This window comes from Spermophilus citellus, assembly GCF_964194105.1.
Source record: "Spermophilus citellus genome assembly, chromosome: X".
NCBI lineage: Eukaryota > Metazoa > Chordata > Mammalia > Rodentia > Sciuridae > Spermophilus > Spermophilus citellus.
Window position 1 is genome coordinate 146994457 of NC_138190.1, and position 137826 is coordinate 147132282.

Here is a 137826-nt window from a genome sequence, read left to right on the forward strand (position 1 = left end):
CCCAGTCACTCAGGAGGAGCTGTGGAAAGGAATGCTGTGGAAAGCCAGCAAGCTGCCAAGAAGCAGGAGGGCTCAACCCTGGCCAGCCCTGAGCAGCAGGGAAGGCTGAGTCACAAGGCAGGGGTGCTGTGCTTCTAAACCTTCTAGGAAGAGGGAACCACCTCTTGTGCAAAGGCCCAGCAGTAGTGAATGGGGGCAAAATACAGGATATGATGGCCTGTGGGGGGAAGGAGGAGCTGACTGGTAGGTCTTCCTAAGGAGCCTGGAGTTTGCCTGGAGGCAGCAAGAAGCCACCAAAGAGTTCTCTCCAAGGTGGAACGAGCATGGGGTTCTGCCTAAAGCAGGCCATTAGACTTCATCTGGAGGGTCAGTGAAAGACCAGAGCACACTGTTGCTGGGAATGGAAGGGGTGGTAGGAGAGCAGTGTGGCCAGCCTGGGGAAGCTGAGCAGAGTTCCTGCTGGCCCAGCACTCCCACCCTGGCTTTGCACCAAAGAGAACCGAGAACAGCCATGCAGGCAAACCTGAATATCCATAGCAGACCAAGTGTCCACTGACAGATGGGTGGACAAAATGTGGCATATCCACAATGCAATATCATTCAGCCATAAAAGGGAAGGAAATGCTAGTGCGCTCCTGCAAGCATGAATCTTGAAGACGTGATGCTTCCTAAGACAACCAAAGGCTGTGTGTTATATAATTCCACTTAAATGAAATGTTCACAATAGGCAAATCCATGGAGACACAAAGCAGATCAGTAATTGCTAGAACTGGGGGGATAGGAAGGAAATGGGTCAAAGGTGTACCATTTGGGGAGGGGTACAGGGGATTGAACCAAAAGGCACTTAACCACTTGGGCACATCCGTAGCTTGCTTGCTTACTTGCTTGCTTGCTTATTTATTTATTTATTTAGGTCCTGAGGATTGAACTCAGGGATGCTTTCCCACTGAGTCATATTTTCAGCCTTTTTAAAATTTTTTATCTAGAGACGGGATCTTGCTAGGTTGCTCAGGATCTCACTAAGTTGCTGAGGCTGGCTTTGAACTAATGATCCTCCTGCTGCAGCCTCCCAAGCTGCTGGGATTACAGGCGTGTGCCACTGTGCCCAGCTTTATTTTTTATTTTGAGACAAGGTCTTCCTAAGTTGCTGAGGCTGTTTATGAACTTGCAATCCTCTTGCCTCAGCCTCCTGAGCCACTGGGATTACAGATGTACACCACCATGTCCATCTCAAATAGTGCACTTTAAAGAAATTAATTTTATGTCATGTGAATTTCACCTCAAAAACATATGATAGGGAATTACAGTGGATAGATATATACATGCATATGTCAACTTGTGGATTTATGAGAAGGTGATAGATTGATAGATGATACAAAATAAATGATTAATTGATAAATAGATGATAGAGAGGGAAGATAAATGATAGAGCCTGGCACAGTGTACACAGTTGCAATCCCATCTATTCAGGAGACTGAAGCAGTGGCATCCCAGGTTTGAGGCCAGCCTCAACAACTTAGTGAGACTGTCTCAAAATATAAAATAAGAAAAGGACTAGGGCCAGGTATCGTGGCATATCCCTGTAATCCTAGTCTTGGGAGACTGAGGCAGGAGGATCACAAGGTCAAGACAAGTCTCAGCAATTGAGCAAGCCCTAAGCAACTTAGACCCTATCTCAAAATAAATAAAAAGGGTTAAGTGCCCCTCAATTCAATTCCCAGTACCAAAACTAACAACAAAAAATGATATAGGATTATATATGGATATACACATACACACATCAATTGATTGAGTAATGATGGTTTGATGAAAAGATAACAGATTCATAGTGAGGCCCTAAACAACTTAGTGAGACCCTGTCTCAAAATAAAAAATAAAAAGGGCTGAGCATGTAGCTCAGTGGTAAAAATGCCCTTGGGTTCAATCCCCAGTACCCTCCCAAAAATCAGAAAGAAAAGATAATGGATTGATAGATGATACAAAAATATCATTGATTGATAAATGGTAGAGGAAAGGTAGATAGAGCTTGGCACAGAAGGCACAGCTGCAAAATTCCAGCTATTTGGGAGACTGAGGCAAGAGGATCACTAGAGTCCAAGAATTCAAGGCTAACATGGAAGACATAGCAAGGCCCTGTCAAAAATTATAATAAAACCAGCTGGGCTTGGTGGTGCATGTCTTTAATCCCAGTGACTCATGAAGTTGAGGCAGGAGGATCACAAGTTCAAAGCCAGCCTCAGCAATTTAGCAAGACCCTGTCTCAAAATTTAAAAATAAAAGGGCTGTGGATGTAGGTCAGTGGTAAAGTACCCAGTACCAAAAAGAAAAAAACAGAAAGAAAGGGGGTAGGGGATGCCACTCAGTGGTAGAAAACTGGCCTAGTACACATGGGGCCCTGGGTTCAATCCCTAGCATGAAGGAGAAGGAGAAGAAAGAACTCAAATGAACTAACATATCTATGGAACTAGAAAAAGAAGAACAAAGACCAGAGCAGAAGTAAATGAAATAGAGAGTGGATCAATAAAATTAAAAAAGTTTTCTTAAGATAAACACAATCGGGCTGGGGATGTGGCTCAAGAGGTAGCACGCTCACCTGGCATGCATGCGGCCCGGGTTCGATCCTCAGCACCACATACAAACAAAGATGTTGTGTCCGCCAAAAACTAAAACAAAAATAAATATTAAAAATACCCCCCCCAAAAGATAAACGCAATCAGCAAAACCTTTAGCTAGACTAAGAAAAGATGCACAGCAGCCAGGCACAGTGGCACATGCCTAAAATCTCAGCCACTTGGGAGGCTGAGGCAGGAGGATGGCAAATTCAAAGCTAGCCTCAGCAACTTAGCAAGACCCTATCTCAAAATAAAAAAAATTAAAGGGGCTAGGAATGTGGTTCAGTGGTTAAGTGCCCCTGAGTTCAATCTCCCCACCCCCCACAGAAAAAAATTAAAGCAAGGTGGAAATAAAAGGGGAGACAGCACAACTGATACCACAGAAATATGAAGATCACAAGAGACTACAATGAACAATTATACCCCCACAAATTGAATAACCTAGACAAAATGGATAAATTCCCACCCAGATTGAACAGACCAATAATGAGAAAGGGGATTGAACCCAAAACTTCCTAGCAAAAAAAAAAAAAAAAGTCCATGACTTGGTCAGACATTTAAAACTGAAGAGGAGGGAAAATTTCCAAACTCATTTTATTAGACCAGCATTACCCAAAGCCAGATAGGACACAACAAGGAAAGAAAACTACATGTTGCAACACACGACTAAACCAGTCAAGGTCACTCCAAGTGAATCTGGGGACTAAATAAAGACACAGACACAGGAAGTACCTTTCCTTTGGGTTCAGTGACTGCTCCTCAGCCACAGCTCCCACAAGGGGGGCAAGGAAGGCAAGAAAGAGAAGGAGCACGCCTTGAACCTGGGTTTTAATGGGAAGAAGCCATTCAAATTAGGCAAGGGGTAGGGTTATAACAAACAAATGGGTGTAATCCAACCCCATCGTGTGATGCCCACTCCTGGAGCTGCACCTCTTTATGCAAGCGGAGGCAAAGTCCAAATTGTATTGCAGAATGCAATACCTGTTCAGTACCTCTTTACTCAGGACTTAAAGGTATGTACATAGCTCCTGTCCAGAGCAGCTCCCAACAATTACAGGCCAACATCCCTGAGGAACATAGGTGCAAAAATCCACCACAAAATTCTAACAAAACAGATTCAACAGCACACTGAAAGTTGAATTTATCCTTGGGATTGTAAGAATGATTCAACATATGTGAATCAACAAATGTGATAGGTCAAATTAGCAGAAGGAAGGGCCCAAATCATATGATATCTCAATAAATGCAGAAGAGACTTTTGATAAAATTTGACATCCTTTCATGATAAAAATTTAAAATCTCAATAAATCGGATATAGAAAGAATATACCTCAACATATTAAAGGCCATATATGGCATCATATGCTAGTATCATACTCAATGGGGAAAATAGTGACCTCCAAGGTCAGGAACAAGGCAAGGACATCCACCCTTGCCAGGTCTATTGAACATAATTCTGGAAATTCTACCTAGAGGAATTAAGCAAGAAAAAGAAATACAACTGTCTCCACTTGAGATAACATGATCCTATGTAGATTATGAGGCATTATTTGCAACAGCCAAGATATAGAATCAACCTAAGTGTTCATTAACACATGAATGGATAGAGGAATGTAGCATATATACACAATGGAATACTAGTTAGCCTTAAAAGGGGGGAAACCCTGCCATTTGCAAGAACATGGACGACATTAACTGAATGAAATAAGCCAGGCACAGAAAGACAATACCACACATTCTCACTTACATGTGAAACTGAAAAAAAGGCAAACTCCTAGAAGTAGAGTAGTGGTTACTAGGGGCATGGCTTGGAGTGGGTTGGGGAATAAAAAGATAAAGATAAAAGGGGGCAAATTGAATAAATTCTAGAGATCTATTGGACAGCATGGTGAATACAGTTAATAATAATTTTTAAAGTGGATCTCAGTGCCTCACCCACGCTAGCAAACACCCTACCATTGAGCTACATTCCCAGTCCTTTTTTTTATTTTGAGACAGAGTATCACTAAGTTGTTGGAGCTGGCCTCAACTTGCTATACTGTTCTCTCAGCCTCCTTAATCGTTTGGATTACAGATGTGTACCACCACTCCCAGAATGTCAAACATCTTTTCACATGCTTGTCTGCCACTTGCATATCATCTTTGGATATCTACCCAAGTCCCTTACCTGTTCTTTAATCAAATTATTTGAGGGGCTGGGGATGTGGCTCAAGTGGTAGCGCGCTTGCCTGGCATGCGTGCGGCCCGGGTTCGATCCTCAGCACCACATACCAACAAAGATGTTGTGTCCGCCGAGAACTAAAAAATAAATATTAAAAAATTCTCTCTCTCTCTCTCCTCTCTCACTCTCTCTTTAAAAAAATTATTTGAGTTTTTGAGGTTGAGTTGTAGGAGTTCTTTATATATTTAAGATGTTAACCTCTTCTTGGATATATGAGCTGCAAATATCTTATTCTGTGCATTACCTTTTCGCTCTCATGTGTCCTTTGACACAGAAAATTTCTTAAGTGTGATGTAGCCCCACATATCTGTTTTTGCTTTGGTTAACTATGATTTTGGTACCACATCCAGGAAAGTATTACCAAGTCCAACGTTACTAAGTGTCCCCCTGTTTTCTTCAAGGAATTTCACAGTTTTAGGTCTTACATTTAGGTATTTTATTTTATTTTATCTTTGGTACCAGGAATTGAATCCAGAAATGCTGTACCACTGAGCCACATTCCCAGTCCCTTTGTGTGCATGTGTATGTTTGTATGTATGTATGTATGTATGTATGTATTTTGAGACAGGGTCTCACTAAATTACTGAGAGCCTTGCTAAGTTGCTGAGGCTGACCTTGAATTTGCAATCCTCCTGCCTCAGCCTCCTGAGCCGCTGAGATTAGAGGGGTGCACCACCATACCCAACTGTACAGAGACTCTGGTATGGGTTTTCACAAGATGGTCAGTGAATTCCTGATAAGGAGACTTGGTGAACACAGTCTCTTTCCAGAGATCAGGGGTCAAATAGCTGTATGTCTTGGAGATGGCATCGAAGGTGGCCTTGGCAAAATTGCCCAAGGTGGCAGTGCAGCCCCTGGCAGAAGTGTAGCAGTCATCAATACCAGCCATCATCAGTAGCTTCTTGGGTACAGGAGCTGAGACAATGCCGGTACCTCTGGGGGCAGGGATGAGCCATACCAGCACAGAACCACAACGTCCTGTCACCTTGCAAGGGACAGTGTGAGGCTTGCCAATCTTGTTCCCCCAATAGCCTCTCCGCACAGGAACGATGGAGAGCTTGGCCAGGATGATGGCCCCTCGGATAGCAGTTGCTACCTCCTTGGAGCATTTTACTCCCAGTCCAACGTGACCGTTGTAGTCCCCAATAGCTACAAATGCCTTGAATCTGGTCCGCTGGCCAGCACGAGTCTGTTTCTGTAGAGGCACGATCTTAAACCTCATCCCCAAGAAAAAGTCAGTGATCTCAGACTCCTTGATGGGCAAAGAGAAGAGATAGATCTCCTCCAGGGACTTGATCTTCATGTCCTTGACCAGGCGGCCCAGATTGGTGACGGGGATCCACTCCTTGTCTTCGGCCTTGCCTCCACGAGCCCCGCGGCCACGGCCCCGGCCCCGGCCACGGCCTCGACCACGGCCTCGGAGAACTCTGCCGAAGCCTCAGCGGAAGCCGCGGCCACCCATTCCCCGGGACCTCGGGACCTTCCGCTGCACCGGCATCATCCGCCATTTGGTGTTTTTCCAGAGAAGAAGCTCTTCTATTCATTTTGAGTTAAGTTTTGTCTATAGTGTGAGGTAAGGATCCAACTTCAGTCTTTTAGATGGAACTATCCAGTTTTTCCAATATCATTTGTAAAAAAAAAAAAACAAACTGTCTTTTCCCTAATTTGTAGTTGTAAAAATACAGCGAATAATAAGTACTGGGGAGGATGGGGAGAAATTGAAACCTGCATGCCATTGGTGGGTTTGGAAAGTAGTGCAACTGCTATGGAAAACAGTATGGAGCTTCCTCAAAATATCAAAACTAGAACTAGCATATGGTCCAGCAACCCCACTGCTGGGTGGATATCCAAAACAATCAAAAGCAGGAATATTTGCACATCCACGAACATAGCAGCATTATGGTGGAAGGCACTTAAATGTCTGTTGGCAGATGATGGATGACAAAATGTGGTCCATAGGTACAACTGAATGTTATCCTTCCTTAAATATCCTGTCACATGTTATGACGTGGTTGGAACTTGAGGACTTTATACTAAGGGAAAGAAGTCAGACAGAAATTGACAAATATTGTGTGGTTTCACATACATGAAGTACATATAATCATGCGATTCATAAAGACAAAGGAAAATAGTGAGGGGAAGGGAAACATGGGAATTATTTAGTGGGTATAGAGTTACATATTTACTGATGAAAAGTCCTGGAGATCTGTTTCACAGCAATGTGAGTTGACTTATTACTGAACCACACAATTCAAAGTGGTGAAGATGATAATTGTTATGTTATGTGGGTTTTACCACATTAAAAATTTTGACTTGATAAAGAATAGAAAACCTGAACTATCCTATCCCATAATTATTAAAGTAAATTACATCAGGCTGGGTGTGGTGCCGCACACCAGTGATCCCAGCTACTTTGGAAGTTCCAACAGGAGGACTGCAAGTTCAAGGCCAGCCTCAGCAATTTAGCAAGGCCCTTAGCAATTTAATGAGTCCCTAATTCAAATAAATAAATAAATAAATAAATAAATAAATAAATAAAAGCAATGCAGATATGGCTCAGTGGTTTAGTGCCCTTGGGTTCAATCCCCAGTATGACAGAAAGAAAAGAAGGAGAAGGAGAAGGAGAAGAAGAGGAGGAAGAAAGAAACTAGATCAGTAGTTTAAAATCTATGGTAGGAAAAATAAAATATCCCTTTTTCATCTCTAATTTTGTTCATTTAAGCCTCTGTCTCTTTTGGTCTAGTTTGGCTAAAGATTTATCAATTTATCAATCTTTTTATCTTTTTAAAGATGGTTCTTTATTGCATTGATCCTTTGTATTGCTTTTTTATCCTCAATTTTATTAATTCAGCTCTGATTTCTTGTCTTCTACAGGTTTTGGAATTAGCTTGTTTTTGCTTTTCTAGAGCCTTGAGGTATAACAGATTATGTAGATACTCAGTGCTATAAACTTTCCTCAGCCAGATGTGGTGATGCACACCTGTAATCCCAGCCACTAGAAAGACTGAGGCAGGAAGAGCTCAAGTTCAAAGCCAGCCTCAGCCACTTAGCAATACCCTAAGAACTTAGAGAGACCCTGTCACAAAATTAATAAGTAGTTTTAATTTGGGGAAGTAATTAAGCACCCCTGGGTTCAATCCCCAGTGCCAAAAAAATGGAAAATTAATTATTATAATTTATCATGTTAACAGATAAGAGGGGGAATCCTGTGGTCCTCTCAATGTATTCAGAAAAGACAGTTTATAAAAATTCAACATATATCAAATGAGGAGTGGAAGAGAACTTCCTAAGTTTCATAAAGATATCTACCAACACCCCTGCAAACATCATACTTTTTAAAAAATTCTTTTTTAACTTTATTTTATTTATTTATATGTGGTGCCGAGGATGGAACCCAGGGCCTCACACATGCTAGGTGAGTGCTTTTACCGCTGAGCCACAACCCCAGCCCTCATCATACTGAATAATAAAACATTGACAATAATTTTTTTGCTTCTATTCAACATTGTATTATATGAGGAAGTAAGACAAGAAAAAGAAATGAAAAGGACTGGAGGAAAAGAAGGAAAATAGTCATTACTCGCAGATGATATGATATGCAAGCAGAAAACCAAGAAGAATCCACAAAGGGAATCCAGACAATTCTTAGAGTTAATAACAGGTTTATAAGGCTATATAATACGAAATGAATATACAATAGTTGCTACTATACAATAGCTGGAATATGGCAACATACAGTCAGAATGTGGATTAAAAGCAGACTGGGCACAGTGGTGCACACCTGTAATCCCAGCTACTTGGGAGGTTGAGGCAGGAGGATGGCAAGTTTGAGGCCAGCTTCGCCAACTTAATGGTGGCCTGTCTTGAAATGAAAGTAAATAAAAAGACTGGGGATGTAGCTCAGTGATAGAACACTCTGGGTTTGATCCCCAGTACGAAAACAAAACAAAACCAAAAAATGAAACAAAAACATTCTAAAAAGCCTAGAATAAGCAAGATGATTTTGAGAGATGAAGAAGGGCAACAAAAGGAGAGAGAACAAGCAAGGAGGAGGAAAGGGAGAAGAAAAAGAAGTGACTCCAAAGTGGGACAATTGTCCCTTTGAGAAAAGATCAAGCTACATGCCTACCTCTCACCATGTACAAACATATTCCTTCTAAATGAATTAAAGCCTGTAATCTTGGTAGCTCAGGAGGCTGAAGCGGGACATACAGCTCAAGGATTGGTATCTAGAATATGAGAAGAATGCCCACAAATTAAGAAGGAAAGCCAGGTATGGTGGCCGAAGTTTATAATCCCAAGAACTCAGGAGGCTGAAGCAGGAAGATCACAAGTTCAAGGCAGCCTGGGCAATTTAGCAAGACCCTATCTTAGCAAGACCTAAGTTTAAAGATAAAAATTTAAAAAAGGGCTGAGGATATGACTCAGTAGGAGAGCACCCCTGTTCTCACCTGCTCCAGCCTGGTGCCTGCAGCAGGCCCCTTCTCTGCACCTGTGGAGGCCAGCAAAGGGTAGCAGTGCCCTGCCCTGTGCCATCAGGCAAAGGGGCGGGCAGGGAGAGGCTGGGCTGCCTGGCAGGGCCCGCCAGGACGAGTTATGCTGGGTGTGATTGCATTGTGGGGAGGGAGGCTGGGACTCTGCTAGGATACTCTCCTGGTACTGCCAGCTGCTCCTCAGCCTGCCGGTGGCTTATACAGGTAGGGAAGAATGTGGCTGGTGTGGGTGGGTGTGGGGTACAGAGGGCTCTGGGCTGAGGGACACCACCTTGAGATATGCTAAGGCTGGGAGAAGCCAGAGTGTGTAGGGCTGGCTAGCTGGGGTCAGACAAAGGCCTTTAAGCAGTAGCCCAGCCAGCAAAGACGCCTCCTGATGCCTGAGGACATGGAGGGTGCTGGAGCTAGGAGGTGGGGGACCAAGGCTGTTGACCCCAAGTGGGAAAGCTGGCGCCAACCCAGGGCACAGCGCAGGGTAAGAAAGGTACCTTCCTGGCTCCCTGCCCCCACAGCCACCCAACCGGTTCAGCCAGGTGGCAGCAAGCTGCTGCCACTTACTGTGCTGCACCTTATGAAGGAGACAGGGACCCCAGTCAGAGCGCACCTGCCCTGCACCATGGGCAGTGAGACTAATGGCCCTGGAGTGCCCTTCTGGGGTGGCAGGGGAGCCAGCTGTCCCTCCCTTCCCCACCCCATGCATAGAGGATGATTCCCTGGAGGGGAGTGAGCAGTTAGTAGCCAGCTGCCTGTCTGAAGGTCAGGGTTGGCTCCCTGTGGCAGAGGGCCTCAGCCCCCTCCTGTGGGTCCTTTTTGCGTCAGCCTCCTCTTATGCAGCATCCTCTGCTGGTACTCCCCACCATGCTGTACCTGGCACGACTTTGCCAGGCCTCTGGGGCAGGGCTGAGTGGGGGAGGGGGAGAAGGTCCTCTGCATGGGATGCCTTTGTCAGCGTCTCCTCTGCCCCCAGCCTGAACAAAGGCAGGCATTGAGGACCCAGACTGGCACTTCAGCCAGGCACCAAGGCTACTGAGGCCAAGACTGGCATTTACAGGGGTTCAGTGCCTCTGACTCTGTCATGAGGGCTCTGAAGTCACCTCATGCCCTTCACAGGGATCCAGGGGAACTCAAGGTGGGGCACCCTGGGCTGGCAGAAAAGTTGTGGGTCAGATGGGAAGGACTGGCTGGAGGAAACCCTGTCCCTTTGTCCCCAGATTCAAGGGGGTGTCTCCCTGGAGGCGGGGAGTGGTAGGGAGCCCCCTGGCCAGAACAGCCCGGGTGGGGGTAAAAGCACCAGATAGTGGGTCCCTGGCCTGGCCCTCTGGACAGAGGGGGCATTGTTGGGGTGGAGGCAGGGCTGCCTTAGCTCGGCCACTATTGACAAAGCTGCCAGCTGTGGTGGAGCCCGGTCGCCAGGCCCTTGGTCCCCCCATCCCCCGCCCCCTTCCTTCCCCAGGGCCGGCATGAATGGGGCTGAGCCTCAACTGTCTCCCTCCCACTCAGGACAATGCCCTCCACATCCATCTTGTGCCCATCATCAATGCCCCAGGGCAGCTGAACTGAAGAGATGTGGCCCGCTGCTCAGGAGACCCCACTGCTTCGCTCCTTGCTGGTGGTAAGTACCTGGGCCCCACATCCCCAAAGATGTCCCTGAAGGCACAGGGTGAGGTAAAATAGCCCAGGCCAGGGCTCAGGACACAGGGAAGCTTCGGCATGGGGCTCTAATGTCCTGTGTCTCCTCCACACGCCAGACGTTACCGCAGATACACCCAGGATCTAAAGGAAATGTCTGTCCCTTTCCGCCTGTATTCCTGAGATAAGGGACTCCAGGGCCTTCCTGAGGCTTGACCCTAGGCCTGAGTGGCATTGGGTGGCTCCTGGCTGGCATGTGCCCACATGTCCAGCCATGGAGACCCCAGTTCAATTCAGGGTCTACTGGTAGCTCCTGGCCCCTTCCCAGGGGTCTGCTTGGCGTGGCTAGTCTGCTGGAGGCTGCTGGGCACTGGCTGCTGCCAGAAGCTCGTGGGCATGAGCTTCACTCCGGTGCCTCCTTTGGAGGGTTGGGGCACCACCGTTGCCCTCAGGGGCTCAGACTCAGGGTCCCTTCCAGGCAGACTCTGAGGTACCTTGGGTAAGGCTCCCCTCCCTCTCCCTCCACCCCTTCAGTCCAGCTGTCTTTCTGCCTCGCCTTCTCACTGGGGCTGTCTTCCTCATCAACACTCCCACACTGAGGACCCTTCTGGTGTCAGGCCGCAAAGACCCTGACTGCAGGGGCAGGCCTCCGTCCAGCCCTCCATCCTGTGTTGCCTCTTCCTCACCCTGGTGACCCTGCACCTTCCTGGATGGCTTGAAGCTTTTCCTCTACCCCTGATCTGACTACCCTGAGGTGGTCTAACGTCCTCTGTGGTACAGCTCTGGCATGGGGCAGGTGGGCCGTGTCTGGCCATGTTTTAGCAGGTGGCTGCCTGGCTCCCTCCATCTTTCCTGTCTCGCTCTCTCCCAGCTAATGAGGGACTCCCTATTCCTTGTACCATGGGTATCTCCCCTGGTCATGTGGTGACACTGCTCTTGTCCCTGTGCCAACTCTCTTGTCTGGACAGCTGGTGCAGGGTCACCCTGCTATGTGGCTTCCACCCGTCTTCCTTCTCTCATGCTCCTCCCCTCTTTTCCCCTCCACCCTCTGTCACTCAGAGTCCCTCTGGTCATGCTCTTGTGGCTTCTCAGGATGTGCCCCCAATCTACAGTGTAGATGAATATAAAGTAGAAGACGAAAGAATTCTTCCCTTGCCTGTGCGCATGTGCACGTGCATGCGTGTGCCCCCGCCCCCCACCCCAGTCTTTTTCTCCAGCTCTTGGACACTTTCTTTGTCCCTCTTTCTGTCCTCTCTCTGGCTCCTTTCTCTGTGCCTCCTCTGTCTCTCTTTCTTTCTCCTCTCCCTTCTCCACCTTTCTATCTCTGTTGTCCCTTTCTGCCTCCTGGCTGCTCCCAGGCTTGTGAACCTCTCTCTTCTCTAGTTTCCACCCTGCCTTCCTCTCTGGTCCCATCTCTGCCTCATCTCCTCCTGCCCCTTCTGCCCTGGCTTTTGCCTGTTGGGGAGTGGGGTATCAGGGACTCCCTCCCACCAGCTCTCATATTGCCTTGCTCTCCCCCAGGTTCCTGGAATGGCTGCCTGGCCTTCCTACTACCTCCATCTCCTGCTGCTGCTACTGTCCCCAACACCACGGCCCTTGGCAGGGGCCCATCACTTCTCTGCACCCAACACCACCTTCAACCACCTGGCACTGGCACCTGGCCAGGGCTCGCTCTATGTGGGCGCAGTGAACCGCCTCTTCCAGCTCAGCCTAGAACTGCAGCTTGAGGCTGTGGCTGTCACGGGCCCTGTCATCGACAGTCCTGACTGCGTGCCTTTCCGTGACCCAGCTGAGTGTCCGCAGGCCCGGCTTACTGATAATGCCAACCAGCTCTTGTTGGTGAGCAGCAGGGCCCAGGAGTTGGTGGCCTGTGGGCAGGTGAGGCAGGGTGTATGTGAGAAGCGGCGCCTTGGGGATGTGACCGAGGTGCTATACCAGGCTGAGGACCCTGGTGATGGGCAATTTGTGGCTGCCAATACTCCAGGAGTGGCCACAGTGGGCCTGGTGGTGCCCTTGCCAGGCCGGGACCTTCTGCTGGTGGCTAGAGGCCTGGCAGGCAAACTGTCGGCTGGGGTGCCACCCCTGACAGTACGCCAGCTGGCTGGGCCACAGCCCTTCTCCAGTGAGGGCCTGGGCCGCCTGGTGGTGGGTGACTTTTCTGACTACAACAACAGCTACGTGGGGGCCTTTGCTGACACCCACTCTGCCTACTTCATCTTCCGCCGCCGTGGGGCCCGAGCCCAGGCAGAGTACCGCTCCTATGTGGCCCGCATCTGCCTGGGGGATGCCAACCTTTACTCCTACGTGGAAGTGCCCCTTGCATGCCGGGGCCAGGGCCTCATTCAGGCTGCCTTCCTCGCCCCGGGCACCTTGTTAGGGGCATTTGCCACAGGCTCAAGGGGGGCCCAGGCGGCCTTGTGTGCCTTTCCCCTGGCTGAGCTGGATGGGAGCATGGAGCAGGCCCGGCGACTTTGCTATACGGCAAGTGGTCAAGGACCCAGCGGCATGGAGGAAGCCACCGTGGAGTATGGTGTCACATCTCGCTGTGTCACCCTGCCTGCTGTGAGTGGCCAGGGCCTGGCCCCAAATTCTGACAGAATGTCCTGCCTTCTTCCTCTGCACCTTGCTTGCTTGTCTACCAGGCAGCCCTCCTTCCATGACATGGGGCCGGGTGTCTCCAGTGAGAAGCAGCTGGCTGACCTCTTGGCGAGGGGATGTCAACAGAGGGAGGGGTGTGGCTCTGTGGGGCAAGCTTGTCATGTCATCGGGCTTGGTGACTCAGCCTTCCAGCCCCCCAGCCCTGGTCACTCTGTCCCCAGGTCTCTCCCAGCTCCCCTCACTGGCTGCCTGGGCATCATATGTTGACTGTCTTTCTGGGCCTCTCCTTGGAGCTGATTTCCACTCCTTACTTGTCTAGGACTCCCCTGAGTCATACCCCTGTGGCGATGAGCACACCCCCAGCCCCATTGCTGGCCGCCAGCCCCTGGAGGCACAGCCTCTGCTACAGCTTGGACATCCCATCAGCGCTATAGCAGCCCTCCAGGCAGATGGGCATATGATAGCCTTCCTGGGGGACACCCAAGGCCAGCTACATAAGGTGAGAGCCTGACCAAGGGGGTGCCCTAGTGCAGCCCACACACTGCCAGGCTGGGTCCAGCCTTGTGGCCTGTCCGGGAGCCTCTTCTGCCAATGGCTCAGGGAAACCTCCAGAACCCTCCACCTCTGAGTCTTTATGTTCCTGAAATGGAGTCCCTGCTGGGAGGAGAGCATGTACCCCGAACAGTGAACATATGGCCATCTGGAGAGCTGATGGTCCAGCCCTGTCTTTGTGCCCCTGCCCAGGTCTTTCTTAACAGCTCCCAAGGCCAGGTGTATCACTCCCAGCAAGTGGGGCCTCCTGGCTCACCCATCAGTCCAGACCTGCTGGTGGACAGCAATGGTGGCCACCTCTATGTCCTGACCGCCCAACAGGTGAGGGCTGTCGCAAGATCTGGGGCCAGGTCCACATGGCCCATGTCTCCACAACCACCATTTTTCTCCCTCACTGCTCATCTAGGTTAACAAGGTACCCGTGGCAGCCTGCCCTCAGTTCCCCAATTGCACCAGCTGCCTCCAGGCCCGGGACCCTCTATGTGGCTGGTGCATTCTACAGGGCAGGTGAGTGTGGTCATGTGCCCTGGCTTGTACCAACATGTACAAGCAGAGCAGCTCTAGGTGTGCCAAGAGTCCAGCCCTACTTGCTCAAGTACCAACCCTGGCTGTTGCTGAGCTCCTCAATCCTGCCCCATTCCACCAAGCTATGAATCTCCATGGCATTGGCTGCCTGACATTGCCTAACCTATCCACTTCTCACTTCTAGCAGCCCCACCCTGGGTCCAGGCATCTGCCACCACTCCCAGGACCCCTGCCCAGCTGATGGTGTCCTCTGACCCACTTCAAGTCCTCCCCCAGCCCAAGTTCACACAGCAACCCAGCAGCAGGTCCCTCTCTCACAGTCAAGAGCCAAAGCTTGACAGGTGTGGTGGTGCACATGCCTCTAATCTCAGCCGCTCAGGAGGCTGAGGCAGGAAGATTGTGAGCTCAAAGCCTGCCTCAGCAAAAGTAAGGCACAAAGCAACTCAGTGAGACCCTGTCTCTAAATTTAAAAAAAGTGGGGGATGTGGCTCAGTGGTTAAGCGCCCCTGAGTTCAATCCCCACCCCCCAAAAAAAGCTAAAGCCCGCGCCTTGGCTGTGAAACCTCCAAGGTTGGCCCACTCCTCTCAGCACTGTCCCCTCACTACCCCTGCTCACAATGCTCCAGCTGGGCCAGCCTCCCAATCCCCCAGGGAGCCTGAAACCCACACAACGAGATGATGGGCCTCTGCCCGGCAGGTGCACCCGGAAGAGCCAGTGCAGGCGGGCAGCCCAGCCGAACCAGTGGCTATGGAGCTACGAGGAGGACAGCCACTGCCTCCACATCCAGAGCCTGCTGCCAGCCCACCACCCACGCCAGGAGCAGGGCCAGGTAAAGCTCCCACCAACTGCCACTGCCTGTGTGTAGGGGGTGCCCCTGGCTGCCTCCCAGCAGCCTCTGTTCCTGCCCTCAAGAGCATATCTTACCTGCTTGCCACCCTCCCCTTGCCAGCTGCATTGCCCCGTTTCCCTCTCATGTGTTCCAGGTCACATTGTCTGTCCCCCGGCTGCCCACGCTGGCTGTGGATGAATATTTCCATTGTGCTTTTGGGGACTATGATAGCTTGGCTCATGTGGAAGGGCCCCATGTGGCCTGTGTCACCCCTCCCCAAGACCAGGTGCCTCTTAACCCTCCAGGCACAGGTAAGGGGGCCCCTGGGTAGGGGACCAGTGGGAACTGAAGGGGACGTGAGCCATGTGCCCTGCTCTACCACCACTATCCCTCTAGACCACATCACCTTGCCCTTGGCCCTGATGTTTGAAGATGTGGCCGTGGCTGCCACCAACTTCTCCTTCTACGACTGCAGTGCTGTCCAGGCCTTGGAGGTGGCTGCCCCGTGAGTTCCTTGGCCTGGCTCCTGCTGGGTAGGGGTGGCACCCTGAGATGGAACCCAGCTTGAGCAGACCCCTGTCCCTGCAGGTGTCATGCCTGTGTGAGCAGCCTTTGGCGGTGCCACTGGTGCCCCCAGAGCAGCCACTGTGTACACGGGGAACAGTGCCCAGAGGGTGAGAGGACAGTCTACAGTGCCCAGGAGGTGGGTGTACCCGACCAGGGCTCCCTTCACATACTCAGCCCCCTATGACCACCCCTGTGGGCACTGCAAACAGAGGCAGAGCTGCCCAGGGGTGGGCTCCTGCAGCTCTGAAGGACTGAGGGTTCTCCTTTCCCCAGATGGACATCCAGGGGCATGGACCGGAGGCTTGCCCCCAGGTGGTAGGGCTGGCAGGTCCCCACTTGGTACCTGTGGGCTGGGAGAGCCATTTGGCCCTGCACGTGCAGAACCTTCAGTATTTCCGAGTAAGTTGTCAGGTGGGCAGGGGCTGGAGACTATGGGGGGTTATGACACTGTCCAGGGGGCTGATAACATGCCCCCCAGGGCCTATCTGCCACCTACCACTGCTGGCTGGAGCTGCCTGGAGCACTGCAGAGGCTGCCGGCCTCCCTGGAGGAGACAGCTGCAGACACCGGCCTCATTCACTGCCAGGCCCAGCAGGTGGGTGGCTCCCCCCAGCCTCACCTATTGCTGGGCACCTTCTGCAGCCCTCTTGCCCACCCCCCGGTTTCCCAAGTCCTTCTTCATCCTGTTGTCACTCATAACAGTCTGTTCTGTGCCAGGCCCTGAGCATGTGGCAGGAACATAGTGCTTGTAGTCTGTCCCTGAGCACCCTGGTGGGAAAGGCAGAGAACAGGCTCACCCATTCTAGGGAGTACCCTAGGGGAGGTGGGAGGTAGGGTTGCCCCAAGTGGGGGTCAACTCTGATCCTGCACTCCACCCACAGTTCCACCCCTCCATGTCCCAGCGGGAGCTCCCAGTGCCCATCTACGTCACTAGGGGCGAGGTCCAGCGGCTGGACAATGCCCATGCTCTTCATGGTGAGCTCGGGGGTACCAGGGCAGGAGGGGGTGGGGGATGCAGCACAACAGTGCTACCTCAGCGCATGCCTGGCCTTTCCTAGTGATCCTGTATGACTGTGCTGTGGGCCACCCTGACTGTAGCCACTGCCAGGCAGCCAACGGGAGCCTGGGCTGCCTGTGGTGTGGTGATGGTCAGCCTACTTGTCGTTATGGGCCCCTGTGCCCACCAGGAGCTGTGGAGCCACTGTGTCCCATGCCTAGCATTTATATGGTGAGCCACTCCCCATCAGGGCCCTTGCTCACCACCCTCCTCCATGACCTAGTCTCCCACTTCTCCCCTGCCCCTCACTGTCCTACCTCCCCTCAGTTCAGATTGACTGCCTCAGGCCCCCAATCCCTAACAGCCGGGCCTAGCCACAGTCCAGCTGGTTGGCTGGGCACCCCTGCTGCAGAGTGAGCTGTGAGATTGGAGTGCCCCATCTGCCATCCTTCCCTGATATAGATTGAGCCTCTGACTGGCCCCACAGAGGGTGGCTTGGCCCTCACCATTCTGGGCTCCAACCTGGGTCGGGCCTTTGCTGATGTGCAAGATGCTGTGAGTGTGGCCGGCCAGCCCTGCAGCCCCGACCCCGCTCTCTACCGTACCTCTACCCGGTGAGGAGCCTGGCAGGCAGAAGTGGGTGGGGAGGCCGCCCAGGGTAGGCCCTCAGAAACCAGCCACCCAGAGAGAAGGGAGGCTTGCCATCAAGAAATGGGGGTCCTGGGTATGTGTACAAAAGGAAAGCAAGTGGGTGAGGGAGAGTGAGCAGGAGGGGGCTCCAGGAGGTGGCTGGCAGTTGCCCAAGGCTCCGTGGGAGGCACTGAGGCACTACTGGACCTTGCTCATCAGGATTGTGTGTGTGACATCTCCTGCCCCTAATGGCACCACTGGGCCAGTCCAAGTGGCCATTAAGAGTCGGCCACCAGGCATCTCAATCCAGCACTTCACCTACCAGGTCAGTGTCTACCTCAGGGTGGTGTAATATAGGAGACAGTGGGAAGGGCGGCCAGACAGCTAGGTGGGGACATCAAACTGGATTCAAGGGTCGCAAGAAGCACTGCTGTGTGTTCAGAAGGGAAAGTACATGATCTCAGTGGAGAGGAAGCTGGGGACAGTGGCAAGAGAGCAAGGACATAGCCATTGGCAGCTGTCCAGGAGGGCACTGGGCTTTTGGAGCAAGTGTGGTGGACAGCTGGGCCAGAGTTGACATAGAGCTATCAGAACTTGTGGGCCTGGCTCCCTGCAGGAGCACAGGACAGAGGACTGTGGGGACACCTTCAGGTGCTAGCCTGAACTCTGGGCATCTAGGAGGGCATTTCTGGGTCAGGTATCCCAGAATGCTAACAGTAGGAGGCAGGGGTGGGTCAGGGCCAGGAGTTATGCTTGGCACACAAAGCACCTCAAGAAGGCAATTGGATCTTGAGGTTTAACTCAGGATGCAAGTTAGTCCCAAGGGGAAATACTGATGGTGAAGAGAGACTTGGGGCAGCAGCAGATTGAAGGAAAGCTGGAAAATGAGGAGCTACAGAAGCCAGAACTGTGCTTATGAAAGGAGGGCATGGTTAGCTGTAGCCCCTGACACTTGAGAAACCAAGAATTGGGCCTGTACCACAAAGCCCTAGGACCTCAGGGATGGGCACCAGGTAAGGAAGCACCAGGCCAGACTGCCATGCCTACTGCAGTCTTCTCTGTTCCCCAGGATCCTGTCCTGCTGAGCCTGAGTCCCCGGTGGGGCCCTCAAGCAGGGGGCACCCAGCTCACCATCCATGGGCAGCACCTCCAGACAGGAGGCAACATCACCGCCTTTGTGGGTGGCCAACCCTGTCCTATGTAAGTATCTACCCTGCTGCCCACCAGGTCTAGAGGTTGCTTGCCTCCTGGCCCAGGCCTGGCTGCTGCCAAGTGGGGATATGCCCTGTGGGTGTCCCCTCCTATATAGTGGGGGCAGTGGATTCAAGGCCACCATCAAATTCTAAGAGAAGCAGTACTATTTTTGCCTCGGTGGTCTCTGCCCTTGTTATGCGAGGCAAAGTGGGCCTATCACTGGGAGCTGGGTCAGGGCTGGGGATGAAAGGTAACAGTGAGAGCCCAAGATAACAATTCCTCCTGCACTCCCTGCAGCCAGGAGCCGGTGTGTCCTAAGACCATTGTGTGCCGCACCATGCCCCAGGCCACACCAGGAGAAGCAATGGTCCTTGTGGTCTTTGGCCATGCTGAGCGCAAACTACTCAGCAGCCCCTTCCGCTACACTGCCAACCCCCAGCTTGTGGCAGCAGAGCCCAGTGTCAGCTTCCGGGGGTGAGGAGCCTGGCCAGCCCATGGAGCAGCCGTGGACTGAGCCACAGGGGAGCTGGGGAGCTGGGGCTGTGCAGGGCTACCCACCAACCTCCCACCCCTCTGACTTCCATCTTGGCACAGGGGCGGGCGGCTGATCCATGTCCGGGGCACAGGCCTGGACGTGGTGTGGCAGCCCCTGCTGTCCGTGTGGCTGGAGGCCGAAGCAGAGGTAAAGGCTTTGGGGGCTCAGCCCCAGGACCTGAACCCAAGGAGGAGCTGTGAAGCCCCTGCTGCAGAACCCCAGACTTGTATCCAGCTTGGGGGAGGCTTGCTACAGGTGAGCCCCTCCACACCAGCTGGTGACAGGGCTGTCCCCAGGCCTGCTTGGGGGCTGGGGGGCAGGGCCAAACAGTATGTCTATAGGAATGAAAAAGGGAACCCTAACTGACCCTCCTGTGTTCCCGGTCCTAACTGCCGCGCAGTGTTCCACCATCTGCTCTGTCAACTCGTCCGGCCTCCTCCTGTGCCGTAGCCCTGCTGTACCAGATGGGGTCCACCCAAAGCGGGTATTCTTCACCCTGGACAATGTGCAGGTGGACTTTGCTAGTGCCAGTGGGGGCCAGAGCTTTCTGTACCAGCCCAACCCCCGCCTGGCCCCACTCAGCCGTGAGGGACTCGCCCGCCCCTATCGCCTCAAGCCGGGTCACATCCTGGATGTGGAGGTGAGCGTCTCCCAGCTGTGCATTCCCAGGGCGCTCAGGGCCCCCAGTACAAGCAGCCAGCTCAAGTTCCTGGCATGTGTCCCAGGGCGAGGGCCTCAACCTGGGAATCAGCAAAGAGGAGGTACGTGTGCACATTGGCGATGGTGAGTGCCTGGTGAAGACGCTCACGCTCACCCACCTGTACTGTGAGCCACCCCCACACGCCCCTCAGCCCACCAACAGCTCCAGTGCCCTGCCGCAGTTTGTGGTGAGTATGCGCCCCAGGCAGGTGGGCTGCAGGCTGCAGACCCGTGCTCAGGAGCCCTGCCCCCACACCCTCAGGTACAGATGGGCAACGTGCGCCTGGCCCTGGGCCCCGTCCAGTATGAAGCAGAGCCCACCATGTCTACCTTCCCTGTGGAGGCCCAGGTGGGCCTGGGCATGGGTGCTGCCGTGCTGATCGCCGCTGTGCTCCTCCTCACCCTCATGTACAGGTGAGGAGGGCTCTCCCCCTGTACAAACCTGCACAAACTTCCCTGTTCATTGCTGGCAAGAATGCCTAGGGCAGTGGTTGACACATGGCCCTTGGCTGCAGGCACAAGAGCAAGCAGGCCCTGCGGGACTACCAGAAGGTGCTGGTGCAGCTGGAGAACCTGGAGACAGGTGTGGGTGACCAGTGCCGCAAGGAGTTCACAGGTGTGTGGGGGCAGGGAAGGGGGGCAGAGGGCCCACTGGGCCTGAGCCCACATCTTGGTGGCTCCTGGCCTACAGACCTGATGACTGAGATGACAGACCTCAGCAGCGACCTTGAGGCCAGCGGGATCCCCTTCCTGGACTACCACACATTCGCTGAGCGCGCCTTCTTTCCTGGCCATGGTGGCTGCCCACTGCTTCCAGAACTCGAGGGGCTTGAGGAAGAAGGCCGCCGTGCCACTGTTCGCCAGGGCCTCACGCAGCTCTCCAACCTGCTCAACAGCAAACTCTTCCTCCTCACAGTGAGGGCCTCGTGGGTGCTTGGGGGCAGGCAGGGAAGAAGGCCTCTATGGGCAAAGAGGTGGGGCTGGGGACAGGCCAGGCCAGGCTGGGACAGGGGTGTGAGCACAGAAGCGGAGGAATGCATGGGGCTTCCCAGAGTGAACACCAGCTTCCTGCGTAGCTCATCCACACCCTGGAGGAGCAGCCTGGCTTCTCCCAGAGGGATCGCTGCCACGTAGCTTCGCTCCTGTCCCTGGTGCTGCATGGCAAGCTTGAATACTTGACCGACATCATGAGGACTCTGCTTGGTGACCTGGCGGCTCATTATGTACACAAGAACCCCAAGCTCATGCTACGCAGGTGGGTCTTGATCTGGGCATAGTGGCAGGGACAGGAGCTCACTAGTGATCTGTCCTCACCCTGGGCAGGCTCTGCCCTGGGGTGGTGGAGCCAGGAGGGATTTAGAAGAGGAGTTGAGGGACATTCTCATAGGAGACCTGGGGCTTTCTCCCCACAGGACAGAGACCATGGTGGAGAAGCTGCTCACCAACTGGCTGTCCATCTGTCTCTATGCCTTCCTGAGGGTGAGGGTCACTGTGCAACCTGCCCCCAGCCCTGATGGCACTCTCCTGCCCCCAGCTCTTGGGGGATGCTGCCTGCCTATAGCCTCTCTGACCAGTGCCCAACTTTCCCCAGGGGCCTTGTGCAGGACTCAGGATGGGCCATCAAATGAGGGTCATGAGAGCTATCTCCCTGTCCTGTGGGCCTACTGTGAGGCCCAGCCAGAGGGAGTTCTGGAAAGGGGAAGACTCAGACCCCTTCCAGGGCTAGATTAGAGGCAGAGGCGAAAAGGGCTCGGGTCCCCAGTGCAGCGACCTGTCCATCTATCCTTGTTCTGGGGTGCTGATGACCCCTTTCATTCCTGCTATGCCCTCTGCTGGGCATCACTGAGCATCCTGGTCCTGTGGCCAATGCTGGTCCACCTTGATGGTTGCAGGAAGTGGCTGGTGAGCCACTGTACATGCTCTTCCGCGCTATCCAGTACCAGGTGGACAAGGGCCCTGTGGATGCTGTGACAGGCAAGGCGAAACGGACCCTGAATGACAGCCACCTGTTGCGGGAGGATGTGGAATTCCGGCCCTTGACACTGATGGTGCTTGTGGGCCCTGGGGCTGGCGCGGCAGTAGGGAGCAGCGAGATGCAGCGTTTGCCAGCCCGGGTGCTTGACACAGACACCATCACCCAAGTCAAGGAGAAGGTGTTGGACCAAGTCTACAAAGGCACCCCCTTTTCCCAGAGGCCCTCAGTGCATGCCCTAGACCTTGGTGAGAGAGACAGCCCCACCTCCCCCATCCCTACTGCCTCCACCACATGTAGCCACTCAGCTCTGCCTTACTACAGATGGGAAACATGTTGTGGCTGATGGGCTTCCCTGGGTCTCCCCAGAGTGGCGCTCAGGCCTGGCTGGTCACCTAACCCTGTCAGACGAGGACTTGACCTCAGTGACTCAGAACCACTGGAAGAGACTCAATACTCTGCAGCACTACAAGGTGCTGGGTGGGCAGGGGCAGGGCAAGTTGGTTGGGAGTAGGGGACAGGTCCCTGCCTTAGGAATCAGATGGCAGTAAAGGGACCAAACTCTGCTTCCCTGTTCCCCACCAGGTCCCAGATGGAGCAACAGTGGGGCTCATCCCTCAGCTGCACAATGGTGGCGCTGTTTCCCAGAGCCTGGCTCAGAATTGCCCCTCAGGAGAAGGTGAGTTCCTCAGGCCCAGACATACCTATCTGCCCCAGAAGCACCAGGGGACTGGAGTCCACACTAGGCTAGGTTCACAGAGCCCAAAGCTGGGCAGGAAGGAGTCCTGGTCATGTCAGCTCCCTTGCCTGGGTTGCCTGCCCCACCTGCTCAGCAGGCAAGCCAAAGCTCGAGGTTGAGCCAAGGCCTGGAGGTTCTAGAGCCATGAGGTGTCAGGCTGAGCAGGGAGCATGGGGCACCTCCCAGGCCACTGTGCAGGATGGGGGAAGGGGCATGGGACTGAGGCCAGGTTCCCATGCCCTTAGACATTCCCATGCTGGAGGATGGTGACGATGGCGGGGTGCGCCTCTGGCACCTAGTGAAGGCCACCGAGGAGCCAGAAGGGGCCAAGGCACGGCGTAGCAGCCTCCGGGAACGGGAACGGGAACGGGCCCGGGCCAAGGCCATCCCAGAAATCTACCTCACCCGCCTGCTGTCCATGAAGGTTAGTGTAGCCAGGGGAGCCAGGCCATAGGGGAGGCTTAGGAGCAGGAATGGTCCTAGAAAGGCAGAAGGGCCCTCTTGTCCTGCTTACAGGGTACACTGCAGAAGTTTGTGGATGACACCTTCCAAGCCATTCTCAGTGTGAACCGGCCTGTGCCCATTGCTGTCAAGTACCTGTTTGATTTCCTGGATGAGCTGGCAGAAAAGCATGGCATTGAGGACCCAGAGACCCTGCACATCTGGAAGACAAACAGGTGCCTTTCCTGTCAACCCCCTACTTATTGCTACTGATCCATTGAATCCCAGAGGAACAAGGACATTCCCAGAACAGGACAGCAGGTTCAAGACAGGAACCCAGCCAGATTTTAAATAACCCCTCACCCCCCAGCATGGACTCACAGGAAGGTCACCTGGGCCATGAGGACAGCTCCTAGAGAAGAGCAAGGCTGGGGTCCCTGGTTGCATGGATGGCTCCAGTGACATCTGCATGGAAAGGGTGGGCTGTAGTGCATGGAGGAGGAGGCCACAGTGACCCGGTCTCATCCCCACACTTGGCCTGTGTCTCCAGCCTCCTGCTGCGGTTCTGGGTGAATGCCTTGAAGAACCCACAACTGCTCTTTGATGTGCGGGTGTCGGACAACGTGGATGCCATCCTGGCCGTCATTGCACAGACTTTCATCGACTCCTGTACCCTCTCGGAGCATAAAGTGGGCCGGGTGAGGTTGCAATAGCCAGCACCAGCTGGCAGGGACTGCAGAGGAAAACCCTGTGGGGGAAGCCACAGTGCCCTGTGCAGAGCCTGAGCCGGGTGGAATGGAGCAGTGAGCCCTCTCCAGAGGCAGGGGTGCTGTTGGGTCCCCAAGCCTGCTCACTCCTAGCCCTTCCTCTGTCTTGAAAAGGATTCCCCAGTGAACAAACTGCTCTATGCCCGGGAGATCCCTCGCTATAAGCAGATGGTGGAGAAGTAAGTGTCGAAGCCGTTACGGCTGGGGGGAGGCACTGGAAGGTGCCCGTCCCTAACTCTGTGCGCTTCTCCAGATACTATGCAGACATTCGCCAGAGCCCTCCGGTGAGCTACCAGGAGATGAACTCTGCTCTGGCTGAGCTTTCTGGGGTGAGGCATGGCCCAGGGGCACTGCCCTCCATATCTTGGGGGATTCATTGGCAGAGCAAGGGGAGAGCCTTGGGGCTTGAGACCAGGGCTGAGGCCTTACTGCCCGCTACATGCTGTCCCCAGAACTACACCTCTGTTTCCCACTGTCTCGAGGCTCTACAGGAACTCTACAACCACATCCACAGGTATTATGACCAGGTGAGGCCCAGAACACTATGGAGGGGAGGAGGCAGGTACCTGGAATGAAGTGAAGCCAAGACAGAGGCTCACAGAATGTCCCTGGGGGTGGCTTAATCCAGGCAGAGGGAAGGAAGGGGTGCCAGCCTTGGCTGGAAGGGCCCAGGTTGAGTCATGGGCTTGACTTTCCTCTGGATTTCCCGGGAGGCCCCAGAAGTGTTTCCTGAACTCCTAGGCAGCCCCGGGGTCAATGATCACAGGGGTGGGGCCTCAGGTGGATACCCTCCTCTGCCCTGGCAGATCATCAGTGCCCTGGAGGAGGACCCGGTGGGCCAGAAGATGCAGCTAGCCTGCCGCCTGCAGCAGGTTGCTGCCCTGGTGGAAAACAAAGTGACTGACCTGTGAGCTTAGAGAACACATCACCACAGAACCTTATGGTCCCTAAACCGAGCCATTGACTGAGGAGGGTCTGCAGAACTTAGGTGGTGTTGAGTGCCCACTGCCTCACCACAGGGCTTATTTCTAATTTATAGCAATCCCTACCCCTTCTCCAACTGTATTTATTTGCTTACTGGAGAATCTGGAAATAAAACAGAAATACGTCTTTAAAAAAAAAAAAGTCCAATCCCCAGCAGTGGCTGCAAGAGTCAACTTCATGCTCCTTGGGCTGGTACCCCCATGGCCCCATAGCTGTGAGTGCTACCCAAGGGGAAAGAAGTTATTAGGCCTTCCAGAAGGGCTCTGCCCTCCCCATTCCCTTCCTAACTTCCCCAGGGCCCACAAGAAAGCTGCCCCCTCCATCTATGCCTGTCTTGCCCATATCAGTTCTTTCCTGACAGGACACTGGACCAAGTGTCTCTCATCTCAGAATAAGCACTGTCACTGCCCAGCCCCCTCCACTTCATTTGCGGACAGTCCCAAACTTGCCTCCTATCTCCAGTCTAGCCCTTCTATTCTTTTCTAGAAGCATCCAGTGCGTTTTCTAAAAGCAAAAGTGCTTGTCAGCCTCACTGGAACCCTACACTGGCACCCAAATATTCCAGGCAGGGCCCCTCAGCCACCAAAGCCTCTTATCCCCCCAGCTCCTAGCCATGCTAAAGCATGGCCAGCATGTGGAGGTCTCCAGCACATTCTGTCTGCAGGCCTCAGCCATAGATGTGCTTTGTACTGCCCTGGATACTTCTGGGGACCAAATTCCTCTTGGTCTCTCAGGATGCAGCCTTAAGGCCACAGGCTCCTTCTGTTGCCTTCCAGCCCCTGGGCAGTGGCTGTGGGCTGTTTGTTCCCCAAGGTAGACAGGTCAGTGCTGTCCCACAGTGGGCACCTGACAAATGTTGGCAGAAACAGGAAAGCCAGGTAGCCAGCCCTGGAGCTGGAAGGGAGGTCATGCAGTCCACAGTGGTACAATTCTGGAGGAGGAATGAGTCACTCTCAGGTCCCGCCCCTGACTCCCTCGGTCAGGGGGACCCCAGAGACACAACACTCAGGGGAGATCTGGGCTCCCACTGTATTAGGGGCCTATAAAAACCTGGAAACAGGACTAGGAGTGGGCAGAGAATGGGTTCCTGGTAGGATTGGGAGAGGTCACCTCCAGGACTCCCAGAATGCTCCAAAAGTTCCAAAAGCACTGCTGGTGGCCTGCAGTATGAAGGGGTGGAGCTCAGCCTGAGGACCTGGTCACCGTGTCAACTACATCCTTTCATGGGAGGCCCCCAGTAGCCAGCCCTGGAGTGCAGGCACCTTGGCCTGGGCTCTGGATTGCTTTGTCTTCATGTAAAGGCCCCCCTCAGCTGGTCCTGGGGTATGGGGACTCAGCTTAGGGACTGAGTCTCTATGTGTACCCAGCACAGCGGCCCCCTTTTCCCCTGGGGCGTGGGTGAAGCAGGGGGCCTCAGGCCTGGGGACCGGGCTCTCCAGGCCACCGTCAGCCGGGCCGCCCCCTCCCTGCACCACATACCTTGCCCACAGCTGAGCAGCTGGGAGGCTATTTATAAAGGCGAGTGAGATCAGCAGCCGAGGTTATAAATGCACGGGCCAGAGCCAGGCCCCACAGGAGCAGCCGCCCAGGGCACCGGAGCCGCGGGCCACAAGGCCGGGATGAGCGCCAGCGCGGGCGGCAGTGGCGGTGGAGGCGACAGTGGCGGCAGCAGCAGCAGGTATGGCTTAGCCCAGCCGTCCAGGGTCCCTGGCTCCTCAAGCACTCACTGCCCGCCCATTCCACCCGCAGCTCACAAGCCTCCTGTGGGCCCGAGTCCTCAGGCTCTGAACTAGCCCCAGCTACACCAGCACCTCCAATGCTTCAGGGGCTCCTGGGCTCTGATGACGAGGAACAGGAAGACCCCAAGGACTATTGCAAGGGTGAGGCCGATCTTGGGTACATGTGGCCAGATTGCCAATGCAGGAGCTCAGGTCAACCTGGAAGGAAAAGGGTGCCTGAAGGCTGGGCCCACGTGTGCTGGGTGACTGGTAGGGATGGCTGTCCTAGGGATCAGGAAGGGAGACACCCCCACAATGATCTACTGGCTCTCTTTGGCAGGTGGCTACTACCCAGTGAAGATTGGTGACCTGTTCAATGGGCGGTACCACGTGGTGCGAAAACTGGGCTGGGGCCACTTCTCTACCGTCTGGCTCTGCTGGGACATCCAGTGAGTGGCCCCTCCGTCCCCAGGACCCGGTGCTTGCTGGGATCCTGTTTTGGGCTTGGTTGAGGCCACTACTATGGCCGGCAGCTGACAAGGGTCTTGGTATTGCAGGCGCAAGCGCTTCGTAGCCCTGAAAGTAGTGAAGAGTGCTGGGCACTACACTGAGACAGCTGTGGATGAGATCAAGCTCCTGAAATGTGTGAGGCACCTCCCTACCGCTCTGGCTTCCTGGGAACTGCCTTGGGCCTGGCAATGTGGGTGCAAGGCCTGCTGGGGCTCTGCTGAGTGGGACAGGACAACAAGAGGCACAGGCTCCAGCTGGCTCTGCAGTAGGAGAACCTTGAAGATCACACGGGGTGGAGGGGTTGTCTTTTCTTCCTTCCAGTGGGACCCAGCTAGGGCATAAAGTGGGGCCAGACACTATCCCTGTACTTCCAACCAGGGACTGCCAAGGGGAGCAGCTGGTGAGGGGTGGGTTGAAGGCATCTATGGCCCCTTGGCTGTTGTTCCAGGTCCGGGACAGTGACCCCAGTGACCCCAAAAGAGAAACCATAGTTCAGCTCATTGATGACTTCAGGATCTCAGGGGTGAATGGAGTCCGTATCCTTTGTAGGATGAGCAGAGCAGCAAAGGGCCAGCTTCTGCCTTCCTAACTACCAGGGCCTCAGTTGCTGATCTGCACCAAAGGGCTTTATTTCTCCCAGAAACACTACAAAATAGCCCCACCCCTTTGGGCATTTGTGTTGCTATGGGGGGGCACGAGAGCGGGTAACCAGCTTGCTGATGATCTGTGAATGTTGAATTACCCCCAAACAGCTGGGGTTACCCAAAAAGGCCTAACTCTGCATAGGAGTAGGGTTAGCCTGAGGACTGCATATCTGCTCCTCCAGTGCCATCTCTAGGATGACCATAAAACATACCATCCCACTGGCACACTTCTGATGGTGACAGGGACACTATAAATAATAACACCAAGACAGGGGTGGCCACCAAGACTGCTCATGGCAAGCTCTGCCTCCTCCACCTCTGTGGAGCCTGAGCTTTGTTGCTCTCCCCTCTCAGCTGAGAGTGGGCAAGGCGTGTGCCCCAGCTGTGTGCTCGCTGGCCACCCTTCACTCCAGTACCCAGATGTGTGCATGGTGCTGGAGGTCCTGGGCCACCAGCTCCTCAAATGGATCATCAAGTCCAACTACCAGGGTCTGCCTGTGCCCTGTGTGAAGAGCATTGTGAGGCAGGTGAGTGCTATCCCCTCAGCTGGCTGGCCTAGCCTGGGAGGGGATGCTGGAGTTCAGATGTGGCTCTTCCCAGGTGCTGCATGGCTTAGACTACCTCCACACCAAATGTAAGATCATCCACACGGACATCAAGCCTGAAAACATCCTGCTGTGTGTGGGTGATGCCTACATCAGGCGCCTGGCAGCAGAGGCCACAGAGTGGCAGCAGTCAGGGGCCCCACCCCCATCCCGCTCCACAGGTATCACAAGCATGTGCAGGGCCGGGTCCAGGCCTCTAGGCACTCATTCCCTGACTGAATCTCCACTTATTTTTCTCCTTCCACCCCACCTGCATCCCCAGTCAGCACTGCCCCCCAGGAGGTCTTGGTAAGTTGGGGCACTCCTCTCTACTTGTGCCTTCTCCCCTCCATGTCAGGGGAGGCCAACTCCTCAGAGCCAGCCAAAACATTGGGTGGCCCAGGTACCAGTGATACACAGGGTGGGTCATGTACTCCAAACTTTCTTTTGTGGCCACTGGGCCCAACACTGCCTCAGTGGAAAGATGCTGCATCTTCCTCTGTTGGCTACTTCAGGCCACCCTTGCTGGTCTGGAAGGGGAGAGAGAAGAGTCTAGGGGCAGGCCCATGATGTCCACTCCAACCTACAGAGCTTTAGGGAATAAGTGCAGGGACAGGAGGGGAGGTAAGGAGATGGGTGAGGGGTGAGGTCAAGGGGTGAGCAGAGGGTAGTGGCACCATATTCTGCCATCCAGGGGACTCCTGGGTTCTGGGCTGGACAGGGAAGCTTCCACTGTCAGACTGGCTGGGGGATGGGAACCCTGGGGGTGACCCTGACTCTGGCGGCAGACTGGTAAGCTGTCCAAAAATAAGAGGAAGAAGATGAGGCGCAAGCGGAAACAGCAGAAGCGGCTGCTGGAGGAACGGCTGCGAGACCTGCAGAGGCTGGAGGCCATGGAGGCTGCAGCCCAGGCTGAGGGTGAGTGGCCTGGAGAGGGCACTGGATTGCCAAGTGTGTGCACAGGCCATGGGCTGTCTGCTCATGAGGACCTCTGCCCCATCTCCCCAGATTCTGGATCGAGACTAGAGGGGGGCAGCGGCTCTACCTCCTCCTCAGGCTGCCATCCTGGGGGCACCAGGGCTGGCCCCTCCCCAGCCTCCACCTCCCCTGCCCCTGGGGGTGACCGCAGTCTCAGCCCCAGCTCGCAGACCTCTGGCTTCTCAGGCTCCCTGTTCTCGCCGGCCTCCTGCTCCATCCTTTCAGGCTCGTCCAATCAGCGTGAAACAGGGGGACTCCTGTCACCCAGCAGTAAGTGTGGGGAACAGGAGGCAGTGGGCAGGCAGGGACAGGAGGAGCTGAGCCATTCAACTTCTCTCTCCCTTTTCATTCCCAGCACCATTTGGTGCCTCACACCTCCTGGTGAACCCCCTGGAGCCCCAAAATGCAGACAAGATCAAGATCAAGATTGCAGATCTGGGCAATGCCTGCTGGGTGGTATGAGCACCTTGGGGAGGCAGGCTGTTCTTGGGGAGCCCTAACTGGGCCTGTGGGGCACAGGGCCCATTGGTATAGCCATGGGCTCACATAGCAGTACCCTCAAACAGAGCTGAGTGCTGCTTCCTGCTGCTGGCCCCAACCAGCAGGGTCCAGCGCAGTCAGCAGTACTGGGCCCATGGCAAGAGGTCACTGGGAAGGGATCCAGCCTCAGCCCACCAGGAGGGGATGAAAATATAGATGTGTGTATGTGTGTGTGTGTGTGTGTGCGTGTGTGTACACACACATATATATACATATTCCGGCATACCTGGGGACCCTAAGGATCAGAGTAGGCTCCACAGAATTCCTGGGTGCATGAACCAGAGGCAGGACTGGGGGTTATGGGGCAGGCCATCCTGGGCCCCAGCTCCTGTCCCCAGGGATCCCCTTGCCTCCAGCACAAGCACTTCACTGAGGACATCCAAACTCGGCAGTACCGGGCTGTGGAGGTACTGATCGGTGCTGAGTATGGGCCCCCAGCAGACATCTGGAGCACAGCATGCATGGTACGCTGACTGGGCTGCCCTCACGCCCAGGGCCAGTCTACCTGCCAGCAGCTTCACCTTCCCCATTCATTCCAGGCCTTTGAGCTGGCCACTGGTGACTACCTGTTTGAGCCTCACTCAGGAGAAGACTACAGTCGTGATGAGGGTAGGGGAGGCAGGCTGTGGGCTCAGCCTTGGGGCCTCCTGCCCACCTGCCTATTAGCCAACTTCCTCTCTGCCCACAGACCACATTGCTCATATCGTGGAGCTTCTGGGTGACATCCCCCCAGCCTTTGCTCTGTCAGGCCGTTACTCTCGAGAGTTCTTCAACCGAAGAGGTGGGGACCAGTGGGCTCAGGCCACCTGGCTGGGGAAAGGGTGGGACATGGACCCTAGGTTCTTACATAGAAGGAACACTGGTTCCCAGAAAGCCAGAGACTTTCCTAGCAGAGTCCAAGTGCCAGCTGGCCTGGGGATACAGCCTAATGCTGCCTGGCCCCCCAGGAGAGCTGCGGCACATCCACAATCTCAAGCACTGGGGTCTGTATGAGGTGCTCATGGAGAAGTATGAATGGCCCCTGGAACAGGCAACACAGTTCAGCGCCTTCCTGCTGCCCATGATGGAGTACATCCCTGAAAAGCGGGCCAGTGCTGCCGACTGCCTCCAGCATCCCTGGCTCAACCCCTAGGTCCTACTGTAGCTGTAGGCAGCAGGGGGTTGGGCCTGGCTCTGCCCCTAGCTCTCAGTGCCTTAAGGGAAAGTGGGGTGACTCTCACCACCCTGTAGGAGCTACCCTCTCCTACCCTGCTGAATGCCAGCTTTTTTACCCACCCATGGCAGGAGAGAGAAATGCTGGGGCCAGGCCCATGTCTCAGAACTTCTCTGCCCACAATTCTCCTGGAAGATCCTCTGGTGGGAATGTATGTGTTTCTTTCTTAATAAAGCGTGAACAGAAATACCAGTATCCTGGAGTAAGGGAGTCACATGGCTGAGTTCTGGGGCAGAAGTGGGTTTATTTTGGGGTCTGCCTACCAAGCTGACTGGGGGTGCTGGAGTGAGAAGGCGGATCTAGGAATGGGCTGACAGCCCCAGGGAGAGCCTAGGCCTCCACAGCCCGGCCGTTGATGATGCGGATACGGCGGATGATGTCCTGGATGGCTTGGGAGGTAGTGCCCTGGCCCCCGATGTCTGGGGTGTGCATCTGTAGAAGATGGGAAGTTTAGGTACATCAGGCATGTCAACACCTGCCCCCACCTCAGGGTGAATTAGGGTTGCCCACTGTCTCCTGTAGCTTACAGGGCCTGGAAATGCCACCAGGAGGGTAGGGGTACCAGCTAAGGCCCAGAAGCCTACCTGGTACCACCCTCCCCTTGGGAAACACAGTCAATGCTGGTCACTGACTTCAGCCTCTCCGGCTGGTCACAGCAGCTCAACATGGGTTAGAGGAAGGTAGGCCACAGCATGGGGCCAGGAAGGGACAAGAGGAGCCTTACATTTTCGTTGTCCATAGATGCTAAGACAGCTTTGCGGATGGAGGTGGCATAAGAATGAAGCCTAGGAGAGGGAAGAGCCAGACTTTGGTTGTCATGGCCTAGAGGGCTGGCCAGGAGGCTCATGGCTGGGTACTGGGACATTACTTACTTGAGGTGGTCTAGCATCATGCAACTTGCTAGCAGTGTGGCTGTGGGGTTGGCAATATTCTTATTGGCAATACTCTTGCCTGTGTTCCTTGTAGCCTGGAAAAGGAAGGACAAAGTAGAATGGATGGAAAACATCAAGGGCATAGGGGCAGATGATTACACTCATGTGACGTGCCTAGCAGAGGCATAACTCTAGATAGAAAGCAAATGAAGGGATGCCAGGGGCTGGGGAGAGGAAATGAGGAGAGACTGCTCATGGATGAAGTGTTTTCTTTGGGGGTGCTGGAAATATTTGGGATTTAGATAGTGCTCATGTTTACACACCATTATGAGGGGTGTGAATTAACAATCCAACAAGGCTGCTGTAAGAGAAAGATGGTGGCATCCAGGCACTCACCGTCTCAAATACAGCATACACATGGCCATAGTTGGCCCCAGCCACCAGGCCTGGGCCTCCAACCAGCCCTGCGCAGACGTTGTTAACAATGTTGCCGTAGAGATTGGGCATCACCATAACGTCGAACTGCTGGGGCCGGGACACTAGCTGTGGAGCAAGGAGAGGGCTAAGTGTGAGAAGCCCAGGGTGCCCAGGGCAGGAAGTTGTGGAGTTAGGTGGGTCCCTACCTGCATGGTGGTGTTGTCCACAATCATGTTCTCAAAGGTGATCTGGGGGTAGCGGGCAGCCACCTCCCTGCAGCACTGGAGGAAAAGCCCATCACCCAGTTTCCTAGAGGGAGATGAGGAGGGACAAAGGACACCAGCTTGATCCATCAACACAGACAGAGGAACAGGGCATGCAGAGGGCCTGAAGGTTAAATTCTAACCTACCCCTCCATTTGCAAAATGTGCATAATTTTGTCCCACTAAGTGTGTTCTGTAGTGAAGCCAAAGACTTCAGGGACAGTAGGATACACTCTTGGGTGTGGACCCTTGGAGGGTAGACATTGTCCTAGATCCCGAGTCCCTGAAAACAGGCCACTCCAACTGCCTGAAGGATGACTAAAGAGTGAGTAGGAGGATCAGGTTACATACATGATGTTGGCCTTGTGCACAGCTGTCACTTTCTTGCGCCCACTCTCATGGGCTAGCTTGAAGGCATATTCGGCAATGCGTAGGGACTTGGCCTTGGTGATAATCTTCAGGCTCTCCACCACTCCTGCCACGCTCTGAGAAGGGGCCAGGAGATTAGTGAACAGCACAATGGGGGGTGCTATGGGACATAGCCCTATTGCTGAGTACTTCTGGCTTCTCCCTTAGGTACAACCTTTGTCCTTTGGGGACCACCTCTTCCTGGTTCCTTAAGGTCTCTCTTCAACACTGATCCTGGCTGAGCATAATTTCCATAATCCAACAGGGTCACCTGTTTTTTGTTTTGTTTTTAAATTGTTTTTTTTTTTTAGCTGTAGTTGGACACAATACCCTTTATTTTATTTATTTATTTATTTATTTATTTATTTTTATGTGGTGCTGAGGATTGAACCCAGTGCTCACACATGCTAGGCAAGTGCTCTACCACTGAGCTACAGCCCCAGCCACAGTCACTTGGTTTTGCGCACCTCATGCTCCAGGCTGCTGTACTCGCCCTCTGTATTTTCCCGCACAATGAGAATGTCTATGTCCTTGTGACGGGTCACCACACCTGGCAGGCTCTTACAGTGAATGACGTTAGCGTAGAGGTCCAGGCTTGTGCTATAAGGGGGACAGAGAAAGAGGCAGGCTAGGCCTGAATGGCAGCTGGCTGGAGGTATGACTCTGCTGGCACAGCCGACCTTGGGCTTCGTTGAGCCACCACCCCATGTACTTGGCTCTCACCGAAGGATGTTGTTTCGGGATTTGTGAGATGGTGGCAGGTTATGGTTTGTTTCGATGTTACCTACAGAACGAAAATAAGACAGGCAAGTTGGAGAGGGGCTCCTGGCCCCAAATCCCTTTGCTTGGCCCAGGGGATGTGAACTGAAGGCTGCTCCAACTGGAGGAAAAGATGGCTTTCAGCATCAGAATACTTCACAGAACACTAGGATGTAACTTCCAATGAGGGTAGATGCGTGTGTGGTTTTTTACCAATGGATTCTGAGGACCCAGAGAAGCATCTGGCTCATAGCAGGCATTCAGTAAATATTTACTAAATGAATGAATAAATCCAATTGGCAGCTGGCAAGGAGACCCTACCACTCCCTGCCCAGGATCTGCCCTGATAGAAAGTGACCATTCCTGCTTATCAGCAGGCTGGCTGGCCAAGCCAAAACCATCAAAGTGACTTTAAATGGGATTACTCCTAGGCTCAGGGGCAGTCAGGGTCTGCCTGGAAAACGCCAGGCTCTGTCACGTGGCCCAGGCACCGAGAATGGAAGCAGGGGCCCAATGAGTCCCAGAGGCCAGCAGCCACTAAGAGAAGGTAGATAGAGGTTAACCAGCAGAAAAGCCTTTTTGACAGCCCAACAGGAACACCTGCTTCTCTGAGCTGCCCCTACCCAGACTTCCTTCACCCAGAGTGCCTAGGGCACTCTGTAGCTGCCATGTATACTCTTCAACTTGACTACCAGCACCTACGGCTCCACCTGGTTCATCACTGCTCACAATCTCCTTACAGAGCAGATGATGAGCTGAAGAACGCAGAGGACCTGAGCCCAACCAAGACAAACTCAGGAGAGGCTACCAGAATCCTCATCAGAGTCACAGCATCAGCAGGCATGCAGAAGTTTCTATTCAGACTCTAAGCACAAGAGTCCTCTCTAGCCAGAAAAATCCCAAAATTGGAGCCATGGGTCCCCACAAGAGTCACCTTGGGCTGGGCATGGTGGTGCAGGCCTATAATCCTAGTGACTCGAGAGGCTGAGGCAGGAGGATCACAAATTTGAGGCCAGCCTCAGCAAATTAGCAAGGCCTGATCTCAAAATAAAAAATAAAAAGGGTTGGGGATGTGGCTTAGCGGTTAAGTGCCTCTGGGTTCAATCCCTGGTACACCCCCCACCCCCAAAAAAAGGTTTGGACATAAAAGAACTCAGTGCAGAACCCTACCTGGCCCTTGAGCTTACCCTTCAGGGCCACACGGTTCCGACGGATGGCCATGATGGCATTGCGAATGTCCTCCTCATCAGCATTGGAGCTTACATGCACTTCTTCAAAGTCCACTGGCACACATGCATGCCTGGGACAGAGCTGGGTCAGGGTGGCTGGCTCAGGGCCTCCCATACCTCCTCCAGGAAACATGCCCAGGCTCTGGCTGAGAGAGGACTAGGCCCACCCACGCCAAATGATAAGGACATGCTTGAGCTCTACAATGCAGTGAGCAGGACTGCCACCCTCCCATATCAAGCCAGCCTGGTGGGAATGGAAGCTTTCCTGTCACCACCTTGCTAAATGCTCAGGAAAAGTCCTGGCTAGTGGCTTCTGGGCTCATTGCCCTTACTGGGACAAAGTTCTCAGGGCCCTCTGTTGGAGCTAGGGCACGACCTTCCCTAGGGGTCAAGGCAAGAAAAAGTGGCCTGAGGTCTCCATACCTGAACACAGACTTAACATGCAACATGAGCTCTGGCCCAATGCCGTCTCCTGGAATCATAGTCACTGTGTGCCGTCCACCATACTTAGCAGATGGAGGCTGGAAAGATGGAGAGGGTAAAGACGGGCCTTTGGATATTCCCACATGCTCACTGGCTCAGCAACCCAGGGGCTCAAGCTAGTTCCTTTCTTCCCACCAGCAATGATTCCATACACTGGCCAACCTTGTGGTTCTAGCTTGGTGTATCCCCATCCCAAACAGGACTGATCATCTGAGTCCCTGGTCAGCAGCAGCCCCCAGGCCCACCCAAAGCAACTAAAACACCCCCCCCAAATCTAACTCAGAGGAAAAGAAGAATACTCACAATTGTTTGTTGCTAGAAGGAAGACAGAAAGGAAGAAGACATGGATCAGCCAAGGTTGGAAGAACAAGGCCGTGACGGAGAAACCGGGGTCTTTTCCCTGGGGACAATGTCTAGCACAACTTAGGGAAGGGTGAGGTATGAGTAACCTCTGGAGACTGTGCCTCAGAGGGAAGGACACAAAGGCAGGGAGCAAAGAGGCACGGGCACTTGTGCATGCATATGTGTATACACACACTGCATGTGCACACAACTGCACACACAAACTTGTGCACCCCCCAACATATGGACAACTATACTCACACTTAGGCACACACGCCCCTGGGGGGCAGGTACTTACTGAGGAGATACTCTTCCGAGGGACCTCATGTGTACCCAGAACCTGCCAAAGAGAACCCAAATCAAAGTGTTGGTTGTCCAGCCCTGAGAGTCAAGTTGGCCAAGGTCTCTTGACAGGGAGAAAGGATTAGCCCCACGTGCCCAAACAAACCCCACCTGTGCATCACCAGCACACAATGTGCCTAGGAAGGTTGGCTCTAAAGCCCATTGCCAGTGACTGGCCCTTGGAGCACCACTCGAAATTGTTCCAATGCTTCACGCCTCCTTTGGCTCTTGGGTCAGTTTATTAAAACAGCTTTGTGTCCCAGGCTGGGATTATGGCTCAGCGGTAGAGCACTCATGTAGCACGTGTGAGGCCCTGGGTTTGATCCTCGGCACCACATAAAAATAAATAAATAAACGTATTGTGTCCAACTACAATTAAAAATAAATATTAAAAAAAAAAAAAAGCTTTGTGGGCTGAGGATGTGGCTCAAGCGGTAGCATGCTCGCCTGGCATGCGTGTGGCCCGGGTTCGATCCTCAGTACCACATGCAAACAAAGATGTGTGTCCACCGAAAACTAAAAAATAAGTATTAAAATTCTCTCTCTCTTTCTCAAAAAAAAGCTTTGTGTCCCCCTGCCCCCCCTTTTTTTGCTTTTGATTCTTTTTTGGCCAATTATTGCTGTCCAGTGACGTCTACAACAAGGAAAAATTGGCAAAGTAAATGTGGTGCAAAACAGAAAATCATTACAACAAATCACAGGGGCCATAACAATAATGTTATCACATATTTTCTCATTTTTCCTTATTACAAAAGCAACGCACAGTCACTACAGTAAAAACAGAACCAGGAGATAAGGAGAAGACAGCAACCAGCTGCTCTGTGACAAGGACTATCACTCCCTAGGGAATGGCCCTTCAGAAGAAAACTTAAACATGAATGTGTAGGGAAATGCAGCCATTTCTGGAAGACTCATGACAGAAACCAATTTCTAGGAAGGCTTTTGTAAAGGACTGCAAGCTGCTTCATGGCCTGGATGATGAATGTCCCCAACCCCCTAAGTAGGAAACAGCTGTCTGGCCATGCCAGAGCCACATCTGACAAGTTCAAAGCAAAAGCTGCCTAGGCCAAACAGGCCAGGTGCTGAGAAGTGACCCACTGTCTTCGAGGGAGAAGCCTGTGTCCCAGACCCTGCTGCAGGAGAACTTTCCTCCCTTCCCTGATGTGCTCCACCTGGGAACACACCCAAGGAGGTAGTACAGAGCCAAGGTACTCTTTGTTATTTGGGGAAGTCCTGACACTTGCGCACTAGGCAGCAGCAGAGTGTTGTAGCATTGGCAGAGGCACTGTGGCCATCTTCTAAAGAGCTGTGCCTTTCTACTAGAAGTCCCGAAGGCTCACATAGAATCTAATCAGTCTCCATCTGGGTCCACCTGACTTGCATTAACAAGGGATCCACTTGCCCAAATGCTAGCAATGCAGGTATGCCAGTCACTGGCCCAAGCTAGGAGGGGGTGACCAACTGAGACCACAGTCCCAAGGGCACCTCGTTATCTGTGTGGCACATGAATTTGCAGCCACAGACACACTTGGGACTTTGTTTTCTTTCTAGCACTTGTCAACATCTGGATTCATCTTATTTGTAGTCTCTCAATACAAGCTTGGAGAAGGCAGTTTACGGCCTACCCCCAGAGAGTTTACCCTGATGTCCAAAAGCTGCCAAGCTGGGCTCCCAAAGCTTTACCTATTCCCTTCCAACCACCATTAAGGAACACCTCCCTAGTTTACTGATGTATTGCTCTCTTCCCATCTTCTAAGAGCAGAGGTCATGCCTCTCTTGTCTCCCACTGTCACTCTTCTCACTCTAAGTGCTTGATCCAGAGTTGTCACACAAGGGACATTTCCTTACTGAACAAGCACATCAGAAAATGAAGAGATAGATGGCAACCAGGCAGATCTCAGTCCAAATCCACCATCTGCTACTCTCAAGATGGCTTCATAGCCCCATCTGAAATCCCTATTTCATGTGACTGCTGGAAAGCAGGTATGTGAGCTGTTCACAGGTCCCAATAGGGCAGCAGGGGTTGTGCTAAGGGACAACTGCCCCTTCACCCTATCAGACCCTCAGATCAGAGTTCAAAGCTATTGTTGTTGGAGAATATAGGGTTGACCCCTGCACCTCCCAGCAATTAACTCCTCCTGGGCCCTGTTTAGCTGTAGCAATGAGCCAGTATCCTGAAGGCCTACAGGTCTGGCTTGAAGTCTATGCAGTCCTGCCTATGTATGCCACCAGGGCTGAACCTCTCCCACACTTGCTTCTTATGCCAGATGTTTCACTGGGCTCTGGCCAAAGTCCCAGAGAGCTCTTCAGAGAGACTTCCCTGACCTTGCTCAATATAGATGCAGGCATCTTCCTTCAGGAGGTTACAAAGGTTCTGCCTCATACCTGGCTTGCCCCATGAAGCTACCAAAGGAGCCCAGTATGAGGCAAGCTGGGACGTACACAAGCATGTATCACCCATCATCTTTTGATAGTTCCACAGAAACAAGGGTCCAGGATGCTGCATGCTCCTGCTGAAGGGCTCCCACATGCCACATCTTACTATATAGCTTCTCTTTGGCACTTTTCTGTTGGATCAAGTGCCAATAGTGGCTGCATGTTTTCCAAGGAGGTCCCAACAAGTGGGACCCTAAATCTGGAGTTCCTTTATAAGGTTTGCCTAGGACAACCAGTCTCAGGGCAAGGCTCCATCTGCCTATGAACTGTTCGCTGTTCCTTTCTACCACCCCAAGGCATCCACAAGCACCTACACATGGGGTGGGGTGTCAGGGAGGAGAGAAATGTCTTCACCAAGAGCCTGCAGGTACCATCGAGGACTCTAGAAATCCTTTACATGCTGCTGTTCTTTCATTAGTGATGTGGAAGAAGTCAGCATTTTAAAGAGAATTTCATAATGCATAAGCAGTCTCCCCCAGAGGACAGAGGGGAGAACCTTGGCAAATGGAAGCATCCACAGGAAGTGTTTACAAAATCATGGAGTTCTGGAAGGTCAAAGTTTGCAGGATCCTTTGAGAATAAGAAGTCATCTCCCTTCACTGGACAGAAGGGAAACTGGAACCCAAAGGAGGAGGAGGAGCCTGGCCTAAGGCCAAGCAGTGGGTCAGTGGGGGAGCAAGGCCTGGAGGTCATACCTCTTATACCCCAGGGCCAATATTTGCTTGTAGCCGCTATGTAGTGCTAACCAGGACCTAAGCTATCCTCATCTCAAACATGTTTGAGAAGGGAAGAATCGGACCAGAATAAACAAGATACCAAATGCAGAACTGAGGAAGCAAAGACCTTGCAGTCTCTAGCACCCCCCAACCCCTGCCGCAGCTTCGGAAACCCTGACTTCTCATTACTAGCGCTTGGGGAGAGAGGAGTCTGGGACTCTAAGAATGTGGGAGGGATCAGGGGTGACTGGCTAAGTCCAATTATCATGCACTAGGGCAGGCGGCAAAGCGGTCCACTAGGGAAACCCGAGGAGGAATTGAGTATAGAACGGGATACCCAAGGCGGCATGAACAAGGCGGGGCCGGGACACGTGACCACCTCAGGAGGGCTCCCACAAGCACACCAAGGAGGTGACACCCAGCCGCCGCGGCCCACCCACAGCCCCCGTCACGAAATACAGACCCCTGGCGGAGCCAGACCAGGGCCAACTTTGGCCAATCCCGTCACTGACAGCAGAGGTGGCCAATGAACCCCGGCGTACAGCGCTCTTCCCCGCCCCTCTCGAGACCCGCAGCCAATCGAACTCCATTCTGCTCAAAGAGCGGCTGTCCCTGTCCCGGCTCCAATGGGGTGCAAGGACCCCAGTAAGTGCTGCAGCTGTCCGGTGTCCCGTTCCCCACTCACCTCCCAAGGACGACAAAGGAGGGCTGGCCTGAGCACTGTCTTCGCAGCGCCACCGGCGGCCGTCGCCACCTTCAGCGCCATGACAGAAAGTGAGAGCCGCAGCAGGTTCCAACGTTAAGACACTGTTCTCGCGAGAAATCTGCAGGGCGAGAATCCTGAGGGCACCGGTCCAGCATTGCGCACGCGCGAGGCCGCGCCGGTTCCCACGCCCCCTTCCGGTGCCCTCAGTACCGCTGCCGCCATCTTGAGTGGGGGGCGCGGCCGGCTGGGCCTCTGGCTCGGGGAGGGGACACGTCAGTGCCGCCAGCGACGTCACGAGGCCCGACCCGGCCTGCTTGGGCGCGATTGGCTGTCGCAGCCGCTTACGCGTCGCTCTTCCTCGTCTGCCCCGCGTGTTAGGGGAGCTCGCTCTCTTTTTCTCTCGGCAGAGAAGAGGCGATGGCGGCGATGGCATCTCTCGGCGCCCTGGCGCTATTCCTGCTGTCCGGCCTCTCTTGCTGCTCAGGTAGCGGCCTGGCCGGAGCTTGTTTCTGGCGAGCCTGTCCAACGGCAGGTGGTGCTGGGGGGTGGAGGGGTATGGGAGAAGCAGGGGTCTGGCCCTTCCCGAGGCTTATGGCTACCGGCCGGGCCTTCCTCTGAGAGGCAGGTGGCCTCGGGGTGCAGGGACCAACGTACCACACACACGTTTACCTAGCAGCCGGGCTGCTGGAAGAAACAGACATCCTTCTCGTCTGCTTATGGGAGAATCCCAATGCCAGCATAGTTCTCTTGGCCACCAGTTCCGACAGGGAAGGTGACACAAGTCCCTGCTCCTGCTCCCTGTCTCAGAGGGTAGTGGGACGGGAGCAAGGCTATACAGCACGGAGCAATAACGGTGAGAAACAGGGCTGGCTGAGAGGAACCACCTGAGCCTGTGCGGTGCAAGCCAGGCTTCCCCAGGAAAGTGAGAGCTAAGTGAGAAGGAGCAAGGACAGTCCAGACAAGGGACAGCAAGAGCACCAGGCAAGTTAAGGAGCTGTTGACTTTCCCTGACACTCTTGGTGTGTTCATCCTAGGGTTCTCAGCTAAGGTGAGCCACAGTCTCACTGATTTACATCCGTGAGTGACTCTTAACACCTCGGTGGTGTGTGGGGGGGTGAGTCCAGTGTATTTATGAGGTTGTTGGCAGTAGCTGCATCAGGTGTGGGGGCCTAGACTGGGCAGGAACTGCCTTTTGACCATACAGTTTCCTGAATACTTCAAGGCCAGCATCAGCCTAACTGGCCTCCCTGCCCATACCTTTCCCACCCACCCCTCAGGAATTCCTCAAGGCCATAGCCAGGAATTTTTTTAAAAGGATAAACCTGACTATAAAACCTTTCAGAGGCTTCACAGTGTGCACACAGAACACTATGGTATCTGGCCCCTGAGAACCATCCTTCACTACCATTTGTAGGCATTTTCCTTCTGCTGTCCAGACCCAAAGTCTTTTCTTGACTTCCTTAACTTAAGCCATCATTTTGCCAGGTCATCACATTCAAAGAGCAGTTGGTTAAGAACTTTTCCCGCTTAGGGTAGTGTTTGCTTCATGCCCTCTGACATAGGTAGCACTCTTTTCCTGTGGCTGTCTGTGGGTATGGAGATGGCTACAGTTGGCTCCTTTTTCTCTGGGCTGCTGAATTTACAGGGACAAGTTGTGTGCCTGAATCCAGAGCCCCTCCCATTTGCTTACCCTGAGAACCACTGAGGCTATTCTTGGCCTTCTGTCAACCAGCTGGGAACTGAGACCCTTTTCCTTATCTTGAAAGCTCCTGTACCTTGCCACCACTCTGCTTGGTGTCTCTGCTGAGGATGCTTTCAGTAAGTTGTCTGGGCAGTTCATGGCTCTACATTGAGGCTAGCCTGGCTCTCTGAGCTGCTGGGGTGTACCATACCCAGGTAGGTTAGTTATATGGCTTCCCCTTCGTAGGTCCAGGCACTAACATGAGTGGTGCAGTGAATCCAGCCTGTTCATGCTCCTCAAATACATGCACTTTCTCTTCCCTTGCCATTGCATTGAGGTCCACCTCTTTACCTGGTTGACCAGGAAGGTCTTCTTGCCCCACTGTTTCCTGCCTTCATAGCCATCAGACTCCCCTTTTTCACTGTACTTACTGTACTTATGCATGAGCACTGGGATTGGGAGGCAGAGCTGGGGCAGACCAGCCTAGCACACATAAGCCAGCTTTGTCTCCTCCCTGCAGCAGAGGCCTGTGTGGAGCCCCAGATCACCCCTTCCTACTATACCACTTCAGATGCCGTCATTTCCACCGAGACTGTCTTCATCGTGGAGATCTCCCTGACGTGCAAGAACAGGGTTCAGGTGAGACAATGGGGCTTCAGTCAGGAGGGTGTGGAGTGGGAATGATTCTCCTCATTGGCAGTTGACAAAATCTGACCAAGGGCCATGTTGACAGGGAGAATAAGGATTCCAATTCTTGGGGGTGCAGGAGAGATAAGGGCACAGCAAGGACAGATCTTAGCGAGTATTTAAGAGCATTTCCTGACTTGCTCATGTTTGCTTTCCCTACATGCAGTAACCTTACAGAGATACCCATGTTTCAAACATGAATGTCTGGAACATGAGAAAGGGCTGGGGTCAGGCCCCTCCCTCTCTTTTCTGGTTGTTGTTTGCAAGAGTGTGTCCTTGTGGGTGTTTTGTTAAATTATAACACTCCTTGAGTTAAATGCCTCTTAGGCACTCCTTGACCCTAGCATCTTCGTTTTAGGTGCTGAGAAATAACAAGGACGTTTTCATCATGGGTCTTCTGTTCACAGTTAACAGACTTATGGGGGATCAAGTTGGGCCAGGCCATACTGCGGATCTGACCTATTTTCCCCCAGGAAGAGACAGAAAAGACAGTGACAGGGCAGTGGTTGGGTTCCTAATACAGCTCCAGGTTATGGTAGGCCTGTCCTTATGGTTCTTACATGGTGGCCCCTACCAAGCACACTGCAACCCCCAGATAGGCCTAGCCTCCCTGCCTACATTCCTGACACTGCTGTAGGTAACACGATGGGGTCTCTGCCTGCATCCACAGAAGATGATGATGACTCTCTCTTTGTCTCCTCATCCAGAACATGGCTCTTTATGCTGATGTCAGTGGAAAACAGTTCCCTGTCACCAGGGGCCAGGATGTGGGCCGTTATCAGGTAAGGGATGCTGAGCCAAGGGTCAGGGAAGGCTACCTGCTCGTGAGCATGACTTGAAGGCTGCTTGTATTGATACTATGTCAGCATTGGTAGGGTGGCCCCTCAGGTGTCCACTGTGCCCACCCCCTACCAAACACACTCAACCAGGTGTCCTGGAGCTTAGACCATAAGAGCGCCCATGCAGGCACCTATGAGGTCAGATTCTTCGATGAGGAGTCTTACAGCCTCCTAAGGAAGGTAAGTATTGCTTGGAGGCCCCAGTGAGGGAGGGCAAGCCCTGCCCTCCTGCAGCTTCAGCCCTCTAGGGAGCTCACTCATGTGGAGCAGGATGGGCTGGGTGGGTGTCTTCCTGTGCTCCTACTCCACTCGCCCCACCTGTTACTTCCTCCTTTCTCTCCTTTGTTCTTCTGTGCTCCTGCCTTTCCTGCCCCTCTCCACCCCACCTAGACAACCCATTAAGTGTTCCCTGACCCCAGTACCTCCCTTGCAGGCTCAGAGAAATAATGAGGACATTTCAATCATCCCACCCCTGTTCACAGTCAGCGTGGACCATAGGGTGAGTGTCCTACTCCCAGGGGAACACTTAATATGTGGCACACCTCTTTTTAGAGGGTTGGGGGTTGAGGGAAAGTTCTCTTCCTTTGCAGCCCCAGCTCTACCTGTTGGGCCATCATTAACCAGTGTGCCTTGTGTGCCCTGAGGGCGGGTGACTGGATCTACTCCCCTGAGCTAAGCTTTTGGTCTTTTTTCTTTCAGGGTGCCTGGAATGGACCCTGGGTCTCCACCGAGGTGCTGGCTGCAGTAATTGGCCTAGTGATCTACTACTTGGCCTTCAGTGCGAAGAGCCACATCCAGGCCTAAGGGTGGCACCCCCAGCTTTGCTTCTTTCAATAAACAGTCACTGGTTGTCATGAGTACATTTGGAACACAGGGCTCCTGGCTGACATTGCCATGCCTTCCTCACACTAGGAGAGCTGGGTATCCAGTGTGTCCTTTGCCCTCCTCAACAGCAGAGGTCAAACCTTCCCCATAGTGTCCTATGTCCACCTTCTCTGTGTCTGTCCTGGTTGCTGGCATGTTGGGCATGGATCCATCCCTTTCCTTCCCAGCACCTGACCCCCTCAGTGAAGACTGCTTTGTTCTCACCTGGTCCCCTGTGGCAGAGCTGCCAGCCCTCCATCAGGCCTCCTAATGGGGCCTCTTCCCATGGTTGGCCTGGGACAAGTCCCTATGACCTCTGATCCTGCCTCCGGATGGGGAGCATGGGGTGCTGCTCTGCTGCACCTGTGCCTTTAGGAATGGCATGTACTCTAGCCTGGCCAGAGAAGGCAGAGACTTTTCTAGTTTCCCCATAATCCTTTGGTGTGTGCCATGGACACTTGTGGTAAAATGGCCAGCGTCATCTTCACAATGGCTTCTATTTGGAGCCTGGGGCATGAGCCACATGCAGGTACTTTGCAGTGCTTTGCTGAGCAGTGAGGTCCCATCTTGCAGATGGAGTTAAATCTGGTATGTGCCTCAACACCCCACAGCTGTCCAGGCAGAAGCTGCCTCCAAACTCAACACCTTGGCCACTTTCTTATTTATTTATTTAATATATATATATATATATATATATATATATAAAATTATATTATATATATATATATATATATATATATTTAGTTTTTAGGTGGACACGATATCTTTATTTTACATTTATGTGTTGCTGAGGATCGAACCCAGTGCCTCATACATGGTAGGCAAGCGCTCTACCACTGAGCCACAATCCCATCCCCTAGCATGGGTATTTAGAAAACAGAGTCCCCTACCTTGGAAAGCCCACTGCTCTCTCCTAGTGATCCCTCATGAATACCCAGTGCCTTCAGCACATCAGGCAGGAATCCATGCATGTGCTTGTGCACAATGCTCTGGCTCACCCTTCCAGGCTTGGAATGTGCTAGGCACCAGCCACTTGCATGGTCAGTGGCACTAAGTAAGCACCCTGGAGTCCAAAGGGGCTGGGTGCAAATTCTGTGAACCCTTTCCAGCTGCATGACTGCCTACTACAGGGTGTCAGGGAATTCTTGAGACTAGTCGGTAATGTCCTGGTACCTGAGAACACAGTCACCATTGGCCATTACAGAGGAAATGGTATAGCCATTCCAGAAAAAGGAGGCAAGGCACCGAGCCTGCTGGGAGGACAGTATCCAGGCTCCCTCCCCTGCCTAGGCTCTGCCACAGGCCTGGGAGGGCTGGAAGGAGTAGGAGGGTGTGAGGGTGGGCTTGTCCACCTACCCAGGTCTGCTAGGGGGCCTCCTCCAGACTATAGGAAAGTGGATTGAGGTGGGCACAACTAAAGAGTTGGGCCCAAGGGGATCAGAACATACTAGCTCAGGCAGCAGATGAGCTTTCTGGAGTCCAGGGATAAAACCCAGTGCTGGGAGCAGTAGCTGCTCCCCTGGCTGCTAAGGAATGACTATTCTTTATGTTCTGCCAGCAGCCTAGCCTATGCAGGAAGAAGGCAGCCCAGTTGCTTTTCTTGGTTCTGGCTCAACCAGGCAGTCTGATGGTAGTAGGACCCAAATGTGAAGACACTGTTCCAGGGCATCAGTAGCCAAGTGCTACCAGCCCTCCTGGCGCCACTTCTCCTTGAGATGGCCAAAGGACTCCAGGCTCTGGGCCCATCTTGGCCCATGTCCTGTGAATAACCCATAAGAATAATGGGGAAGTAAGTCCCCAGAGGAAGGAACAGTTGGCCTTGGTTTCCACATATTCCCTCCCAGGGGCAGGAGGCTGATTTTGGTGTACCACACCCTTGGCTGAAGAAGGCCCAAGAGGAATGGGGGAACTAGCCTAACCCCCTTCCCTATTCCCACCTCCATTGCTTCAATGAGCCTGTCATCCACTCCCCTGCTCATTGTTGTTCCTAGGCAGGACTGCCATGTGACATGCTGGGCCTTCCCTCCCAGAGCCATTCAGTGTGGCAGACAGATGAGGCTGCACCCCTATGTCCCTGCCTTCCTGGCAGGAGGACGTGGCTTCTGGAAATGGGCCCTTGGATTTCCCACTCACCCATCAGAGAATCATATCCATCACCAAATTGCTGCCTGCATCTCTGCATTTAGAATTTAACCAACTGCTATCTCTTTCTCCAGGATAAATAGCATGATGAGAATGAACACAGGGAGGCCATGATTCAACCAAGTAGAAAGGCAGCTTGCTTTATTCTTGAGATGCAGGTGGGGGCAGGGTGGGACAGCTTGCCTGCCTCCAATCTGGGGCTCTCCAAACCTGAGGGCACCACTTGCAAACTGCAACACCTGGAAGTGGGTGAAGGCCAGATGTGCATCTCTCCTGATCAGCCCACCTGCCTGTCACTAGGTCCAGGCTTCTGGTTGCCACCAAGTCCTCTCCAGGCCAGACGGCCTGAGGTCTTCCACTTGTTGCTCATGGGGCTTGGTTTCAAAAATCCCCTTGATATCTAAGCACCCTCCTCAGACCATTCAGAAAGAGTGGCCCTGCTCCAGATGGCATCAGGCACAAATGCGGGCTCAAGTTAATTCTTCTTGGATGGACACTGCCCACTCAATCCCTGCAGTCTCATTCTCCTCCAGTCACTGGGGAAGGATGCAGCCCCCAGGAGTGAGCCTCAAAAGCCATAGCAGAGGCTCCCCTTCCCCACCACAGAGTGGAGGCCACTGGGACAGCTGCTTCCCATTCCTCCCACCATTCCCTCCCCTCCCTTCCCACCCCAGCCCTCCCTCTCTTCCTCCCCCCACCTCCTTCCTAACCAACACTGGGTGGGGTTCCACCTTGGTCAGGCTGCCTCAAGGAGCTGCCAGCGCCCAGAGCAGGTCCACAAAACAGAAAAACAACTATTGGCAAGCACAGAAAGGGAGAAAAACCACAAAAATCAGGATTGCCTCTGTCTACAAATAACTGCAGCTCCCAGGGGTCGAGAGAGGCTGCGCTCAGCGGCGAAGCTGGACATTCTCTTGTGCTTAGGACAGTCTACCTCACTTCTCTTTGCACCAACTTCCCTGTCTCCAAATATACATGTCAAGAGCACTGCATATATGTCATGCACACAAAGGGGTGCCCATTACAGGTATGCTCCCAACGCCAGCTGTTGACATGGTCTTTTGGGGAGAGGGAAGTAGGTGATAGAAAAGAAGTGTCCCTTCTCCTTGGGGCTTCTCTGTCAACAAAGTCCTGTGCACACACAAAGACAGGAGTATGTACGTGCACAGTGTGCACACGCACACAGACACACACTAGATTCTAAGGGAGGGTGAGGGCCAGGCCTGGGAGGCTCCCTGGGCCTGGGCTGGGCTCCTGCCCAGGCGGTTCAGACAGTGGTGACGGAGAGCAGAGGGTTGTAGATTCGCTTGCCGTCAGCTGAGCGTGCGCCATGGGCCAGCATCTCCTGAATAGTGATCCAGTTATCCAGGATCTTCTTGTTCCGCTTCTTCATGGTTTTGCGATGGCTCAGGGCGATGATGTTGAGCTCGGGCTTGCTATCGCCATTCTGCTGCTCCCTCAAGCACTCCAGCCGGCTCTGCATCATGAACTCACGCCGCTTCCTCTGCTCCCGTGCACGGATCAGGTGCTGCTTCCGCTCCTCCTTGCTCCAGTAGCGGCCCATCTTCATCTCACTCACTGCGTCGTCATCAGTAGTCATGCCGCTGCGCTCCTCCCGGATCTTCAGGGCCCGGGCCTTCAGCAGCCGATCTCGCACAGGCCGCTTGGCCACGTAGCGTGTCCCGTCGCTGCGTACCTTCACCTTCCACTCCATGCGGGGTGCTTCAGCGGCCGCAGCCACCACCCCACCCACCCGAGGGCCCCCAGCCAAACTCAAGGGGCTGTGGCCCAGCTCCTCCAGGCCACGGGTCGGGGCCAGCTGCACACAGCTATGGTAGTGCTCGCTCTCCTGGCCTTGGCTACGGTGGCGCCTAGAGAGGTAAGGACTGCCTTCAGGGCCCACACGCTCCAGGGTCACCCCCGTCTTGGGGCTGCGTCTGACTCGTTCCTCTGCATGCTGTCTCCGGCCCACCTCAGGATCCCGGGAGAGGGATCGGAACTTGGCAGGGCTCCCAGGCAGAGGAGCAGCCTTGGAGGGGATGGCGACAGGGGGACCAGGAGGGGTCCGGTTCAAGTTGGAGTTGCCAGCAGTGGCCCGCTTCAGAGGGCTCTCAGGAAGGGGCTCCACGAGCAGTGGGGTGCTGCGGCAGCTCTCCCCGGTGTTGTAGGCGCTGGTGCTGTCCTTGTCAGACTTCTCTGGCAGCTCAGAGATGTCAGACAGCTCATGCTTCTTGGGCTCACTGGCCGCCAGGTCATAGAGGCTCTCCTCCTCCAGCAGCCAGGCCTTCATGCAGCGCTCGCGCAGTTGTTGCATCTTCTGCGCCCGCAGGATGTTGCGGCACTTGAACTCCAGGTGGCGAAGCTCCTCCTCCAGCATGGCCATCTCATGGCCCAGGCTTTCATTGCGGTTGACATCCAGAGCACTGTTGCTACCAGAGGCCCGGGAGAAGACAATGCCCAGCTGGTTGCCATTCTCCAGGTGGCACTTGATCTCCAGTAACTCCCGGTAGCGCTCATACTCTTCATCTGTGAGGCCAGGCACATCGCCACCTCCAAGCCCTGCCCCCTCTGCCAGCAGTGAGTCCATGCTGAAGTGGAAGTCCCGGCTCTGCAGAGAATCCCCTTGCAGGCCAAACTTGCGCAGGCTCCCAGGGGTGTTGGTGGTACTGGGGGGCTCATCCCCCAGCAAGTCATGCTCAGAACTCTCTTCATTACGGGTACTCTCATCAGTCCGGCCCACCCCACTGTCCAGCTCCTGGCTGTTGCTCAGGCCTGGGCCCCCATCAGGAGCCCCCTTCTCTTCTTCATTCCCAGGCTAGAGTAAAAAAGACAAGCACACTCAGGGCCCCAAAGGCCTGAAGGGGCTTCAGGGTTGTTTCTTCTCCTGGCCCAGGCTAGAAGACCCTGCACACTCCCAGTCCCTTCCCCCTTCTCTCCCTCTTGCTCTCCCCAGTAATAGCTCTTCCTTACCTGTTGGGCAGGGGGTGACTTAAGCTTCCGAGCACGCAGGTCCCCCTCATTCTCAGAGCCAAAATCATCCAGGAAGTCATCCCGGTCACTGTCCTTCCACCGCTTTGCTAGCTGCAGAGACAGGCTTGAGCTAGTCCCATTGCTTCAAGGTTCTCCCCAGAGGCCCATCAGGTCCCTTCTAGGTCAAATAACCCAAGAAATGGGGTAGTCTCAGCCTATTCAGCTATCAGAGGCTGGAAGGGGAAACAAGATCTGGGACAGCTCTATCCACCCACCCTCCAGCTCCAGACTGTTAAATGTCTGTGCACTTGTCACAGATCAGCAGCTTCCAAGAAAGCCAGCCCAATGTTGAGAGTCCCAGGTCACCTGAATATGGGTACACACACCTGGCTCTCAGGCCGAGCAACCAGCAGGGAGATGTTGGTGTTCTCCTCCTGGCTCAGTATAGCCACTGCCTCTTCTCTGTTCTGGACATCCATGCCGTTTATCTGGCAGGCCAGGGGACAATCAACAAGGATGCTAAGGCTGGCTTTGGGGCAGGGCCCTGGCTGGGCTAAGACACGTACTTGAGTTCTGGGAGGGTATAAATAAGCAGAAGGTGCCAGGGAGAGAATGGTCTGGCCCATGCAAGAGGACATGTGTGTGCCAAGGACAAGACAGCGAGAATGTAGGGAAAGGAGGCTGGGGAGCTGTCCGCAGATGCCATGGCATTTGGAAGGGAGGTTGAGCAGAGGAGAGGAGGCACAGCCCAGGTTTTGAACACAGTAGGCTGCCTGGCCTCAGTCTTGGCTCTCAGTGAGAGCTGGGTATGGGCTAAAGAGAGGGATCAGGGCCATCACTGGGTGCAGCAGGGCCTCCAGTCAGACCTGGAAGCCTGCAAATGCTCACCTGGATGATGCGGTCTCCCTCACGGATCCGGCCATCTTTGGCTGCAATGCTGTTGGGATTTACCTGCAGGACACGTGCATCTTGGGGACTCAGTGCCTAAAGTGCCCTTTTCAGTGAGAAGGGGCAGCCTCACCAATTTCAGCTCAGAGCAGCAGCTTCCAAGCTCCAGGCAGCAGAGGCAGAGGCAGTGGGCCCCAAGTTAGTCACTTCCCCAGCCTGGGAGAGCATACACTGACCAGAAGCTCCCTAGCTTCTGCCCAGTACTCCCACACCCTTGCCTGTGCCCCAACACTCTGTGCTCCTTTTCATGGAAACCTGTTATTTTATTTACCAAGAGCTGGGCAAAGCAAAGCAGCTGGTTACTCTCAGAATGAAAAAAAAAAAAATCCACCCTGAGGCTCCATGGCCAGTGGAAACTTTTCCATCCAGAAGACTAGCTTTATTATGATACTGCTAACAGAGGGTAGCTGAGGAGCCATGTTCCCTCTGGTGGACACACAGAAACTTGGCAAAGGGAGGGAGGGAGGTGGTCCTTTGTCAAGTCCTAGGGAGTTGGCCCCACAATGTGGGAGAACAAAGCCTGGGCAAAGGTCTCCTGCAGAGGACTGCTTCACTGGCCCAGTGAAGCTATCAACTGCCTTGTCCTCACCACCCAGCAGCATACTGAGATGCCCAGGGAACAGTGTTTGAGCCCTGGGTGGGATGTGTGGAGAGGCCACAGGGATCATGTGGCATCAGAGCCCTCCCTATGCCAGAACTTCCTTGGCACCCGCCTCCATACCTCTCCAATGTAGATGCCCAGGTCTTCCTCGTCATCTGTGCGGTAGCACACCATCAAGCCCAGCTTGTCCCGGTGGCTGCTTTTGTACAGCTCCACCTCCTGCCATAAGGGTACGGGAGGAAGCAGAAGTAGAAAGACCCAGACAGTGTGAGCAAGGAAGCCTGCAGCCAGTGACAGCCTCAGCCCAGACTGTCTCCCCCAGCACCCCTGGCCTTCCCCTCCAGTCACCTAAACCGAGCGTCCAGCCCCTGGCTTTGAGGGCTTCCTTCTCTTACCATCCCAAATGGTGCACATGTTCAGTGGTCTCCCTACCAGGAAATGCCCAAGACAGACAGGATGCACAGGACACACGGGACACACACATGCGTGGAACATGGACTCACCAACACAGACGTAATGCACTACTACCTCACCCGGGCCCTCCCTGACTCAGCCAGACGCGCACCAGGAAGGATACACCAGGGAGGGCTCAGTGGGAAGAGCCAGGAGGCCCAGCCGCCTGGGGGCAGTAGGAGCCAGGTCTGAGCAGGGCTGCAGCCAGCCATCCTGTGCCGCCTCCTGAGGCTGGCTGCGGGCCCTGGCCCGGCGGCCCGGCTCACCTCATACTCCAGCTCGTCCATACGGTCTGGCTCCTGTGGGCCGCCCTCCATGAACTCCGCCGGGTCATAATACTCATGGCTGATGGGGGGGCTGCCCAGGAGAAGGTGGGGGTCAGGCAGGCCATCTGTTCCTCTGGCACCCTAACCCCAGCTCCTAGCTGGCCAACAGGGAGCCCTGTGCTGGGTACACTCTCCATGGCAGGTAGCCCAACAGCCTCCTCCAGAACCCCTCCTTATAACTGTATGCATCCATGGAAACATCAGAATGCTTCTCAACTGTGAGTGAGCAGGGATCAATGCTGAGGACCCAGGCATGCCTAGCTCTCCCTGCCTCTTCTCCCAGAACAGGGACAAACTTCTCCAAAGCTCCAGGTGCCCCATTTGTCTCCCAGTACTGGCCACACTCATGCAGCACCCCCAGGAGTTAGCCAGGAGGCCTGCAGAGCAGATGGGCATCCCCTCTGCCTCTAAGGGCTGCCCTCCTTGCCCCAAAGCTAAGGTTGGCTGCCCACAGCCCTATGGCCTACCTCTCTGCAGAGGAGGGATCCCAGGACCACCTCCCTGCAGCCTGGGCCAAGATTAGCAGAATGAGTCAGCGCTCACATGGACATGGGCCACCAGGCCTGGATGAAAGGCCCTTCTTCTGAGCAGGCCAAAGAAAGAAGCCGAAGAGATGGAGGAAATTCAGAGCAGGTAGAAGGATGGGACAGACAAGGGATGCAGGAAGATTCAAGGAGTGATGCTGTGAAGAGCAGAGACAATGGGGCGGCAGAGGAGGAGAGAGGATGGAGGAGCAGCGAGGTCCAGGCAGGTCAGCCCCCTTCACCAGCTGCTGCTGAGCCCAAAGCTAGAGGCCTGGAGGTTTCTGAGCCCTCAGGTGCCACAGTTGGCTCTGGAAGCCAAGGAGCCTGCTTCCTGCCTGAGAGGCAGGCGGAGGTGGGGGTCTCCACTGCCAGAGCTGCATCAATGACGCCTTTGGGCATCATGGGGACAGTTGCCCCAGGTGGTATGTCCTCTCTGGAGGCAGGGCCCAGGGCCCTCCTAAGGGCAACTCACAGCTCAGAGAGGACGTACGGCTCCAGGATGCCCATAGGTGGGGTGGGCGGGCGCAGCTTGCCCAGCGCCATGATATGTTCGAAGGTGATGTCGGTCTGAGTGCCACTGTCCACCAGTTGAAGGTCGTGGCAGGAGCTGTCCCCCCGCAGGCGGGGGCTGCGTCTCAGCACCTGGATCACCAGGGGCTCCTTGGAGGCTCTCAGGGCCTCCAGGGTTTGCTCCTGAGACAGCTTGGAGAGCTCCTTCCCGTTTACCTGCAGCAGAGACACGTCTCCATGAGAACCCTCGAGGGCTGGCTCCTCCCCTCTAGGGGTGAAGACCAGCAGGACCCTGAGCACCCCAATATGCTCAACTGAGGAATGTGCTCTACATGCATGGTCCTGGTTACCCTTGATGCCCTCATTCTCAGGCAAACCCCACTTCTCAACCTCTACCCCATGAGTGATGTCTGGGGATTTCTGGGCCGTGCTGAGAGCCAGGGTGACCTAGAGTCTGTGCACTAGTTCTGTAGACTGTCCTCACCCCAGAATCTCCTTCAGTCTCTCCTTGATAAGGAGCCATCCACAACTCTCCTGTCCTCCCTCCCACTAGGACCAGACCTACTTTTCCTTCAGGCAACACTGAAGCCAGAACTAGCACCTAGAAGACCCCCAGAGAGCTCCTTAACAACAGAAGCACACCAGCCAACCCTAATGAACAGCTACACTGTTCACCTCAGCCATCAAGGACAACCCTGGCAATAGGTGGGATTTATCAACAGATGCCTACTTGCTAAGGCTGGGCGGGGTCTGCTGGGAGAGGAGTTGGAAGATGTTAGAACTTGATCTATGTCCTCATGGTGGTGACTGACTTGCTGAATAGAAAAGTCTTTGAAACTAGAAGTCTCCTGGAATAGCAAGGTGGCCTAAGAGAGCTGCCAAGAAAGTGGTCCTGACAAAGTCACCACCAGGTTTTTAGGCACCTGCTACATGCCAGGTTCTGGGCAGGGTCCTTGATGTGATCCCCCCACCGAGTCTTGACCCCTAAGTGTTACTGCCTCCATTCTGCAGATAGGAAACTGAGGCTCAGCCAGGTGAAGGGACTTGTATGAAGGTCAGTAGCCATAATGAGGTATAGGGGAGGATGGGGCCATGCCAGGCCAAGGCCTGGGGCCCAAGACAGAAGTAGAACCGGGAACAGCTTAGTAGGAAGAACAGGGCAATCTGGGGTAGAAGGTGGTGCACTGGGAAGCAGAGCCAGAAAGGGAGAAAAGCCATTAGGAGGGCAGGCATCCCAGCTGAACAGAGAGCGAGGAGTGCCTGTGAAGCACCATGGGCAGAGGGCCGGCCACAGCCCAGCCAGCTTCTGCAGAACCCTGCACACTGGGTCCTGAGGTGGTGTGCTGCAACTTTTATATGCAAGAACCCTTCTATCCTTTCTCAAAGAGATGCCTACCCAGAGTGCACACCCATGCTAGTAGCTGCAACATCACAGCCCTAGCCTGGAAGGTAGCCTGTCTAGTGGAAGCCCAGGTATCCCAGGGACTCCTCCTAGCCTCAGTGATGGCTCCTGACTTCTGAGCCGATGTAACCCAAACAATTATCTTTCTGCTATTTCATTATGTCCTTGTAGATAATTTGTTTTCTAGGTCTCCCTTCTCCCCCCAATATTCATGTTCTGAAAAGTGTTCAATCCTCAGTACCACATAAAAGTAAATTAAAAATATAAAGATATTTTAAAAATAAGAAAACCATAATGAAGAAAACCAAAGTTGCCCATCATCTCAGGAATGTAAATGCTGTGGCCCTGTGGACATACTTCTTTCTAGTCTTTTCTTTATGTCTACCATTAGATAGGTGCAGGTTCTCAAAGCTCCTACACACCAGCCCTACTGGCTTGGTCCGTACTTTACATCACTAGGATTATTTTTTTTTTTAGTTTTGCTACAAAGTATTTAGCAAAGTTGGGCACTGTGGTCTACACCTATAATTCCATTGATTAGAGAGGCTTAGGCAGGAAGATTATAAATTGGAGGACAGCCTCAGCAAATTAGCAAGACTGTCTCAAAATAAAAAATGAAAAGGGCTGGGGATGTAGCTTAGTGGTTAAGTGCCCCTGGGTTCAATCCCTAAAACCAAAGAGAAAGAAAAAAGAAGAGTTATATTACTGAATTGAAGACTGTGAAGGAAAGAAACAGCTTTCCAGCCAAGAAGGTATTTGTTGGGAAAGTGTCAGAAAGTCAGGTGGGACAGAACGTGATGTTCCTGCGGGACGACCTACAGTAGACAGGCAGGCTGGAGAAGGGGCTACGTGCAGGACAGTGAGCCTTTGACAGGGATGTAGGAATGACCTTGAAGCCCTCCAGCAGTGGCTGGTGCCAGTTGTTAAAGAGAGCCATTAGCAACATTTCAACTGTAGAAATGTACCACTAAATGAATGGTATTAAAAACAAAGGCACTAAAGACTGAGACCTCCTGGCTTTCTAATTTCTAATTACTTGACTGCTCTTACTGTCATCTCTGCTCTCTGCATTATTTCCATCCAGTGTGTCTGGAAGTGAATGTTAAATGATGGCGTGTGTACGGCTGCACACCTCTTACTCCTGCTAAGTGGCATCATGGTGATGGCTTGAAATTGGCTACAATGGAGCATTTACACCATGGAAATCGGCCAGTGGCCTAACTGGGTGCTTTATTTTTGTTTTGGAACATTTGCTAGCTTACCACTGCCCTTGAGTGAAAGCAAACATGGTGGCAGAAGGGCTCAAAGCTGTTCTCAGGGTTTTCGTGGGGGATGCTTCTCCCTGAAATTCCCAGGGCAGGGCAACAAACATACTGTGGGATGCTCAGGTGACACAGAACCGCAGGAATGTGGTTTCTCCCTGGAATCATTACCCAGCAGCAGTGTTGCTATGGAAACTGGACCCAGGCACTGGGAACAGCATGTAGGGCGGGCTGGAGGGGGCTGAGCACATACAGTCTCAGTACTTCAGATCAGGCGCCATCAGAGAGAATTGCTTGTGACAGCCCAACAGGCTTTTCTTAGCCCAGGTGGGCTCTAAGCATAGGCAGATCTGGGGTGGCAGCCTGAAGCCTCCTCTCTCTCTTCCTCCTCAGGTTATGGTGGGCCTCAAGAGCTAATGAGGGTGGGTAGGGCGGAGACAAGCTGTAACAGTGAAGAAATAAGCCCCTCTGGGGAAGAGAAGGGCTACCAACCAGATGGGACTCTGCACCACACCAACCAAGGACACATGGGTCCAGTAGCAGTGAGGGCCACAGTGTGCTCCTTCACTTGCTGATGGTAGCAGGTATTGTTATCCTGTATGGATCCAACTGTTGTGAGGCCATGCTCTGAAATGTTCCTGCTCTTCAGACTGCCTGCTGGACCACTCTGGTCTCTACAAGGTGTCTAAGGCCATGAGTGGAGCTCAGAGGTAGAGTGTCCAGCAGTAAAAAAGAAAAAGGTGTCCAGACCCAGGCCTACTTACCACAGACATTCCTGCCACCCCACAGGCTAATGTCCAAGCATTCTGGACACCACCCCTGCTGCTATCTGGGCAGGACCCGCCTAGTAATTTCGAATGGATCAAAGACTTTCATCGACAAGGCCAAGACATCTGTCTTGGAGACAGTGAATAGTGTTAGGTTAGATATGAAAAGAAACTCCAAAGATGAAAATAAGCAATAATGGAGGAGTTGTTAAGACTTTGGGACAAGAAGAGACACCTGAAACACAGGCTCAGAGCATAGAATTGATGACAGATTATGGAGAATTCATCAGAGTTCCTACAAAACATTAATAAAACACAACTTGATAGGAACCTTGGCCAAGGACGCCAACAGGCATTCAGTGAAAGGCATCCCAAATCAGTCATGCTCTACAGTGCTGCAGTGAGATGGGATGCGCCTTTCAGGATCCTCAATAGTACAGTGGTAAAACATGCCAGCAAAGTTGTACATGCAGTTTAGAGAAACCACATGTACTATTAAGGTAATAGCATAAAGAGAAGAAAATCTGAATGGGAGTAACCATGTGGCATCCCCCCAGGAGGGGAGGGAGGAACAGCAGGGATGGTGTAACAAAGGGCTTCAGGTCCACCTTGAACACCTTCTTCAAAGAACAGTGAGGAGGCCAGCAGGGTCCAAAACAAGTCTGGAGGTCAGTGCTTGCAGAATCAAGTCCAGGAGGCCTCAGGACACCCATGCTGGAGTTGTCTTCTCTGTCAGGAGGGGTCTCACAGATGAGTCACATGAAGACACAGCATCTCAGGCTACCAGAGGCCAACTGGGGAAGCCCCCTCCTCACTGTAGTGAGGGCTGTGGACAAGTGGGAGGAGGATATCCCCATGGGTTGTGGAGCTCTGGGACTAAGAATAGGTGGTAGGACTGTGAGTGGGGGTGGGGAGTGAGGTCTAGGTATAAATGGCCATGTGACAGTGTGAGTCTGTACAGCAGTGAGGGTGGCTATTCTCCTTCCAGGATGTCACCTCTTCCCCTGGCTTCCAGGCTAAGACCATCAACAGCCTGTGTCACTTTCCTATCTTCTCCCTCCATGCTGTGCCTGGTGCCCAGTGTACCTCACCATAGGTACCTTCTGTCCCTCTGGAAGTGGCCTACTGAGCCAAATCCAAATCAATTCATGCCACACTAGGCTTTTTTTTTTTTTTTTTTTTGGCACCAGCGATTGAACCCAGGGGCATACAATCGCTGAGCCATATCCCCAGCCCTTTTTATTTTGAGACAGGGCCTCACTAAGTTGCTGAGGCTAGCCTTTAACTTGTCATCCTCTTGCCTCAGCCTCCTGGACAACTGGGTTTACAGGTATATGCCACCACAACTGGCTTTTTTTGGCATAGCCAGAGGTTTATTTAAATAGATACACATTCAAGGGAGAGTGGGGGCAATCTCAAAAGAGAGGCACCTTTGGGGTAAAAGCAAGGAATAGGTATTCAAGACAGAGTGTGAGCCATCTTTAGAGGGATAGACAGCCCACACTACTCTTTCTGACCCATGAGTATCCAAACTAAGTCAAAGTAAACATCCAAGGGCTTGGTATGGGCATGGAGAGCACCAGGCCTCCTATGACAAAGTCCCAAGGAGTCCTTGTCACAAGACCAAGGTTCCCTGAGGGCAAGAGCCTGGCTATTTTCATATGCAGAAAGAATCACATAGCTTTCCCTGGGGCACATCTAGTGTGGGGAGAGTGGCTCATGTCTATAAACTCTAAGGATCCCTTCATCAAGTGCAAAACTACCTCCTTTGGAACAATACAGAAGGAATCCACTTTTTTTCTATCAGAGAGAGAGTGGGACTTGCTGATCAAGGACATTGTCAATAAAAAAAAAAAACTATTAAAGAAATATTTCCGGGGCTGGAGATGTGGCTCAAGCGGTAGCACGCTCGCCTGGCATGCATGCGGCCCGGGTTCGATCCTCAGCACCACATACAAACAAAGATGTTGTGTCCGCCGAGAACTAAAATATATATATATATATATATATATATATATATATATATATATATATATATATATATATATAAAAGAAAAGAAATGTTTCCAAAGACTCATGGATGGGGCTGGGGTTCTCAGCGGTAGAGCGCTTACGCTTGCCTAGCATGTGTGAGGCACTGGGTTCCATTCCTAGGGCTGCAAATAACAATAATAATAACAAGCCAGGTACAGTGATACACCCCTTATAACCCAGTGACTTGAGAGGCTGAGGTAGGAGGAGGATCCCAAGTTTAAGAATAGCCTGGGGGGGTACTGAAGTTGTGGCTCAGCGGTAGAGCACTCGCCTAACACGTGAAAGGTGCTGGGTTCGATCCTCACCACCACATAAAAATAAAAACAATAAACAAAATTTAAAAAAAGGTGTTGTGTCCACCTACAACTAAAAAAAATAATATTTAAAAAAATCAAAAAGGAAAAGCCTGGGCAACTTCGTGAGACCATCTTAAAATTAAAAGGGGGGGCTTGGGGTGGAGCTCTATGGGAGAGTAGCACCCCTGCTATCAGTCTCCAGTATCGAAAAATAATAATACTCAAAACACCACACTAAGGATATAGAGGAGCACAAAGATCAAGTCCCTGGCAATTACCATGCAGAGACAGTGAGGCCACCTGTTAGCATACCGCCATCCTGCCTGGGAACTTTATGTCTCCCCTGGGTGATTGATTCTTCAGCATCCAGGTCTGTTTCCTTCCTGGTTTGCTGCCCAGATGGGTCCAGTTCAGTTCAGAGTCCTTGGTTATCACCTTGGAAACTGCCCTGAACAGGGACTTGATCCTCAGCAGAGATCCTCTGCAGGAATCAGGGCCCAAATGGTATTCATACTCTGCTTAGAGACAGACAGCTACCTCCTATTTGCACTCTGGGAGCCCTTATTGCCCCCTGGGTCTTCTGCAAGCTCAGTCTCCACAGGTCAACAGAAGTGGTCACCTACAGATACTTAGTGTTCTTCAGCCCAGCCCATCACCCTTTCTCAGCACACTATCAGTCAGAATCTTACACCAGAAAGTAAAATCTTACCCCAGAAAGTCAACTTTCTGGAGAGTAACCCGTCAGTAACTATAAAGGCCCTCAAACATGCTCATCAAGCCTGACAACTTGGAGAGATGCTGTCTCAAAATAAAAAAATAAAACAAGCTGGGTATGTACCTTACTGGTAGAATGCCCCAGGGTTCAATTCCTAGTACCAAAAGAAAAAAAAAAGTCCCATTGTATGGACAGATCTCTCTGTTTATGCACTCATCAGATGATAGGACATTTGGGTTGTTTCCATCTGCTGCTATGAACATTCTTTTTTTTTTTTTTTTAAAGAGAGAGTGAGAGAGGAGAGAGAGTGAGAGAGAGAGAATTTTTTTTTTAATTTATTTTTTAGTTCTCGGCGGACACAACATCTTTGTTGGTATGTGGTGCTGAGGTTCGAACCCGGGCCTCACGCATGCCAGGCGAGCGCGCTACCACTTGAGCCACATCCCCAGCCCTATGAACATTCTTGTATGAGGTTTTGTAGCTCAGTGAAAGCGCACTTGTCTAGCATCTAAGAGGATATGGGTTCATTCCCAGCACTGTGTGTGCAAGTGCACATGTGTATAGACAGAAGTGGGAGCAGATATATTAAATCAATGTGCAAGGGGAATAAAAACATTGGAGATTTTTTCTATTTTCCAAATATTATATAAACATGGCCACATTATTTTTGAAAATATGTTAGCCAGGCACTGTGGCAGATGCCTATAATCTCAGTGGCTGGGGAGACTGAGGCAAGAGGATGGCAAGTTCAAAAACTTGCCAGCCTCAGCAACTTAGCAAGACCCTGTTTCAAAAGGAAAAAATTAAAAGGGTTACAGATGTGGCTCAGTGGTTAGGTGTCCCTTGGTTCAATCCCCAGTACCAAAAAGAAAAAAGAAAGGAAAATATAAATGTTTACAAACTAAAAAAAAAAAAGTATCCAGGAAAATTCTATTCTCATGATAACAATGATAATATTAAGCAAAGAGCTGTCTTAAGTCCATGTGATCCCAATTTGGGGAACAGATATGGGAGGTAGGTGGGGGATAGAGGCCCCAAGGGCTGTAGGTGTAGAAAAGGAAAACAAAAAAGTTCTCACTCTATCCCAGAAGAGGTGGCCTAGCAAGCCCCATGCCTTCCCCAGAGAAGGCTGGGAAGCTCATTCTTTCTGGAAGGCTGGAGGAGGGCCTGAACATGGAGCAGGTCTGAGCCACTCCTGCCCCCCTCTACTCATCACCCCCACTGTCCCTGTAAGATTTGCAGAAAGGGTACTGTGGGTGGCCAAGGGTGGTGTGGCCCCTGGCTTCCCTCAGCCCATTGTGGGGCATAAGGGGACAGGAGGCCCCCAGGGGCGGAGGGGTGGGGCCCTAGGCCCCTATAGATGGAGTTGGGTACCTGCTAGGAATCCCATGCTCTGAGAGTACAATCCATATCCTCAGGGAGTCAAGGACAAGTGATTTCTGGACAAAACCTGTCCCCACTCCACCCCTAAAAGGAAAAGAATTGAAAGCAGCTAAAGGGAGGAGACAGATGCTTCTGGCTGGGGGCAGGGAACTTGAGCTCTACATAACAGAGACATCCCCAGGAGTAGAGATGGAAGGTAGGAGGGGAACAGAGGCAAAGCTGCATTTCAGTCTGGTGGCAGAGAGCCCAGGAAGTGAGGTACACAATGACCTGTAGGTTTCTAGTCAGTCAGGATATCCCAGAAGGAGGAGAGCACCTACTCTTGAACATGGTGGGCCCCTGACCTCAGAGCTAAAGGTCATCTAAACACTGGCATAACTAGAAATAACTATGATTAAGACAGACATCCCAGGACTTGGGGAAGCCAGTCTGCAGTGGAACCTGGCAAGAAACAAGCAAGCACTTCAGATGGCTGAGCTCAGAGTTCAAGGAGTAGAAAAAGGGAAAATGCTGGAGTGGATGGTGGTCAGGGATGCCTCTGGGAGAGGAGACCTGAAGAGAGACCTTAATGGAGACAAGGAGCCAGCACTGCTAGGGTGGAAAAGTAGGGACTGTCCCAGGAGAACAGACTGTAGCATCCTGCACAGATGATAATGGGGGGGGGGACATGGAGGTGGCAGGACATGGTCAAAGTCAGTTTGTCTTTTAAAAGCAAAGTGTTGCCAGGCACAGTGGTGTACCCCTGTAATCCCAGGGGCTCAGGAGGCTGAGACAGGAGGATCGTAAGTTCAAAGCCAGCCTCAGCAACAGTGAGGCATGAAGCAACTGAGTGAGACCCTTCTCTAAATAAAATACAAAATAGGGCTGGGGATGTGGCTCAGTGGTCAAGTGCCTCCGGGTTCAATCTCTGGTACCAAAAAAAGCAGACTGTTGCTAGCTAGGGGCAAGGGACAGAGAGGACTAGAAAATGACTCCAAACAAGCACAGGAAAAAATGCTCCCATTATTCATCATTGAGGAAATGCAAATCCAAACCCAAATGAGACCACTTTACACCCACTAGCATGGTTAGATGAACAAAAGGAAAACAACAAGCACTGAGGGGATGTGGAGACACTGGAGCCCACACACATTGCTGGTGGGAGGGTAAAATGGTGCCACCCGCTGTGGAATATGGTCTGGCAGTTCCTTAAAAGGTTAAACAGAGTGTGTATGAGATCCAGCAATCCTTGAAGAACTGAAAACAGGCATTCACACGAAAATTGTACACAAATGTTCAAAGCAGCAGTATTCACAATAGCCAAGGCTTGGGAGCAACACAAATGTCCACCAACAGATGAATGCATAAACACAATGTGGTCCATACATACAGTGGAATACCAGCCAACCACTAGAGGGGATGAAGTTCTGATGCAGGCTACAAATGGTGGACCTTGCAAACCATCTATGCAAGTGAAAGAAGGTGGACACAAAGGGCCATATGCTGTATGATCCCACTTAAATGAAATGTTCAGAACAAGCAAGTCCACAGGGACAGAAAGCAGAATGAGGGTTTCCAGGGGTCGGAGAAGGGGGAGCAGGCAGTGACCGCTTAATGGGTCTGGGTTCCCTTTTCTAGTGATGAATGTGTCCTGGAAGGAGACAGTAGTGGTTGTACAACATTGTGAATGTATGAAATGTCACCAATAAAATTCATTATGCATGTTTTACCACAATAAAATAAAATAAACTGTGGATGTGGTGGTACATGCCTGTCATGCCAGCAGCTCCAGAGGCTGAGGCAAGACAATTGCAAATTGCCTGGCCACTTGAGAGAGACCCAGGGCTAGGGATGGGATGTAGCTCAGCAACAGAGGCCCCTGGGTTCCATCCCTGGTACCAGCAAAATGACCAAAAAAAAAAAAAATCCTGCTGCCCAGGTCCACAGGTACCAGGGGTGTTGTTACAGGACAGAGGAAGTTTGAGGAAGGGAAAACATCAGAATTGGGTCAGAAGTTTCTGTCTCAATTGGGAAATGGGCATGTTTTATTCATTGCAAATTTTTATGTCCAGGTTAAAGTTCTCAAGACCCGTAGACATGTGCAGTGCTCCAGTCCACCTACCTAAGCCACTAATCCAGTATCCTGTGTCCACTGTTGTGAAATTCAACTAGGATTTTTTTCAGTATGGGGAATCAAACCCAGGGGCCCTCTACTACTGAGCTATGTTCATAGCCTTATTTTGTATTATTTATTTATTTTTTGTTTGTTATTATTTATTTGTTGGCAGGGTCTCATTAAGTTGCTGCAGCTGGCCTGGAACTTGCACCCCTCCTGTCTCAGCCTCCTTGAGTTGGTGGGATTATAGGCAGCGCCATTGCTCCCTGCTAAGAATTGTTCTTGACTTGAAATCATGAGATTACCCAGAGAAGGTGTGTTGGCAAAAGCAGAGGTTCGTGGAGGATCCTGGGGCCCCCTGAGGATGGGAAGACCACAGCCTGAAGTCAGTAAGAAAGAGAGTCTGCATGGGGTGTGGTGGTGCAAGATGTTGGAGAATGGACCTCTGGATGTGTTGGGGGTGCTGCCTGGGATGGGGAATGAAAGCAGGTGGGAAAGACCTGGAGGGGCTCAGCCTTTCGGAGCTTTTGGACGCTTGTGCATAGAATGGGGTGGGGACAGCTCAGAGATATGGTGTCCAAATGCTGATGGGATCAGTAGAGAGGGGAAAAAATCCCTAAAGTCAAAGACAGCCAGGGAAAAGTGTAGGCACCAAGACTTTGAGAAGGTGAAGAGAACATGGGGGCAGGTAAGAGACCATCTGGGTCAGGAGCGATGAGGGCTAGATGGGCCCTGGCTGCAGATGGGTGCGGCGGAGTCGCGACTGTCTGAGGATCAGGGGCTCTGTGGGGCACACCCCCAATGGGGTGCGGCACCACTACGCTGTGAGAAACAGAAGGCGGGACCCCAGGCGCGCTGGCCCCGCCTCCTGGGCCCTGAGCCGCAGACAAAGAGCGCGCGGCAGCAGCGATGGCGCTAAAGCAGCGGTAGCCCGGAACAGCTACCAGGCAGCGGTAGCCCGAACAGCTACCACATTGGTCCCCCGATGTACTGTCTGGTTAGACAGGTGGCGGAAGAGTGCCATCCTACCTGACCCCAGCACCACCCCAGCCCCGTTGCTGGGTTCCATTCCAGGGCCAGCTCCAGGGACCGTCCTGCGGTCCTCGATACACTGAGTGCTGCAGGGCAGGATTGGTCCTGAGCCTCTGGAACATAAGAGGAGAGGAGAGGCTAAGAAAAAATAAGAGTCCTGCTCTGAGGTACCTGCAACGCATGTGATTCCCTGTGTGGCCTGAAGAACCGTCTCTTTCATTCTCATTGGTAACAGGATAACATGTGAAGCTACATCATTTCTAGGGGGCCTCCTAGTGCCACAGTTCCACTCTCCTTACCCCACTCTGCAGATTAGGAGACTGAGGCTGGAGAATAAAGAAACCGAATCTACACTCTGCAGCGGGTGGGGAGCCATGAACTCCAATAGAGCTGCTGGCTCTCAGCTCTGCGCAGGGAGTGTCCTGGAAGCGGTTGTGACTCTAGGCTTCCTAAGCCCAGACAGCTGTTATGGGAATCTCCAAATCGGCCAAACATCAGAAGGAAAAGTCCAGGCAAGAGCAGCCTGTGCAAACGGCAACCTCTGGCACTCCCGCTTTCAGTGGCGCCCAGTAGAAGTCCCCATTCATGTTTTCCCATCTCTGCATTTTGAAAATTGTCAACCCACAGAAATGTTAGAACATCTGCATGTTCCCTTTACCCAGATGTCTCCAGAGTGCACATTCTCGCACGCCCCTTCTAGGGCTTTGTACTCACACATTTGCAGAAGCATTTGAAACTAAGACGCCATTCCTCCCCCTCTCCTTGAGGCACAGCACCATTATCATGCTATTTAGCAGATAAGCCACTTCCAAATCTCTCCAAGTATACTACTAACACCTTATAACTTTTCTATTGATCCAGGACCCAATCAAGGAGCATACATATTCCATTTGGTCAGGTCTGTAGTCTCCTGTTCTCACATCTAATGGTTTTACCTTCAGCAATGATACTTGTCTGAATGAATCATTCCATTGGTGGCTGCAAAATGCCTTCATTTCTAAGAATTTTAGCAGGAACACAGCTGTACACTCCACCCACATCTGACAGCCCAGAGAAAGGTGTAGCTGCTCCCCATCCCCAATCACAAATTACAGCGGCCTGGACAAGCCACATCATCACCCTCCTCCCTATCCATCTCTGTTCCCACCCTTTCTGCCCAGGACCAGAGGAAAGAGAAGGATGGTGGGGCTGTACCTGCAAGGCCTGTTTAGTTATTTGGGGTAGGGTACCCAAAAGAGCTCCTGTGTGTTGCTAGGAGTGTGGGTGGTAGGAAAAGAGGGACAGTTAGTTGCACATGGTACAGAAGAATGAGTCATGTCCCTTGAAGCCCCACTTAGGCAATGTCCTCTGGAAGTCCTGAATTCCTGATTCAAAAGGTCTCTTGTGAGGCCTTGCCCCCCCCTTTTTTTTTAAAGAGAGAGTGAGAGAGGAGAGAGTTAGAGAGAGAATTTTTAATATTTATTTTTTAGTTCTCGGCGGACACAACATCTTTGTATGTGGTGCTGAGGATCGAACCTGGGCCTCACACATGCCAGGCGAGCGCTACCGCCTGAGCCACATCCCCAGCCCGAGGCCTTGCCCCTTATTTGTTAAAAATTCACTTTTCTGGGCTAGGGATATAGCTCAGTTGGTAGAGTGCTTGCTTCCCATGCACAAGGTTCTGGGTTCAATCCCCAGCACTACACACACAAAAATTCACTTTCCCAGTGATGTTGATGTAATTTGGGATTCCACTAATTTACCCAAAGTTCCTATCCCAGGTCTGGGATCAGCAGCCATCAACATGCACCTCACTCCACTTGAGACCTGATGAGATATGTGGACTCCAGCGCCCCCCTGCCAGCTGAATCAGAATGTGTCTCAGGGTAGAGGGTGGAACCTGGTCCTGAGAGCACCCTGGAGGAGCCTAGGTACATGCATACTTGCACACCCACAGCAGCTCAGAAACCAGTCAGGTGCTCCCAAGCATCTCTCCTCCCTCTCTGCTTCCCAAAGTGCTGAGTGTATGATGGTGGCCCAGGGGTCAGCTGAGATCCCCCTTCCCTGGAAACAGCTGGCTCTTTATACTCCACAGTCTTGCCTCAGTAGCATAGAGGAAGGAAGAATGTCCCACGAGGTACGCGTCTACAAGGCCAACCAAGCCGGAAGCTATCACTGAGATCAATCTTTGGTGGCAGAGTGCTTGCCCAGCATGTGCAAGGACTTGGGTCCAATCCTCAGCACCTGGGGGCAGGGCAGGGGCACCTCAGGTGTTCTAGACATGTGGCTCAGCCACTGAGAATACCACCTCAAACTAACCTGAATGGCCAAGGGCACGGTCTGTGTAACAATAATCAGAATGATATCATCTACAAAGTACTTTACTAAGGAACAGACAGTGCACCAGGAAAGGGAAGACATCTTGGCAAGCCTCAGAGCTGGAGACTTCTCATCCTATCCTCCTGTACTGCAAGGAGGATAGCGCCTCACAGTCACACTTGTCTCTTTCCCAACTTGCACATTACACTTCACAACTTGGAAGCTTTTTCCTGTATTACTTCTCCCTTTTCTTTCATATTGGACAACCTCTCAGAATAATATTGGATATTCTTCTGTCACTGGACAATTAACTGTGACATGTTTATACATAATTTCCAATCCTTAATGGCCAACTGCATGTGCTGGTGCCAGCAACTCTACCCTCTACTCACTGAGATCCAGGGGGACCCAGAGCAGAGTAGTAGGTGTTGCCAGGCAAATGCCATCCACTTCCCTCCTCACAACCACCCCAAGCAAATGCTCCCTTCATGCTCATTTAACAGGGGAGGAAACTGGGGCACCAAGCCAGTGGGCCATTCATTGGCTTGCTTCTGATCCCACAGCTCAGCCAGGGGCAGAGCCACAGTTTGGCCCTAGGGTGTCTCCTCCATTCCTATCACCACACTGCACTGAAGTAGAAGGAAAGTGAGAACAAAGACCACCCAGGCCACCCTCAGGCCCTAGTGCTGAGCTGAGCTCACACACCAGTCTCCTTTGGGGGTGTGCACGCGTGAACATGCAGTTCATGGTTTTAACACTTCAATGCAGTGTAAGTATCCTATTTTGCACATATTTGGAGTGCAAAATTGGAAATGTTTTATGTATGTTTGTCTATACACCTGTGAAACCATCACCACCAAGACAGTGGTCATTGCTATCACTCCCAAAGGTGTCCATATGTCTTCTATCTGTCCCTGAAACCACTGATGTGCTTCCTGTCACCACAGAATTTTATTTCAATGAAGAAGACAGTCCTCAGAACTCCAAAGTAAGGAAAGGGGCATTTTTAAATCTTGAGTCATTGGTACAAAGCAGGGTGACCCTGTCCAGAAGATGGCTGTCAAAATTCACTGACCCTTCTCCATTCCCCTCCTCAGTGACGACACTTCCCCAGGGAAGGATACAGCAGTGCACAGAAAAATCCAAATATCTGCGCTGGGAGGGGGGGAAATGTGTCCCCTGTCAGATCCCCAGTACCAGAGATGGTGGCTGCCAGAGCAAGGGCTCAGCAAGTAGGCGCTGAAGAAAAACAATGCTTGTCTTGAGGTGGAAAGAGGGGAGAAGCCAGGTGGCCTGGTTCAGCCCACCCGAGGCTCTGCTGGACAGCCACCATGAGGAATGAGTGCAATGTGCTGCAGAATGGTTCCACTCATCAGGAATTATTTCATGAGTATCTTCACATGCCTGAAGTCGTGGAGTCAGGGGGTTACCAAGTTTATGAAGACTGAACTGACAGGGACAACAAAGAGGCAGAGAGACAAGGTCAGCAGAGTGTGGGACATGATTAGATTCACAACAAGACAGGTTGTCAGATCCACTGAGGGAGAGGAAAGACAGGGTGGCAAGCAGTGGCACAGGAAAGGCTCTGGGAAGGGCTTTATTGCTTGGTGCCTGGTATACCCCGTTTTCCACCTTTCCACCCTGGGCAACCCAACCACTTCCTCTTCCTAAATCAACATGCACTCATCCTCCTTTTCAGAAGTGGTTCTGCCTCCATTGATTAAATGTGCTAAGATAATGACTGGAATAACAGAAATGGCCTTTAAGTTCTGAAACAAAACATTATGGCCGGCAACAGTCTTATTGGAACAAACCTATGCAATCACAATAGGCAGAGAAAAAGCATCTGACAAAATCAAACAGCATTCACGATAAAAACACTTAACAAGGAACAGGAGGGAACTTCCTCAGCCTGAAAAAAAGGGCATTTATGAAAAACCCACAGCTGCCAGTCACAGTGGCACACACCTATCATCCCAGTGACTTGGGACACTGAGGCAAGGGGATCCCAAGGTTGAGGCCAGCCTCACGAACTTGACAAGAACATGTCTCAAAATCAAAGATAAAGAATAAAAAGGACTGGGGTGTAGTTCAGGGATACAGCCCCCTGGGTTCAATTTCCAGGGACATTTTTCCCCTTTTAGATCAGGAAAAAGCAAGGATACCTGTCTGTTCTGGCCACTTCTCTTCAACACTATACTGGAGGTTCTTGCCAGAACAACAACAACAACAAAAGACTGGGAACACAGTTCAGTGAATTCAATGTAGCCTCTGAGTTCAATTCCTAGTACCAAGAAAAAAAAAAAGAAAAAAATGCTCCCAGATGGGAAAGGAAAAACTAAAAACTATTTCTATTTGCCAAGGATGTGATTCTAATATATAGAAAATTCTACGAAAAACAACAAAAACTATTATGATTAATAAATGAGTTAAGTAAGATTGCAGAATACAGGATCAGTGTACAAAAATCAACTGTAGGACTGTAACTGTAACTGCATATGCCTGTAATCCCAAAGACTTGGGAGACTGGGACAGGAGGATCACAGGTTCAAGGCCAGCCTCAACAACTTAGGGAGATACTGTCTCAAAAGTTAAAAAAAAAAAAATAGAAAGGACTGGGGATGTAGCTTAGTCATACAGCATCTCTGGATTCAATTCCCAGCAACAAGGGGGAAAAATAAACTGTAGGGGCTATGTATGTACCACAGTGGTAGAGCATTTGTCCATCATGAACAAGGTCCTGGGTTCCATTCCCAGCACCAAAAAAAGAATAGAATAACTTGAATAAATTTAACATAGGAAGTACAAGGCACCATTGAAAGAAATTAAAGACCCAAATAAATACACACCCCATGTTCATATGAGCAACACTTTCCAAATTAATTGCATTCAATATAACCTCCACCAAAATCTCAGGCTATTTTCAGAAATTGTCAAAATTATTCCAAAATTCACATGAAAACTCAAGGAACCCACCATAATCAATCTTAAAAAAGAAGTATAAAGTTGAACTACTCACACTTCCTAATTTCAAAACTTCCCACAAGCCTCCACTAACCAGAGTAATGTGGCAATGATATAAGGACAGTACTTTCTCCAAAGCAATAATCACAAGAAAAGATGTAAATGTAAATCAAAGCCACAATTCGAGCTGGGGATGTAGCTCAGGGAGAGCACTCAAGGGGCAGATCCTGAGTTCTATCCCCAGCACAATAAAAACCAGACTGCAAAACAAAAAATCCACAATGAGATGCTGCTTCACACACAGTAGGATAGCTACAAGAGACAACCAGAAAATCACAAGGCTGGCAAGCACGGGAGAAATCAGAACCCTCGTGCACTGCTGATGGTAATGGAAAATGGTATAGCCACTGTGGAAAACAGTGACAAAGAATTACCATAAGATCCAGCAATTCCATTTTTAGGTATATAAAAGAATTGAGGGCTGGGGATGTAGCTCAAGCAGTAATGCGCTCGCTGGCATGCACAGGGCGTTGGGTTCGATCCTTAGCACCACATAAAAATAAAATAAAGATGTTGTGTCCACTGAAAACTAAAAAATAAATATTAAAAAAAAGAATTGAAAGCAGGGATACAGATACTTGTCCACCAACAATCACAGGAGTATTATTCAAAATAGCTGAAAGTCACCAGCTATGGTGGTATACTTCCTATATTCCCAGTGACTTGAGAGGCTGAGGAAGGAGGATAACAAGTCTGAGGACAGCAACAGCAACTTAGTGAGATCTTGTCTCAAAATAAAAAATAAAAAAGGGGGGCTGGAGTTGTGGCTCAGTGGTAGAGTGCTTGCCTAACCTAGCATGTATGAAGCACTGAGTTTGATCTTCAGCACCACACAAAAATAAATAAATAAATAAAACAAAGGTATTGTGTCCATCTACAACTAAAAAAAATTAAAAATAAATGTCTGGGGTTGTAGCTCAGTGGCAGAGCATTTGCCTAGCATGTGAGAAGCACTAGGTTTAATCCTCAGCAGCAAATAAATAAATAAATAAAGGTATTGTATCTATCTATAACCAGAAAAATATTTTTAATTATAGATAAATAGGGCTGGGGATGTGGCTCAAGCGGTAGCGCGCTCGCCTGGCATGCGTGCGGCCCAGGTTCGATCCTCAGCACCACATACCAAAGATGTTGTGTCCGCCAAGAACTAAAAAATAAATATTAAAAATTCTGGGCTGGGGATGTGGCTCAGGCGGTAGCGCGCTCGCCTGGCATGCGTGCGGCCCGGGTTCAATCCTCAGCACCACATACCAACAAAGATGTTGTGTCCGCCGAGAACTAGAAAAACTAGAAAATAAATGTTGGAAAATTCTCTCTCTCTCTCTCTCTCTCTCTCTCTCTCTCTCTCTCTCTCCCCTCTCTCTCTCTCTTAAAAAAATTCTTTCTCTCTCTCTCTCTCTCTCTCTCCTCTCTCACTCTCTCTTTAAAAAAAAATTATAAATAAATAAATACAAAGGACTGGGGATGTAGCTCTGCGGTAAAACACCCCTGGATTCAATCCCCAGGACCAAAAGCAAAAAACATCCAAAAGGTTTAAACAACCCAAATACTCATCAGTTGATAAAGACATAAATATTATTATGCTGCATACTCTACAATGAAATATTTGGCAATAAAAAGAAATTTAGCACTGGTCTGTGATATAACATGTACCAGCTTTGAACACATTATAAATGAAAGTAGCCAGACACAAAAAGTGTGTGTGTGTGTGTGTGTGTGTGTATATGTATATGTGTGTGTGTATGTGTATGTATGTGTGTGTGTGTGTGTATGGTTTTTTTTTGGGGGGGGTACCAGGGATTGAACCCAGGTGCACTAGACCACTGTGCCACATCCCCAGCCCTATTTTGTATTTTATTTAGAGACAGGGTCTCACTGAGTTGCTTAGCACCTCGTGGTTGCTGAGGCTGGCTTTGAACTTGTGATCTTCCTGTCTCAGTCTCCCAAACCGCTGGGATTACAGGCATGTGCCACTGCGCCTGGCCAAAAGATCATATATTATGTGGTTTCATTTATATAAAATGCCCAGAATAGTCAAATCCACAGGAAGAGAAAGAGATGAATAGTTGCCAGGGGCTGGGAGGTTTGGGGAAGAAATGGGACAGTGACTGCTAATGGGTACAACATTTCTTTATAAGGTGATAAAAATGTTCTGGAATTAAGCCAGGGTTGTGGCACATGCCTGTCTATAATCCCAGCAGCTCGGGAAGCTAAGGCAGGAGGATTGCAAATTCAAAGCCAGCTTCAGCAATTTAGCAAGGTGCTAAGCAATTCAGTGAGACCCTGTCTCTAAATAAAATACAAAATAGGGCTGGGGATGTGGCTCAGTGGATGAGTGCCCCTGAGTTTAATCCCCAGTACCACCCCCCCCAAAAAAAAGTTCTGGAATTAGATAGCAGTGACAGTTTCACAGCTATGTGAATGTACTAAAACACACTGAATTACACATTTTTAAAGGATGCATTGTGTGGTATGTGAATTGTATATCAATAAAGTTGCAAAATTTTTTTTTTGCAGTGCTAGGGATGCCACTGAGCTACATCCCAGGCCAAAGCTGTAAATTTTTGGGGGGAGGGGGTATGGGGTACTGAACCCAAGGGTGCTTTATCACTGAGCTACATCCCCAGCCCTTTCTATTTTTTATTTTGAGACAGGCAGGATCTCACTAAGTTGCTTAGGGTCTTGCTAAATTGATGAGGCTGGTCTTGAACTTGTGATCCTCCTATCTCAGCCTCCTGAATTGCTGGGATTATAGGCATGTGCCATCACACTCCCAGCTCCTACAGTTGCTTTTTGTACACTGATCCTGTATTCTGAAACCTTACTGAACTCATTAGTTTTAATATTTTTAGTGGATTTCTTAGAATTTTCTATATATTAGGATCATATCATTGGTGAATTGATTACTTTTTCCTTTATATTTTAAAAAATTATAAATAAATAAATAAAAGGAGTGGGAATGTAGCTCTGTGGTAAAACACCCCTGGATTCAATCCTCAGGACCAAAACCAAAAAACATCCAAAAGGTGAAAGCAACCCAAATGCCCATCAATTGGGCATATTGTGCTGCCTGGGGTTACATGAGACCAGTCTTACATCAAATGCTTCACCAAAATTTCTCCAAAAAAGTCAAGACAGATGGGTTAGAATGGCTTGCCATTTAACAGAGGGATTCCAGAAAACGAAGCAATAAGGAGAGGATCCCAAGTCCCCATCAACCGACCAGCCAGGCCCACTTCCCATCTGGAATCCGGGAATACAAGATTCTGCAGAATGTCCTCTTGGTCCCAATCTGGGTCACTGCAGACCCCTATCCCACTGGGGAAATGGCAATGGCCTGGCAAGGGTTCCAAACTGGAAACAAGAGAAGAGTAACAGCAGAGGGGGGAGTGTAGCAGAGGGAAGAAGGTGGAAAGCAGCAATTGGGAGAAGCAAGGGCCCCACGCACGTTCCACGGAAGAGCCAAGGAGAGGGGACCAGAAGCTCCACCAGGCTGGGGCAAAGCTTGCAAGCCACCCCTACTTCCACCCTCCCCCGCCTCCTATTCTTGGAGGCCAAAGGAACTAAGTAAGCTCCCAACACAAATGCTGAGCTCCCTGCAGCCACCTCCATACATTGATCCGTTCCAAATCTCCCCCTACGCTCCCACCACGATTCTGCCCATGTCTACTGGGGTTCCCCCTTATTCGTCTAGGAACCTCTTGGTTCTCTCTAGTCAACCTTCTCCTGCATGCACTAGCTCCCCAGTGTGACAAATAAACCCACAAGTTCAGGTCAGAGCTACTAAATGCATACCTGTCTGCACTTGCATCTGTTCCTGGTTCCCGACTCCCTCTGACCTTGACCTCCCTGAACTTAGCCCTAGAGAGTCTCTGTCCACACCATCAGGGATACATTTCTCTAAACACCTGGCGGGGTGCACACAGAAAGTACACAAACGCGGGGCCTGGGAACCTCCGCGCACACACAGACGGGGCACAGGCACACACTCACGTAGTCACGCCACGCACAGGCAAAGAAGCCCCACTCGGGGCTTCGGGGCTGGACTCGGGGTGTGAGCACGCGGCCGGGTGTTTCCAGCTCTGCGCAGCTCACCACCAGGTTCATAGCCTGCATGGCTCAGGAGGCCAGAGCCGGGGCCGACGTGCTGAGCGTCGGCCAGGCACAGCCAACCTGGAGGCGCCCACTCACCCGAGAAGCCCAAGGCCCAGAAGCCCACAATTCTGACAGGGCCAAACCCAGGAATAGCTCAGGAGTGGCCTTCCAGCCACCAGGCCGGACAGTGACGGGCGTCGGCGCCTTAGGGCTTCTGCGTCCCTGGCCCGTCGGGACCGAATTCGGCAGCCCAGCCACGGTAGGCGCCCGGCCTCTACCTTGGCTCTGGGTCCAGCTGGGAGAGCTTGTGCCAGGAATCCAGCCCGTTGCTATGCAACCTCCATCCCGCGCCGGCCAAGCCGTGCCTCCCGGCTACAAGTCCTGGGACGAAAGCGTACCCTACCCCGGGCAAACCCAACTTCTCATCTCGGGCTGATCTGGACGCAGGGCTCGTGTTCCAATCTTCTTCAGGCACCCAAATCTTGCGCCTCACACCCCCACCCCCATCCATCTCCCCCATCCGTGGCTGGTTCCCACGGAGCGCCAACACCCAGCAAACCCAGAATCTGAGGGTGAGGTTGGCTCCCTACCTTTTCCTCTTCGATGCCTACTGCCCTCCCACGCCCGCCTCTCCGACTCCACCTGTCCTTCCCTACGGGGTCTGTTCAATCGCTTGGCGGGGCTTTGCCCCTCACCCCTGAGGCCCAGCCGCCCTACCTGAAGCATCACTTTGTACTGCTCCTCCGGTTTCTGAACCACGCACATATTACATCCCATGGTGCTGGCAGGCGAGGGAAGGAAGAGAGCGGGAACGGGAACACACCTTTCACTGGCCCATGCGCGGGACCTCTGGTCCCGGGCCGGGGCCGGGGTCCATATCCTAGCGCGGGGGGCGGGCCACCTAGCGGGGGAGGGGGGCACGCCCCCAAGGAGGGGGCAGCTCCACACCCCTCTGCTTAACTCTTCGCTGCCAGAGGCTAGGCGCCGGCATGCTCCTTCGCACCCGGCCAGGAAAACAAGGGCAGCGGGGGATGGGCGGGCGCGCCGGGCGTTGCCTGGCTACGGCCCCCCAGGAGGCGCGGGGGCGCGCCGGGCCGCCGGGGGCCGTTAGGGGCCGTCGGCCGAGTGCCTCCCCGCCCGCGGGGCCCGCCACTGCCGCTGCCGCTGCCGCCTCCGGCTCCTGCCCATGGCCGACGGCCCCGGGAGCCGGCCTTCGCGCTCGGGGCCGCGGCCCGGCCCGCCGACAGGGGGGCGGCGGCACGAGGCGACCCCCGCCCGCGGCCAGGCCCGCGTCCCCGCTCCCGCCTCGCCCTGCCGCGCTCTCCGCGCTCCCAGAGCCCGCTCTCTGGCCCGCAACCGGCCGGCTGTCTCTGGCTCCCGCCTGGGACGACGGGCACGCGCGCGCGCCCGCAGCAGCAGCGGGGGATGTGTGCGGGGACCCGGCGCACGCGCGCGGGGAGGGGAGCGGTGCTGGGTGGGGGCGGGAGCGGCTGGGGGCCGCGGAGTCGGTGCGGGAAGCCGGGGGCGGGGCCTTGGTGGAGGCAGGCGGAGCACCCCAGCACCTGGTGACCCCTGTGTCGGTCCCGCAACGCTTAGCGGACCTGTAGCCTTTGCTGTGCCGCTCCGGGAGAGAAGGGGTCCTGTTTGGAGGACACGCCTCTCAGATCCCTTAGGGAGAGTTATGGGCCTTGGAAGGGGCACGCAATTTCAGCTCCTTTCCCAGGTCCTGGACTCAGCAGCCCGAATGCCTCTACTCCTCCCTCTGTCTTCGCCTTAACAACTGCTTTCCTCTTTCAACTCAGTCATTCCCTTGCTGTCTTTGAAATGGACACCTTTGTTTAGAGAAAAGAAAAGCATGGAGCGCGGTAGGAGGTGGAGACAGCCATCCGAGAAATGTCTGATGCCTTCGAACTACGGCATGCACAGGACTGGCGAGCCTGGGGCTGTTGCCTACCTGCTTCTCAGCCCCTCACTCGGCCCCGCCCCCTTTAACAATCCCTTCATTTCTTCTCTCCCACAGCCTGACCCCTCCTCTTGAACAAGCCTGGAGGGAGAGGGCCTTTGCAAAGCAGCAGCACATTGAGGGCTGGGTCTCACAGGTGTATAGACATATGCCTGATTGATAGAGGAAGACACTGTGGTCCTATCTATTTGCATCCCTTACTTGTGCCCCTGGGGCCCCAGACTAGAAGAGCTGTCTGAGCCCATGGCCCCTGGCTGCAGAAGAGTCCTTCATTGAATTGCTACAGCTTTATTTCCTTTATCTCTGGGCTTTGACACTAGGGTGTTTAATTAGCACTTGGGGGAGGCTTCCTGAAGGCCCTTTCTTTCCGCCCAGACTCCTGGTTTAGAAAGGAATCAGGAAGAACAGGTGTGAGCGGCTTATCAGGAGTTTCCCAGAGAGCAGAACTTGAGAAAAGAGCTGGTATGCAGTGTGCAACCTGCTACCAAATGTCCTGCTGGTCTCTTAGAGGAATGTCTCTCACTGAGAGCTCTGCACTGGTCCCTATGGCTGGTGTCTGGGACTTGGGAGTAGCTGCAGTACCTAGAACAGCCATGGGGAGAGGAGGCCCCTGCTGCTGGGCCCAGGCAGAGCCCCAGGCTTTCCACAATGGCCACTGCTGACAGACATTCCCTCTGCCATTGGTTTCCTGTGCTCTCCTGCAGCGCATGCTCCCTGATAGCCTGGGCATAAGACCCATCTTATACATACACTTCAAGAGCACCCCATCAGGTACCCCTCTTCTCCAAACCTTGTCACTTGCCTTCCAGTCATATCAGTCAGGGTCCTGACCAGTCAGCCAAGTCATTTGCCACTTCCCAGGAGTTCATGGACCCCTTATCCCAGGCCAGCTGTGCCACATAAGGTGTAGTGCTGCTTCAGGACTTCAGGGCTCTGCATTGACCCCCTTCTCTTGAGGATTTACAGTGCACTTCACACAGCACCTTTCAAATCAGGAACAAATCCTATTGGTATTTTAGGTTGGCCTGGTCCTCTGGCTCTTAGCTGCAGAGCAGCTCATACTACAGCCCACACCTTCTGCGAGGCCCATTTTTGCTCTGGTCCTCAGTGATTGCCCCTGTACATCCTTCAGTCCTGCTTAATCAGACATTAATCAATTCTGTGATCTACCCAATCCCCTTTCTTGCTAAAATCAGAGTCAGTTTCTTCCTGCAATCAGAAAATCCTAATAAATATAAAGCCCTAGGAGACTGTGGGGGAAGGAGAACATCAGGGATAGTCAGCTGACCAAGCCCATCAATGAGGACGATGGTACAGGGACATTCCTGCATGGCCACACTGGAGCACAGCATTGTGTTCAAAAGATACACAGGCAAGACCGCACACACCTGTAATCCCAGTGACTCGGGAGGATGAGGCACAAGGATCACAAGTTGGAGGCCAGCCTGGGTAACTTAGCAAGATCCTGTCTCAAAAGATTTTTTTACATGGCTAGGGATGTGACCCAGTGGTAGAGAGCCCCCAAGTTCAGTCCCCAGTAGAAAGGAAGCAAGCGAGGAAAGAAGGAAGATAAACTACATTGATTTTTTTTTTGGTTTTCAGAAGTACTGGGGATTGCTCTACTGCTGATCAGTCCAGGGATGTTCTCCCACTGATCTACCTCCCTGCCCCCACCCACTTTAAATTTCATTTTGAGACAGGGGCTATCTAAATTGCCCAGACTGGTCTAGAATTTGTAATCCTGCCTCAGGCTCCTGAGTAGCTGAGATTACAGGTGAGTTGCTGGACTTACAGGCATGCATCACAGTGCCAGATTGACTTTTGACCAGTGTAAGGATTCATCTTGACATGACTAAAGCCATCTTAAGTTGTAACAATCATGATTACCCCAGAGTAACCCTAGTCAGTTTTTCCTGCATAGTTTCCCAGAAAACTATAAATAGATCAAATCATTAGCTTGATATGTGGAGATTTACAACTGACCTTGGTGGCAGGAATATATCTGACTTGATACTAGCTTAAGATAAACTATGTACATTCTGTCACTCTATCCTAGCCAGGATATACACCACTTCTTCCCACCCAAATTGTGGGGATCCATTTAGTCTTGCTGCTGCCCAAGATAATGCTTTTGTAAGTCCTCAACAAATTGCATACTGTGCAATCTTAAATATGTCTCACAGCACCTTGAGGGTCCAGTCCTCATACATGAGGCCATGTTTCTGGGACAAGCAAGGAACAAAGGCAATTCAATGAAGAAAGGTGTAGCTCAGTAGAAGGTGCTTCACATGAGCACCAAAAAAATGCTCTAGAATGCTGCCTTGATTCTCTGACTTTTCCACCATAATGAGGCTCCATGAGACGACAGTATCAATGGAACAGGCCCTCAACAAACAGAATCTGCTGACACCATGACTTTGGACTTTCCAGCTCCCAGAACTGTGAGAAATAAGTTTACTGCTGTTTATAAATTACCCATTAAAACATTTTTGCCTAAACAGACTGAGATACAGACCTTAAATCCTTCACAAACATTAACTCACAGACCTCAATGTAAAACACAAAACTATAAAATGTTGGAAGATAACACAGGGGAATCTAAGTGACCTTGGATTTGGCAATGACTTCTCATATTAAAATAACTGACAGCATGATCCATGAAAAACAGAAAAGCAAACACAGTTTATGACTGAGTAAAGAAGGGGAAGCCTTTAATTAGAAAAAATTTAAAAAATAAAATTTTAAAAAAGAGAGACTTGGTAGAACAAAACAAGGATATTTGGGCTAGGGTTGTGGCTCAGCAGTAGAGCACTCGCCTAGCATGTGTGTGGTGCTAGGTTCCATTCTCAGCACCACATAAAAATAAAAAAAAATAAAATAAAAGTATTGTGTCCAACTACAACTAAAAAATAAACAAAAAAAGATACTTAACCAATAAAGTCTATGCAAATATTCCAAAATCTCAAAAACCTATGAAGTCTGAAACACTTCTGGTCCCAAGTGGGACCTATCTTCTTGGCATATGGGATACTCTGCCTGTAGTATAAAACTGTACTACTAATTTCTGCTCTGAAGACCTTATAAAACTGGGGACAACATTTGAGTATTGCTGTTTTCTATATTATCTTGCTATAGTGTCTAGGGCTAGATACCTGCTGCCTATCTGTAAAAAACAAGGATGTCTGTTGAAGGTAACCCTTCATTATTATTTTAGAGAATAAATGATGACATTTCAAAAGAAGATGATGAAGAAGAGGAAGCCCTGTCCCTATAGGGTCCAGACTCCCTGGAGAAGGAAGTTGGACAGAATTTCTGGGTGGTGGTATAGCCTCAGCTTTCCTGAGAGTTCCTTTCAAGGGAGGCCAGTGGGCAAGGTCACCAACTATTCCTGGGAAACAGAGGTCCCCAGTCATGTATCTGACAGAGCTGGTGTGGGGACTAGGACTAGGGACTGTATATCCAGTGGAAAAAACTGTAAGAATGGGCTATTCTGTGTATCCTGTTCCTAAGTAAACCATGGTTTCTTCGCCAAGGTCAGAGCAAAATCCTTCTTATTCCAAGCTTCAGGGTATGGAGAATAGGAACTTCATCAGCACAGAATCAAGATGAGACACTTCAGGTAAAAATCAGGGCATTCTGGCTCCACTGGCAGTGGGGATCATGGAGGTGACATGATCTGTCATGACATTGCCATCTCTCTTCTTTTTCCTTTTCCTTTTCATGGTACTTGGGATTGAACCCAGGAGCACTGTACAACTGAGCCACATCCCCAAGGCCTTTTAAATTTTTTTCTAATTTTCAAAAGGGGGTCTTGCTAAGTTGCTCAGGCTAGCCTCCAAGTTGTGATTTTCCTGCTTCAGCCTGCTGAGTAGCTGGGATTACAATCCTGGGCTACTCTGCCTGGACATGTCTATGTCTTTTGTTTTATTTTACTGTATTTATTTATTTATTTGTTTATTTATTTGTTTACTTACTTACTTACTTACTGGGAACCAGGGATTGAACCTAGGGACCCTTAACCACTGAGCCACATCCCCCACCATTTTTATTTTTATTTTGAGACAGGGTCTGGCTAAGTTACTTAGGGCCTCACGAAATTGCTGAGGCTGATCCCCAAGTTGTGATCATCGTGCTTCAGCCTCCCAAGTGTCTGGAAGTAGAGGCATGCTCTGCTATGCCGGGTATAGCCATATCTATCTTTTGAACACAATGCTGTGCTCCAGTGTGGCCATGCAGGGATGTCCCTGTACCATCCTTCTCATTGCTGGGCTTGGTCAGCTGACTATCCCTGATGTTCTCCTTCCCCCACACTCTCCTAGGATTTTGTATTTGTTAGGTTTTTCTGATTGCAGGAAGAAACTGACTCTGCTTGTAACAAGAAAAGGAATTTACTTGTCATAGTGCTGGGGAGATCACCAAACTGATGAATGACTGATCAAGCAAGATACCTGACTCTATCACTCAGTGGTAGAAGCCTCTGGGCTCAATCTGCAGTACAGAAGATGCTGGGAAGAGGAAGGAAGAGAGGAAGGGAGGAAGGGAAAGATGGCATTTACAGATAGAGCCCACACAGAGGACAGATATAATGTCACCAGATTCACTGTAGGAGGTAACTTCTCTCCAGTCCAACATGGGTAGTTAGACAAAGATTTTTTGTTATTCATGAAGGTTTAATTAGCTGTTGTAATAATATAACTATTAATTTGGGATGATGTAATAAAGAGTAGCCTGTGGGGTAGATTTATTTTCAAGATTAAAACTGAATATAGCTGGGTGCACACATGGAATCCCAACTGCTTAGGAGGATTTCAAGTTCTAGGCCAGCCTGGGCAATTTAGCAAGACCATGTCTCAAAATAAAAAATGAAAAGGGCTAGGAATATAGCTCAGTGGTAAAACACCCCTGAACTCAGTCTGTAGTATGGGGGCAGATGTGTTAGCTAGCTTCTTGTGGCTGTGACCAAAAGACCTGACAAGAACAATTTAACCAGGTGTGGTGGCACATGCATGTAATTCCAGTGGCTTGGGAGGCTGAGACAAGAGGATCATGAGTTCAAAGCCAGCCTCAGCAAAAGTGAGGTGCTAAGCAACTCAGTGAGACTCTGTCTCTTAATAAAATATGAAATAGGAGTGGGGATGTGGCTCAGTGGTTGAGTGCCCCTGAGTTCAATCCCTGGTTGCTCCCCCCGCAAAAAAAAGAACAATTTAGAGGAAGAAAAGTTTATTTTAAACTCATAGTTTCAGAGGTTTAGCCCATGGTCAGCCAACTCCATGGTCTGGGACCATAGTGAAGCAGAATATTATGGTGGAAGAGTATGGCGGAGGAAATCTGCTCAGCTCTTTGCTGCCAGGAGGGAGAGGGAAAGACTGTGGGAGAGAAAGAGAAACCAGGGACAAGATATAGTCCAAGGCCATTCCCCCAGTGACCTACCTGTCTACAGTTCCACCCAGTTGTCCATTCAAATTATTAACCCATCAAGTATATTAATCCACTAGTGAGGGTACAGCTCTCATAATCTACTTATTTCACTTCTGAACATTCCTGCATTGCCTAAGATGAGGTCTTTGAGAAATGCCTCATAACGAAACCATAAATTTGGAATAGAGCCAGGAATGCTTAACATTGGAAGTTCAGTCTATACTCTTGAATCACAGATTTCCCTACTAGATAATGGCCATGTATGTGTAAGATTAACATTTACTTTTCTATCAAAGTTAAACCTGTAATGCAACACAAATGTGTACTGTAACTTAAATTTTACATGTATAATGGAGCCACCTTAAGTTAGGAACAATGTGGTCAGAATGTAAATTAAATTCCCTTACAGGTATCCAATCACAACTGTAGCCCTTTTCCATGCCTTCCACAATTTTAAATTAGCTAATTGGGGACCGGAACTCTTCCTATCAGAGCAAGGGACAGTGCTTCCCTAGGGATAAAAGCAGATGGACTGCCAGCCCAGGTGTGCTTGCTCTGCTGATTCCCTGTGGGGGTATACCCTTCTGTAGAAGAGTTGTTGTTTTTTTTTTTTTTTTTTTTTTGTCTTGCCTAGCCACTTCCCATTTTCTTTTTTTTTTAATTTTTTATTATTTTTTTTAAACTAGGAATTGAACACAGGGGTGCTTAATCTATCTATCTGTCTGTCTATATACATATATATGTGTGTGTGTGTGTATATATATATATATATATATATATATATATATATATATATATATATATTGTTGAGAGTGTCATAAGGGCAAATGCAAATTAAAAAGCAGAGGCTTAATTCTCTCTGTTGAAGAGAAGGCCAAGGCTCTCCTCACTCTTCCCTTTTTGTTTGGAATTCCTTTCTCTGACCTTGTCAAGTCTATGTAAATCTTTTTAATGGCCAAAGCAGCTCACAACTCAGGAATGTTTCCAGTCCTCTGGGATCTTCGAACTAGCTCCATGAAATGTAATAAAGAACCATCCAGAAAGATAAGGTGTCTAAGCTCTAGGGGCTGGGCCTCACTTCAGCTGCTACCTGAGTCCAAATTGCCCAGTGTATCAAATGTGCCTTCATGTGGCCACTCAGAGTGTGGAAGTCCCTCCGGTGGCACTGCTTTCTGGCTTGATGCTTGTTCAATAATGAAACTGTTTTCTTTCTCTTCTATTTTAGTGGAGAGGTTTTCCAGGTTGGGGGGACATTTCTTTGTTAATCGGATTTCCCCAGCATACTTTGTAGCAATGGAGAAAGGACAATTTTTCAATACATGAAGCTATATCAATTGAATATCTATGTGGAGAAAAAAGTCTTTTAAGTAGAAGTTTACTTAAGTATATCAGAAAGGGAAAACACAAATCATGAAGGTACAAGGTATTGTTAGTCCAGGACGCAAGAAAAGACCACTGACTCCAATTAAAATCAAATTAAAGCAAGCTTATTATTTCAACTGGCCGGGCTGCCTCTCCCACCCAAAACCTCGGGAACAAAACAGCAGCTGCAGTTTTCCTGAAGCCCGGCTTTATAGACCAGAAAGTTACACAAAAGGAGGTTACAGATAACAGAACTCTGAGGAGCATCACACTAATGGTAGTTTACATTTTTGCTGGCCCCAACATCAGAATTTATGAGGATCATTAGAGCCTCAGAGAGGGTAGTTATCTGGCCAGGGAAGGCCAAGATTTGTGAGGTGTCACTAAAGTTTCAGAGAGGGCTGCTATCTGGTCAGAGAGCCAGGCAGGGGTGAGTTCAAGGCATGGGCAGACATTCCAAGCAAATTCAGAAGTTGCAGTAATTTAGCTTTTCATGGCTTTGTGGTGAGATGGCTCCCAATTTTAAGAAAAGATCAGGTTGGGTCTATCAGTATTTGGCAGGTGGGAGTGTTGGGGATGCAACCCAGGGCCGGGAACACACTAAGCCAGTTCTACCACAGAGCTACATCCCAGCCTTCATACAAGTGAATGTATCCACACAGCCAAGAAACAGAAATGAAGAAACAGAAGACGACTTGTTCCCCTGAAGCTCAGGTGCATTTGCCAATGCTCTGTGCAGCTGCAGCAAAGATGGCTGGAGAGGGGGAAATTGAAGAGGGTCTGAAAGTTGCTAAAGAAGATGGATGCCAGGAAAAGGAGGAAGATTAAGACTGAGCAAGGGACAAAATTGGCAATGCCCTTCCCTTGTTCTCATTTATGAGCCACCTTTCAGGGTTGTCAATGGCTCCCTTACAATTTATAAGCCACAAGTTCCAATACATAAAAGCACACTCAGAAGGACTTGCATCTGAATATGCTGTTTCTTTAAAAGGAAACAAGTACTTTGGGCAACTTCCTGACATTGTTTTGAAACAACAAGGCCCAACATGGACCAAGTAATAAGACCCTACTTATTCTTCCTGAGTACCTTCTACCTGGAAGACTCTTTTGTTTTAGGGGGGAAAATCTTGACAACTACCAGACACTACGAATAACAATCAATTCCAGGCATATTGTAAACCTTAAAGGAAAAGGCAGGTGACACAATAAAGCTCAAAGAAGGCACCTGGAGAGTCTTCATGGTTTGGGGGCTGAGAAAGACTTCTTAAATAGGACCAAAAAATGCTCACTAGCCTTTTCTGAGTTCCGACACCCCCCTGGCCAATTTGCTCTTCTTTGTGTCTTCAAGTCACCTCCCCCCACACTGCCCCAGTGTGGCTTCTGCTCTGTCTCCATTCACTTGACCCCAGACATCAAGCTCCTGATTTATGCAAGGCATGCATGATTAGCACTTCAGAGTGAGCCCTCACCTATCCAAGTAGACTTTGCTTCTGGTGTTTTCTGAGATTTGCTGTCCCTCAGTTACTCTGTTATGCTTTTAGAATTTCAATTGCATGGATCTCCTACCCTGCTTCTGTTCCATCTCTTCCTGGGGTTCCCGGGGTCCTATTGCCCTTAATTGCATGCAAAACCTACTCCTCAGATACAGAGGACAGACACAGGTGTATCAAGGAGAGTCAGTTTGGGGCTGCTTTCTGTTTACTTTTAGGGTGTGTGCTTTGTGCTGGGTAGAACTTGCAACATGCAGAAGAGGGAAAGGGCCACCCCAGCTTTACCTTCTCATCTTCTCTCCAAATGTACTTTCAAGGAATGCTTGGTGGCTGATATAGTAACAAGGACTTAGACTCTTCACTTTTGCCTATAAATGTCCAGTGGGTGGCTAAAAGACAGATTAAGAATTTTACATCTCTGCTTCCATTTTGCATTCCTCTTCTTTGCTCCTAGTCATCTTGGATTTCAGGAACAAGGTCTGATCCTATAAACATCTCATGATGAGTGGAAGCTACCCCCAGGCAACAGCCACTTTCTTAGCTGGGGGGAGGGGGGTATGGCCCTGCCTGATCAAATCTGAGATGATGGTGGACTCACCACCTGATCCAGACCACCTGCTTTAGCAGGTACACAATCTCCCTGTGGCTATGTGGACTTCCACCATTGCTCCCATTACCCTTTCTCTAAAACATCAAATCATTGTCAGCCCCAGGGCTGAGGACAAGGATCCCTCTGTCTTCCCAGTGTAGCTACTGTGATTAAAGTTTCTTTCATGTTTTTCATCATTACCTTTTCTGTTTGGTTTTGGGGGTGAGTGGCTGGACCTGAATTGTTGGATCCCCAGAGTCAGGACTCTAGCTTAGAACTCATGTAGCAGTATTACACTTAACCTGCTAATATGAACATACAAGTTTCCCCCCTTCAATTGCTGAGTAATGAATTCTGTGGAAAGACTTCCTAATATTGAATCACTCTGATATTTCTGAAAGAAATGCTTCTTGGTCTGATGTCATATTTTACTCTTTTGCTATATTGCTGTAATCCATTTGCTTATCTTTTATTTAGGATATTTGCATTTATATTAAAAAATGAGAGCTGTCAACAGGTTTCCTTTTGTACTTTGTTTTTGTAGCACTGGGGATTAAACTCAGTGCCTTGCACATGCTACTCAAGTGCTCTATCACTGAGCTATATCCCCAGTCCTTTTTGAGATAGGATCTCCCTAAGTTGCTGAGGCTGGCCTGGAACTCAGGCGGGAAATAGAAAGTTTGGTGGTTCATTTTCAGAATATAGTATTTAGCCTTAATTGGATCCAATTGTAGCCATTTAATTATAGCCCTTCCCTTTGCCCACCCCAATTTTAAAGTTATGCAGATTGTAACCATTGTAATCATGTTGATTATAACCCTGAGCTCCTCCTATCAGGGCAAAGGGCATCGCTGCATTAGGGATAAGAGCAGGTGGACTACCTGCCCAGGTGTGCTTGCTAGCCGTGGTTGGTAGCACACACTTCTGGAAGAAATAAGGTTTGCCTTGTCATCCTACTTCTGACCATGTGTTTGATTTCTTCCAGCACCTCCATATTTCTAACAAGGTTGATGCCCAGCATGGAGTTCCATATGTCACATAGGGTTTCTGGGGCCTCCCTCCTTAGAGGAGACATGTCCCACTGCTTTGTTGTGGGGGCCTTGGAGCAGGGGAGGAAGCTGTGATCCTTGAGGTCAGCAATGGACTCGAAATCAAAAGTAGATTGATTATGTGGGAAAGGACCCAAGCAAGCACTGCAGCGACCAAGTAACTCTGGACACAAACCAAGGCTGGAAAATTTATTCTCAAGCTCTTGAGAGCGGTACTTCCTTGATAGTCAGGACATCCTGGAGGTTGTGTGAATGTGACTGAGACTATTGAAAAACACAAGATCATATCCAGGAAAGCAGGATTGGGGGGCCCTGGGGTGTACAGGAAACCTCCAAAGAGGGAGGGTTGAGTTCACAGGGGAAATTTAATTACAGAAACCTACAAGAAAAAATGGGGAAGAAAAATACTAGGTCTAGGGTCAGGGAAGGACAGTGGAAAGATCCCATATGTACAAGTCTTCTTTGTTTTCCTTTGAAGAGTCTAAGTAGGGAAAATAAACTGGTGATGGTGGGAGTCAATCTGCTCCCATGGAGGACGCGTAGCCATCTGGACCTTTGATTTCAACATCCACCATGGCTGACAGATTATTCCTAATGTTCCAAACCGCACAGGCCCTTTTCATGTCTGGGTTATACTGTAAAAATCTGTGACAGCCTCTATTTTAATCTGTGTATTGTATGGATGTCTATGTATGTGCTGGGTCTATATCATGTACGTGGTACCAAAATTTAAATAAATGAATAACCATGATTTAAATAAAACTTTAACAAAAGGGTCAATCTAAATTGGTAAGAATAAAGATGCCTTTGAAATTATTAACCCACACGTTTTTTCTAGGTAGCTAACCAATCAGAGTGTTGGTTTTTATAAAATGTTTAAAATACAATGTCCAAGCTGAACGCTGTGCTGCACAACTTTGTGATTCTGGGAGACTGAGGCAAGAAGATCACAGGTTCAAAGCCAGCCTCAGCAACTTAGCTAGGTCCTAAACAACTCAGTGACACCCTGTCTCTAATAAAATATAAAAAGAGGCTGGGGATGTGACTCAATGGTTAAGCGCCCCTGGGTTCAATTCCTGGTATCAAAAAAAAAAAAAAAAGTTCATTGCTTCTAAGGAAGGAATAACTGACTTAAAGTATTAGCTACACTTGTGTGATACCTTGGTTTTTATGGGTAACGTAAGTTAGAAATGGGAAAATTGGTTTTTTTTTTTTTTTTTTTTTTTTTTTGTACTAGGGATTGAACTCAGGGGTACTCAACCACTGAGCCTCATCCCCAGTCCTGTTTTGCATTTTATTTAGAGACAGGGTCTCACTGATTGCTTATCACCTCACCATTGCTGAGGCTGGCTTTGAACTTCCAATTCTCCTGCCTCAGCCTCCCAACTGCTAGGATTACAGGTGTGTGCCACTGCACCCAGGAGTAAATTAGTTTTAACATAAATAGGATTAATCTTCAGAAATGTTTTTGTTAGAGGAGTCATCTTATTAATTTTCAAAATTAAAATACTAAAATATCAACTAAGTATAAATTTAAGTATTCTTGGCATTTTAAATTCCATAAGGTAACATATTTGGGTCTATTAAATGTGGGGTTTTTTTTGTTTTGTTTTGTTTTGTTTTGTGGTGCTGGGGATTGAACCTAGGGCCTTGTGCATGCAAGGCAAGCACTCTACCAACTGAGCTGTATCCCCAGCCCAATGTATTTTTTTAATTGTCAATGTTCTTTTATTTTATTTATTTATATGTGCTGCTGAGAATTAAACCCAGTGACTCTCACTTGCTAGACAAGCACTCTACCACTGAGTCACAACCCCAGCCCCTAAATGTGTTTTTATAAACTGATAAATTAAAAAGGGTTTAAGATTGCTCATTTCTGGGTCTTAACCTAAAAGCAAGATTACTAAGAGTTAAAATTGTAATATGTGTAATTCTATATGTACAAAAAGTTTCAGCTGCATTTTAATTAAAGTCACTAACTGTAGCAAGAGTAAAGTGTTTCATCTTATTAAAAAGGGGTGAGATTTGTTTGAGTGAAAGAAAAGCTCCTGTGATGCAAGGGGATCCTAACAGAGATTTTGTGGCTTCTAGATAAAGGCATTGATCAGAGACCCCAATGAACAGATATTTTAAAAAATAAGGTTGAGGCTAATAGTTGGAATCTGTTGTACAGACATTGTGGTGGGGGGGGGGGGTGCCAAGGTTATTGGCTTGGCCCATGAAATTCTGGCTATGCCTGGTTAGTCCTTGAGTCTGAATTTTTCTGTAACTTCCATTTGGGTCTGCCCCCACTTCCATCCACCCCATCCCACCCCCTCTGGAACAAAGGAGTTGACTGAAATGTTTAACTTCAAGGGGTGGCCTTCACATTTGCAAAAAAGCTGGATTAACTATTCTATCTTGTTCAGGGGGTGGCTGCTGGCTACTAAGGACATGGCAGTAGGTTCCAGCATTGTTAGTTTATAATCTGGGGACAGGAATATTCTTCCTTTTAAGATCTGACAAAACACCCCATTCGGCTAGGAAATATCCATCACAGGACCAAATTCTTGCTGTAATAGTATCCCATCAAACTAAATGCCTAGGGATACTGGAAGGATAAACAACTACACCCAGAAAAGAACAATACAGAAACTAAAACCAACCTGTGTTTTGTTGGCAGCTTCAGCAAAGGGATCTTCAAGGAAGCCTAAAGAAAAGGTTGGAAAGGGCCTCCTCCGGTGCATATCAATATGTCTATTGTAAGAAAAAGGCCCCAAAGGAGCCTCTGGGATCAATTGACAGTGGGGAACTCACTTAAAGTAGATGGCACTGTGATAAAGATAAGGGAGACAGATCAGACTCAGTAACATCCTGTGCTCCAACCCCTTGAATGAAACCTGGGAGAAAAAAAGATGAAGGCAAAGTTTTTGTAAATGCTGTCCAACCCCCTCCTGTGATGAAATTTGTTGTGTAAATTAAATACACAGAGTACATTCATAAGGATTGTTTCAGAATATAAATTAAGAAAGCATTGTGGGCTGGGGATATAGCTCAGTTGGTAGAGTGCTTCCCTCAAATGCACAAGGCCCTGGGTTCAATCCCTGGCATCACAAAAAAAGACAAAAGAAAGTTGTATATGGAAATACATTTTATAATGGAAAATTATAAGCTGTTTCTAACAATTTGAATCCTCCTGCCTTATTTATTTATTTATTTATTTATTTATTTATTTATTTATTTATTTATTTATTGCAGGACTAGGGATTAAACCCAGGGCCTCATACATGCTAGGCAAGTGCTATACCATTGAATTACCTCCCTATCCCAGGACTCTTAATTTCTAAGTAATATTAAGATACTGTTATCATCTTTTTATTTTGTGTATCTAAATCTCATATTTTTGTTTTGTATATTATTCTGATTATAATCAGAGAACATCCCCTACAAAATTTATGATAGTTTAGGGGTTTCTTGTTTTTTTTTTTTTCTTATTATTGTTTTGCATTAGAGGATTGAACCAAGGATTCAACCCAGAGCCTCAAGATTGGATCCCCAGCACTGCAAAACACAACAACAATGAAAGATTTTCTTTCTGACCAAAGAAAAATGCAGATATTAGCACAAATAGCCCTGCCCAGAGTTTCTAGGCAGCTTGGAGGCTGCTTCTTCCTGATCAATCCACCCTTTCTCCTGCCATTTGGTATCGGGCAGGTCTGAAAGGGCAGTCCCTGCTCTCCGCTTTCTGCAAAAGGGAAGCTCTTCCTTGCAGCTGGATTGGCCCCATGCTGGCTCTAGGATCACATTTTTTTGATCTTGCCTGTAGTATCTTTTCCATAGCCCCCAGGGATCACAGCAGGAGGACAAAACAGACATTGCCCTGGGACTTCTACTGCTTAGGCTTATCCACCCAGGCTAGCTCTTCTTTTCAAATCAAGCCTGAAATTTAAAGAAGGGATGGGGCTGGGGATGTGGCTCAAGCGGTAGCGCACTCACCTGGCATGCGTGCGGCTCAGGTTCCACCCTCAGCACCACATACAAAGAAAGATGTTGTGTCCGCCGAAAACAAAAATAAATAAATAAATATTAAAGTTCTCTCTCTCTCTAAAAAAAAGGGAAAAACTCATTGAGTTTATTTTTCATATATTTGGATTTTAAAAGAGTGAATTACATAAAAATATAGAAACTGTACATTTATAGTTTAAGGAATAAAAACAAACTATCAACTAGTGACAATAAGTGTGAAACAGTTGGTCACAGTGGTGCAAGCCTCAGCAATTGAGCGATGCCCTAAGCAATTTAGCAAGACCCTGTCTCCAAATAAATAAAGAAAACAGACAAAATGGAAATATTCCCATGCAATTATTTTTTCAGGGGGAGGTACTAGGGATTGAGCTCAGATTTGCTCTACCACTGAACCACATCTCCTACCTTCTTTTAATGTATTTTTTAAAATTTATTTTGAGAGACTGGCATCCTATTTGCAATCCTCTTGCCTTGGCCTCCTCTGGTTGATGGATTACACAATTACATCACAGCACTTGCTTCCCATGCAATTTTGTTGTTTTGAGGTGCTGGAGGAACTACACCCCAGCCTTCCTATGAAAATCATTATTTATTAAAACTGACTTAATACTTTTTTTCTTTTTTCTTTTTTTTTTTTTTTTGCAACATTGGGGATTGAACCCAGGTCTTCATGCATGCTAGGCAAGGTCTCTACCAGTATGCTATATCCCAGTTCAAAACTGATTGAAAAAAGAAAGTCCTAGTAGTCCTAAAACAGGTTGAAGCAATGATTTAAAAGTCTTCCCATAGCCAAGAGCTGTGGTGTACATTTGTAATTTCAGCAGCTCAGGAGGCTAAAGCAGGAGGATCACAAGTTCGAAGCCTCAGCAACTTAGTGAGGCCCTAAACAACTCAGCAAGACCCTGTCTCTAAATAAAATACAAAATATTATTTTGGGGATGTGGCTCAGTGGTCCAGTGCCCCTGACTTCAATCCCTGATATCCCCCCCAAAAAGAACTTATAGATAAAACACCAGGCCTGCATGATTTTATAGACAAACGCTAGCAACTCTACTCATTTCCAGAAAATTGAAAAGGACTATTATCCTATTTATTCTATAAGGCTAACAAAACCATAATATTAACTAGACAAAGACAGAAAAAGAAAGGAAAATTGTAGAACCATTTCAGTCTTAAATACAGAGAAAAAATCTTGAATAAAAATTGTAACAAACCAAATACAAAGTGTATAAAGGAAAATAACCAATAATGACCGAGTTTAGCAAATGTCAGTAATGCAAGGGTGACATAATACTGGGATATCTATTAATGTCTTTGAACACAGATTAAAGAGTGACACAATAGTTATCTCATTATGTGCAGAAAAAGCATTTAATAAAACTGCAACACATATTCATAACAAAAACACTTAATAAGTCAGGAATAAAAGGAACTTCCTGAACTTGATATATTAACAGGGAAATGTTATAAACATTTTCTTTAAATCAAGAACAAGAGCCAGGCACAGTGGCACATGCCTGTAATGCCAGCAGCCCAGGATGCTGAGGCAGGAGGATCATGAGTTCAAAGCCAGCCTCAGCAACTTAGCAAGGTCCTAAGCAACTCAGGGAGACCCCATCTCTAAATAAATTACAAAATAGGGATGAGGACCTGGGCTCAGGGTTTGAGTGTTCCTGAGTTTAATCCCTGGTATCAAATAAAATAAAAGGGAGTGTGTGAGAAATAAACTCATCTGCCCAAAGTCAAAAGAGTGGACTGGGAGACTCGGGTGCAGTGGTGATGTTGCCAGATCTGATGTCTGGTGGTCAGGCACAGAGCAGTTACAATCAGTATTTTATCCCCTAGTGTGCAAGATCCCTCCCCAGGTTTGTCATTGGCTGAGTACTATGGGGTGTACAATCTTCTGGAGGTCACAGAGTTTTTACTGTCTCCTATTCAGTAATTTAAAGAAAGCTACCTTTCATTGTCTCCACTTGCCTCTGTTCCCTTGTGGCTGGAAGGCCTTCTTCGGGTGAGTGCACTTTGGCATGTACAATTTTTACTTCTTTACCTAAGTTTTGGACCCACCACTTCCCCTGCCTCCTGTTTGTCAAGGGGTTCAATCCCCAGCAGTTAACTCACACAATAACCTGCAGAAATGGCAGCCAAAAATAAGTATAGTGTAACTTATAAGAGTGAAATAGTAAATAAGGAGTAACAAATACCCAGAACTTATTAACAAAAAAATCCTCTTTGATGGTCATTCAGAAAACCTAGGAATAAGAATCATGCAAAAACAATAAATCTTGTTAAAGAATGTTTCTCTAAAGATATTAAAGCATATTTAGATCATCTAAACTTATTGAAATCCATTTATAGAGGTTTTCTTGGAGATCTTTAAATATATTATTGCACTCATTCTCACAATAACTCTAAATGTAGATATTCTTACAGTCATTATCACCCTTTATGGTTGAGAAAACAAAGCTGTAGAAAAGTAAAGCAATTTTCTCAGAATTATTCATGTAATGAGGCCCAGACTAGAACTTGCCCTTTATTTTGGATATTGTATAAAGTATAGTATCTGCTAAGGAACTAGCTGTTCCTGAGTGGAGAAGAGATGCTTACAGACTTTAGAGCATGCGCATTATGCTGGAGTTTCCCACTCACAAGCAACTTGCTAAAGCTGGCATACATGGTTTCCATGCCTCCCTTTCATCTCTCCCTCTCAACCTCCCAAATTGCTGGGATTATAGACATGTGCCATTGTACCCCACTTAAAATGTGATTCTTACAGTAATTCAAATAACACTATAAAAAGGGCAGAGTCATATGGGGTCATAAGTTCACTACAATCCCTTCTCCCTCCATTGACTTCAGTTGTAATGTCAGCTACTCTGGGATAGACTGTGAGATTCACAGTCTATTTTTCCCCAAGGGACTGGCTTCACTTGGAAAGCATGGATCCAGCTGGGTCTGTCTATTGATGGCCCTGTGGCAGTCAACTGTGGGAGGCCAACCTTACACTTGACTGGGTCACACTCCCCGCCTGGGTGCTGAGGCGCTCAGTCACAGAAATGTGATTGGTGTCTCGTGCATGGGTGTGTCTTGCTACAGCCCCATGGGTGAAGCTATGCTCACCTGTTCCTTTGTAATATAACCCCTTGCCCTGTTTAGGATAGAGTCTTCCATGGAAGTGCCTTGTGTGTGTCCCTTCCTCTTACTGTGCCCTTGGGTGTGGCCTACCCAGGTGTCAGTCAACCTGCTGACAGTGGCCATCATGAAGATAGACTCAGCCCCTGAAACCTGACCCCTTGCCTCATTTGAATAGCTTCTCCTCAATAAAAGGGGCCAGCGAGTGCTCTTGCTCTCTCTCTTTCTGTGGACCCTTAAGGTCAGAGGAGCCGTCACAGCAACCCCAAAGAAAAAGGTATTTGTGTCTCTTGTGTGGTTATTTCGTGCAGCCCACTTAGCCCAGTTTAGTTGCGAGAACAGAAACCCGGCAGTCAACTGAGATGACTAGCATCATTGCAGGAATCTTTCCAGATGCTTCTGACTTTAAGTCTCATGGTTTCTAGGGAAGACAGAAGCCCTGTTAATTATTGAGTATGTTTATAGAATGATTCAGTTAATCCAGGAACAGGATTTGGCCTCATACCTAAATTACATTGAAACTCCCAGACATAAGTTCACAAAGAGCTAGACTATGCCTGCTTCTCAGGGTCCCTTTTATCTGTAACAGGCCTAGTGATAAAGTTGTAGGCTATCTTAACATAGTAGGTTGCAGAGTCTTGGCCAATGTGTTTGATTTATTTATTTATTTATTTATTTATTTTTAAAGAGAGAGTGAGAGAGGGGAGAGAGAGAGAGAGAGAGAGAATTTTAATATTTATTTTTTAGTTTTCGGCGGACACAACATCTTTGTTGGTATGTGGTGCTGAGGATCGAACCTGGGACGCACACATGCCAGGCGAGCGCACTACCGCTTGAGCCACATCCCCAGCCCCTTATTATTTATTTATTTATATTGTTACTGGGGATTGAACCAGGAATGCTCTACCCCTGGACCACATGCCAAGTCCTTTTGATTTTTCATTTTATTTATTTTTGATACTATGGATTGAACCCAGGGATGCTCTCCCACTGAGATATACCTCCAGCCCTTTTTTGAAAAATTTGAGGCAGGGTCTTGCTAACTTGCTGAGGCTGACCTGGAAATTGTGATCCTCCTGCCTCAGCCTCCTGAGTTGCTGGGATTATAGGTGTGTGCCAGCATGCCTCGTATAATGCATGTTTCTTTTAGGTTCCTTTTCAATTCATTTTCCCATTTTCTTTTGAGAAGCTTTTCTTTTTTTCTTTGCAGTACTGGGGATGGAACCCAGGCCCTTGGAATGGTACGAAAGTACTCTGCCATTGAGCTGTATCCCAGCTGAAGAGCATCTTACTCTAGAAGCCTCTAGAAACTTCTGCCTTGTTTATGCTCTAGAGTAAGTTGTGACATGTGAGAAGGGTGCTAGAGAATTTCCCCATTAGATAATTTAGTTTCCCTGGAGTTCAACAATTTTTCCAAAGTTTTCCTGTGCTATGACAGACACCAAACAAAGTTATCAATAGCATGTATATTCATGTTAGATCTGGAACCAAGAGTTATAGCTCTAGTAACCCAACTGCTTGTACAGACCCAACTCCATACAAATGCAAGCTTCCGGTGATTCATGATAACTCTGCACAGCACAGGGAACCTTAGGTGGGCTACTTTCATCTAAGCATACCACTATGGGTAAACAGTATCAAATACGCAATGTGGCCAATTGTGATGGCTCATGCCTATAATCCCGGAGACTCAGGAGGCTGAAGCAGAAGGATGGCAAGTTTAAAGCCTCAGTACCTTAGCAAAACCCTGTCTGAGAATAAAAAATAACAAGGGCTGAAAGTGTAGCTCAGTGGAAGAGCACCCCTGGGTTCAATTCCCAGTACTGGGAGGGAGGGAAAAGCAATAGAAACAGGAATATCAGAAAATTCAATTTGAGATTTTCAAGATTTGGAATCCCCAAGACTAAAGAAATGGCTACAGACACTTTCAGTTGTTCCAAAGCCTCTTCATGGCACTGGGGATGTATCTCAGTGGTTGAGCTTTTGCCTAGCATTCAGGAGGCCGGGTATGATACCCAGTACCAGAAAACAAACAAACAAACAAAAACATATCCATTTACATTGAGACTGGGTCTCGCTAAGTTGCTGGCCTCCAATTTGCAATTCTCCCGCCTCAGCCTCCCAAGTCACTGGGATTATAGGCATGTGCCACAGTATCAGGATGCCACTATAGTCCTAAAATTGATTCTTGAAAAAAAAAAGAGTTTACAATCTCTACCTAGGACTGACAGCTTGTCAAATCTGTTGTTATTCAAAAGAATAGTGATGGGAAGAAGAGGGCACAGATTTTCTACAAAACTCTAGAGCTCTGCACAGTGATTCCCCTACTAGTATGTGCCAGGGGCTCCGTGTATCCCCATTTCCTGTAGACACTTTGAGTATTATTGTTGTTGTTATTTGGTACCAGGAATTGACCCCAGAGGTGCTTAACCACTGAGCCAAATCCCCAATCCCTTTTTAAAAATTGTTTGAGAAAATGTCTCCCTAAATTGCTGAGGCTGGCTTTGAACTTGCCATCCTCTTGCCTTAGCTCAGATTTCAGGAGTACACCTAGCCACTTTGAGATTTATTAAGTCTGCTGGATCATAAGGTCTAATTGTATAATTGCAGGTTTTTTTTTTTTGTAGTTGTTGTTTGTTTTTGTTTCAGTGCTGGGAATAGAACCCATAATACTCAATTAGAAACCCCATAAAGGGCTGGGGATGTGGCTCAAGTGGTAGCGCACTTGCCTGGCATGTGTGCGGCCCGGGTTCGATCCTCAGCACCACATACCAACAAAGATGTTGTGTCCGCCGAGAACTAAAAAATAAATATTAAAAATTCTCTCTCTCTCTCTCTCCTCTCTCACTCTCTCTTTAAAAAAAAAAAAAAAAGAAACCCCATAAAGCCCAATCTGGGGTTGCTGCAGAGCTGTCTCTTGCTCTGGTCCCTATGCAAGACTGGCAGCCTTGTCAATTACACATTAAATGGGCCAAAATAGCCCTTGGGTGTGATACATATTCCAAAATCCAAAAAGTCCACCAAGGATTGTTTTTAGAGGCGAGTGGTGCCAGGTGAAGCACTGTTTCATCTTGAGAAGATATCTTCACTTCTTTGTTTTGTTTATTATTTTGTGATGCTAGATGTTGCAGATGCTACACAAATGCTCTACCACTGAGCTACATCCCCAGTATTCTTAAAAATTTTTATTTTGAGCCAGGTGCAATGGTGCACGCACGTAATCCCAGTGGCTTGGGAGGCTGAGACAAGAGAATCACAAGTTCAAAGCCAGCCTCAGCAATTTAGTGAGGCTCTAAGCAACTAGTGAGACCCTATCTCTAATAAAATACAAAAAAGCGCCAGAGATGTGGCTCAGTGGTCAAGTACCCCTGAGTTCAATTCCCAGTGTCAAAAAAAAAGTTTTTATTTTGCGATTTTGAGATAGGGTCTCACTAAATTTCCGAGGCTGACCTTGAATTTGCAATCCTCTTGCCTTAGCCTCATGAATAGGTGGGATTATAGGTGTGCACTGCCACACCTGGTCTTTACATGCTTTTTTTTTTTGTGGTGCTGGGGGTTGAACCTAGGGGTACTTAATAACCATGGAGCTATATCCCCAGTCCTTTTGATGTTTTGAGATGGAGCCTTGCTAAATTGCTGAGACTGGCCTTGAACTTGTGATCCTCCTGCCTCAGTCTCCTGAGTGCTGGGATTATAGGCATGTACCACCATGTCCAGCACAAAGATAACTAAAGTGCTTTTTGCTTCTTGTTTATCAGATCCAATCAAGATGATGTTGTCAATATAGTGAACCAGTGTGATGTGAAGAATGTCAAGACACAGTTTCTAAGTACCATATCATGTCACAGTGGAGGAGACATATTGGAGCTCTTAGGCTCTGTTGTAATGGTGGCCCAGCCAGATAAAAAAAAAAAAAAGAGCAAAAGCAAAGGCAAGCACAATGGGTCACACCTATAATCCCAACTATTCAGTTAGCCCAGACAGCAGGATTGCAAGTTCAAGGTTGGCCTGGGCAACTTGGTGAGATCCTGTCTCAAAATTTAAAAATAGAGTGTTAGGAATGTAGCTCAGTGGTAGAAATCTCCTGGGTGTCAAAACAACAAATTACTCTGGTGGTCTTTGCAAATGGTATGGAATAAAAGTATTTGACAGGGCAGTAGCTGCACACCGGGTGCAGAGGTTGTGATGCTATGTGTCTGGAACAATTATAGTCATCATGTGGTTAGATTTAGATTTATCTCCAGTCATGACCTGAGTCATCCACTTTCCATACAGGAACAAATAGACAAATGGGCATAGGAGAGATAGCACAACTGCAGTTTTTAAGTTCAAGGCACTAATGTCTCTCATTTCCCTAAGACTTACAACTTCGTGTTCCTTCCTCTATTATCAGGCCAAGGTTGTTCTGTTATTTAAGTATCATTGAAATTAAGCCACGGTTGAGTTCAAGTTTAAATCAACCACTTCTAACTGCATGGACTAACATGAAATACAGAATCTGTGGCAAATGCTCCCAGCTCAATAAATTGTGCCCAACCCAATGTTATATTCCATTCTCTTTGGTATAATGTCTTTAGGATGCACCCACACACATATTCTCAAAGGTTTTCACAAATATTTATTAGCAAAACTCTTGTTGTTGTTGTTGTTTGTGTATAAGCTATTTACTCCTGGGTCTTAGTGTGCCTGTCCCACTGGAGCATGCTGAAATCGAACATTAATAGTGTGCCAAATGACAATGGGGGTAATTGAGGTGGGCCTTGAGACCATGGTACAGGTACAGCCTTCAACATTTTTTTACTCTTTGTACTTGCAGGGCTGATAGTGCCAAAATCAAACCCAAAGTTTAGTTGTGTTACAGATTATAGAATCACAATGTGAGCTGAATCTGATAGATGGATTTTGGGGTTTGCTTTGTTGATCTCCTTCTGAAAGCACTAGTAAGTTTCAGGGTCCTACTCCTCCTAACCATTGCCCAACCTTCCACATAGACTCATGGCAAGCAAGGCTGCAAATTCAACTGTCATTTTGCTGCTAGTGCAGGTAGCACTTTGTCAGTCTGAAGCCAACCAGGAAGTACAGACAATGACACAGCTCCCCTAGTGCGTGCTGGGGGAACATGCTGGGGGGGGGGAATGGGGCCCTGTTGACATCTTTTTTTTTTTTTTTTAAGAGAGAGTGAGAGAGGGGAGAGAGAGAGAGAGATTTTTTTTTATTTTTTAGTTCTCGGCGGACACAACATCTTTGTTGGTATGTGGTGCTGAGGATCGAACCCGGGTCGCACGCACGCCAGGCGAGTGCGCTACCGCTTGAGCCACATCCCCAGCCCCCGCTGTTGACATCTTTTTGTTTGCGGGGGTTTCGGTGCAGGGGATAGAGCCCAGGGCCTGTGCATGTTAAGCACACACTCCAATACTGAGTGGTACCCCCAGCCCTCTCCTGCTAACATTATGATCTAGGACTTGGGGCCACTCAGTTTGTGGTGCTTTCTTATGACAGTTCTAGGAAACTAATCTAGACCTAAGGCTGGGGATCAAGGGGAAAAAGCTGGAACTCCTCAAATTTAGAAACTTAGAGGAAGAGCCCCAGAGCCAGTGCTGAGTCTCTGAGTCTGACGTGGGGGAGGTGCCTACCTAGAGCTGGGTTCACTTGGCTCAGAAAAGAGACCCCTGGGGCTGGGACCCAGATCTCTGAGGAGGAGGGGCCTGCTGGTGGCACTGGGGTTTGTGAGTTCAAAGAGCCATCTAGTGCTCAGAGTTCTAAACAAGGGCACTGGAGGATATCTCTGTCATAGAGGCAGGAGATAATGATGCTGGTTTTACAAGTATTAGAAAATATGAAAATTGGATTCATCTGGTGCCATGGAAATGCACTGCTTGCTGCTCAAGTGAAGAAGCCTTGCTAGGGTAATCCTGGCAGACAGGAGCAAGTCCCTTCTTCCTTCAGCCTTGTAGCCTCCTGAGAACACTCCCTGCTAGCAGAGCCTAAGACGAAGCCAGAAGACAAAAGATCCCTGGTCTGGTATTACCACAGAGGACAGGAAAGTGAGTTGGCATGGCCACAGTACAACCCAGCCACTCCCCTTCTGGAGCATAGATCCCTGAGAAAGGATTGCCTATGTCCACTGTATCCTGATGGAGCATGGCTGAGGAAGTGGGGCTGCATCCATACAATGGCCTCTGGTCAGCAGTGTCAAAGTGGGAAAAATGGACACAGAAGGCAATGATGAGTCTTACAGACATAGCAAGAGAAAGAAGGTGGCATGAGTTCCATCCATAACCAGACATAGCAGAGCACAGTTAATTTGTAGCAGGGTATTGGCTGGACAGAGGCACAAGGAGCTTTCAAAAGTTCTATAATTTAGCTAGGCATGGTGGCACATGCATGTAATCCTAGTGGCTTGGGAGACTGAGGCAGGAGGATTGTGAGTTCAAAGCCAGTCTCAGCAACTTAGTGAGTCCTAAGCAACTTAGTAGGACTCTGTCTCAAAATTAAAAAAAAAAAATATATATATATATATATATATATATAAAGGGCTGGGGAATGTGGCTCAGTGGTTAAGTGCCCCTGGGTTCAATCCCCAGTACCCTGCACCCAAAGAAATAAGTCCTATACTTTGGTGATTACATGGGGAGATACAGAGGTAAAAAGTATCAGGCATGTATGTTTCTTTTTCTTCCTTCCTTCCTTCCTTCCTTCCTTCCTTCCTTCCTTCTTTCTTTCTTTCTTTCTTTCTTTCTTTCTTTCTTTCTTTCTTTCTTTTTCTTTTTTTGGTACTGAGGATTGAACCCAGGGGTGATCTACCACTGAACCACATCCCCAGCCCTTTTAATTTTTTATTTTGAGACAGGATCTTGCTAAGTTGCTGAGGTTAGCCTGCAAGTTGCAATACTCCTGCCTCAGCTTCTTTTCATCATTGGGGTAACAGGCTTGCACTACTGTGCCCTGCAGGTGTGTATTTGATGCATGTTAGCCCTCGATAAAGACATCCTTAGTGGATTTTCAGGACAGTGAAACTACTGTGTATGGTACTGTAATGGCAGATTCATGCCATGCATTTGTTCAAACCCATAAAACACACACCCAAGAGAACCCTAACGTCAGCTGTGGAGTTCAGTTAACAATGGTGTCACTATCGGCTCATCAGTTATGACAAACGCAAGGTGTTTATGACTAAACCATTGAGGGTAGAGTGAGGGGGTGTGTAAACCATGAAACTGTTCTAAAAAAATAGAGTGTGTTGGGCTCAGATAGCTTACCTGGATTCCATCTCCAGGGCAGAGGGAAAAAAAAAGTGTTTAAAAGATCCAGGGAGTCAAACCAGAGACAATATGGCAGCTCCAGATCATCAGGCCCAGAGGGTCCCTGGTGATGGGCTCGGCCATCCTCAATGTCCAATTTCTGTTTGGTGCTCCCAGCAGCTTCTCTTTGCCCATCCTCACATTTCTGTCCCACTTCTGTAAGGGCAGAGCCCAGTGATTGCACACATGTTCACATTCCACACTCCACCCACCTGAACTTCATAGCATAATTCCACTGAGGCACAGAGAAGTCTGGGAAAAGAGGCTGAGCCACCATGTTCCCAAGCTAAAAGACTATTATAAAAAAGCAAGCAGTTATTGGGCTATTATGCATGGAGATCAAGTGGGGAAAAGAAGAGTAGCCAAGTCTAAGGGGTTTTGCTGTCAATAGGAGCAGAGAAGTGGGCAAGAGTTGGGGGGTTTAAAGGACAGTCAGTGTTGGGAGGGGGTGTTTGAACCTGTTTCAACAGCTTTTTCGGCTAATAGGAGTGATGCAGCGGGGATGGAAAATCAGATACAGATGGAGAGAACGCTCAAGTGGGTCATGGCGGTTGGAGGGGTGCCCAGTGGGAGGGGCCTGGGGCTGGGGCAGACAGATTGGGCAGTAGGGAACAAGATGGAAAACATTTTCTTCTGATGCTTTCCACCTGCTCAGTTAAAGATAAGAAAAAGTCCTCATCTGAGAGCAGGGACTAGAGTTGTTGTGAATGGTGTGACACCTTGGAGAGCCAGGGACAAAATGGACTCCCCAAAATCCCAGGGAAGGCTGTGTCTCCCTGCAGGCTCATTAAAAGTGCTTTGATTTAGGGAGCTGGGCACTTCAGGGAGGTCACTCCACCAGGGCACATCATGCTGCTTCCCTGAACCAGGGAATCAGGTTGATACTTCTAGGTGGCCTTGGTAGCTGTGTCATGTTTGTTTGTTTGTTTTTTAAATATTTTTTAGTTGTCAATGGACTTTTATTTTATTTATTGATATGTGGTGCTGAGAATTGAACCCAGTGCCTCACACATGCTAGGCAAGCACTCTACCACTAAGCCACCTCCCCAGCCCCGCTGTGTCATGTTGAATAGCAAAGAGAGACTGGCCAATAAGCTGCAGGTCAAGGGACCAGAATTTTGGGACTCTGCTCCTGTGTCTACCAGCTTTGGGAATGGGGGCCCAACCATGATAAGAACCAAAGCTTGTCTCTGGGGCCCCAAGGGCTGGATAGCAAGGCCTGTCAGCCTAGGTGCACTTCCGTCTCTGGAAGGTGCAGGGTCACATGCCTGAGCCACATGGGCCAGCTGGCAGGAGATCTGAACTGATTGCTGGGGCCTCCAAAGTATGGGACGCAGACAGACACAGGAAAGGAAGTGCTCAGTAAAATGACAAAAGGTTCTCTGCATTTCCAGGTTTTATTTGCCTGTTATAATTCTGATGTTTATGTACATATATATATATACTTTGTTTTTTTGAAGAGGGCTCATCAACAGACCAAGCAAGGCATACAGGGAGGCTGTAGCTGCTGGGCAGGGGCACAGCAGTGCTAGGAGAACCAATCTTTCCTTTTTTTTTTCTTTTTTGTCTGTTTTTATTTTTTCTGGGGTGGGATCATCAAAGCTAATTGCTATAAAACCTAGAAACCACCTAGAGACTCAGACATCTGCCTACACACTAGTGGCATATGGGGAGAGGGCAAGGGTACAAACTTTCAAAGTCATGGTGTATGTACATTCCCAAGGTGGAGGGTGGGAGGAGGCTGAGGAAGAGAACTGGGGGTGGGCAGGGCTGCTAGGGGTAGAAGCTGGGCCGGTGGGCAGTGGGAGGAGGTGTGCCCGCCCCGGCAGTGACAGAGGCCACTTGGATGTTGTCTGGTGGGTACCGAAGGCAGCATGTGTATGGAGCTCCTGAAAGCCGGCCATGGCAGGAGGAGGGCATGTGGACCCAGTGTGCTATTGGGGGGCGGGGACTCCGGGCTCTCCAGATGGCCTCCCCTGCACCCATGGCCAGCTTGCCCAGTTCCTGTCCCAGTTGGAGCAAAGATGGCAAAGAAAAGGGAACAGATGGTGGGGACACCGAGTTCTGTCCCCAGTCAAGTGGCCAGGGAATGGCTGGAGGAGGGGGAGGTGCCAACCCTGCTCTTGAGAAGTCCCCACCACACCTGCCCCCAATCAGGGAGCAACAAGGATGGCTTCTCAGAGACCTTTCCAAGGCCACCCCTTCTTCCTCTCCCAAAAACCATGGCCTCTCTGCCCAAACAGGCTGGCAGGGGAGCACCCAAAGGTCCCTGACATGTGGGTGATCTGCCCCCAAGCTGGAGCAAAGCAGCGTGTGTCCAGGAAGGGGTGCAGCTGAGTTTTGGCAATAAAGTGGGGACCAGGTGGTAAGAAGGGGATTAGAGGCAGCGAGTTCCTCAACCCCAACTCAAGCTTCCCACAGGCCTATAGAAAGGAAGGGGCCTCGATCCCAATGTCAGTGGCACAGCACAGGTATTGGGCTGGGTGTCTTGGCCACTGGCTTTCCTGCACCTCTGGCCCACCTTGCCTCACTATTCTAGGGCCACAGCAGGGTTGATGGGGGAGGTGGTCCCTGAGCTGTCATTGCCTCCTGCTGCTTCCTTCTCTTTCTTGCCACTGTACTGGCCAATGAAGGAGCCATCCTCATTGAACTGGACGTCCACACTGCCCCCATAATCAGCCAGGCTGTCGTCACTGCCCAGGGGCTTGATGTCTCCGTTGAGAGAGGGCTGGCTGCTGCCAAAAGCCTTCTCCTCATTGTCACTGCAAAGTAGCGGGGAGGGTGCAAGTGAGAGTGCTGGGGAGGCCTTGACCCGGCAGGCAGCTCCAGGAGCTCATGCTGGACACACTCCCAGGAGGGCATGTTGCATACATGATACCAGGGGCCAGGCTTGGGTACTCCTAGGATCCTGGAGGCTGAAGGGGCCACTGGACACAGTCTGGTGGGGGATTCCCAGGGCCTGGTTCCTCGCTTGTATGTACCCACTGCCAGGGACTCCCTTGAGGAGAGGGGCAGGTGGGAAGGTGACAGCCAGGCCTAGCAGCTGGGATGTTAGCTTGAGGTGGAACACCTGGGCATTCTGGCCTCACCTTGAAATGGGAACTGCTAGGCCAGAGGGCTGGGAAATCAGAAGCTACTAGGGGACAATGGCACTCCTAGGCATGCACTGTCCATGGAAGGGGCTCCCTGTTGTTCCAGTGTGATAGTCCACCCTCACCACCCCACCTTACCTCTCCAGGGACCTGAAGTCACCCAGCAGCACAGAGAAGAGAGAGAGAGAAGATCAGATACGAAAGGCAGATGGAGTTGGTGCCAGCCCCAGTCCTGCCCCTGGCTCACCTGTATTCGCCAAAGGTCTCATCTTTCATCGGCCGGGCCTCAGAGTCCACCTGGGTGTCCTCCTTGTCCTTTACTGAAGACACACAGAGAGGGGCCAGATTTCTCTCCCACTCCAGACTGACCCTGGACTCTATGCCCCTCTGTGCCAAGTGCCTTCAGGGTGATCCTCTCAGCCCCAACCTGTGAGGAAGGTCACCCTGACCTGCTCCCACCATGCCCATGCTGACCTGACAGAAGCTGAGGGACACAGGGACTCAGGGAGGGCTTGTAGAAAGTACAAAGGGGCGAGGTGGGCCAAGATTCCTCTCACCGCCCCCACCCTCAACCTGTGTGGTTCAGGATTACCTGAGTATTTGCCGCCCTTGCTGCGCTTGATGAAACAGAGGATGAGCAAAATGAGGAGCAGGAGGATGATGGCACAGACGAAGCCGATGAACCAGCCCTCCATGGCAAAGTTATTGGAGGAGAATCTCACGGGGCCTGAGACAACAGAGCCCAGGCCTGGGGTGAGCTGGAGGTTCCAGGAAGCCAGTACAGCCCCTGGGCCCAAGCCAAGCCTCCAAGCCAGGGCCTTGTGCTCAGGCCCACTGGAGTTTCAGGAGGCCATCTAGGGCCAGGAGATGGGACAGGAAGCAGGCAGGAAGGCAGGAGGGCCCTCACTGAAGAGAGTACTAACAAGGGCATGGACCCAAGGGTACCCGGATTCTGGGAAGAGGGAAGAGGAACCATGGAGTGGGGCCCAGCTGGTAGAGGGTAAATGTAGCCAACTGGGCAGCAGCACCAGCGACTCCCTGGCAGGCAGTGGTGGGTACCCGGTGCCTTACTGGTGCCATTGGTCTTCACAGCCATCTGGCGCAGGAGCACCTCCTCCTTCAGCAGGTGGATCTCATACTTGGTGTCAGGCTGCAAGTCCCACTGAGTGTAGGAGCTCTGGTTGTAGCTGACATATTGCCGTGGGGGGTCAGTGATAGCCTTTCCTTCTGTACAGACAGAGACCGTTCCATCAGGGGAAGCAGCAGAGCTGGGTGGCCCCTCTGGGCCCTGAGCCCTGTCCCCTGCCCCTGCTCCAAGGGTCCTTGTGTTTACCTCTCAATGCTTTGAACTGGATGTGGAATCTGAAGTTGCACTGGCCTTCTTTGGGAACCCAGGAGATGACACTGTAGTTTTCACCTGCTGTGGCCGAGATGTTGCCAAAATCTGGTATCCCTGTGGGGTGCAAAAGTGAGAAGAGAGTGGGGAGCCTGCCAGGTAGCCTAAAGGTCCACCCTTCTGGGCTCAGCTTCCACCCAGGGCCTCATCAGACCCCTCTGCTGCCATGAAGACCAGCACCCAGCAGGCCCTGCCTCTGGCTCACCAGACAAGGTCATGGTGCCTCCTTCCCGCTCGATGGCCTCGCCAGGGCCCTCCTTCGTGGTTGCCTGAAGCTGGAAGTGGTACCGCAGGCCGGGGCTGAGGTTGGTCAGGTTGTGTGTCCGAAGCTCAGGGTCCGGAAGGTCAAAGGACAGCTGCTCCTTGTCTCCTGCATTCACTGCAGGGACAAATTAGGGTTGGATTTGCTGCCAGATATGCCCCCTCCCATGTCCCCTCAGCCTCCCTGCTGGATACAATGCACGTACGGGGGTGGTACGAGAGCACATAGCCAGTGAGCACGCCATTGTGGCTGAGCGGGGGTTGCCAGTGCAGCAGCAGGCTGGTGTCTGACTGGCACTCCAGGTTTAGTGCCTCAGGGTGGCCAGGTACTATAGGGCAGAGAAGAGTGGCAGATCCTCACCCATATCCAGGGAGAAGAGGCAGAGGATGGAAGTCTGAGGAGCCGGACTCACCTCCCTCCGGGGTACTGAAGGTCATCTCACTGGCAGGCCCCAATCCCCTCCCGTTAAAGGCCTGCACCTCTAGATGGTAGGAGCTGTAGGGCCGCAGGCCACTGAGGATGGCACTGGTGGTGTTAGCGGGTACTACCACATGGCTTTTGTGGACATGCCTCTTGCTGTGCTTCCTCTGGCTGCCCTCCCACCAGTATGTCACCTGCACAGGTGGACAGGAGACGTCATAGGGCAGAAGGCACCTGGCAGGCAGGGACTGCCAGTGCATGCCCCCTACCACCTCCATCAGGACCCTCTCCTCCCAACCCAAGGACTTTCAGGAGAGCTGCTGGCAGATGGCAGAACCCCACCCTCAATCCCATCACTTCATCCTGGGGATCTCCCTGTGTCTGTGCCTTGAACCCTTACATTGTATCCCCGGAGGTGACCCTTGACCTGGGCCAAGTCCACAGGCCACCATCTGACCAGCACAGTGCTTGAGTTGAGGATCTTGATGCCTTCCAGCTCAGGGCTTACCTGGGGGTCTGAAAACAGAGACTTGGAGAAGGCCACAGGCCCTCACCCAGGCTCTGAGGCCAGCCTAGACCCCTTCCCCCACTGGGCAGATGGATTTGGATGCTATGTGAGGGGCAGTTCAATGAGGAGCAGTGTTTGCATGGTCTCAAGGTCGCTCCAAGGAGAAAATAGTTTAGTTACACAGAAAAACTCAAAAAAGCATTGACCAGGTGATCAAAGTTCAATTCTGCTCAAGTTCCAGATTCCAGGGAACATAAGAGGCAAGACAACTTGTACAGGTTGAGTATTCCTTATCTGAAATGCTGGGACCAGAAGTGTTGTGCATTTCATATCCTTTCAGAGTCTGGAGTATCTGTATATAGCTCATGGGATAACTTCGGGATGAGCTCTTTTGTGGTGCTGGGAAAGGAATCCGAGGTCTTAGTGCATGTTAGATGAGCACTCCACCACTGAGCTGCCTTATACACATAGAATGAAGGCAATTTTATACTATAATACTTTTAGTGAGTCTGTGTTTTGAGTAATCCATCACATGAGGTCACTTTTTCCTCTTATGGAACTCAAAAAAAAAAAAACTTTTTTTCCTTGCTTAGGATCAGGCATTGAACCCACGGGTGCTTAAGCACTGAGTCACATCCCCAACCCTTTTTACCTTGAGACACAGTCTCGCTAAGTTGCTTAGGGCCTCGCTAAGTTGCTGAGGCTGGCTTTGAACTTGAGATTCTCCTGCCTCAGCCTCCCACATCACTGGAATTATAGGCTTGTGCCACCAAATCCAGCTAAAAACTTTTGAGTGATTTTGAAGCATTTCAGGTTTGGGGCTTTTGAATTTTTGGATTAGGAATGCTCGGCCTAAAATAGATCCCCATACCAGAGGAAGGAATGCTATAAAATGCTATGACGGTTGATACAATTAGAATACTGACTGCCAACTACAGAAATGTATTGTATCAACATGAAATGTCTGGAATTTTATAACATCACTCTGCTTATGTAAAAGAATGTCCTTATTTGTAGGAATTCTGGACTTGAGAAGTGACAGGTAGGGGCTGGCACTGTGGGTGGGGAGTGAGCAGTGTATGTCCACACACTGAGATGCACAGAGGCTTGACACTGGGTGTTGGTGGGGCCCCACCAATACTCACAGTCCTCCCCGGAATAGCCAATGGTGACCTGGGGTTCAGGGCCCTTGCCCTGGCTGTTGACGGCCTGGACTTTGATCTCATAGGGCACAAAGGTGGATGTGTTGGACACCACCAAGAAGGGGTCGCTCACGGTCTGCTCCTGCCAGATCCCCCGTGTGTCCTGAGGACGCCATTGCACACGGTACTGGACCTGGGGGGCGTTCCAGTCCATCCATCGGAGTGGCTGGAGGGGGCCAGCAGAAAAGGAGCTGGTTGGTCAAGAGCTCCTGCCTTCTGTGCCCTGTCCTTTACCCATATAAACCTAGATGTCTCCAATCATTGGCTTCCTCCTTAATACAGTCCAGGGGCAGCAAATGCCTGGGTCCAAGCCTCATGTCCAGGGGTGAGTCAGTCCAGGGACCCTCACCTTCCATGTGATAACCATGTTGTTGGTCTCGTTTCCTTCCCCTTTCACATCCACAGGGTTCTTCTCTGGGGCTGGAAAATATTGTGATACCATATTAATGCTTCAGCTTCCTGCCGCAGACTATGAAGGCTAAGGCTGGGGACCAAGGACAAATGACCCCTTCTTGTCCCCGAAGCAATGAGCCAGTGGCCTCAAGGTAGCACTCCCTCACTTCCCCTGGAAATTTGGAACCAGAAGAGCATGGGCATAACACCTGTCCAAGCCCTCCCTACAGAATCTGGGACCGTAGCTCTTGATATCCCTTTTAGGGGGCCCAGAAGAGAGGGTGCTGCCTGAGCTCACCTGCCTCAGGTGTGACCACAGTCTCAGAAGTTGGGCTGGGTTCTCCAGGGCCATATTTATTGATGGCAGTTACCCTAAAGGTGTAGTGGACGTAGGGCGATAGCTTGAGGGTAGTAGAGGTCTGGTTTCCTGGCACCTTACCCAGACTATACCATTTCTCAGGTGCCATTTCCTTGTCCTCAAATTCAATGTCATACTCTGCAAAGAAGCAAACCAGCAATGATGTGATCAGCATGTCACTTAGCAGAGAGTGTAGTGGAGAGGGTGCTTGGCTCTCTCTGAGCACCTAAGCCAACTGGGACTCTCATGAAAAAACATGAGCCCTCAGAACACAGTATGTGTCCCAATAAGGTAAGTAGCCCTGGATGGAGCCACAGCCCTAGGAAGGGGGGGGGGGCTGAGCAATAGGGAGGGTTGGCAGGGGTGAAGGTGGGGGGTCTCTTACTCTCAATGGGGGCATTGTGGTCTTCGGCGGGGCTCCAAGATAGGTGCACCTGGCTCTGCTTCAGCAAGTGACGATCAGACAGCTCCAGATGAGGCACAGGCCCAGGGCTCCCTGAAGGCAATAGAGGGTGAATTCTTTAGCCCCCTCAAGAGCCATGTACCGCACTTTGAAAGGGCCAGCAACATGAGCCTGGGCCTCCTGGGCCTGGAGGCTGCACCCTCCAGTTCCCCCAGGCAACACACCTAGTACCATCCTAGGACTTACCGACCACCAAGAGCTGTGCCCTGCTCTCCACCTCATCCAGCTCTGTGCTTGCCACACAGCTATAGTTTCCCTGGTCACTGTAGTCCAGGCTGTGGATGATCAGGCGCCTATCATCTATGAAGTACCTGGGGAGGCAGCCGTGTTTGTCCTTGGTGCCCAGCAGTCACATCACTTCCCTGCCATCTGGGCCCCTCTCTTCACCCCTGCCTCCTTTTCCTTCTCCTGCCAGAACCTCTCCTTCTAAGCAGGAGGCTCACTGCACAGAGAAGGCCAGGAGTTCTGGAGTTGCTACTTTTCTCACTCTGCCCCCTTCCACCCAGTCCAGGTTGGGGTTGGACTCTCACTTGTCACTGTCCCCAAGTTCCTGAAGGTCTCGCCCATCCCCTCGCCAGGTGATGCTGGGCTGTAAGGAGGGGTCAAAGGTAGCCTGGCATGTGAATGTCACCCTTGAGCCTTTCTTCTCAATTGCACTCCGGGGCCCTTGCGTGATCTGGGTTGCTTCTGAGGGTGATAAAGTGGAGAGAGGGTCACTCTGATGTCCTTCAGAAACCGTGACCCTCCCTTCCTCTCAGAGTGCTGCCTTGTGGGAGCAACAGCAGACCTTTAACCTGCAGGTTAGCCACAATGGTCACATTGTTTTGGTCATTGGCAGCCTGGCAGAAGTAGCGTCCAGTGTCATTGGCCTGGAGGTCTCGGATGCCCAGGGTCCCATTGGCATAAGGGAAGAAGCGTTCATCCTGAAGCACGGTCGTGCCTTCCTCATCCAGCCTAGAGCAAGCGGGTGGGCCTGGCTTGTATCAACTGGCAGGGGCTCCCTGCCTGCCTGGGCTCCCGGGACAAGATAATGGCTTTAAAGGATCCCCCTGGGATGAGGCACTTACCACTGGATACTGGGCACAGGAGCTCCAAAGGCCTTGCACAGCAGGTAGGCAGTGCTGCCCTCTACCGCCATGTATGTCTGATTGTCTCCTGTCAGGATCTTGACTGGCAGCTCTGAGGGAGGAATAGCATCAGGAGGTGGAGCAGGACCCGGCCACAGGCGTGATAGAAGCCAATATCTCTCCACCTAGCATCCTCAGGCCCCCAGGAGCCCTGCACATTGGGCTTCCCTGCTCCGGGCTACCTCTCTGTACCTTCAGAAGCATTGTCCCCTCTGCCTCCATGGGCTCCATTCCAGCCATGCAAGTTTTACCAATTATTCGAGGCCCAGCTAGCAGTCTGCCTTTTCCTGAAACCCTTCCCAACCCATCCTCAAGTCTTTCCTCTTCAGACTGGTTGCAGTCACATTTTGCCCTGGGTGAATGTCTGCTTGGTTGCGGGAAGAAACCCTGCCTTGCTATACTTTCCCCACAGCTGTTGCGAGGATGGGGGAGGATGGAGAAGATAAGCCAGGGACACATCAGCTTTGCACTGAGTCATTTTGGTGGGCTGCAGGGACAGACTGGGGGTTACAAGGCAAGGAAGTGAAGGTGGGTGGGTAGACCACATAGTTGGCTGGCACTCACGGACAACATAGATGTAGGCATTGGTTTGGAGGAGCCCATGCCGGTTGCGGGCCTCACACTGGGTCACCATTGTGTCACTGGGCTGCACGTTGCTCAGGATCAGGGCACCCTGCTCAATCCGGTACTTCTGGTCCATGGCCAACTCTGTGTGCAACCGATGGGGCCCCATGGGGCCAGGGTAAAGCACTGAGCTGCGCGGAGGTCCCCTTCCCCTTCCTTTTCCTCCCAACAGTCCCCAGGACTCACCCACCTCTCCCCCTCCCAAGGTCCTGCTCACCTTCTATAGGGATTCCATTGATTCTCCAAGTGACCTCTGGTTGAGGCCTGCCCTGGACTTGGCAGTCTAGGCGGGCGGTCTCTCCTGGCCCGTATAGACGGCTCTGGGGCTTATGCAGCCAGTATGGAGCAGCTTAAGAAGAAGGAGAGAAGTACCCTGAGCCCACAGTCTGCTGTTGTCCCTGGTGCATATCCTGCCTTCCCTAGTGACAGTGCATTGCCTGCCATCCTTGGAGGCCATTCTGGGGAGCCTATGGCAACTTGGGGATAGTATGCCTGGCAGAAGCCCCGTACCTTCCACGGTGACATAGTAGGCGTGCCGGGCACTTCCTAGAGAATTCTCAGCCAAGCAGCGATACTCGCCGTCATCTTCCTCGCCCACATTCAGCAGTTGCAGGGTCTTGTTGTGGTTCTGGTAGCTGACACGGTCTGCTGGCATGGGGCTACTAGGGCGTAGCCACTTGATGGAAGGTGTGGGGCTGCCCAGGGCCATAGTGCAGGGAGGCCATGGGAGAAGAGAGGGGAGAGAGCACAAGGCCACTCAGCCCAGAGGTCCAAGCCCCTGCTGGGGCTGCCCAATCCCATCCCTCCTCTACCCCAGGCACCCAGACTCACAAGCCCTCAGCGATGCACTCCAGGACCAAGGGCTGCCCCTGCAAGGCCACCAGGTGGCTGCTGGAGTTGGTGGGAAAAAGGAGGCGTGGCTTCCTATCAATCATGCTGTTGGCTGCCAGGAGAAAGGGAGTAAGTGATCTGGAGTCACAAAGCTGTGGGACTCTGGATACCCCAGTGAGCCCCTGGACCTTGATTTCCTCCTCTGTTAAAAAGAATGTCCCATCTCTGCTCTTGCCACCTGGGAAGGGATCTGGGAAAGGTGGAGGCAGGAGCCAAATTGTCCTTGGGCAAGAATAGGGTTGTCAGATCCATCTATGGTGGAACATGTCAGGCCTGAAGGAGAGAGAGGAGTGGGGGGGGGGGTCAGAGACTTTGAGACTCACTGGCCTTGACCCGGAGGTCAATGGGCTCCTTTTGAATGATGGTTCGGGTACCCGGGAAGTGGGCGTTGCAGATGTAGTCTGAGTGGTTGTCTGAGGTGAGCACATTGGCAAAGTAGAGGTTGCCATTCTGGCCCATGGTCACTCGTTCATCCTGTTTGATGTGCAAGATTTCTGTGGAGACGGCAAGGAAGTAGAGGTCAGGATTCTTGTCCAGGGGAAGATCCCTGACCAACACTCCAGCCCCAGGTCACAGCCCCTTGCTGGCACCCACTGCTGTTCATCCAGTAGATCCGCAGTGGCGCTGCACTGGGTGGGGGGTTGCAGGGCAGAACAACTGACTCCCCTTCCTCCACCTCCACGGGCTTCACTGTCTCCTTTGGCCACTTGGGGGCACCTAGAAGGGATAGAGAGGCTGGCACTCTCCTCTTGGTCAAGATAATACAGGACAGGAGAAAGGATGGAGGGTTATCCTGGGGGCAGACATGGGGATGAGAGGGCCAGGCTGGGAGGAAGTTCACATAAAGGGAAGCAGAGACTCTGCGTCCTTTATGGGCTCATGGTGGAGACTGGCACCCCATGGGGAGAAGAAATGAGCAGGAGGCTGGGTGACCATGAAGGGTTAACCCTCCACAATTCCTAGTTCTCCCTGCCCACCCAGAGGAAAGGACGAGGATGAGTGGTGGGAGGCTGAGTGCAATAATGGGGGAGGGGAGCCGTGGATGGATGCAGGAGTCACAGACCCTTCCATCATCCTGACATGGAAACCATGGCAACGGTTCCCAAGGTAACTGAAGGGGAGGAAAGGAGAGTGCTCAGGAGGCAGAAAACTCAGGGAGGATGGAATGTGAAGGAGAAACCTGAGGGAAGGGTGGCACAGATAAAGGCAGAGCATGGGATCAGGAAGGAGAGAGAGAGAGAAGCCAAGTCAGGGGTGCAGTGATGGACTCTAAGAGACCAAAGTGGGAAAGCTGAGAGAGGAGGCACTAGATAAGTGGCAGAGATGGACAGGGATGACCTGAGAATGGTGGAGGAGGAAACGAGGACAAGTCCCTAAGCTTAAGTCAGGGAGTGACTCAGACAAGGCTGGCCACAGGGGGAAAAGGCAGGCACCAGGGCAATCACACTTTCCAGCCCCCAGCCCACTAGCAGCCTGTGCTACGTTGCACTGAGAAAGACTGAGAGAAGGAAGGGGACACAAGAGGAGCAGAAGTTCAGCAGATAAAGAAGGACAGGGTGAGGATGGCGGAGACTGCTAGAGAAAAAAGGAAGAGGCAATGGGACTTTCTGGGGCCACTCCTGTGCTAACCAACCAGCTGAGGGACAGTGACTGGAAGCCCAGAGCCCCATACCAGCTTGAAACCTGTCTGAAGATGCCTCTCAGGTACCCTAGCCCCTCCCTGGTCCCCAAAGTGCCTCGCACCCTCAGCCATGAGCTGGATCTCATGGGACATAGCAGTGCCCAGCTTATTGCTGGCAAAGCAGCGATAGACGCCCTGGAATCTCTGGGCAAAGCTGTTGTTGCCCGCGATGGTGAAGGAGCCAGAGTAGGGTGCCTCATGTACAGTCACACCCAGTTCCTCCTTGGGCTTGAAGTGGACTCCATCCTTTGTCCAGCGGAACCTGTGGGCAGAAAAGGGCTCAGAGGCCACAGGTCCTGGCACCAAGGACAGGGTTGGGACAGGCCAGAAGCAAGGGTGTGAATAGCCAAAGGACCCCAAGGAATGGGCATGGGAACAAGGACTCAGGACTGTGGGGGAGGTCTCGGTGGCCCAGGGAGGTGTGAGGGCTGGAGGCAGAGACTGGTAGTCAACAACAGAGGCTCAGAGGGCAGGGACCACTCACTCCACTTCAGGTTTGCCTCTGGCCTCACACTTGAGGCTGATGTCATCTGTGGGGAAGACAACAAGGCGCCGTGGAGACTGTTCGGTGATGACAGGAGGCTCCATCACTGGGCACAGAATGAGGAAAGAGCTGGTCAACATAATGTAGGGCTGGCATCACAGCCTCTGCACCTGCCATATGGTAAGGGAAGCAGGGTCTGGGACCCTTAGGGAGCCCATGGCCATGGAGGGAGAGAGGGGAAGAACCAAAGAGAAGCTTATGGGAAGCAAAAAGAGGGAGACAAAAGACACAAAAATAAATGTAGAAAGAGGAACAGAAAGAAGGTAGCAACAAAAGTTATAAAGAAATACGAGAGAGAGAGAGAGAGAGAGAGAGATATGAAAGACAGAGGAAACAAAAACCAAAGGCACAGAAACCAAGAAGGACAACCCCTGTCAGGGAGGAACAGAAACAGCAAGAGGGACAGAAATGTCAGCAGAGGCAGAGACAGCAAACAGCAAGATACCAGTGAGAGGGTGAGGAGGCTAAGAGGAGCCTCTGGATTGAAATAGCAGGAGTGAGGACTGACAAGCCAGAAGAAACCAAGACACCCAGCACAGCACAGGGCACACAGGGAGAGCTGAGCCCAAGGCCCCTCCTCTCTCTGTCCTTGGACACACTCCCAACCCTCCTCCAACTTACCATGGTGTCCTTCATCTAAGAAATCCAAGCAGCAAGGGAGAGAAGGGAGGAGAATGCTGAGAGATAGCTCCAATAGGACCTAAGGCTAAGGAGGTGAGATCCAGCAGACCCCAGGGATGAGGAAGGAGCAGGGAGGAGGCTATGGTACTGGGATGCAGCAGTGGAAGGGGACAGTCTGAGGCAGAGCAATGCCCAGGGAGAGGCTCCTCTGACAGAGACACAGGTATATCGGTACAGGGGGACAGAAATTCTTGCCTTTAAAAAGAATAGTTCTTGAAGCCCCCTGGCAAGGCCTTCTACGGCCTGCAGAGTGGATCCCTACCACACCCAGGATGCCTGGAAAGGCTGAGAGACACACAGCCCACAGCTAGGGCACCCTCCCCTGCTCCAGCCCACTTCCCTCCTAATCCAATTAGCACAGCGCAGTGTTTTCAATTACCCAGACCCAGCCTCCAGAGCCCAACAGCCCCTCCCCCTCCAAACCCTCCCAAAGGCCCTAATGCATCTGAGTCTCCATAGCCTGCAGGGCTGGAGCCAACCCTCCTTCTCTCTCCTACCATACTCCCAGCTGGCCACTAAATTCCCTGGGGCAGAGGCCAGAGCAAGTGCCCTAGTCCCAGGACTCAGCAAAGCAGAGGCAGGGAGGGAGGGAAGGAATGGGGAGGGCAGTTAGGACAGGGGAATAGTGGATCAGCTCTGAAAGCTTTGTCTTTGCAGAAGACCTCAGTGTAAGGGGCCCCAAAAGAGAGGAGGGGGCTCCCCAGGGACACTGCAGAGGGCCCTGAGCTAAGGAGAGGACAGTGTAGGCAACCTGAGAGCAAGACAACGATGAGGACCACAAGATGGGGGAAATCAGCTCTTTGGAAAAAGAAGGAAAAGAGACAAAGGGGCTGGCATGGCTGGAAAGACAGGTTCTAATAGGGAGGCACCACGGCTGCCCTGTGTATAATATCAGGGTCAGTAACGAGCTCTGGTCAGTGCCCAGGGCAGCCTTGGACTTGCTGTGATCTTTGGCCTACTTCTCTCTCCCCACTGCCATCTTTCTGTTAAATTCTCCTGCCCCTGCCACATATAGACACACTCAAGTAAGATGCTCACCCATCAGGTGGAAGGGCAGGCTAATACCCAGGATAAGGCCCTGGCATTTCAGACCTGGAGGCAGGCCTGAAAAGCAACTGAGAAAAGGCAGGGAAGGAAGGAAAACCAGTACATGTGTATGAATGCAAAAGTAGGGTCTGGGCATGTATGTGGATGTCCTGGAATGTGTGTATTGCAGTAGGTTTTTTCCAGTATCCATTTGTGTGTATGTATATGGCTGGGCCTTGCCTTAATATGTCTTCAGATCTGCCTATGTGTGGCTGAATTTCAGGGTATAGTGTTGTGTCTATATCCACTGCCATGTCTGTGTAGATGATGTTCCTTTGTGTGTAACAAACCTCACTTGCTTGTGTTTTTGTTGATGTGGCCTCTCTGAGTCCTGCCCCTTTCACACGTCTGCCTGATGGGAACAGGTGTCTGGCTCATCTGACTCATGTGTCCCACGAGCCCCTCTTTATCTCCTCCAAACTCTCCATGGTCCCTGATGCCAGGCGCCTCCCAAGCCCATCTCTCTTAGCCCCTGTCCCATTCCTGGCAGACTTTCTTTTTTTTAAAAAAAAAGCACTTGCTTCTTTTCTTTTTCTTTCTTTTTTTTTAAAGAGAGAGTGAGAGAGGAGAGAGAGAAAGAGAGAGAATTTTTAATATTTATTTTTTTTTAGTTCTCGGCAGACACAACATCTTTGTTAGTATGTGGTGCTGAGGATCGAACCCAGGCCGCATGCATGCCAGGTGAGCGCGCTACCGCCTGAGCCACATTCCCAGCCCCCTGGCAGACTTTCTTACCCCTGCTCCCCAGCTGGTCTCTCCATGTCCAGGCTCAGAGACAAAGGTAGCAAAGTGAGGTAGGGAAGGGATTGGAGCCCGGGAACTCAAGATCCACAGGTGCCCTCACACATGACACTGTGAAATACCTTCCAAATGTTTTTTTTATTATTATATTTGCTTACACTCAGAAAAAAATCACAGTGGTAACACCCTACATAAAAGTATGTACACACATTCAGCTTCACACATTCACACAATCCACTACAATCAAATGTAACAGTCAAATACCTCCAGACCCTCACAAACCTGACCAATAAAATAACAATTATAGTAACTTCCAAACTTACCCACATAAGAAACCAAAATCACATTCACAAATATTCAATTTAGTCACAACTGCACACACAGATATTTGGTCTGTCCAACTCATAAGCATGCACAAGTACTCACAACTCTACAACCAACCACACTGCAGTACCCACACCCCTACCTGTGACCTCTCCAAACAAACAGTACAATCATACACACTTGCTCCAGCAGCCCCACCCCATGCCCTCCAAATAACTATAAATAAAAAAGGATCCATAAGGTTGTTGGGCAGGGACCTGTTGTATTCAAAGTGTCTTTTCCTGTCTCAGTTCAGAGACAGGGCTATCAAATGTCCAAGGAAAGAGCCGGTTGGGAATACCTAGTTTAGAAACAGTAGCAAGACTTGAATGCAGGCCTTGAACAAGCTAGCTGAAAACTCGGGAGTGTCCCATTTTTCTGGCCCCCACACCCCTGGGGTGTGAGGTGGGTGGAAGTAGAAGAGTCAGAGTTGGGTGGGAAGGGGTGGGATAGGCTGAGGGAGAGCGACAAGGAGGCTGACAGCAGCCCCGTGTCCAGACCGCTGTCCGTGGTGCTGAAACCGCAGAAGGCCACCCGTGCCTATCTGCGGTGCTCACACCCTCCATGCTTTCTGCCCTTTTTTCCAGAGGTACTCAGTGTCTTGGGCACCTCCTGCTTACACGGCACCCAGGAAAGGAGGGGTGAGGGTCCCGAAGGAAGAGAAGGTAGAGGATAAAGAGGGACCCACCACAGTGGAAAGGAGGGCTGAGGCTCCCTCCAGCTACTCACATTCGTCGGGGATCTGGATGAGCAGGCAGGGGCTACAGAAGAGGAGAGGCCACACGTACCACAGCGCCACGACCATCTTCCCGGCGGCGCTGGCGGCTTGGCGAGGCACAGGCCGGCGGCTCAGCTCACGCTCCGGCCAGAGGGAAGTGGGGGCTGGTGGGCGGCTTGGGGCAGGAGCTGCAGGTGGAGGCACTGGGAGAAAGAAGGAGGAAAGGGCGAGAAGGATGGATGGATGGACGTTAGTGACTAACATCTGGGCGAGCCCAGGCTCCTGGCCCCGCCCCCGCCCCCACCCATCGGCTTCCCAGTTCTTCCCAGTTCTTCTCCCGCACCTTGGAAGGAGAAAGCTGAGACAGCCTTGGCTTGGCCTGCAGGTTGCTTTTCATGCCCTTCTTACTCTGCAGCTTCCCTGCCAGCTGCTTCCCCAGAATCAACTTGTTGCCCCAATCAGCTTCCCTGTGCATACCACCTAGCCATTCTGTGCACACCATCCACATGTGTCTCTCCATGTGCCTGTGCACAGGTGTCCATGCGAATATGTATGGATGCGGATCTGCATGTGGGGAAGTAAGACAAATATGCACATCCGTATTTATGTGGCTGCATGTGCACATGCATGAGAACCTGTGTCTTTTCTGGGAGGGGAGTCCACTCATGAACGGCATGTGTTGGCATGTCTGTCTGGGGGAATCAACACACAGGTCTGGTGTGTGTGTTGTGTGCCTTCTTGTGTGTCTTTATGTATCTGTGGGTGATGAATCACCATGTCTGCTATCTCTGTGTGCACATATAAGCACGTGTGCACATGTGTAGAAAAGAGCTCTTCTGTAGTCCCATTCCTGTGGCTTTTAGAGTCAACTGATCCCTGGGTGCTATTTGTACCTAAAATCTGACAGGGGGGTTGCGAATTGGGATAGACCAAGAGAGCAAATGCACCCAAGATGGCTACATTTCACAGAACAGGCTCAGGAAAAGGAAGAAAAAATGGAGAAGGAAGTCTGCCCCCTGGGGAATCAGTGGGAGAGTGGGGGGAAGAGGAAAGTACTTCCCTGCTGCTTCAGTTCCCTCGGGGGAAACAGGGGTGTCTATAGCCTCTGCACTTCCAGATGTTCCAGGCCAGGGTCAGGGCAGGGGTCAGGGAAAGCTCTGGGACATTTTTACAAGACAGTGTTTCTGACACCTCTCAAGTGTCTGGCAGTTCTAGCTTCTGGGCCTTTTGCTGAGTCTTCAGACCTCAACTGCTAGATGTATCTACCCCAAGTCCAAGAAACACCAGACACAGCCACATTTCACCTGCATGAAATGGGCCCAAAACACTGGGGTCCAGGAGTGGGGGACTCTCTGAAAATGAACAGAAGAGGAAACAGATTCCCAAGAGGACAGGCTATTTTAATTCCACAATAAGAGGAAGGGATGTGAAAAGAGACCAGTGTGATCAAAGTGTGGGAGAGGCTGGAGCAGAGAGCTGAGAGGCCAGAGCACTGGTCTGGATGCTGTCACCAAAGCCATATTGTAATCTCCCATGTGCCCAGCCAGGACCTTAACCAAACGAAGAACCGAGACTCATCTAAAACACCAAGAGTAGAATGCCACGCCAAGGTATCTGGATTCTAGCAAGAGGCAACAAGGAGCCACAACTCATTTTTGTGTAACAGGGGGATGACCCAAGAAGAGTGGTGACTATAGTATATTGCTTGCAGACTGGGCAGGGAAGACAGATGGTAGAGTGGCAGTCAGCTTGAAGCTCTTGGACTTCCCCAGCCAGAGCTGGTAAGTGTGGTGGAAAAGCACCAGGATGGTGTAGAGACCAAGAGAATGACGTGGAGTAAGAAGTGGTGCAGGGGTGGCCAATTCTCCACCTGCAAGAGCTGAGCTGGGGCCGGAAGAGAGAACAGTGGATCTGTTCTACTAACACCTCCCCCTACAGAGCCCATGCAATCAGGGCCAGCACCAAGTGGCCTTGGCCTTGACTTCAAGGCCTGTAGGAAGCAGTAGGAGATACAGATCAGAGAGTAGGCGATCAAACAGCAGCCTTGGGAGCTCTGAGCACTGGTCTTACGAGGGGGAGGGGAGGAAAACTGGAGCAAGGGGAAGCTTCTTTGAAGAAGGACCCTTTTGCCTGTGAGGAGGCTTTGATGCTGTGTGTGGAACTGATGGTGTTTGCCATTATAGTTCCTCCATTTGTCCTCCAAATCGAGGTTCCCAGAATGATGTTTGGCATGTATACTGGGGTATATGCAGGGCAAGCACAATATCCCCAACCCCATGACCCCTACTCTGCCTCCTCCTGGCCACATCTCAACTCCAGCCTCTTTTCCAGTGTCCTGGTATTTATCACCCCACTTGCTACTGCCCTAGGTACTCAGAGACAGGCAAGAAGGAGCCAGAAGGTTGAGAGGCCCGTGACAGCTGGGAGGGGGCTACCCCTCCTCCCCTCTCACTGCTGCTGGTTCTCTGATCTCCTACCACTGCTCAGGCAATTACAGAGCAAGCTAAGGTTGTTAGCTCAGCAGGGCCCGACTCCCCATCAGCACCACCACCGAGGGCAAAGGAGCAGAGGAGGGGAGTGGAGTATTCCACAGATGGAGCCAAGGCCCCATTTGCCAAGGGTGACAGACAGAGTGAGAAACAGGCAGGAGGGAGCAGGAGAGGCTGGGAAGTGGGGCCAGGAACAGGAGACAAAGACAGCCATTGGAAGACCCTAATTAGCAAGAGATGACCAAGATAGAGATATCCAGCTAGAGGCCCAGTTGGTGGGGAAATGGAAAGAAAAGGAAAAAGGAGTACAAAGGTGAGAGACAGCTGCAGAAAGCACCACTGAGAAATGGCAGAATGAGCAAGAAGAGTGAGGGGTGGGCGTGTGCACGCAAGCGCACACAAGCCCACGTCTGCTCTGCTTGAACAGGCGAATGGTGCCTCGGCAGCTTCCTTGTCCCCAGGGGGTGTGCCTGGCAAGGGGCAGGGAATAAGGGAAGATGAGCCTGGATGGGTGAAGAGGAACTTCTCTGGCTTGGAGGTCAGGCTGGAGAGACAAGCAGGGCGGAATAGACAGAGAGTGGACCAAGCTGTGCGCTGGAGCCAGAGAGACAAACAAAGCCCCGCAGCGAAAGAGCAGCAAGTCCCTGCCCACTTGTGGCACTGGGGCAAGAGGATAGTTGTTAAGACAAGATGAATGACCCACTGCTTGGACCCGCATGCACTAGAGAACAGGTGGAGGTTCCTGCAGGGAGGAGGGGTGGAGGAGGGAAAAGCACCCAGAGGATCTCAGTAGATCCTTCCAAGATTGCTGTCTGTGTGTGAAGTAAGCAGCCGCCTGGCTGGGGGAGGTGCATTCACAGGCACAACAGTTAGTGTGTGAGTCTGTGCGTGCATTCACATGCGCTGACTGTGCACCAACCACTGTGCAGGGGGAGTGCAAAACAAAGGTGCAGCTGCTCCTGAGTGGGTCCAGCCTAAAACCCATCCACCCTGCCTCATGTGGGGGTCCTGTTCACAGGCAGAACTGGGTAAGCAGGGAGAAAGGGCGTGGCAGGCATTGACGGGGACAAGGCCAGGAGATGAGGTTCTGGCCCACAAAGCCTAAAGGAAGGTCTGTGGGAAGCCTCACAGGAACCCCACCCCAGCCCCACTCTGGTCTCACTGTACCCTAGGTCCCTAGGGGGTCCTCTCTGCATTGCCAGCCTCAGTCTGAGTTGAAGCCAGTTGCCAGGGAGGGACCTGGGAAGTCCTAGAGCCTGGCTGAGACCTGACACAGCTGCTTCCTTCCCTGAATGAGCCAGTGGGTGCTTGTGCACGTGGGCACACACGTGCGCACACACACACCAGGAACCTCCAGGGTGTCTTGTGTGTGCACACAGCACACATGCCTGCTAGCATCCTAGTCTTGCTGGGGTGCCTTCTCAAAGAAGCAGCAAGAAGGCCATCAAGAGCAGAGCAAAGAATTTCCAGGCTCTCCTGCCTGATGTCTATCAGGAATGGCAGAGCCTGATGACCTACTGGGTCAGAGTAGGGGCAGGAATGGTGGCTCAGAGCCTTGAGGGTCAGAATGTGGGTGGCAGGTCTCTATGCTCAGGCTGGCCAGCACACAAGGGGAGGGACATGTGGCAGACTTTGTGCCTGTCAATGTGGACATAAAGATATAGGTGTCACCTACATCCCATGTACTGTGTCCCTTTAAGACTCCCCCTCACTCTCCCCCCCAGGCTGTGGCTGGTGGGTTTCTATGGTGATGGAGCTGCTAGCAGAGGTGGGAGCCTTGCTGTAAGTAACCTATTGAGTTGTTTAGATAATAAATGGAGGAGGCTGCTCAAGGGAGCCCCCACAGGTACCTGGGGGCCCAGAAATCTTACACTGCTGCTTGGTCCTCTGTGCTCTGCCTTACCCCTCCCTAAGGAAAGAGAGTGTGTCTCAGCCCAACTCAGCTCATCCCACCCCCCACCTTATCCCCGCCTGAGGCTTCCGTCTCCAAGGCAACTACAGCTCACCTGTAAAGGACCATTCTCCTTAAAGGATGAGGAGGGGGCAGAGGGAGGTTAACTCTTTGTGTCTTTGTGGAGAAGGAAGGAAGGATTCTCAACACAAGCTGACTCCACCCTATACCTCTCCCACCTTGATCTCAGTCAGCTCTGTTTTCTTAAATAAACTGAGGGATAGCACTGACCACATATGATGGGTCCTGAGCCAGTATTTTTACACACATCAACTCATTTCATCCTCATTATCTCCGATTTCCACCCATGGAAACTAGGACCCAGAACTGAACTGTGGTGCTCACCAGGGGTGGTTGCTCAGAGAGGTTGGAGGCTCCTGAATCTACCCAATCTACTCTGGGGTCAGGTGACCTCCCAGGACTATGGCATTCTGATATGTGCCTGCTTGGGTCCCAGGGGACCAGGGACCTGGATAAGGAAGGGCTCTAAGCCATCCTGGCCCCTGGGGATGGGCCCATTTGCTAGGCAGATGACAGGCAAATGTCCAGGGAAGGGAGTGAAATCCTGGAGGAGAGGCCATGCAGAAGTAGGATGTGACCAACATCACGTCTCAGCACAGAACAGAAACCTGACCCCAAACAACCTATCCATACCTTGGCTGGGGTCCTCCTCAGCTTGAGGCTCTGTGGGGCTTCACAGGACACCACCCCATTCAAGTACTCAGTCCAAAATAAGGCAAACTCCTTTTCTTATTGGGTTTGGAGACAGGCTGGGTTTCTTTCTTTTTTTGTTTTGTTTTATTTTATTTTATTGCAGTAATGGGATTAGATCCAGGGGTGCTCTACCACCAAGCCACATCCCCAGCCGTTTTTATTTATTTATTTGTTTATTTATTTTGGTACTGGGAATCAAACCCAGGATGCTTAGCCACTGAGCTACATCCCCAGCCCTTTTAATTTTTTTATTTTGAGACAGGGTCTCACAAAGTTACTGAGGGCCTTGCTAAGTTGCTGGGGCTGTCTTCAAGCTTATGATCCTCCTGCCTCAGCCTCCCATTGCTGAAATTACAGGCATGCACCACACTTTTGGCCATTTTTATTTCTTATTATGAGACAGGGCCTTACTAAGTTGCTGAGGCTAACCTTGAACTTGTGATCCTCCTGTGTCAGCTTCCCAAAATGCTGGGATTAAAAGCAATGCACTACTATTCCCAGCCAGGCTGGATTTCTTGATCCCCTCTCCTGCTATCCAGCATCTTGGCCTGCTGTGACCTCTTTCTTGTAACCAAAGGCTCCAGAGCCTCCTCACAAAGAGGTCTCCACTACCTGGAAGACCTCTTTCCAGCCAGAGCTTAGGGACAGCAATGGCTCCATTACTGTGCTGAAGGGGAGACTAAGACCCAGCAGGGGCTAGGGCTTACCCAGCCTCCCAATGAACCAAGGAACAAGGCTGCAGCCTTCCAGAGCACTAGAAGGCAGAACCACAAGGCAACAATTGGTATCAGGGTTCCACTCACTCTGGGCTTCCTAACCTAACATTAGAGGAGCCTTCCAGGGCCACGCCAGAGGAGACCATGTGTATCCAGCTCCTGGGGCTGTAGGCCTACAGAACAGGTAGGTAGTACAGAGAAGACATCAAGCAAAGGTGGCAAGCAGAGCAGCAGCCAAGCCTGTATCACCTGGCTTAAGTATGTTGGAGGAAGGGTGCATGGAAATGGCTTAGACACCGCCAGGCCCCACTGGGCCCCTCGGGGCTCCCTACTCCCAAAGGGTTAAAGGGCAGAAGGAACACAGGAAGCCTGGGGGTGGACAATGGAGCCTCTGTCCTCCCCAAAGCCTTGACATTCCTAAGGCATGAACGCAGATAGCTGAGGAGGGGGCCTAAGAGAACATCTCTCTCCACTGAAGCCATAAGCCCAGGCTGGCCACAGGCTCTGTCCCTATATGATACAGTGCTGCATGTCAGCCATGGCGGCCACCACCCTTGGCCCCACCCCTTCCCAGCACAGGCCTAAGAGGGACTCTGAGGGGAATCCATGTGGGCACATGAGGATGTATGTGCTCTCTCAACAACAGACACAAATACAAATGTGTACATGCAACCCAACATGTGACCCCAACACAGGCAAACAGGAATGATGCAGTCACACTCAGATACACAGGTGACCAGATACAGGAGCCCCACACATGCAGATAAGAATACTGGAGGGCCTTACACACCACACACATGTGCATGCACACGCGCGCGCGTGCACACACACACACACGGAAGCCCAAAGCCTCCCATGCAAACCTCTGGACTGGGGCTGCCCTCCCCCACCTCTGCCTGGCACTGGGGTCTCTAGACTGGAGTGCTGGGGAGGGAGGGGGGCTTCTGGATGCAGTCCCCATCTTCAAGCTCCATCCTCAGACTGATATTGAGATGGACAGGGGCTGGGGATGTGGCTCAAGCGGTAGCGCGCTCGCCTGGCATGCGTGCGGCCCGGGTTCGATCCTCAGCACCACATACCAACAAAGATGTTGTGTCCGCCGAGAACTAAAAAATAAATATTAAAAATTTAAAAAAAAAAAAAAGAGATGGACAGGCCCAGAAGTCTCCCTCGGACAAGTGCATAAAGCCCAGGATGATGCCACCCTCCTGCCCCACCCAATCTCTGGCTTATATGTTGCCCCTGCTAGGTTTAGGGGCCAGAGACTGGCTGGTGTAAGCTGCCGAGCAGAGAAACAGTGGCTCTGCAGCTCTCTGACCTGGAAGGGCAAGCTCCTGAGGCCTTGGGTGGGGGGCAGTGGACAAAGAAAAGCTTCCAGAAAGCCCAGCAGACCAGATCCTCCCCCTTGCAAAGGAGCTCCCCGCCCTCTCCGGCTCCTCCCTCTCCCTCCAACCACAGCCTTTAGGAAGCCACAAAGACCCTGTTGATATTTGGGGAGCAGGCAGGCTGGGCTGGCTATTCCCCTCAATCCTTATCTGATTGGTAGCCACCAGGTGCCCACATCCACCCTTCAGGTCACATGAGGCCCCATGGGGGGTCTGGGCCCAATCCAGGGATATGGAGCTGTAGGACATTTGACAGGGCAGCAGAGCAATCAACCCCAGTGCTGGGACTCACAGCTCAATGCCAACCGCAGGGCTATCAAGGGCCCCTGAGAGAGGGAGGGGCTTTAGGGGAGGCATGTAGCAGAGCAGAGAGTAGAAGAAAAACAAAAAAGGAATCAGAGAGACAGCAATGAGCTGGGAGGGGAAGGGGTGGGGCAGGTGAGGCAGAGGGAGGGGTACAGAGCAAGAAGGGGAAAGGTGAGAGTGTGAGGTGGAACCAAGGGTTCAGGAAAAGCAGAGGAGGGTTCCAAGATGGCCATTAGAACAAGTGGAGATGAAAGTCTGCAGGGCCTGGGGGCTGCTAAGGGCCTGGTCCACATGGCCCCACCCAGACTTCCCAATCACAGGAACAGAGGACAGGGCAGAGACTGTAGCCAGCTTGGGACAATACAGCAGGCAATTAGACCCTCAGCCTTCCCTAATGTCTAAAGCATAGGGTGGGGTCCCCACTTATATCCATCCACAGAGGGAGGCAGACCTCTCCATGGGACCCCACCTCTACTCTACATTCTCCCCAGGAAGATGCTGTCCTAGAGCTAGCCCAGTGCTGCTGGCCATGACTGGCTGGACTTAGCCACTACAAGGCCACATCACCCTCAGTTCTCAGAAGAGCCACCCAGTTGCAGCCATTTCAAGTGGTCCAAGAGCTGGGTGTGGTGATGTACACCCATAATCCAGGTAACTAGGGAGGTTGCGGGAGGAAGATGACAAGTTTGAGGCTAGCCACAGCAACTTAGGGAGACCCTAAGCAACTTAGGGAGACCCCATCTCAAAATTAAAAAACAAAAGGGCTGGGGACATAGCTCAGTGGTAAAATTCCCCTGGGTTCAATTCCCGGTTCCAAAAATAAATAAATAAAATAAAAATCAAGTGGTAACAGGGACCATTTCCCTTGAAAGAGACCTTGGAGATGAATGAGTCTGCTTCTCATTTGATAGCCAAAAAGCTGAAGCTCAAAGTGGGTAAGGGATGGGTAAGGGGTGGGTAAGGGGTGGGGAATGGCCAATATGGCACATACTGGGCTGTCATTTTAACACTCCCCAGCCAGTGGTGGCCAGGTGCCTGCCATGCAAAGTGCCTGGCCCTTGAGGGAAAGAGTATGGACTTGGTGGAGCCCAACTGGGGAGCACATCTGGCCACCCCTGTTCCCCAGAATAGCCTTCAGACAAGGCCCTCTCTCACTGTGTCTTTTTCCCTTCAAACAATCATAAAGAAAAAAAGTGAATCAGCATCCCATGTGGACAGAACAGTGTTGGTCCAGCCCATTATTGGCTCTTCTGTGGGCAGCCAGGAACCTGGCCCAAGCAGGCTACTTGGCAGTGAGACACTTCCCAGCAAATGACTGCCCACCCATGATTACTCAGTTCTCAGAAAGGAGGTGTCTGTCACCCTGAGAGCAGCCTCACCAGTGGCAACAGGGCATGAGATTCCACCACCTCTGGGTGTTGTATGCCTTCATGATGCTCTGCAGCGGGTTGGGCGCTGGGCATCGGAGGAGGGAGCCCCTTGGGAGTGGGTGAGAGCAAACCAGGGAGGCTGGGGAGTGCCAAATGTGTTTCCCTCTTGATGATCAGATCACCAGCAATTCTTAATTTCTTTTGTTCTTTTCTGTATATTTCAAGTGTACTACAATAAGATGAATTACTTTGGGGGTCACCCCACACACATACACAAACATAAATAAATATGGAGAGAAAGAAACATTGGGATGCAGCAAAGAAAAATGGCCAGGAGCCAGGGAGGTGGGGAGGTTCCAGTCCTAATTCAAGCCCTGGCACCAACTTGCCATGCGGTCATAGACAGGCAAGGGTCCCCAAAGGCTCAGACCCCGTGAGTGAGCACACATAGGCACCCTATGGGTGCTGTGCCAGGAGAGAGGCTGGGCTGGGCCAAGTTCCCCCACCTGCAGCACGGAGCCCATCAAAGGTGAGAAGCCCTGGCTAGGCCCCCTGCCTTAGCCACCCCACAGGGGACCAGAAAAATGGGGCTTGGCAGCAGTTCCCATGGGAAGAAGGGTTGGTAGGGCTTATTCACCATCAGGGCCATGTGAGTCAGCAGAGATAGCACTAGGATGCCAGAAGCCCCTACCCTTAGGGCAGTGTTAACCAGGAGCAGGGCATCTACCTGGAGGGAGTGCCAGGCCCCCACTCTTTGGGGCTGACAGATGGTGGGCTTGCCTCCCCAGACAGGCAGTGATGGGTGGGGGCTCCAGATACCCTGCAAAGGGCAGCAGATTGCACTTGGTGTTCTTTGCAATCTCTGTCAACCAAGACACCCTAAAATTCTGATCTAGGAAGGAGGAAATAGGAATTGCAGACCCCTCCCATAATGGAAGAGAGGGAAGACTTGGAAAGGAGCAAAAGACCTGCAATAGGCAGGGACAGGGCCCAAGCATCTTGCTTTCCAGAAGTCCCTGGCCCTGAACAGTGAGGCCCTCCCTCCCTCACTCCTACCTGATGGACCATCATTCTACACCCTGCACATGGGAGGTACATCAGGGAGCGCCCAAACACACCTCACCCAGTGCACCCATTATTGGCCACCAAGACTGTGGAAAAGGCTCCCTAGGTGCGCTGCGCCTCCAGGGAGGAGGCGCCTCCAGGGAGGAGACCCTGGTTCTGCGCAAATTTTGAGGGGAATCCCAGCTAGAATTTAGAGAGAACAAAGCCCCCTCCCCACTTTGGGGCGGGGGAGGGGAACCCTGGCACTGCCTAGCCCTGTTCCCTCTCCTCCATTGCAAGAGCAGCTTAATCCAATCTCCCCGACCCTATCGTACTGGAGGCTGGATTTTTGGTCAAACAGGTCGCTAGAAAGGGGATGAGGGATAGCCACGCCCAGAACCACACCCCAAGGCGATCGATGGCGGGGCAGTCGACCCTTTTCTCGCTTCCCTTTTCACACACGCACACACCCAAAGGGACATGCCAACTTCAGCCCCACCATCCCATACAGACCTTGCCTGACCACCGCTTCCCCGAGCCCCTCCTCAGGTGCACATTTTGGGCGCCGCCCAGGTACCCCTCACCTGTCGGGCTCAAGCACCCGGTGTCCTACCCCGCCCCGCTCCAGTCCTCAGTGCTGGGAGCCAGGTGTCCAGCATGGGTGGGGCTCCGGCTGCACAGCCGGTTACAGCGGCCAGGGTGGCACTCCCTCCTCTCTCTCCCGGGCAGGGCCGGGGCTAGACGCAGGGGAGCGCAGGGGGTCGCAGTCGCGGCCGAAGCGCTAGGACAGGCCCGTCCGTCTTACCTGCGCTGCTGCCACCCCTTCGGGTGCCGGTCCAGCCTCCGAACACGCCGGCTTCGGACCCGCCGCCTGAGCGGTCTGCGAAGTCGATGCCGATGCTGCAGCGGCGGCGGCGGCGGGCGGGGGTGGGGCGGGGCGGGCGTGCGCGGAGAGGAGGGGGAGGGGGAGCGCGGGCGGAGGGGGAGGGGGAGTGAGATCACCTCCCTGGCCGACGGCCCCGCCCCGCCGCGCCCTCGCGCATCTTCCCAGCAGAGTCTGGCCGCAGAGCCCGGCGTGGACTGGGGACCCCCTTGGTGGCCCCTTCCTGGAGATCCGTGGCACCTGCGCCCGCAGCTCTGAGGTCCCCGATTCAAGAGTGTTTCCAGCCCCACCACCAGGGAGCCCCCGCCGCCGTGGCGTCTCGAAGCGGGAGTCTCCAGGCAGGGATGCGCCCAGGGGCCCGGGCTTGGGCGGTGGAGAGAGGACCCCGACGAGGAACACATTGCCCCCACCCCCATCCTGTCCTCGAGGGCTCTGGCCAGAGACCCGCACCCTTACGCAAGGCGGTCTCAGCCGGCCCCGATAGTCAGGCATTTGGACGTCCCCCAACACCCAGGGCAGGATTCCAGTGTCCCTCTACCCGCTCTCCTCTGAGTCCCCCGCTATCCTGAGCACCCAGTCCGGGTCCTTCCGGGAGGGGTGCGTGGGCCTCAGTCCCCAGCCTTCTGAGGAGGCATCTGCTCAAGCGCGCCCCTAAGCCCCAGCGAGACCCGAGCCCAGGGACGAAAGGTCGCGCAGAGGGCGCCCCTAGGCCTGACACTCCCACTCCCAGATCTTCCTCTACTCCCCACCAGGCCCGGTGTCTTATTTCTTTGTCTTCGGAATTGCCCTCATCCCGACCTTTTCGCACGGTCCCATACTCCCTGCAGCCCTGCGCTGCAGCCCAGTGCGGGGTGGGGGGGAGGGGGGAGGAAGGAGCTCCTCCCCAGCGCCCCCTTCTAGGCTAGTTGCCGTGACCTCCCAAGCGAGGAGAGGTGGAGGGGGCTGGAATTCCGGAGCAAGCTGAGCTGGCCGAAGCCGCAGGGCAAGGAAGGCCTAGGGCCCAGATGGCAGATTGCAGCCCTGGTGGCCAAGGTATTTTTATGGGCATACCTGTTGCCCAGTGAAGCATTGGGGGGGGGGGCTCAGCTTAGCCTCCCGACACACCCCAAGTGGTGCAGGGTCTTCCCAAGGGCCCACAGGAAAATGGCTCTGGTATCCTGGACTGGATTCCCCACCCCCATTGGACCATCTCCCACCAATCGCTTTTACCCTGAAAGTGAAGGCTTGGGGTGGTCCCACCCACCCTCTGAGATGGCCCGGATGCCATGTTTCTAGGGGTCTTTAGGAGGAGAATGGACAAAAAATAGTGAAGGTTCTGGGCTTCCAGGGAGAGGGAGAGCCAAGGGGGCTGCCTGCCCCTCCCAGAGCTGCCAGTGGCCCACCACTTGGTTCTAGTGGCCCCAGAGTGGAGCTGTGGGCAAAGCTCTTGAAGTGCCACTGGCCCAACATCTTTAGGAAGAGGGAAGGAAGACTGAGCTGGCCTAGGTCACAAGGCCAGGGGGCCAAGAGCTGGGCAGAGAGGGGGTATTTTCCAGGAGGCACTGAGCTATGGTCAGCTTCCTGCCTGCACTGATGTGACCTCTGATAGGCCAGGCAGAAGCTGACTGTGGGCCTCTGCTCTCCAGCTGGTCACTCCACTCATCCCAACTCGCCAGCTTTTCCCCAAGCCCCAACTTCTGCAAATCCTTGACCTAATCTGGGGTTTTATGATGATCACTATGATGACATTGACAAGGGTAAAGTAAGAAGGGAAAGGAATAGGACCTGTTTAGCATGTACCTGCTAATGCATAATGATGGGTGCAGCATTCATTTATTTTATAAATATGAATTATGCTGATTACACTGTATTGCATTGGTAAGCAGTACCACAGACCTGCCTTGTTCTAAGCACATTCCATGTATTAGCACATTTATTTTCCACACCAACCTAGTGAGGTCTGATCAAGCATTAGTCCCACATCACAGGTGAAGAGACTGGAACCCAAAGAACTCAAGGGATGCACCCAGGGAGTGCTGCTTAGAAGAGTCTCTTTCTCTCCCTTAGTTCATTGCATTCACACATAGCCTGGTGATGAAGGTCCTATTATTATCCTCATTCTCCAAGTAAGGAACCCAGATCCAGAAAGAAGCAGTTATGCAGTCAAGAGGGGCTCCATAGAGTGTTCATTCCACCTGCATTCTGCATACCCCTCCTCCTCAGCACTGCACTGTGAAGTAGATGCAACCAGTGCCCCCATTTCACAGATGAGGAAACAGGTTTAGAGGATTCAAGTGACTTAATCAAGATTATCCAGAACATAAAAGGCATAACTGGCATTTGAACTCATGTCTGTTTTACTGTAAAGTCCATTTTCTTGCTTCCTATGCCAAAGTGGAGGGGCCAATGGGAGTGAGAGCAGGAGAGAGAGATCACAGGCAGAGCAAGTCACAGAAGCAGCCAGAGGATTGGCCTTGAATATAAGGTGAGCATTCCCTCCACTGCCTCATACTCACTGTGGAGGTTCATGGGATCACTGGGCAGATGGCTATGTCTTGCCCACCCATGCACCTTTCAAAGTCAAGTGCACTTCACAGCCTCTGCAGTTTGGTGGTCATGATCGAGTGCTCTCCATGACCCACTCCTCTTAGTCACAGGGACTGGACCTAGGCAGCCCCCCAGAGTCTGGCCAGATCCCCCAGATGATGGGTCAAGTAATAAGGGATGAACATCACAGACAGCAGCCAACAGTGGGGCAGGAAGAGTGGCAGCAGGCAGGCAGAGTGGGCTTGTGAGCTTGCCATAGCTTTCCTTGATCTCCTGGAAGTAGCATTATAGTTGGTTTTGGTTTGATCCAGTGTGACAATTCTTATCTTTTAAAAATCAGCTGTATTAGGCCTGGGGATATAGCTCAGTTGGTAGAGTGCCTGTCTCACATGCACAAGACCCTGGGTTCAATCCCCAGCACCACACACACACACACAAAAAAAATCATCTGTATCAAAGTATAATATACACACAGTAAAATTTACCCCTTTGAAATACAGTTGGTGAATTTTGATAAATGTCATACATTCACCACCAAAATCAAGCTATAAATAATTTCTGCCACTTCCCCAAATTCTCTCCTACAACTTTGCAGTCAACAACTGTCTCCATGCCCTGGCCTCTGTCCCCCACTGATCTGCTTCACTTAGGCAGTCTAATTTTTGAGATTCATCCTGTTTTGTGCATGTGTGTACCAGTAGTCTGTTCCTTTTACTTTTATTTCTTTTTGTAGTTTTGGGGATTAAATCCAGGGCCTTGTGCATGTGAGGCAGGCACTCCACCAACTGAGCTATATCCCCAGCCCAATATGTTCATTTTCATTGATAAGTAGTATTTCTCTCTTTGGATGTATCAGATTGTGGTTAGGCATTCACTCATTGAAGGACATCTGGGTTGTTTCCAGTTTTGGAGTATATGAATAGAACTCCTGTAAATATTCATGTGCAGGCTTTTGTGTGAACATGCTTTTTCACTTGTCTAAGGTTAACTAGGTTAGTAGCCAAGAACTGGGTTTCTGGGTCATATGGCCAATTTATGTTTATACATGTTTGTCTTTTTTTTCCAGCACTGGGAATTAAACCCAGGGCCTAGTACATGCTAGGCAAGTGTATCATTGAGCTACATCCCCAGCCCTAAGTTGCTGAGGCTGTCCTTGAACTTGGAATCCTCCTGCCTCAGCCTCCTGAGTAGCTGGGATTATAGGCATGTGCCACAATGCCCAGTCCCATCTTCGTCTTTTTAGCAGTATAGTTTGATTACATTTATGATGATTGCTGTTCTATTTGGATTTATTGGTGCTTATTCTGTGCTTTCTATTTGCCCTGTTTTCCCAGTTCCTCTCCCAGATGCAGAATCCATCTCTGCCACAAGTGCCTCCTAACACCCAAGCCATGGAGGCTGGACACAGGAACCTCCTTGATGCCCAGCAGGAACACAACTGCCTTCCCATAGCGTCTCAAATCTCCCTGAGGGCACCAAATTTGTCTCCCAAAGCCCAGCTGTATGGAAGTCGGAGGTGAGAATGAAGACTGAGAGCAGGTGACAGGCCCAGGCACACCCTCTGTTGTAGGCCATCTCTCAGATGGATTGAGTTTGCTTCTCATTTCATTTCCCGTCTGTTTATTTAAAAGCACTGTATGAATTTTTTAATAGTTACTTTAGCTATTTTAACATGCATTCTTAACAAAGTCTAAAGTTAATCAATATATCCACTCCAGTGGTTATAATGTAGATCCACAAATTCTTTGATATCCCTCTCCTCAAGAGGTGGTGCCCAGTGCCCCTCCCTGTGAGTACTGACTGGACTTGGTGCCTGGCTACTAATGAATCAGAGAAAGCAGGAGTGACAACTTTGGGGAGCAGGTCATAAAGGCACCACTGCTTCACTTCCTCTCTTGGATTGCTTTTTGGGAAAAGCCTGCTACCACACTGTGAGGACACTCACCAGCCCTGCAGAGGCACTCACATAGGATGGAAAGAAAGTGTCCCACCTATAACCATGTTACCATTTTGGAAATGGTTCTCTGGGACTGGGATGTGGCTCAGTGTTAGAACATGTGCTTAGCACATGTGAGGCCCTGGGTTCCATCCCCAGCACCAAAAACAAAAACATCCATGCCTTCCTGTGACTTCAGTGCTGACCAACATCCTGAGTGCAACTGCATGAGACACTTTCAGTTGGAACAATCCAGCTAAGCCACTCCTGAATCCTCACCCACAGAAATTGTGTGATGATAAATAGTTATTGTTTTTTTTTTTTTTAAACCATTACATATTGGAGCCTAGGAGCTCAAGGCCAGCCTGGGCAACATAGTGAGACACTGTATGAAAAAAAAAAAAATATATATATATATAGCTTTTCTCCCAGGGATTTGCTTTGTTTATGTATGTAAGGAAGGCAGTACAAGTTTCTTTTTTTAATTTTTTTTCTTTTTTCATTTTATTTCTTATTTTTTGGTACTGGGGATTGAACCCAGGGGTCTATACCACTGATCCACATCTCCAGCCCTTTTTTTGGGGGGTGGGGGCAGGGGGTGCCAGGATTGAACTCAGGGGCACTTGACCCCTGAGCCACATCCCCAGTCCTATTTTGTGTTAAATTAGACACAGAGTCTCACTGAGTTGCTTAGCATCTCGCTTTTGCTGAGGCTGGCTTTGAACTTGCAATCCTTCTGCCTCTGCCTCCTGAGCTGCTGGGATTACAGGTGTGGGACACTGCACCTGGCCCTTTTTGTTCTTTATTTTGAGACAGGGTCTAAGTTGCCTAGGTTGGGTTTGAATTTGCATCCTCCTGCCTCAGCCTCCCTAGTCACTAGGATCACAGATATGCACCACAATGACCAACTAATAAGGAAGTCCAAGTTTCTAATTTGTTATTTGGGTACACAACTAGGAGAACATGAAGCCCTGGTTACCACCTCATGTACCCTAGAATTCCCATTTGTACCTCAGAGGTGACAGACTTCTGACCAGTCACTCCTTGGGGTTATCCTTGGTCTTGTCCTCTCCACAGTCTTCTGGGCTTCCTTTCTTTTTTTTTTATGAATTTTTAATATTTATTTCTCAGTTTTCCGCAGACACAACATCTTTGTTGGTATGTGGTGCTGAGGATCGAACCCGGGCCGCACACATGCTAGGCGAGCGTGCTACCGCTTGAGCCACATCCCCAGCCCCTGGGCTTCCTTTCTTTAGGCCTGTCTTCCTGCTGAAGCCTTCCACTGGAAGCTCTCCACAAAGTTCTCTGTGCACCTTTGTTCCACAGCTAACAAATTCAACTGCCTCTCTGTCAAGTGAAGTCTCACCCACTGTCTTCACAGACCCCCCAGGACCAGGGCTCCTACCCTCTGGGTCAGGAGGTGGAATCAGTATCTTCTATGTGTCAGTCAGCCATTTTGTGTTCATCACCAACTCATTTGCCAATGGCCAATGGCTCACTGTCTTCTCTTCCTGGACAACATCCCAACCTTTCAATTTCTTGACGTTTTTATCTCTCAAGACCTTGTTGATCTCACCTCAACATCCTCCTTCATGTTAAATCCCAAATGCTAATCCTCTGGGCACAGCCTTCACTCTGTTCCTTCCAGTTCTCCAACTTCCTCCCTGTTATCACTCCTGTGTTTGGACTAGGTACCAAATATATGAGTTCCCACTTGGTTTTTCTCTTCTACATCCTACCTTGGCCCCACCATGTATCTCTTCAATTTGCTTCAGTCTATCTATTTAAAGGAGGGCTCTGGTAGGAAAGAAGAAGGCAGTAATCTCAGCTAATCTGCCTGAGCTCCAGGGAACCTAGAATTAGAGGATTTTAAGCAGGTCAAGGGCCTAAATTGTCTAATCCACAATGCAACCTCCACCTCTGAGCTACTGTTATGGGGACTCCTGTTACCACCAACCAGTTCCTATTCTGTCTCTTCTGAGGCCATCTTTTCCTCATCTCTTTGCTTCTGCTTAATCCTAGCTTTGCTTCTCCTGGCTTCTACTGCTTTATGACAAGCACACATGGCTTTTCTCCATGTGCCCATTAGCTTTTAATCTCACTGCAGTTCGAGTTCCAAGAGAAGAAAGTTGATTGGCTCAAATACTTGGTATCCTTGTTTTGGCAAACCCTTTATGCCAAATAACTGCATTGGCAACTGGCCAGTCTATAGAGGTGGCAGTTCTTGGCCAGGCACTGGCTCCTGATCCAAACAGGTAAATCCAAGGTCAGTCCAGGCCAATGGGATACACACTATATATTCTATGTATACTGCTATGGACTGAACATTGTGCCCCCCACCTAATTCACATCTTGAGGCTCTAACCTCAAGTGTGGCAGTATTTGAAGATGGAGCCTCAAAAGAACTAAGAAATGAGCTCATAAGTGAAAGGCTTGGATTCCCATAGGGTTGAAAGTGTTCAATCCCCTGACCCACCATAGGAGGACACAATGAGCAGGTGGCCATCTGCAAATCAAGAAGAGACCCCTCACCAGGAACTGACCCTGCTGCCCTGCTGCACCTTGATCTTTCTTTTTGTTTTCTATTTTGTTGTGCTGGGGATTGAACCCAGGGCTTTGTGATTCGAAGCAAGCTCTTTACCAATTGAGCTATATCCCCAGCCCCTGATCTGGGATTTCTGACCTCCAGAACAATGAGAAAATAAATGTCCATTGTTTGAGCCACCTAATCTGTCTAAGTCATGGACAGCTGCTGCAGGGAACTATCTATGTCTTGGCTAGCCTGTCTGGGCATGTCAACATCATCCATTCTTTTGGTTTTCCTTTATACTCAGGTGATAAAGCCCCAGGGTTTGTACAGGATTGCCCATGACTCTGTCTGGTTATTAGATCATGATTATTTGGAAAACATGTATGCAGTGTTTAAGAAGGTTAATGTCAGAGAAAGAATAATTGGCTGGCTAGGGGCTGGGGCTGTAGCTCAGTGGCAGTGTGCTTGCCTATCATGCTAAGGCATTGGGTTCAATCCTCAGCACCACATAAAAATAAACAAATAAAATAAAGGTATTTATCTGACTACAACTAACAAAAAAAAATTTTTTTTTAAAGAATCATTGTCTGGTACCACCCAGGCCCTAAACAACTATGTAAGAATGACATTGCCATCAATTAACTCATGAAAACACACTGCCCTAACTCATTGGTCATTATCATGCAAAGCCAAAAAACCTGGGGCTGCCCACAGAAACATGTATTTCAGGCGAAGAAGTTCATGATGATGGAACTCCAACCTTGAAAACATTTGAGCATGTGACTGGGAAAATTGGAGCAGAAGAAGCTAAGGAAGTTGGGGTTGAACACTTATTGTGAAACATCAAAGACGGTACAGTGGGCAGTCTTTCCAAGTGGATCACAAATCAGGGCCATGGTTTGAAGGGACTGAATTCCAAGTTTCTAGATATCAGGAGCTACCTGGAAAAAGTAGCCACAGGCAAGCTGCCCATCAACCACCAGATCATCTACCAGCTGCAGGACATCTTCAGCCTGCTGCCTGATGTCAGCCTGCAGGAGTTTGTCAAGGCCTTTTACCTGAAGACTAATGACCAGATGATGATGGTGTACTTGGCCTCACTGACCCGCTTCGTAGTTGCCCTGCACAACCTCATTAACAACAAGATTGCCAACCGGGATATAGAGAAGAAAGAAGGGCAGGAAAAAGAAGAGAGCAAAAGGATAGGAAAGATGACAAAGAGAAGAGAAAGGTAAGGAAAAGAGTGATGTGAAGAAAGAAGAGAAAAGGGAGAAAAAGTAAAACGTGTAGCTTTTTTTAATTTGTAAATTAAAATCTTATAAACTAAATCAATGTGCCACTAGAGGGTTCTTTTTCACTTTCAGTGCTTATTAAAAGGCTGTCCTGATGAGAGCTCTCTGCCTCCGATCATTCTTGCTGTGGCATTAACTGATGTAAATGACAGAGGGACTGATCTCCAACTCAGACTGCAGCCTCAGCTGCTGTGCATTGGGAATTATGATAGCTCAGGCTTCAGATCGTGTGAGAAAAGTGAAAAGACAACAACATAATATTTTTGGTACTCTTCATTCTCTATAAACAAGAGTTGAATTTTCCCCTTCTTGAGAGATTCTTGGGGGGTCTTTTTCTGATAATTGGCAAATTGCTAAATGGAATGTGTGGGTCCTGTATGTTCTCTGGCTTGTAAATCTTGAGTTTGACACTTCTGAACTCTTGAGAACCACACTACATTTTGGACCTGCAGTTCTGGCAGTCTCATGACCTGGGGTCCAGCTTCATGTGTTGTTTACCTTCAAAGACACAATTAAATGCTTTTTTATAAAGTGGTGTCTTGATGAGGGAATGCCATGGACAGCTTAGGAGGTGCCATACAGAAAACAGGGAGATTAAATGGAGATTTTTTTTTTTTACATTTAATCTCATTTTTCTTTCTTTTAGGTTTCTCTTTTTCTGGAACTAGACAAAACAGTTCTAAAGTACTCATGGAAAAATAAACAAGCAAGAATTGCCAGAAATATGCAAAGCAACAAGGGGAAACTTAAATGGAGATTTATCTACTAAATGTGGGACACTCTGGGTTTTCTTAGCCCACTCTTTTCCTCAAGTGCTGACAGTCAGCCCCAACTATCAGCCTGCAGAGCTTTCTCTGGAGTTAGTTATGGTTTGCATCTGGAATATCTCCCCAAAGAACCATATATTCTTAGTCCTAAGATCAGAGCTTTTGGGAAGTGGCGGAACCTTTAAGACAAGAGCCTAGTGGGAGATCTTCTAGTCATTGAAGGCATGTCTTCAAAATAAATAGTGAGGCTCAGCCCCTTCAACTTCCTCCTTTTTTCATCACAGCTATGAGGTGAGAATGGGCCAGGTGATCATGGGCTGAAACTTCGGAAGCCATGAGCCAAAATAACCTTTTCTCTCTGCAAATTGTTCATCTCAGATATTTGTTACAATGACAGAAAGGTGACTAACAGACTTCCCCAATAAAACATCCCAACTAGATCCCCATACAGCTAAGCTCACATCAATAAGCTCATCCTTTCCAAGGAGCTCTTTAGTGCCCAGTTTGTAATATGAGAAGACAATCAGGATCACCAGACATCTGAGAAAAGCCTCTAATGTGACAGCAAGAAAGAGAAAAGCAATCTATGAAAAACAACTATGGAGATAAGAAAAAATTTTTTTTTTCCTGGATGGGCACAGTGACATACACTTGTAATCCCAGTGACTTGGGAGGCTGAGATAGAAGTTCTCAAGTTTGAGACCAGACTCAGCAACTTAGGTAGACCCTATCTCAAAATAAAATAAAATATGGGCATGGTGCACATGCTTGTAATCCCAGAGGCTCAGGAGGCTAAGGCAGGGGGACCATGAGTTCAAAGCAAACCAGCCTCAGAAATTTAGCAAGGCCCTAAGCAACTCAGCAAGACCCTATCTCTAAATAAAATAGAAAAAGGCCTGGGGATGTGACTGAGTGGGAAAGTATCCCTGAGTTCAATCCCCAGTACCAAAAAATAAAAATAAAAATAAAAAGGGCTGAGGGTGTAGCTCAGTAGTAGGGCACCTCTAGGTTCAAGTCCCTCATACCAAAAAAATAAATAATAAAAAAAGAAATAAAATGAATACATTTTCAGGGCTGGGGGTGTTGTTCAGAGCTAGAACACTTGCTTATCACATGTAGGGCCCTGGGTTCCATCCCCAGCATTACAAATACACATGCATATGTACAGAGATATTTTTTCTAAAAATCCCTTCAGGAAGTAATAGAATGTAAATATATCTATGAAACAAGAAAAGGATGCTACAAAAAGTAACACGTAGGGCTGGGGATGTGGCTCAAGCGGTAGTGCGCTCGCCTGGCGTGCGTGCAGCCCGGGTTCGATCCTCAGCACCACATACAAACAAAGATGTTGTGTCCGCCGAGAACTAAGAAAAAATAAATAAATATTTTTTTAAAAAAGTAACATGTAGAGAACAAACAAGTGTTTTCTATGGGAACACAAATTAAAATTTCAGTAGATGGACATTTTGCTTCTGAAAGGAACTAGAAAGTTAAGACAACATCACTCCCACCATAGCTACAAGAAGGAGATGGATAACCTACAAAATCCTATAGGGTACCCATCTATTGTGTGGCTCAGGCTGACCTTGAATTACTGGGCTGTAGCCATCCTCCTCCCTCAGCCTTCCAATTAGCTGGAACTACAGATGCCTGGAAACATCTTATTTTAAGCCCACCAGGAAGCTGAAGTTAGGAAGAAAAAAGAATACAATTCAGAAAAATCCCTTTCTTGGAGAAAAGATGGCTGCTTTTATCCTTGGCAGGACAGCAGCAGAAGAAAGAGACTGCCATAGAATGTGTAAGAATCTTTTAATAAATGTTAAAAGGTTGGGTGTGGGATGACATGATGGGTAGCCAAATCTCCAGGTCCCTACAACTCGACAGTTTTTATTCTCCCACTTACTCCTTTCCATGGGTCTTCATCAAGAAATTCTGGAGGCAGGTGAGCAGAGAGATCTCTCTGAGG

General features: G+C 50.5%; 6 protein-coding genes, 1 long non-coding RNA gene and 2 pseudogenes across 19 annotated transcripts; 5 read left to right on the forward strand and 4 right to left on the reverse strand.

Annotated features, from left to right (window-relative positions):
• Positions 1 to 5554: 5554 nt before the first annotated feature.
• Positions 5555 to 6355, reverse strand: LOC308639828 (small ribosomal subunit protein uS5-like; annotated as a pseudogene). The gene has a single exon. The product of its transcript is annotated as a small ribosomal subunit protein uS5-like (transcript).
• Positions 6356 to 10481: 4126 nt separating this feature from the next.
• PLXNB3 (plexin B3) lies at positions 10482 to 25420 on the forward strand. The gene is made up of 35 exons (XM_081277289.1): positions 10482 to 10937; positions 12476 to 13516; positions 13872 to 14051; positions 14297 to 14425; positions 14511 to 14611; positions 15327 to 15459; positions 15614 to 15770; positions 15856 to 15964; positions 16048 to 16162; positions 16300 to 16425; positions 16505 to 16621; positions 16908 to 17001; positions 17085 to 17254; positions 17486 to 17637; positions 17873 to 17978; positions 18723 to 18853; positions 19145 to 19321; positions 19442 to 19637; positions 19783 to 20022; positions 20108 to 20269; positions 20344 to 20495; positions 20597 to 20697; positions 20773 to 20996; positions 21158 to 21336; positions 21494 to 21560; positions 21974 to 22301; positions 22423 to 22526; positions 22639 to 22732; positions 23038 to 23216; positions 23309 to 23469; positions 23784 to 23931; positions 24115 to 24179; positions 24254 to 24329; positions 24453 to 24527; positions 24807 to 25420. Exons 1-35 carry the CDS (start codon positions 10890 to 10892, stop codon positions 24909 to 24911), a joined length of 5742 nt encoding a protein of 1913 aa, XP_081133415.1. The 5' UTR covers positions 10482 to 10889; the 3' UTR covers positions 24912 to 25420.
• A 1085-nt stretch (positions 25421 to 26505) lies between these two features.
• Positions 26506 to 31366, forward strand: SRPK3 (SRSF protein kinase 3). Of its 2 annotated transcripts, none has more exons than XM_081277876.1 (15): positions 26506 to 26662; positions 26734 to 26864; positions 27043 to 27151; positions 27260 to 27347; positions 27661 to 27748; positions 28277 to 28383; positions 28457 to 28622; positions 28724 to 28749; positions 29253 to 29358; positions 29449 to 29688; positions 29774 to 29874; positions 30315 to 30422; positions 30498 to 30567; positions 30647 to 30739; positions 30906 to 31366. In XM_081277876.1, exons 1-15 carry the CDS (start codon positions 26532 to 26534, stop codon positions 31088 to 31090), a joined length of 1749 nt encoding a protein of 582 aa, XP_081134002.1. In that variant the 5' UTR covers positions 26506 to 26531; the 3' UTR covers positions 31091 to 31366. The 2 variants fall into 2 exon arrangements, with proteins under 2 accessions (XP_081134002.1, XP_081134003.1); XM_081277877.1 differs by having other exon boundaries at positions 26589 to 26662; positions 29229 to 29358.
• Positions 31367 to 31395: 29 nt separating this feature from the next.
• On the reverse strand, positions 31396 to 40277 carry IDH3G (isocitrate dehydrogenase (NAD(+)) 3 non-catalytic subunit gamma). Its single transcript, XM_081277878.1, has 12 exons — positions 40124 to 40277; positions 36216 to 36284; positions 35543 to 35625; positions 35078 to 35190; positions 33855 to 33915; positions 33599 to 33731; positions 33075 to 33208; positions 32667 to 32769; positions 32440 to 32586; positions 32044 to 32138; positions 31896 to 31956; positions 31396 to 31603 (listed from the first exon to the last, which is right to left on the reverse strand). The coding sequence occupies exons 1-12, from the start codon at positions 40202 to 40204 to the stop codon at positions 31502 to 31504; spliced, it is 1182 nt and encodes a 393-aa protein (XP_081134004.1). The 5' UTR covers positions 40205 to 40277; the 3' UTR covers positions 31396 to 31501.
• On the forward strand, positions 40072 to 44201 carry SSR4 (signal sequence receptor subunit 4). Of its 6 annotated transcripts, XM_081277886.1 has the most exons (7): positions 40347 to 40628; positions 41911 to 41962; positions 42346 to 42464; positions 43220 to 43294; positions 43442 to 43531; positions 43785 to 43850; positions 44051 to 44201. In XM_081277886.1, the coding sequence occupies exons 4-7, from the start codon at positions 43223 to 43225 to the stop codon at positions 44153 to 44155; spliced, it is 333 nt and encodes a 110-aa protein (XP_081134012.1). In that variant the 5' UTR covers positions 40347 to 40628; positions 41911 to 41962; positions 42346 to 42464; positions 43220 to 43222; the 3' UTR covers positions 44156 to 44201. The 6 variants fall into 6 exon arrangements, with proteins under 6 accessions (XP_081134009.1, XP_081134012.1, XP_081134013.1 ...); XM_081277883.1 differs by lacking the exons at positions 40347 to 40628; positions 41911 to 41962 and adding an exon at positions 40072 to 40212; XM_081277887.1 differs by lacking the exon at positions 41911 to 41962 and having other exon boundaries at positions 40430 to 40628; positions 43771 to 43850.
• A 2844-nt stretch (positions 44202 to 47045) lies between these two features.
• PDZD4 (PDZ domain containing 4) lies at positions 47046 to 74479 on the reverse strand. 4 transcript variants are annotated; one of them, XM_081277493.1, is made up of 8 exons: positions 73810 to 74479; positions 52652 to 52905; positions 51596 to 51686; positions 50997 to 51095; positions 50216 to 50278; positions 49714 to 49815; positions 49328 to 49438; positions 47046 to 49172 (listed from the first exon to the last, which is right to left on the reverse strand). In XM_081277493.1, the coding sequence occupies exons 1-8, from the start codon at positions 73867 to 73869 to the stop codon at positions 47625 to 47627; spliced, it is 2328 nt and encodes a 775-aa protein (XP_081133619.1). In that variant the 5' UTR covers positions 73870 to 74479; the 3' UTR covers positions 47046 to 47624. The 4 variants fall into 4 exon arrangements, with proteins under 4 accessions (XP_081133619.1, XP_081133620.1, XP_081133622.1 ...); XM_081277494.1 differs by lacking the exons at positions 51596 to 51686; positions 52652 to 52905; XM_081277496.1 differs by lacking the exons at positions 51596 to 51686; positions 52652 to 52905; positions 73810 to 74479 and adding an exon at positions 51380 to 51431.
• Positions 74480 to 100790: 26311 nt separating this feature from the next.
• On the reverse strand, positions 100791 to 126858 carry L1CAM (L1 cell adhesion molecule). 2 transcript variants are annotated; one of them, XM_081277153.1, is made up of 27 exons: positions 126732 to 126857; positions 115963 to 116154; positions 112303 to 112408; positions 111881 to 112080; positions 110732 to 110854; positions 110461 to 110631; positions 110078 to 110189; positions 109757 to 109941; positions 109464 to 109595; positions 109187 to 109330; positions 108563 to 108674; positions 108283 to 108449; positions 108026 to 108182; positions 107682 to 107806; positions 107418 to 107528; positions 106973 to 107170; positions 106631 to 106701; positions 106225 to 106447; positions 104972 to 105087; positions 104564 to 104765; positions 104357 to 104479; positions 104095 to 104268; positions 103827 to 103946; positions 103565 to 103720; positions 103086 to 103220; positions 102741 to 102813; positions 100791 to 102163 (listed from the first exon to the last, which is right to left on the reverse strand). In XM_081277153.1, the coding sequence occupies exons 2-27, from the start codon at positions 116036 to 116038 to the stop codon at positions 101932 to 101934; spliced, it is 3744 nt and encodes a 1247-aa protein (XP_081133279.1). In that variant the 5' UTR covers positions 116039 to 116154; positions 126732 to 126857; the 3' UTR covers positions 100791 to 101931. The 2 variants fall into 2 exon arrangements, with proteins under 2 accessions (XP_081133279.1, XP_081133280.1); XM_081277154.1 differs by lacking the exon at positions 100791 to 102163 and adding an exon at positions 102178 to 102643 and having other exon boundaries at positions 126732 to 126858.
• Positions 126859 to 126898: 40 nt separating this feature from the next.
• Positions 126899 to 130941, forward strand: LOC308639129. Its single transcript, XR_014019984.1, has 3 exons — positions 126899 to 127841; positions 129184 to 129273; positions 130670 to 130941. It is a non-coding gene; the product is annotated as an uncharacterized lncRNA (long non-coding RNA).
• Positions 130942 to 134063: 3122 nt separating this feature from the next.
• Positions 134064 to 135082, forward strand: LOC308638960 (26S proteasome non-ATPase regulatory subunit 7-like; annotated as a pseudogene). The gene is made up of 2 exons: positions 134064 to 134262; positions 134403 to 135082. The product of its transcript is annotated as a 26S proteasome non-ATPase regulatory subunit 7-like (transcript).
• Positions 135083 to 137826: the final 2744 nt, after the last annotated feature.

Excerpts from the sequence above, each read along its gene's own strand:
- PLXNB3 (XM_081277289.1), top strand. The coding sequence starts at position 10,890 with ATGTGGCCCGCTGCTCAGGAGACCCCACTGCTTCGCTCCTTGCTGGTG. Across the intron at positions 15,965-16,047 it reads GCCTTGGAGGTGGCTGCCCC|GTGTCATGCCTGTGTGAGCA; the intron begins GTGAGTTCCTTG and ends CTGTCCCTGCAG. Across the intron at positions 19,322-19,441 it reads CCCAGTGTCAGCTTCCGGGG|GGGCGGGCGGCTGATCCATG; the intron begins GTGAGGAGCCTG and ends ATCTTGGCACAG.
- SRPK3 (XM_081277876.1), top strand. The coding sequence starts at position 26,532 with ATGCACGGGCCAGAGCCAGGCCCCACAGGAGCAGCCGCCCAGGGCACC. Across the intron at positions 29,875-30,314 it reads TGGGCAATGCCTGCTGGGTG|CACAAGCACTTCACTGAGGA; the intron begins GTATGAGCACCT and ends CCTTGCCTCCAG. Across the intron at positions 30,568-30,646 it reads AGACTACAGTCGTGATGAGG|ACCACATTGCTCATATCGTG; the intron begins GTAGGGGAGGCA and ends CTCTGCCCACAG.
- IDH3G (XM_081277878.1), bottom strand. The coding sequence starts at position 40,204 with ATGGCGCTGAAGGTGGCGACGGCCGCCGGTGGCGCTGCGAAGACAGTG. Across the intron at positions 31,957-32,043 it reads ATGATGCTAGACCACCTCAA|GCTTCATTCTTATGCCACCT; the intron begins GTAAGTAATGTC and ends TCCCTCTCCTAG. Across the intron at positions 31,604-31,895 it reads CATCTATGGACAACGAAAAT|ATGCACACCCCAGACATCGG; the intron begins GTAAGGCTCCTC and ends CATCTTCTACAG.
- SSR4 (XM_081277884.1), top strand. The coding sequence starts at position 40,562 with ATGGCGGCGATGGCATCTCTCGGCGCCCTGGCGCTATTCCTGCTGTCC. Across the intron at positions 42,465-43,219 it reads CGTGCAAGAACAGGGTTCAG|AACATGGCTCTTTATGCTGA; the intron begins GTGAGACAATGG and ends CTCCTCATCCAG. Across the intron at positions 43,295-43,441 it reads AGGATGTGGGCCGTTATCAG|GTGTCCTGGAGCTTAGACCA; the intron begins GTAAGGGATGCT and ends ACACTCAACCAG.
- PDZD4 (XM_081277493.1), bottom strand. The coding sequence starts at position 73,869 with ATGGGATGTAATATGTGCGTGGTTCAGAAACCGGAGGAGCAGTACAAA. Across the intron at positions 50,279-50,996 it reads TGGGCATCTACATTGGAGAG|GTAAATCCCAACAGCATTGC; the intron begins GTATGGAGGCGG and ends CGTGTCCTGCAG. Across the intron at positions 49,439-49,713 it reads TTGCTCGGCCTGAGAGCCAG|CTAGCAAAGCGGTGGAAGGA; the intron begins GTGTGTGTACCC and ends CTGTCTCTGCAG.
- L1CAM (XM_081277153.1), bottom strand. The coding sequence starts at position 116,038 with ATGGTCGTGGCGCTGTGGTACGTGTGGCCTCTCCTCTTCTGTAGCCCC. Across the intron at positions 108,675-109,186 it reads TGCCTACATCTATGTTGTCC|AGCTGCCAGTCAAGATCCTG; the intron begins GTGAGTGCCAGC and ends TTCCTCCCTCAG. Across the intron at positions 103,221-103,564 it reads TGTGAAGACCAATGGCACCA|GCCCCGTGAGATTCTCCTCC; the intron begins GTAAGGCACCGG and ends CTGTTGTCTCAG.